The 144,179-nt window shown below is 43.8% G+C and overlaps 3 protein-coding genes and 9 pseudogenes across 6 annotated transcripts; 7 read left to right on the top strand and 5 right to left on the bottom strand.

Moving 5' to 3' along the window:
* Positions 1–28,979: 28,979 nt before the first annotated feature.
* Positions 28,980–103,844, top strand: LOC147635137 (uncharacterized). Of its 3 annotated transcripts, XR_015266749.1 has the most exons (4): positions 28,980–29,765; positions 97,969–97,991; positions 98,318–98,453; positions 98,551–98,647. XR_015266749.1 is itself a non-coding variant. In XM_086803487.1 (2 exons), exons 1-2 carry the CDS (start codon positions 29,721–29,723, stop codon positions 103,431–103,433), a joined length of 405 nt encoding a protein of 134 aa, XP_086659613.1. In that variant the 5' UTR covers positions 28,980–29,720; the 3' UTR covers positions 103,434–103,844. The 3 variants fall into 3 exon arrangements, 1 of the variants encoding a protein (XP_086659613.1); XR_015266748.1 differs by lacking the exon at positions 97,969–97,991; XM_086803487.1 differs by lacking the exons at positions 97,969–97,991; positions 98,318–98,453; positions 98,551–98,647 and adding an exon at positions 103,074–103,844.
* On the bottom strand, positions 35,673–43,073 carry LOC147635148 (uncharacterized; annotated as a pseudogene).
* On the bottom strand, positions 43,124–44,022 carry LOC147635147 (uncharacterized; annotated as a pseudogene).
* On the bottom strand, positions 46,210–48,156 carry LOC147635146 (uncharacterized; annotated as a pseudogene).
* On the bottom strand, positions 49,351–52,781 carry LOC147635145 (uncharacterized; annotated as a pseudogene).
* On the bottom strand, positions 53,958–55,138 carry LOC147635144 (uncharacterized; annotated as a pseudogene).
* On the top strand, positions 79,731–80,998 carry LOC147635143 (uncharacterized; annotated as a pseudogene).
* LOC147635141 (uncharacterized) lies at positions 82,086–88,733 on the top strand (annotated as a pseudogene).
* LOC147635142 (uncharacterized) lies at positions 82,730–84,466 on the top strand (annotated as a pseudogene).
* Positions 89,446–90,345, top strand: LOC147635140 (uncharacterized). The gene has a single exon (XM_086804440.1). The coding sequence runs from the start codon at positions 89,446–89,448 to the stop codon at positions 90,343–90,345; it is 900 nt and encodes a 299-aa protein (XP_086660566.1).
* Positions 93,668–98,371, top strand: LOC147635139 (uncharacterized; annotated as a pseudogene).
* Positions 100,417–101,517, top strand: LOC147635138 (uncharacterized). 2 transcript variants are annotated; one of them, XM_086803486.1, is made up of 2 exons: positions 100,417–100,757; positions 100,858–101,517. In XM_086803486.1, exons 1-2 carry the CDS (start codon positions 100,688–100,690, stop codon positions 101,493–101,495), a joined length of 708 nt encoding a protein of 235 aa, XP_086659612.1. In that variant the 5' UTR covers positions 100,417–100,687; the 3' UTR covers positions 101,496–101,517. The 2 variants fall into 2 exon arrangements, with proteins under 2 accessions (XP_086659612.1, XP_086659611.1); XM_086803485.1 differs by having other exon boundaries at positions 100,855–101,517.
* Positions 103,845–144,179: the final 40,335 nt, after the last annotated feature.

The following is a 144,179-nucleotide window of genomic DNA, read 5'->3' as shown; positions in this document are numbered from 1 at the left end:
AATCTGCAGAGGAATATGCCTTGATTATTTTCCTAATTTTGGCTGAGCTTCATGCATACTAGCATTCTCTTCCTAATGTTGGTTTGTTGGATGCAGGTGAGGTGTTGGATTGAGAAGAAAAGGCCTCTAAGATTTGGTCCTACAACTCAGAGATGGTACCGTAAGGAAAAACTAATGCATCACACCTTTGTGGCCTTTATTGAGAACCCGGTTGGCACTAGACCTACTATCAAGGTGTGGTCAAAGCATGGGGGAATGTTAGAAAAATAGTCTCCCCGGGGCTACACTACTGAGGCCATGATGGAGGCTTGCTAATTACTGGGGTATCAGATCTCGTGGGATCAGTCTAGTTTCTTGTATGAGGACGAAAGATGGGAATTTCTTTGTAAAATCTTGAATGAGGTTAAAAAGGAGTAGATAGTTGAGTTTTGGGAGTGATGTATGACTGATTTTGATTAACTAATATAAATATATATTATTGGTTCCAAAAAAAAGACTTAACTGAGACACATCAGATTTACATCAAAGACTTAGTTCCATTTTCTATTTAGCAGATTACATACTAGGTCCCACATTTCATCCTCCCATGCAAAGGAAGAGTTTTCCCATGAGAAGTGGAATCCCAACATCATCACCAAATTTGGGGACTTCTTGAATATGCAAAATTGTCTATCATGCTGTATATCATTAGAAAGGTCTCAAAGAGTAGATTCCAAATGTCCAAACTCCGCTCACTTACGCCCATTTTTGTAAAGAGAGAACATGTAGAAATCCTTAAAGGGACCATTTTGAGTCCAAATTTCCCCTAAAGCAATCTCCTCAGTACCCTTGCAGCTTGAGACCCATTTACCAATCCTACCCCAAGCCCTTCTAATGGTAGGGCACTCCCAAAAGGCATGTTTCCCATCCTCCAATGCTGATTTGCGTCTAGGGCTGAGCCCAAAAGTGAAGTTCCTCTGTAGCAGTTTATACCCAATAGGCAAAGCCCACATATAGAATATCCACAAGAAAACCTAAGCCTTCACTGGAATATCTGCTTCCGATAAAAGCTTCCATCACTTCATCCAAGTGCTAGAGTTCCATCTGACCTTCCAGATTTTATTGCAATACCACACATTCACTTCACTCCTGCACATCTCTTCATACAAGACCTTGTAGCCACCTTATCTAGTTTAACTCCATTAAACCATGCCCAATCTTTCAGCCAATAGGTGTCATCAAATGCAGTAGATACCCATCCCTTCTCCACTTCCACCAGAGCTTGGGTTACTATCTACATCTCCCTATGTTGAAGCCTAAACTCGTCCTTCAACTGACCCAACTCTTTCCACCTAACGTGAGACCAGTCCGAGGAGTCAACCAACCTTCTCAATACTCTATAATTCAATTTCTTGGCCACCCTAATATCCAGATTAGCCAAAGGAGGGATAAATTATGGGTTCACCATAATCCAAGACTTTAGAAGAGAGTTCCCAATGGCTCTGGTACAGCCATCCCATTTCACCAACCCTTAACACTTCCTTCCAGTTAGCACATAAGAACTTACAAAAAGGGGCACTTGTAATTTCCAAGGGAGCATAAGATAGAAGCTTATCTTTCCAATCCAGTCCCATCCACCTGCCTTTGAAAAACACATTAGAATCTTCAACAACCTCTTTAACCAACTTGGTCCACATCTCCTCTTGTTGAAGACACTTAGGTAGACTCAAGACAATCCTTGCTTTAGCATGGGTGGACAGATGCAAATACCAATGCCTCCTACCTTCCTAGACAAGCTCATTTTCTCCCAAGCTAACCAGGTTGAAACTTTTTTGTCATTTCCTCCATTTTTCCATAAGACGTTCATGACATGGGCTACAATCCTCTTTTTTTGGTGTGCATATTCACCTTTTTTGGGTGTGCATATCTTGCGAATGTCACAAATATTCCTTCACAGCAAAGGTTCAAGTATGATCAATGACAATATATTTTTTAAAATATGATTTTAATTATGGTAGACTCGGCACCGAGTTTTTTTATGCACTTGGATATTCTTATACGAAAATAAGGGGAAAACCATGTTGAATAGATAATAAGGCATATGGACATGTCGATTTATAAGGAAAACCAATTTCCCTCATGAAGGAGGTGCCTATTTCACATGTGTGGGAGAGTTTTAAACTCCCAAATAATGAAATATTTTTACAAATAAGCATTCGAGATGGCCACGTGATGGAAGAGTCGAGATGGCCACGTGATGGAAGAGTCGAGATTCGAGAATAGCAAGCAGAGAAGAGCATAGTCAGGCATGTGTGCGAGAAGGTACCAAGACCACGAAAGACCAAGAAAGAACTAAATAAATGATCGAGCCCATACCCCTGCTCCATGCACACCAATACGATGGTGGTTGTAGAAGGTGCATGTGTTCGAGAAGCTACCAAGACCACGAAAGAGTAAAATAAATGATTAAGAGCCCATACCCTAGAAAGTTACAGTGTATCATGAAGAGCCAAAGACACCGACCACCATGGAGTAGAAGCATGAAGCATTGTAGATGGCCAAAAGTGCCACAAAAAATGGGAACAAGCATTCAAGATGGCCAAGTGATGGAAGAGTAGAGAACAACAAGCAAACAAGAGCACAACTAGCATGCAACATGCACGTTGACCTTCTAAAAAAAGAAATTAAATAAGAAACTCCACTAAACTTCAACCCAACTTCACTAATGTGTAACCCTTACTTAGTGAAAGTCATGAGAGCATGTCATGGGTTAATTAATGAATCATGTGCATCAAAATCATGTGCATGTAAACTTGACCTGATTTGTGTGTAGAATATGATGCTTGGACATGTCATAGCTAAATCTTATTGTTTTTTAAAGAATTCCAATGTTGCTACATGAGATTCATCATTTTTTCCCTACGGTGAGCACTTGCTCTAGGGCTCTGAGTTGCGATCTTCGCATGGCAAGAGGGAAATTGCCTTAGCCCAAGCCCTAAGCCCACAACCAAAAAGAGGGACTTACTTGCCTTAGGAGAGCAAGACCAAAAGATTTAAGAAGCTAGAAAGACCAATGTAGGCGACTTGCGAGAATAGAACGCAAGCAACGTGCGGTTTTCCCATGGCAAGAGGGAAAGCACCTATGCAACCAAAAAGAGGAGATGGTGGGCCATGGCTTGCCTTAGGCAAGCAAGGAATCAATCATGAGAAGAAGCAAGAAAGAGAAACACAATCACGCAGGCAACTGCCTCTGTAGTGGGCAGTTGAGGGAAAGAGGGAATCCAAAGCTACAAGAGGAATATAATATTATGGTATCTAAGTATTATTATATAGTGGTAATGTGCACCTAACCCTACACTTGTCCTTCTCGTATTAGGCCCCCACTGCAACTCTCAAAGAGGTGGAGTTAACCCTAGAAAACCTTGTATTGAATTATTTATACCATGTATAACTTTAATACCTAGATAACTTAACCTTTGAAAACCTCCTTGTCAAATATTTGCACCATGTATAACCTTTATACCTAGATAACTTAACCTTTGAAAACCTTCTTGTCAAATATTTGCACCATGTAAAACCTTCTTGTCAAATATTTGCACCATGTAAAACCTTCATGCCTACATTTAGTTATCTCAAAAAAACCTCTTATTGTGTAGGTAAATTAACTTTATTTCCCAAATTATGTAATCTTTCAAAAATTGTAAATTTTGCTTTTGCAAGTGAGCTCCAAATATTCGTCGCGAGTTTGTTGTCATTGTTTGCAGGTTTTCTGTTTACACTGGATGTGAGTAAACCCAATGGGCATGGTTTTACCTGGTATGAATACATCGAGCACTTCAGTACCACTTGAGAATGGCCGTTTTAAAGAAAAATGCTGATGTAAAACAACAAAACACTCAAGAAATTAGTGGGTAGAGGCTGAAATACTGGACTTTCCATGTAGAGGCCAACACCTTAGAACTAATCTCTAGCATTGGCTCCAAGTCACAAGGGTTAAAGCCTAGATTGTAGCGTTAACTCAATGAGCCGAGGGTAACTCAATTAGGTTGTAGCCTATCCAAGGGATTTGATTTCTCCCTTTGTAGTAATGAAAATATTTTGAGCTAGTTGTCTCAAGTTTTAATTTGTTTTTACTATGTTTTGAAAGAGAATGTTTTCTTAAAAGAATAAGTGAAAGAGAATGTTTTCTTAAAAGAATAAGTGAACCTTGCTTGTCAAGAATACAAGAAACTTTGTTGTACTTAAACTCATAAAAATAATAAATGGAAAACCTCATGATGATGATAAGATATAATAGTCTTAGAAAGCAAGTGATGACATAGACCCAATTAATTGGTGCTTTTTTGCATAGGGATAAGATACCCCAACAATATCAAAAAAAACTTTGTGCAAAATGTTTTTTTAATTCTCCTGCAAGGCTGCAACATGAGAAAAAGAACCATTCAAGAAAAGACATCTATTTTGATACGCAAGAGGACTTTGCAATTCTAGTACAAGGTGCCCGTGCACATGCATATAGAGACACACATTTTGTTATTAAAGTAAACCAAAGGAATAATATGAGCCTAAGGCTTTTTTCCCACTTTGAAAATACTGCAGAACTCTAATAACTTGTATTCTAATGGGTAATTTTGTTGCAATAATTCCTTAAAGCCATGGCAAGCATGTAATCAAAAAGCCATAGCTAGAGCTTCCAATGCTACCACATGAGCTCCATTTCTTAAAATATCATAAAGTTCATGACTTTGAAATGCTTGGCAGATGGCAAAACACATCTATATAAATGCTTTTTAATAGTAGGTTATCAAATCCTTAATCAAGAAGGAAAAGTAAATGACGGATCATATTGTGGTACTTAAAATCAGTTTCAAACTATGGTGTATCTAGCAAAGTATCCTTCACAATCCTCCTTTTTAAAACATCATAGAGCACAAGATTGTAAAAGAGATCATGTGTCAAGCTTGGAAATTTCTTAAAACTCTGCAAAATGAATGAATTCATACTCACTATGGAGTGAAATGGTGTTACAAAATGCTATCAAAAAATAGTAAACTTCAACTCTGGCGAGCTTAAGCAAATTATTCACAAGACTTAGTTTATGAAAATGACACACAGTATATAATCTTAATAGAGATTATCAAATAAAGCTCAATAGGCCTACATTTTTTTCTACAATACAATCATACCAAAGACAAGATTTATAAAAACAAAGTTTAAACATGAATCAATTTCATATAAGCCAAATCGGCTCTCTTATTCTTTTCCTTTATACCGTCGATGATCTAGAATTCGGCCTTCCAGCCTCTACATGCTGGGCAAAACCCTACGGGACCATACACCTCATCGTCGGCCGCCGCTGGCGAGGACTCAAGCCGGCCTGTCGCCCTCTCAGGCTCCATCGCTCGATTCTCCCGCCCCTCAGAGGGATGTCTGCGCACTAGGGTGGGCTAATTCACCGCACTAGCCTGGGCCCTCAGAACTAGGCAGCATCACAATCACTCGCCTCAATCGGCGAACCTCATTCTCCCAATGGTATGAGGGATACCATGGGCCAACTCCGGGCCTTACTAACGTCTCCGCGTCCGGCTATACAAGCACAAGAACGGGGCAGCGTCAAGGTAGGAAGAAGTTATACCTGTACCTTAATTTAACTAAGATAACAATCCATTTACTCAACTAAACCATAGGACTAGAATCCATGTTACCTTCTTAAGAAAACAATCCTTTTCACAAAGATTTTAGCATTTCAACTTGAGATTGCCAGATAAGACATTCTTTATTAAGGCATATATTAAAGAATTACAAACTTTAAATAGTAAATCAATCAAATAGATCAATATTAACAATTAATAGAGAAGCTGGGGCCATACCTCAACCCCTAAAAATGATATATAATTGAAAAACAAAATATGTATATACCTTATAGAAATTTGTCGTTTATCGTTGCCTTTGCTTGTTAACAAGAGCTTTAGAACTTGACATATGAGAATGGACTCTTCTAATATCTTGTCTTATGATTGAAATCATCCAATTATCCCCAAGCTTTATCTCCTCTTACTCGTACTGTGACTCTTCTCTCTTTCTAAGATCTATGGCAAAATAGCCTTCTCTTACAGGACTACAGCATACTATTCTTTCTCTAAAAGAAAAGCTATGGAGTTTTGGTCTCTTCCTCCGAAAGACTATAGCAATCTAAGCTTCTTTTTTGAGATATTAGATAAGAATGAAGGGATATATGCATCTCAAGCTCTAGGATTACCTTGAGACTACTTGCTGCCTTCTCACAGTTTTCTCTGTGTAGAGACCCTGACAGAAACAGCAAATTGTTTTGGCCATAACTCTCTGATAAAAACTCAGAATGTAGTTGTATAACCAGTCAAAAGAAGGGGAAGGCATCTGGTCTACAAGCCAACGCGGGCAAAATAGGCAAGAACGTCTGTATATAGCCACAAACGCACCATCTTTAGAAACACATTATTTTTCCACATTTTTAGTATGCATGGACTCTAAATGTGTAAAAGTACTCTAAATATGACCTCTTATCACCTAAACTCGAAATTCTATTTTTGAAAATACTTATCTCTTAATAGAACTATTCTTATGTTCTTATTTCTTTTAAGATTTTTGGAGCTAATATTTTTATTCTAACACTTTTCTAATGTTTCTAGTCTTATTGTCTCACTCTTTCTAATTACACTCTCTTTTCTTATTGAAATCTATATTAAAAGAGACACATACATACATGGCTTGGGAGAGACCTTACAATCTCCCCCACTTAAAAGATTCGAGATGTCCTCATCTCGCGAGCTGGGGTAGTATCTAAGTAAATCCTCCTGTCTCTTTCAAATTGGTGTCCCCACCACTAGGTAAAAATCTTCTTTTATCTAAACATTGTTCTTAAAGAGTCTTTTATTTCATGTGCTTGGCTCGTTTTATTGTGCCTCCAAAAGGTCTTTATTATTCTAAAGTTAATTGGCCTTATTATCCTAAGTTCATGCATCCATATACCTCTCATATGCTATGAACCTTCGAATTCCTTATTTTATACCCCCCATGTAATATGGTACTTAACAAATTGTCATGGAAAAACGTAAGGGAATCAATCCTTTATGCAATCTAACCTATGATAGCAATTTCATAATCTTAGTATCGTCTTGTAGAATAGCTCTATTCGTCATCATGCACATTACTTCACATGAATCTTGCACCAATCCTCTTTTATTTATTCATAGAAATACTTGTTGAATTCGATTATCTTTAACCCTGCTATCCCTATTTTTTGACCTAATTTTTGCTCTAGCTCATGATTCCTTGTAGCCAAGGGTGGGCTTGACGTTCCTCTTGAATTAGGAGACCTCTTCTTGATTATGGAAGGACTCATGTCTTTCTCGACACTTTCTATACAAAAAAACTTTATCACAGTCTCTGGCTATAATTATGGCTTCTGAAATAGAGGATGGTTTCACATTCTTGATGAGGTTATTCAAAGATAGATTAAGCTTCCAAATGAATCGATGGAGAAGAGTTACCTCATCCATCTCTAGAGCAAATCGGAGAAGTTTAACAAAAGTTTGGTGATATTCTTTTCGGGTCTTCCCTTCTTGGGTTAGCTCCAAAAATTTATTCATTTTATCCTCTCGAAATCCTGGAGGACAAAACCTTTCACGAAGGTGTAATTTCATGACGTCTAATTCTAGCTCCAGTGGTTAGATTGACAACAGTGCTTCCAACTAATTTGGCATTTCTTATAATTTTTAGATGAGCAAGGGTGAACTTGCTTCTTTCATTGTATCCATGAAAAGCTCAAAACTATCAAATACTTATCATAGTGCCACATCTAAAGGCACTTTGGATTAATATATCTGAGATCTTCATTTTTTGAGAATTACACATCTGGTGCCTCGGGATTGGCATATCCAAAGATTATTAGGATTAACACGTATGAGATGATTAGTTTTCTGAAAATTACACATCTAGTATCTTGGGATTAACACATCTAGTAGCATGATCCTCTGGGAATTACACATCCAAAGTTAGACCCATGTTTGTCTGAGATGGGTTCAAGATCTTGGATGATCGTCCTAGTGTAAAGCATCCAATGGATGGCATTCACACGCCAACTATTCATACCTTAATGGAGTTATAATCTTAATAATTTAGAATATGCAAGTTAATGAGATATATCCTGAAAATTTCTCTAAACAAGTTTCGGTCTATCCTTCTAGTCATTCAGTCTATCCTTCTAGTCATTCAGTCTCTCACTAGTTTCTTAATTTGATCACCCTATGTTTTTCCTTACAAAAGGTTTTCTCCCCAATCTAATTTCTCAAATTTATTGTACAAATATCTTGCGTGTGCACCCCCAAGATACAAGCACAATTTCATAAGATGATTGTCTCAACATGTGAGGATATTCAAATCACTTCTATGGCCAGTAGAGATGATTGATTCGTCCTCATATGATAAACAATCACTTGTTTTAATCCCTTGACAGTTAACCTTTAAAAAACAAATCCTAGGAACTAAGATCGGCTCTGATACCACTTGTAAGGTTCCCCTCTTCCACAAATAGGGAAAACACTTAAGATAGTCCACTAAGTCTTATCTTAGAGAAAATTTCCTACTCATCGACACCTTGACCATACAGAGATTCAATAGGTAAGACCTAGTTCTATCCCGCAGGGGGAGCGTGGTCTTCTAAAATCAAATCACCCATAGGGTAATTGATCACATAAATTGGGCAACTACAAGACTTGATTTCTAGAGGCAACGCTTTTTTCCTCATCCATGCAAGGCACAGCCACTGGCCTAGTCTTCTAGAATAGAGTTGCCCGAGAACCTATTTATCTAACGTAGGGCTTTCACTTAATCTGTTGGAAAGCTACCCGACTAATCGGGTCCACCCGTCCGTAGGATGGTGCCGTCGGGGCATTCCATCCTCCCACTTTCCACCCTACTCACGCGTCAATTTGTTTTCTAATTAATCCTACCACACTGTTTGACATAAATAAACATGTTCCTTAATTAAGGCCCTTTTCACAAGGTTTGTTAAAACAGCCTTTTTCTACAATACAATCATACCAAAGACAAGATTTATAAAAACAAAGTTTAAACATGAATCAATTTCATACAAGCCAAACCGACTCTCTTATTCTTTTCCTTTATACCGTCGATGATCTAGAATTCGGCCTTCCAGCCTCTACATGCTGGGCAAAACCCTACGGGACCATACACCTCATTGTCGGCCGCTGGCGAGGACTCAAGCCGGCCTGTCACCCTCTCAGGCTCCATCGCTCGATTCTCCCGCCCCTCAGAGGGATGTCTGCGCACTAGGGTGGGCTAATTCACCGCACTAGCCTGGGCCCTCAGAACTAGGCAGCATCACAATCACTCGCCTCAATCGGCGAACCTCATTCTCCCAATGGTATGAGGGATACCATGGGCCAACTCTGGGCCTTACTAACGTCTCCGCCGTCCGGCTATACAAGCACAAGAACGGGGCAGCGTCAAGGCAGGGAGAAGTTATACCTGTACCTTAATTTAACCAAGATAACAATCCATTTACTCAACTAAACCATAGGACTAGAATCCATGTTACCTTCTTAAGAAAACAATCCTTTTCACAAAGATTTTAGCATTTCAACTTGAGATTGCCAGATAAGACATTCTTTATTAAGGCATATATTAAAGAATTACAAACTTTAAATAGTAAATCAATCAAATAGATCAATATTAACAATTAATAGAGAAGCTGGGGCCATACCTCAACCCCTAAGAATGATATATAATTGAAAAACAAAATATGTATATACCTTATAGAAATTTGTCGTTTATCGTTGCCTTTGCTTGTTAACAAGAGCTTTAGAACTTGACATATGAGAATGGACTCTTCTAATACCTTGTCTTACGATTGAAATCACCCAATTATCCCCAAGCTTTATCTCCTCTTACTCGTACTGTGACTCTTCTCTCTTTCTAAGATCTATGGCAAAATAGCCTTCTCTTACAGGACTACAACATACTATTCTTTCTCTAAAAGAAAAGCTATGGAGTTTTGGTCTCTTCCTCCGAAAGACTATAGCAATCTAAGCTTCTTTTCTAAGATATTAGATAAGAATGAAGGGATATATGCATCTCAAGCTCTAGGATTACCTTGAGACTACTTGCTGCCTTCTCACAGTTTTCTCTGTGTAGAGACCCTGACAGAAACAGCAAATTGTTTTGGCCATAACTCTCTGATAAAAACTCAGAATATAGTCATATAACCAGTCAAAAGAACGGGAAGTCATTTGGTCTACAAGCTAGCGCGGGCAGAATAGACAAAAACGTCTGTATATAGCCACAAACGTACCATCTTTAGAAACGCATTATTTTTCCACATTTTTAGTATGCATGGACTCTAAATGTGTAAAAGTACTCTAAATATGACCTCTTATCACCTAAACTCGAAATTCTATTTTTGGAAATACTTATCTCTTAATAGAACTATTCTTATGTTCTTATTTCTTTTAAGATTTTTGGAGCTAATATTTTTATTCTAACACTTTTCTAATGTTTCTAGCCTTATTGTCTCACTCTTTCTAATTACACTCTCTTTTCTTATTGAAATCTATATTAAAAGAGACACATACATACATGGCTTGGGAGGGACCTCACAATAGTGAATCTACCCTTGCCTCTTCCCGTTTTAGCATGAGCAAGTCATGAGGCCTTGGAGCACATGTTGCCCATGGCCTATGAGTAGCCCAACAGGGGAGAGAGAGAGAGAGAGAGAGAGAGAGAGGGCCTCATAAAATGACTTTTACTTTCTCTCGTAACATAATAGGAAATGCAAATAGGATGTCTATTTAAATGTCTTCTTTTCTCTTGTATCATAAATAGAAATGTAAAAGGAACTTTTAATTTTCTCTTGGAAACATGTAGGATAGAACAGCATACAAGCAGTTTACTCTTCTATGCTCAGTTGGTTTTACTCGTGTCATTGAGCCACACCTAAGGAAAGGTCGAAAAGAGGCAAGGAAGAAGGAACCTTGACTTGTTGGTAGTAGTGCCATCAATATTTGCTTCGAGGATGCCTCTAGGAATACTCATGAGGAAGAAGTGCAAAGAATTAAAAATGCATCTACCTTGTGGAATGATGCATGGATTGTGACCTTTGAATGGGCTCACTTTAATGCTAATAGTGAGCGTATCTTTTGTATAATATGTTAAAATTGAAAAAATGTAGAAGTGATTTTGGTACTTGTGGGTCCGTTAATATTCAGCTCAGTGCAATTAGAGTATATGCAACTTTAAATTAGCACAGGTTGGCAGCATATTTTGTGAACTAGGGAACAAAAGCATTGAATACTGGTATTCAACGACAACAGGGGGATGTAGATCAAGGGATTTTAAATCTTTTCCAAGGATCTTATTATATAGCAAAATAAGACCTTACCTTCATTAAATTTCCAGCTTTGCTAGATTTGTTTTCTTTGTGTGGTGTGGAGTTTCTTTCGAAAGATCTATATCAAAATGATAAGGTTGTTGCTTTGTTTGCCTCCTACATAAGTGAATCTCTTTGCAACAATGTGTTTCTGAATGTGAAATAGACTCCCTTCTTTGGTATATTGGTAGATGAATCTATTGACATTTTAGTTGTGGAACATGATAGTCAATGCAAATTATATGCTTGATTATGAGCCATGTACCTCTTTCTTGGGGTTACTTGAAGTTGTGGATCGCTCAGCAAAGGATTGCAATGTTCTCGATGCATTCTTGGACGAATATGGGCTTGATCATTCTAATTTAGTTAGCTTTGGGGATCATATGATACATCAGTAAATGACAGGTTCGATTAATGGTTTGGCTACTTTGATAAGAAATAGGAGTCCATTTATGACTACCATTCATTGTGTTGCCCATAGAACACACTTATGGGTGTCTAGTCTAATGCTTTTAAAGAGAATCTAGATGCTAGATACATGGATTAAACTTTGAACGAGATTGCTATTTTTTTAAAGAAAAAGCTCAAAGTTCTGTGAGACTTGCACAGTTTCAAGAGGAGCTTAATTGTACACACCTTAAAATGGAAAAGATCCATAAGTTAAGGTGGTTAAGTAGACACAAAGTTGTGGTGAAGGTGTGTGAAGTTTTGGAACCTCTTCTCTTATGCATAAAAGAGGAGAATGGAAGGTTACAAAAGATGATTGCAAACTTAAAATTCATTTATTTGTTGCATTTCTTACCTGATATGCTTGAACTATGTCACTTGTTTTTTAGAAAACCTATGTGGATGTGACAAGCATTCCTAGTTTGATAGATTCCACAATTGCAGTGTTAGATGTTGAGTTTTGTGCAGCACCTTTAGATATTAACATGAATATGCAAGGACATGATCGTTATGGCTTTTTTTCTATTCTTGAATATGGAGGGCAACATGGTTGGTTATGGACGTTGCGCAAGGTAATGAAGGGGGACATGTATTATGATGTTAGAATACCGCGATGTACTATTGGCAGTAATTTGGTTGAAGCTCTTGACTTCCAAATAGAGCTTTGTTTGAAAATAAAAGACCATTTGAAAACCAGGTTTGGTGGCTCTTTCACTAAGTGAAATTTTAGCATTCTTTCTCCTCTTGGGTTTCCTCCTATGAAAGAGTTGAAAAGCTTTGGGAGTATTGAATTAGATGCCTTGGTGAAGCACTATGGAAATACAGTCACATTAGAAGACGGTACACAAGTTGATGCAATGATTGATGAGAGATTATTAAGGAGAGAGTTCCATGTCTTCAAGGTTCAAGGTGCTTAAAATTGGAAAGGAAATTCTCTCAAGGACACATGGACGTTGATTGGAAGAAGTGAAGTGTGGCATTGCAAATATCCTATCTTATCATCTGTGGCTTAAATTGCAATGTTCCAATGTTGTAGTATAGCTATTTGTGAGAGGGGCTTTAGCATTCAAAACATTATAAAAAATAAGCTTAGAAATCATTTGGAGAAAAAAATGGATGTTCTCATGCGGATTTCCATTGAAGGACCACCTCTCGTGTCTTTTGATTTTACAGATGCAATCAGTTTGTGGAGAGATGGAGCAAAGCCTTCAAGACATGTGTACACTCATACAGCTTATGAAGGCTTATATTTTATGCTGCTCTTGTGGATAGAGAATATGTATTTGCTATTACTACAAGTAAGTCTATGGCTACTATTGTTTTTTGATAGTTACTGCTATGGATAGGTTCCATGCAGTTTTTTGGATGGGTGTTGCCTAGTGCAGAGGTGCAATTGTGAACAGATTTCATGCTCTTATTTTGGATACTTGTTGCTCTTATGTAGTTTTTTTTTTGTGTGGTGGATAGATAGCTTTTATGGAGTTGTGGATAGCTATGCAATTTTGTTGCTATTAAGGATAGCTCCTATATGCAACATTGTTGTTGTTAGTTGAAAGCTTTTATGCCCTTGCTACTATTTTTATGTGCAGCTACTATGGAAAGCAAAGACTTCTTTTGGAAATATTAAAAAACTTATTGCTATTATGGAAAGCAAAGAGTCATTATCAAGATATGTTTGCAATTACCCTAGCACGACATAGTGCCTACATTCTTGTTGCTTTTCTCCATATATTTTGGTGCTTTATGATGTAGTCTTATTGAACATGTTTTGTCTATCCACCATCAATCCAAAATAAATTGCATGGATGTGTCTTACAACTGTATTAACCCCCAAGAGAATCAAATAAGGAGAACTATTATTAGATGGTTGTCCTACTACCTATGCTTGCCTCATAAATTTCTTAATACAAGTTTTTAAGTTTAATACTTTTGGAAGGTCCAGTTATTCATAGCTTATAATTTTTTGTTGAGAAGTTAAAATTATTTGATACTTTTAGTGTTTGAAATTTATCTTATATGATGATTTAAATGTTGCAATTTATTTCTTTAAATTGATGATTTTGGAAGTTTTTTCTTTGTAAAATTTTGGGATTTTTTCTCTAATCTAAAAATTATAATTTATTTAGCCTAAGTTATTTAGGATTTTTCAAGAACACTGCTCACATCCTCTCTTGGTTTGTCTTTTGTTGACCTTTTGTGCTAATTACTCATGTGAAAAGCTATTCATTACTACATTGTTATACTATTATATCGTTAAACTGTTACACTGTAATACTATTATATCGTTAAACTGTTACACTGTTATACTGTTATACTATTATCCTGCAATACTATTATACTATAATACTGTTATACTGCTATACTATTATATTGTAATACTTTTATACTACTATACTGTTATATTATTATATAGGTATGCTATTATATTATTCTACTATTATATTGTTATACTGTTATATTATTTTATTGTTATACTATTATACTATTTTACTGTTATACTGTTCTACTGTTCTATTGTTCTACTATTATATGCTGTTATACTGTTATATTGTTATACTATTATACTGCTATACTATTATATTGTAATACTTTTATACTACTATACTGTTATACTGCTATACTATTATACTGCTATTATTATACTGTTATACTGTTATACTGTTATACTACTATACTATTATATTGCTATACTATTATATTGTAATACTTTTATACTGTTATACTGTTATACTGCTATACTATTATACTGCTATGCTATTATTATACTGTTATACTGTTATACTGTTATATTATTATATTGTTATACTGTTATACTGCTCTACTGTTATACTGTTCTACTGTTCTATTGTTCTACTATTATATTCTGTTATACTGCTATACTGCTATACTCTTATACTGCTATACTATTATATTGTAATACTTTTATACTACTATACTGTTATATTGCTATACTATTATACTGCTATGCTATTATTATACTGTTATACTATTATACTATTATATTGTTATACTGTTATACTGTTCTACTGTTATATCATTATACGTTATATTGTTATATTGCTATACTGTTATATTATTACATTCTTATACTATTATACTATTATATCGTTAAACTGTTATACTATAATACTATTATATCGTTAAACTGTTATACTGTTATACTATTATACTATAATACTTTTATATTGTTATACTATTATACTCTTAGACTGCAATACTGTGATATACTATTTTACTGTTATATTGTAATACTGTTATACTGTTATACTGTTATACTGTTATACTGTAATACTGTTATACTATTATACTGTAATACTGTAATACTGTAATACTGTTACACTGTAATACTGTTATACTGTTATACTGTTATACTGTTATACTATTTTACTGTTATACAGTAATACTGTTATACTGTTAAACTGTTATACTGTTATACTGTTATTCTACTGTCATATTGTTATACTATTATACTATTTTATTGTTATATTATTATACTATTTTATTGTTATGCTATTATACTATTCTACTATTATATTGTTATACTACTATATTGTTATATTGTTAAATTGTTATACTGTAATACCATTATATCGTTAAACTGTTATACTGTTATACTATTATACCATAATACTTTTATACTGCTATATTGTTATACTCTTAGACTGTAATACTGCTATACTATTATACTATTATACTGTAAGACTGTTATACTGTAATACTTTTATACTACTATATTGTTATACTGTTATACTATTATAGTGCTATACTATTATAGTGTTATACTGTTATATTGCTATTATATTATTCTACTATTATATTGTTATACTGTTATATTGCTATTACACTATTCTACTATTATATTGTTATACTACTATATTGTTATATTGTTAAATTGTTATACTGTTATACTATTCTACTATTATATCGTTATACTGTTATATTGTTATATTACTATACTGTTATATTATTACATTCTTATACTATTATATCGTTAAACTGTTATACTGTAATACTATTATATCGTTAAACTGTTACACTGTTATACTATTATACTGCTATATTGTTATATTGTTATATTTTTATATTGTTATAGTGTTATACTATTATACTGTAATACTTTTATACTATAATACTTTTATACTGCTATACTGTTATACTATTATATTGTTATACTGTTATACTATTTTATTGTTATACTATTATACTATTCTACTGTTATATTGTCATACTATTATATTGTTATATTGTTAAATTGTTATACTATTAGACTGTAATACTATCATATTGTTATACTATTATATTATTATACTGTAATACTGTTATACTATAATACTTTTATATTGCTATACTGTTATACTATTAGACTGTAATACTGTTATACTATTATACTATTATACTGTAATACTGTTATACTATAATATTGTTATACTATAATACTTTTATACTGTTATACTGTTATATTATTATACTATTATATTATTTTATTGGTATGTTATTATATTATTCTACTATTATATTGTTATACTATTATACTATTTTATTGTTATGCGATTATACTATTCTACTATTATATTGTTATACTACTATATTGTTATATTGTTAAATTGTTATACTATTATACTGTTATATTGTTATACTATCATATTGCTATATTGTTATATTGTTACGTTTTTATACTGTTATAGTGTTATACTATTATACTATTATACTATTATATTGTTATATTATTATAGTATTAAATTGTTATATTGTTATACTATTATACTGCTATATTGTTATACTATTATATTGCTATACTGTTAAACCATTATATCATTATATTGTTATACTATTATACTATTACATTTTTATATTGTTAGTGTTATACCATTATATTGTTATACTGTTATACTATTATACCATTATACTATTATACTGTTATATCATTATACTATTATACTATTATATTAGTATACTGTTATACCATTATACCATTATACTATTATACCATTATATCATTATACTATTAGACTGTTATACTGGTATATTATTATACTATTATACTATTATATTGCTATATTGTTAAATCATTATATCATTATATTGTTATACTGTTATGCTATTACATTTTTATATTATTAGTGTTATACCATTATATTGTTATACTATTATACCATTATACTATTATACCATTATACTATTAGACTGTAATACTGTTATACTGTTATACTATTATACTATAATAATGTTATACTATAATACTTTAATACTACTATATTGTTATACTATTATACTATTATATTGCTATACTGTTATACTATTATACTGTAATACTGTAATACTTTTATACTGCTATATTGCTATACTATTATACTGTTATACTGTTATATTGTTATATTGTTATACTATTTTATTATAATGCTATTATACTATTCTACTGTTATATTATTATACTATTTTATTGTTATGCTATTATACTATTATATCGTTAAACTGTTATACTACTATATTGTTATATTGTTAAATTGTTATACTATTAGACTGTTACACCATTATATTATTATACTGTTATACTATTATACTATAATACTGTTATACTATTAAATTGCTATATTGTTATATTGTTACATTTTTATACTGTTATAGTGTTATACTATTATACTGTTGATATATGGTCACAAAGGTATATGGTCACAAAGATACATATATCTCTCATCTCAAAGTTACAAGTATGTCACAAAGGTACATGGTCATAAAGATACATATATCTCAAAGTTACAAGTAGTCTCAAAGATACAAGTGGTCACAAAGGTACAAGTGGTCACAAAGGTACATATTATGTGTCAAAGCTACAAAGCATCAAAGTTAGAAGTAGTCTCAAAGATACAAGTGGTCACAAAGGTACATATTATGTGTCAAAGCTACAAAGCATCTCAAAGTTAGAAGTAGTCTCAAAGGTACATATATTGTGTCAGAAAGGTACATGGTTAGAAACGTAGATGTATTGTGTCAAAGCATCTCACAGTTACAAAGATACATATATTATTTGTTGACAAAGATATATATATCTCAAAGGTACATGTGATCGAACAACGCCAACATAGGGACCACCCACCCACCGTATTCAATCACCTGTCCTTCAAAGGAAAAATCACTCAAGAAGTCGAAGCACACTTTCCAACCATGTCATCCTCGTCTCACGAACGAAGCACACTTTCCAACCATGTCATCCTCGTCTCACGAACGAAGCGTAGTTACCAGCCCTCCCATTGGAATCTAAATCATCATTAGTAATATCATTAGACCACATGTACCTTTGAGATGTATATATCTTTGTGTGAACAAATAATATGTACCTTTGAGATATATATAGCTTTGAGATATATATATCTCTATGACCATGACCTTTGTGACCACTTGTATCTTTAAGATGATGTGTAGTTTTGACACACCTTTGAGACTTTTTGTACCTTTGTGACCATGTATCTTTTTGACCACTTGTAAATTGGAGATTATGTACATAGGCCTTTAACCGGGGTCTCGCTGAGCACCGCGTTCACGCATGGCCCAGCGTGCAAAGGAAGCAAACAGCTTTAGGAATCTTGTATATAGACCTCACCCTTAAGACATTGGCCGCTTCATTGCTCGCGCCCTCTAAGACACTGCCCGTTCTCTGCAGCAAAATTATGTATAGAAAATGCCATCTACTTCAAATATGAAATATCCTCGATAATTTGTACCAAAACCAAAATTAACTCCAACCTTGCCTTTAAAACCTTGCTGCCACATGACATTTAGAGCAGTAAAACTGACTTCTTGTTCCCAACCTCCTCTATAGAGTAGAATAGAAAACACAATGCTTTATTAACTCATAAAGTAGCTTACAATAGTACTGAGATGACTGAACAACATCCCAGACAACGTTCTTTTCTTTGGGGAGGGGGGGCACTAACTAACAAAAGTAATGGTACTTGTAGGTTCTATCTACAATGCTTTATTAACTCATAAAGTAGCTTACAATAGTACTGAGATGACTGAACAACATCCCAGACAACGTTCTTTTCTTTGGGGAGGGGGGGCACTAACTAACAAAAGTAATGGTACTTGTAGGTTCTATCTACCTTACTTGGGAAAATGAGATAAAACAAGCAGAACTTTTCCTTGAAAAAGCTCCCCATGGGCTTCAAGAATCTCTAGGGATGGCATTGGCAAATTGGAGTTATACCAGCTTCTCAGTTTCATTAAACGCTCCTTATCCGAAATGTAGTTGAGTCGGCCTTGTAATGATTCCCTCTCCTTCTTTGAATAGATCATAGTCAAAACATTTCTCTCTCCCGCTTGCCTTCATGGTAAAAGGCATCTCGGTTGATACAAGGCAACTGCTTTTGCCTCTATGTATATGCCAAGAGGGCCTAGCCCACCTATGTATCTATCTATCTATGTATCTATATATCTATCTATCTACCAATCTACCTATCTATGTACCTACCAATCTACCTATCTATGTACCTATCTGCCATAAGTTCAAAACCCTTTTAATTGATCTATTCAAAACCGCGTTAAGAACTACGAGCAAGATTTGGCTGGCAAAAGCACTCACCAACACAACGTCTCCTGCAGGTTGCCCGGCTCTCTAGTTCTGAGAGCAAGTTAATAAACGTGCTGTAGACAAGACAAGTTAATGAATGCCGCACACAAGCCAGGCGTGGCTGGTCATGTCAACTTGTCAAGCGAGGCCCGAAATTTTAAGAAGGGCAAGTTGCAACCCACAGGACTAAGTAAAACATAGTATTAAGTAAGGGAGGGGATCCACGGCCCGAAAGTCTCTACACAAAAATCGGGCCAATCGCAGCCACACGTGTCCCGGACCCCAGGCAACGCATGCTAGTTCACAGTATAACAGCCTCAGCAGAGCATCACATCAAAGTCGGCAGAGCAAAGGAACAATACGCACATACAATCCTTCATACTACCAGCACCCACCAGAGCAACAAAGTGAAAGACAGTACATTACAAGATCAGGGTGGAACCATCATATATATGTTAACATCAACAAATAGCCCACAATAACAAACATTTAACTAGCAATTAACCAGGAGCACTAAAAAATGTCCGACAAGTAAAGATCCAGAAGCACAATCACAAGACACAATTAGACACCATGAAATCATTTTGCAGCTGCTGAATGATCTTTGCAAGCAAAGAAAGTGGTGTGACTGAAATAAAGCAAGAATGAGCTCGCCTTTATGGTGTGGGTGGAGGCCACTTCGACGAACAGACTAGTTTGGGCCTCAGAGTAGACCTACCCTTGCTAAATTGATTAAGGGGTATGCACAAGAAGGTCATGGAAATCATGCACTAAGTTTATTTAAAGAGATACAGCGTGAGGGTATCCTTCCAAATGTACTGGCGTACTAGCATCCTCGACAAGGGATGCTGATAAGATGGAGGTGTTGAAGCGTCTTACAGAGTGGTATCCCGCAGATGCAGACATGGAGAGGAGAGTTCGTATTATGACATTTGCTAGCGGTTCTATCTATATGGAAGGTGATGGATGTTGAGTGACGGATGTCAACGAGCGGCTACTTGTTGCAAGCTTCTACACACACAATGTAGCTGCACTCGTCTACAGAAGAGATTGTAATTCCCCCCCCCACCACACGCACACACATGGAGAGAGAGAGAGAGAGAGAGAGGCATCATATCTTATAGGGGTTATCCTACACAACACATGGAATCTACCCTTACACGGGCACCATAAATTTTACCTTGTGAGTGTCCCATCGATGTGTTTGAAACTAAAATTTTAGCATTCTCAATGTGTTTTGGCTGACCTATGCCAATCTTCTTGTCAAGAATAAACCCTTCATCCAAAAATGAGTCTTTGAGAGAACCCCCTGCCTTCTTTATAATTTGTATGGCTTCAAGGTTGCCAGTGCCCTAGGTCAGCATCCAGATCAAGATTACCGAAATCTTCTCTTTCACCCGTAAGGCCCAGTACACTTTGCTGACTTTCTTCGTAGCTCTGCACATGCACACACATACACACACACGACAAGTGTTGTTTGGCACAATGGCACCATCACTTCACATGAATGTTTCAGAGGCTTGCATTACCTATTGTGTGTATATTCCCATGAAATCTTTTCAAATCCCCATGAAATCTTTTCAAATCCCCATGACCAAGATGGCCCTTTGTGAAGCTGCCTTGGCAAGTGTTAGTAGAGTCCAAACCAGCAAGGGGAAGCAGCGGATAGAGATGGTTACCGGTGAAGCAGCGGATAGAGACGATTACCACACTAGGGCCAAGCAATGTACAACAAGAAGCCGAGTTTTGGCGCAAGCTTTGTGAGTGACCAAGGCATGGATAGAAAAGAAGACTTGGTCAGTGTATGTGAGCTTCTTGATGAACATGCATATTATTATATATTTGGTGTCTATGTGATGAGCTTTTAGGATAGTTGCCCCATAATTGGTAACTGCTACACTTTGACCTCACCCTGTAGACTGCAAAATCTTGTCCATTCCTTTTGGCCCAATGGTGCTTTTCACGAAGGGCACCAAGATGCCATTCGTGTACACTCTTCTTTCTTCTTCGTGGCTTCATCTTTAAGCAGCTTCTGTAAGTGATGGTGTGTGTCAATGCATGTAACATTTGTTTCCTTATTATGGGGTGAAGAGAATGCGAGTCTGTTTGTATTCGAGTTGTGAAACTACGAGCTACCACACCTTACAATATTGCACCAAGCTAGACATTTAAAGAGAATGTGTGTCTAATAAGGGCTCCTACTCTTTACACTAGCTTCTCAACCTAATAAGAGCTCCTACTCTCAAGAGAGGCTTAATAAGGCGCAATCTAAGTTGTAATGTTGTAAAGCTTTAACATGGAAAGTGTGTAAGGGTATCAAAGTACCCTTACTTTGCTTTCTATACCCTCACACAGATTTAAACATAAGAAGAAAGGAGAGTGTGGACGGATGCCATCTATAGGGCCATTGCAGATTCGGTGAAAACCACCCTTGAGCTAAAAGGAATGCACAAGATTTTGCAGTCTACATGCTATGTTTACATGGGTCTCTACTATACTAGTATGGCTATTTTGCATCTATACATGGGTCTCCTTTAGTACATGGGTCTCCAAAATTGTTAGATGGGTCTCTACTATTGTTATATGGGTCTGTACTACTTTTATGTGGGGATTGTGCAGTTCTAACATGGGTTTGTGCAGTTCTAATAGGTTTATGGTGCACATCCTCGTAGTAATCATACGAGAGAGCCATGTAATCATGGAAGACACCCATTTCAGCAAAGCAAACACTAGTGTTAGAGTCGTAGAGAGCCATGTGATGATGACGGGGACCCCAGGGCCTTCATTACTACCTAATGGGCTACCAAGTTGGAACCAATGGAAAAATCACTGAGTTGATGCAAACTCATCCTACATGGGTGAGCATCTTTGATATGATTATTAGTCATGGGATGACAATACTCTAATATCTTTAATTACTTTAATTACTATGATATCTTTGATAAGAGAGGACAAATACATGTTCAATCCATCCTAGTGTTAGTGTTCAAAATTGCACCCAATATTGAAAGTGAGTGCACATCCACACACTATGATATCTTTGATAAGAGAGGACAAATACATGTTCAATCCATCCTAGTGTTAGTGTTCAAAATTGCACCCAATATTGAAAGTGAGTGCACAGCCACACACATTCTGTACATAATGTACTTTTCAATGGTGCAACACTTTGTGCATGGTTTTCTTGAAAGTGAGTGCACAGCCATTGGGATGAGGACTCATAGGAGGGATATGGCATCATTGGGATGCCCTAAAGGTCTTAAAGGAGTACAACGAATAAGTGCTACCAGATCATCACTAGGCATATATTGTATTCCACCACCTTGCACATAAAGCATCAGCACAGTCGATCTGATGCAGTACAAAAACTCCCTGCAGGGGTAGCTTTAAGGTCATCCACCGCAACTACACAACCCCAATCCAGAATGTAGCATGAGGCTTCTGAAGGAACAACCATTAGATTATCTGAGCGAAGGTCCCTGTTTATAAGGCCCAAGGCATGAGCCTTTTGTAAAGTATCAACCAAAGAACTCCAGTGATGCTGCACATTATGCTTTCTAATATTCTCCCTTGTAAAAGATATGCCGACTGGCACCAAAGCCAACATCCCATCATGCCTTTCAAACACACTAGGTATTCCCTTGACACCCTTAAGCATGTCTAAAGCTGCATAATCACATGCTAAATGAAAACCTGTTTTAGGAATCTTAACAGCACACACGTGTTTGGAATTCTTTACCGTTACCACCATAAACTGATGAACCACACTTGTTTGGCCCTCCCCAAGTTGTGATGACCAGACCCAATGATCAGGAAAACATCCCTTCCTGTAAAGACCAGGCTCCATACCCAATTGAGTCGGTTCAGCCATCATGAAGCTACATAAACTTTCTCTTACATTGCTTGTCTCTTCATTTCGAGCATGCTTCCCATGCCTCTTAAATTTGTACCATGTGATTGCTTCCAAATCAGTGATGCCCAAGTAGATGAACCGCCTGCTATGACTTGTATTCTTAAAAAACGCCTCCCCATATTGAATCAAATCACCTACATTCCTGCGAGACGAATACTTTGCAGCACCACCAGAGTGCAACAAAATCAGGGCCCCTACGGTTGCAGGTATTGTTACTCCTGCATCCGGCTGATTTAAGAACTATATCTGGAAACCGGAATTGCCCACACACAGAAGCTTTGTGGGATGTCATTTCCAAAACAAGTTTGCATCTTGAGGTATTAAGCCTTGGGATCATCCATGCCATACGTTTTTCAAGAGGTAGGTTTTCTTTCCACACAGAGGAAGGGAAAATTTTTTCTATTGTCTGTGGGGGGGGGTCTGGAAATTGTGAAGGACATATCGGGTACAAATTTGCAGACATTCCTTTTTCTAAAACATTCCATGAACCCATATCCTTCACCTCGTTCTGACCATCAGAATCACCATTCGGTCTTCACACGAGAGATTGGGGAACTGTCGACTCAAGAACTTTTCCAGTAGATTCTGATACTCAGCACATGACATTAAGCATGGCTTCTCCATCGCTTGGCAGATATTCACTGCATTTTGGGATTTCCACAATTCTGCAATTTTGGGTGAATGTTTCTGCAAATCGTCCAGGATAGGATCATAGGCATTCTCGCAAAACGAAGTCTGATGAAGATTTTCATCAGACTTAAAGAACAACTTCTTCCTCTTACCCATCTCCGCCGATGGTGAGTAGCCACCACCAGCATCGCCCAGGCAGATTGAACGTCTCCGAAAAAGAGGTTTCCCGTCTGGGAAAGAACGTAATATTCGGGGAGTGTTCATTTTTAGATGAGAGGAATGATTAACCTAAAGTATTTTTGTACTTTTACTATGATGGGGAGAGAGAGAGAGATTAAATCTGCACATTTGATAAAAGCTTCTAACACTCCTTTGTCATGGATTTCAACAAACAACCCTAGTTTGTATGACCGACCTTGTATGAGGGAGGTCAAGATGTGAGTCATGATTGGGGCTCCACCCAAATCTACATCCAAAAAAGGGATTGAACCATTAAAGTCAATCTCGATACTTGGAAAGTACACCCCATGAGTGGCAGGCCTTTTGCTAAGGATTCTAGGACCATGTCCAGATCTACATGGCTATGTTAGACAATATTGGAGGATAAGGATGTTACCCCCACACCCACTTGCAACCATGGATATCCTTCCACCTTGAATAGGCACAAAGTTTGCCACCAACAAAAGGTATTAAAAATGTTGTCTCTCTCTACATGATTATTGGTGGATAAATAACTAGTACATTAGTTAAGCAATCATTGGTGGATAAATAACTAGTACATTAGTTAAGCAATCATACTAAGAGCAATGTTTAACACATAAAGCATTAAGCACTTGTAATGAGAGCTTGATACACCTCATAAGCAATGGAATAGCTTAGAGTGTAAAACACATAACACCTTGGCCAAGATGAAGACAAGAGCAATTCCACAAAGGACCACATAGTAACATTAGCACAAAGCAAAAGGGCTCATACACAATGAGCTACACCAAGTACGAGAAGCATTGCTCTAACTAGAGATATAGAGGGGGTGGAAGGAGGCTCCCTTCTCCACCTACCCTCCTTGATCATCTCCACCTCTCCCCTAGGATGGTGGTGATGGTAAAGACATTGTAAGAGTAACTTCTACTAACCTTAGAACCTTTGAACTAAGGTTCCCACTAAAGATGACTATCACCTAGACTATGTGCAAGCACACCTAGAATATAAATGCTTGGTCATCCGTTAGTTCTAACATATTTTGCCTGTTGCAGAAGCAAATATTTAAGTTTTGAAAGAAAATGACACAAAACATAGATGGGCATTGTTCCATATTGCAATATGAAAAACAATGCCTCACCAATATACTATACACTTAGCCAATCTCAACTAAGTCTTGTAGTGTGATATTGGCCTCACTATCTTTTGGTATACTGTAGCTTCAAAAACAAGGGTAAACATTGCATACGACTTCGAATAAAGCCTAGAGGTTCAATCTTGAGACAAAAGCTCATGTAGTTTACTTTAGCCCTGCCCATGCTAACATTGAATCCTACTTTTAAAATATGATGGAGGCTCGATCTTGAGATTGATCCTCTATCATATATTCATATTAAGACTCAAAGTTGGCATATGGGTGCAGCTACATCTACGCCTCAACAATCTTAAGACTATGCCTCACTTCCTTTGCTTTGACTCCACATATACACCAATTCCTATTGCTATAATAAGGAAGAGGATATAATTTAAGATTCAACCTCATAAATTCATAAACAAGGAATAGGCTAAATCTTAAGTTTGAGCCTCATGCCATGTGCTTTGGTCCCACACATACATCAAACCATCATCTTACAGCAGCAAGAAAAAATATCCACATTACATCAAATTGTGTTGCTACACTACAAAATAGGCCCAAAATGTACAAGAGTAGAGAGCACAAAAATTTATTTAATTCAATAAGTTATACAAAAGTTTCCAGCTACACATCCCTTGAAGAATAGTTTCTTCAAAATATACAATGTTTTTGCATCAAAGTTTTCCTCTTTTGTTGTCTACATGAGTAATGCATATCAATAGTTTGAGACTCCAAGAACTGATTCCTCAATAAATTCGAAGCTTTGACTTGATCCACAAATCAATGTGCACGCTTGGATCTTATTGGAAGTTTTCTTCGACCTGCAATACAAGCATTTTTTTAATTAAAATGTAGCATGTGTTTTACTTTATGGTTAATATAATTAAAAACCGATCTACCTAAGAGTCCAAGTAAGCATTTTGTAGCTTTGAAATGTATTCTTTTGCTGCAACTCCACTTATGAAACGGCCTCGATTATACCCAAGGCGACTAGCATAAGCAATAGCATGCTCTCCACTCAAGTTTTTTGCTTTTACAGCCACTCTAAGAAGGTTTAATTGACTTGATGATAATTGTGGTATACCAAACGTCTTAGCAATCATTTTGTAGCTTTGAAATGTATTCTTTTGCTGCAACTCCACTTATGAAACGGCCTCGATTATACCCAAGGCGACTAGCATAAGCAATAGCATGCTCTCCACTCAAGTTTTTTGCTTTTACAGCCACTCTAAGAAGGTTTAATTGACTTGATGATAATTGTGGTATACCAAACGTCTTAGCAATCATGGAGGGATCTTTTAGTTTTTGGTATACTTCATTTTTTTCAACCTTCTTAGAGATGTACTCCAGCTTCTCTTTTTGCATATAGCAACCCCTATCTCCTTATCTGAGTTATAGATGCCATCTGCTGATTGTAGACTAAGTACAGCAACAGTGTCAACACTGACAATTGTACTACCCTTTGTGACCAATGAGAAGTCACACTTTCTAAATCCTGTGTTCGGGTTCACCATCATCACCTGTGAAATGAATTTCCATGCTGCAAGCATCTTTCCTAATTTGTGACATCCAACATTTGAAATCAGACTGAGAGCCATCCTCTTCTGAGTTTGCTTCCTCCACTTCTTCAACACAGCATCAGCTTCCTTAGCTGACAATGGCTTCGGTAAAGTTAATTCATTATACGAACCAGTTATTTCGCTACGAACCATTCGTCCAAAGCTGGAGTTGGTAAGTTCTCCTAGACTGCTTTGGTTAGAGGTTATGTTGCTTTGTGAGGCATCAAGAGACCGCACAAGAGAATTCTTGAAAACCTGTGACTGCCCCAGTGACTGCCCCAGTGAATGCCCAAAAGACTGCTCGAAAAACTGCCCCAGTGAATGCCCCAGCAGTGGATGCCCAAAAGACTGCCCCAGTGAATGCCCCAGTGAATGCCCCAAAGACTGCTCAAAAGACGGCCCCGATGGCCTCAGTACCTGCCCAAGAGTCTGCCCAGAGCCTTGTCCTCCAAAAGTCTGCCCCAGTAAACTGCCCACCATGAGTCTGCACAGAGCACTCCGCCCCCCTCACCCCGAACCCACCCGCATTGTCCTCCTCCACGATAGCCTTGCCTTTCCTTCTCGAGCCCTTGTCCTCCTCCATAGCCCTGTCTTTCTGAAGCCCTTTTTCTTCCTCGAGCCGCCCTTGTCTTTCTAGCGCCTTTTCTTTCTCGCGCCCATTCCTTCTTTCGACTGCTTCAAAAGACGCGCCATCGCTCTGTCCATCAAATCATAAGATCGACATTTATGGTGATAAGATGCAAAATTATCACTGCTTGGCGGGGGTGCAATGAGATGCAAAATTCTCACCGCGTCCCGAGTCCCTTGTGAGAAATGGGTGATTTACATATATCAAGCTATTTGTATGCATACTATGACGTGTATTAGGTTATTTGTATCCCTCCTATGAGACCTCTAGGCACCATATTCCTCCTAGAGGCCTCTAGGAGGATGATTTGATAGTAGTCCCATTAGATGGTGGAGACCAATTTCTTCACTATACGCGATAGTGGCACAGTAGTAATGGAGATTGCAAATCAAGAGGGTAGCTATTACATTGTATAAGTGTGAAACCCCACATGATGTTCCTAGACAAATTGAAATTCTTGATAGTTCAAAGTCTAATTACAATGGAGACCCATGAATGTATTATTTTGAGTTCTTATGTTGATGGGGGGGATGAGGGGTTTCATACGTAATGAATATGGCTGCTTGTCTACTGCTGTACACCGACACTTTCCCTCCCCGTACCCCCCACCCACTACACACACACTCTCTCTCTCTCTTCTCACACACTCTTAGACATAGAAACTCTCTCTCTCTCTCACACACACACACACACACACACACACACAGAGGGACTAGAGGACTCCAAGGAGGGACTATAGTGCCCTAGAGGACTCCAAGGAGGGACTATAGGACTCTAAGGAGGGACTATAGTGCCCTAGAGGACTCCAAGGAGGGACTGCTAGGAGGGACTATAGTGCCCTAGAGGACTCCAAGGAGGGACTGCTAGGAGGGACTATGGTGCCCTAGAGGACTCTAGGAGGAGGGACTATGGTGCCCTAGAGGACTCTATGGTGCCCTAGAGGACTCTAGGAGGGACTATAGTGCATGCTGAATTGAGTGCTTTACAAGTTCAGATGCAGGATATGCAGAATCATAGCATGTGTGTTTGGGGGTGTGAAGCCAGAATCTACAGATTCAGATCAGACTTGGGTGAGGGGATCCATGTGTAAATGGGGCTGAAAGAAGTCTTTTGAGTGCAGTTTTTTGCACCGTGTGGAAATGTGCAGCAGCGAGATTAAAATCAGCCTGTTGGACTGATCTAAACATGGTAAAATGGGGTCCAGCCTTGTGAGCATCTCAAAATGCATGCAGCAACCATCCAAAGAACCACCATAGAGGTGTTGCTGAAGCTATCCAAGAAATGGCATAGGTCCACTATCACATTTCCTAGATAGCTTCTCCAACACCTCTAATAGGTAAGACTTTAAATAGGGTTACATGTATGATTTGCATCATAATCTAGAATCTTAGAATTCATTAATGATTTGCAGTATGCTATTTCCCACCAGACACATCACGATATGCTATGACAGGGGATCCAGAGTCAGCGGAAGGGATGGGGAGGGAGGGGGTGCAAAAGAATAGTTAAGTCTTGTAGTTGATGCTTTGACTCACTTGCCCTCATTTTGTGTTCCTTTAGCAACTTCACAATTTTGCTTCTGCCTCTACCCATCTTGGCAAGTAATTAAGAGTAGTGAGATTATGGGTCATAGAGCATGGTCCTAGTACATCAAGTCCCCATTTTAAAAGTGTATTATGGGACGATAGGCAAGTCAAAGCTGAAGACTCGATAGCTTTTTATCCATTTTTGGGTATGGAAGCATGAATGGCAAGGATAGGAGGTGTCCAAAACAGAGCTAGCCATGCGACTAGACCTTAGCCGATGAGAAAGTGTTGCTATCTGGATTGCTGGAGCCAAAGCTTAAGGAGGGAGAAGTCCACATCAACATAAAGGTAATGAATTCTTTGCCTAACGCAACTGCAAAATTTTAAAACAAAAAGGTCTCTCCAACACTGGAGTAAAAGCATAATGTCCCCCTCCAACACTGGAGGAGAAAACAAGTATACGAGGGAAGGGCACGTTCCCTACGGTTTATGGAAATTGGGTGAGGATGGTGCCACCTCCCTACCATACGTACGTATGGTTTTTTCTTTTTCTTTTGGGGCACAAGCATCCCCCATGCACCTAATGCATCTATGTTTTGCTACAATCTATGTAATTTGTAAATAATTTTGCTAACTCCAACTTTCATTCATGTGGCGAGGTCGTCGGGGTTCAAGAGGATGGTTCAAGAGGATGAGAACAACACCAAGGAACGATGAGCTACATAGCCTCAGACACGAGAGACAACGTGACGCAGAAGGTACATTAACTCACTCTCTGCTCTTCAAATTAACTTCTATTGTCCCAAAACATTTCGATCTATTTTTGAGCCATATGCACATTGAACTAATCAAGGCACACTAGCTACCTTGATCAGCTAATGGGAGTCACAAAAAAGCACACAAGCTGAGTTATGCCACTTTTCGAGAGTTTATTGGATGAGGACTTTTGCCACTTATTGAAATAAAGCATAAGAAAATCCTTTTTAAGTGAATCAATGAAGTGCAGTAGTGGGGTGAAGTGCAGGTGGTTTGTTTGCACGAGATGCTACAAATAGGACTGGGAATAGGAGGGGAATAACAAGAAGCACAAATTATAAGGGGTGGCATTGAGTGGTTGGCACACTGAAGTAGATATAGAAGAGTCGACTTTCGAATTTAGAGGGATGGAGGGAGAGGGCGGTTGGCAAGCATGCTAGTGGGGTTGGCAAGTGGTCGTGTGCCAAGGCAACAGAGGCCTCGGGGCGGGGGTTTAGCGGCCCATGCGCATCTTGTAGCAACACTGTGAGCACGGATTTGTGCCTACATGAAGCCTTGCCACTGTCAGCACAAAAGTCAGCACTGCGACCGTCTCCAATGGACGGTTTGTATAGTCAACAAGCATGACCTTCTTGTATTGCATCAAAATATTATTGTGCTTGTTGGCCAAGATTTGTGCGAGGCCTCTAAACGCGATCACATACACCAACAGGATCGATAACCTATCAAAGGCCTATGAAGTTGATAAGGTCCGTATTGTAATGAGCCTAAGTTGCCCACTCGACAAAAGCCTATTGGAGATGGTAACAAAAGCAAAGAAGGAGAAAACAAATTATGCGATACAAAATATGATATTTTGTAGCTGATGATGATACAAACCTCAGATAGAGTAGACACTCGACCCTTGCAGCAAGTTGATGACAAAACAAACCACGAATAGAGTAAGAATAGACAACACAGTGCTCAGAGGTTCCCTCTCGACACATAGAGCACAACATAGCAACACTGTGAGAGCATTATGAGACCAAAAAAGGACCACAAAAATGATTATAGTGATAACCATATAGTGGCTCTATCTGAAACTTAGCCAATAGTAGATCCAACAATGAAGAAGCAACACCATCAACATCAGCAAAGCTCAACAAGAGTAGTGCCGACACTTCTAAATTTAAATCAATGTCATCAATACGAGGGATTGCTAGACACATTTGTGTGAACATGCACATAATGAATTCCTTGCTATTCATTGTAGATCCAAAATCAAAGATTCCAAGACTCGAGGAGAAAACCAAGTATACGAGGGAAGGGCACATTCCTTTTAGTTTATGGAAAGAGGATGGTGCCACCTCCCTACCATAGATTTGTATGGTTTTTTCTTTTTGGGGGGGGGGCAGGGGCACAAGCCTCATGTGCACATAATGCCTCTCTATGAGTCTATGTTATGGAAAAAAATCTCAAAAGTCCTTTCTATAGTGATTTAAAATTTTCATTTGTGTTTTGAGGTCATGGAACCAACTTCTATGCCAGATGTTATAACCTATGATAAGAAGTGATAACACATTATAACACATACATAAATACTCTACTTCTCAGATTCGTTTCTAATTGCAAATTGCAAAATTGCAAACCACAAAACAAACCAATCAAGGCACACTAGTTTCCTACTATTTTCAGGAATCCCATTGAAGCTCGAGCTTTGAAAGTCGCTGATATGCACTTGGCATTCAATGGAAAACCGGAGGCACTTCGTCTAATGAGTGCTCTCAACCTACTGCAAATTATCAGGATTAGTGCCCGGAAAGATTGCATGTGTGCGTCAGAAGAGCATGCAAACTGTCAATCAATGCAGACAAGTTAGAAAGGGTACGTCAGTAACAAGTCGACTCTACAGCAGAGAACGTCTGGAGGGGACGTGTTGATTTGGCGTGGAGAACATTGTAATTTATTGGTCCCTGCAGCTGCGATCGATTGGATGCAGGCATGAGTCATGACTCGTATTACAGTCGTGTGCTGATCGATAACATCGAGCCCTGCAAGGCTGCATATATCTCTTTTCCTCTACCTCGGAATCTCTCAGGTGCTTACTCAACAATCCCTTTTCTCCATGACGCCTGCCTGGTTCTCTTTTATTGTAGCTTTGACCATGGGCTCCATGATGTTTTGTTTCGCATCTCTTCATGTAGAGACAGAGGCCCTTCTCTTGATCAAGCAAGCAGCTATGGCTGGACACGTAGCTCCCAGCAGGGTGGGGTTCTTATCCGACTGGACGAGGGGTCTAACCCTTGCCACTGGAGTGCAATCACCTGCAGCTTTGATGCCTGCAGCGTTGTCGCACTCAACCTCTCTGGTATGAACCTCACAGCTGGTACTCTCTCCCCTGCTGTTGGCTGCCTCACAAATGTGGTCTCTCTCTCCCTTGCTCGCACACAGCTCTCTGGTAGTCTCCCCTTGCAGATCACGCATCTCACCTCCCTTCGCTACCTTAACATCTCCAACAACGCATTCAATGGAGCCTTTCCCCACCACTTCTCCAGCTTACGCTTACTTGAGGTACTTGATGCATATGGCAACAACTTTACAGGAGAGTTGCCGATTGACATCGGTACGATGAGCAGGATGAAGCACTTGCATTTGGGTGCCAACTTCTTAACGCAGGGGGGATAACCAAGTGGACAAAGCTGGTTCGACCTCTGCCTAAGATACGATCCTCCTTCCAACCTAGTGGCAAGGGAAATCCCCTAACAGAAATCTCCAGATTTAGAATACAAAGTTTAGTTTGTAAGTATGCAGAAAAAGCCCGTCTAACATCTGAATCCTCTTGACTCCTTGTGATAACAAAGCCGCTAGAGATGGATAATTAGTTCCTTCAACTTGGGCTACTTTAAAAAATCTCACCTTGTTTAAATTCATAACCCCAACAACTACAGACCTTCTTTGAGTTCCAGCAAGCTTTAAAAACACCTGACCATACGTAATCACCTTTCCAACTTTTTCATCAGAGTCATAGCATCCCTCAGTGGTACTGTCCAGATTAATCAAGGCACCAATTGACCTCAAATCTTTGATGGAGCGACCCTTCAGTATCATTACTGCATCTGGCCTTAGGTTGTCGATAAGCGGCATTTCTCCTGTAAACTTGAACTCATAAAGGAAATCTTTTGATTGAGCTGCTGTAAACAACATTCTTAATGCAGCCTCGCGGTCCCCTGCTATGCTAGAAGTTATCACATCCCAGTCTGCCTTGTTCCATGCTTCTACATCAGAGCGCCATGGTAACTCTGGATCAAGAGGAGAGGATTTTGCCTGTCGACCTTTTTCCTGGTAAGAATGTGAACCAAAGTACTGCGCATTCTCAACCCACTTACTCCATGGGGAGTGACCCGGAAGCTTGCAAGCTTCTGCAAGGAAAGGGAACAAAACCTGTAACATTCTCCCTCTGTATCATGAAGCAAAATGATGCGGCAAGAAGAGAAAGTCTAGGGACGAGGTTCACCTGCTCTTTTGTCTAGTTTGCGTTTGATAATCACAGTAATAGCCACCAGCTTGTCATCGCTAACTGTCATCGCGACGACTCATCCAACAGCTGCTTGTTGACCAAGTCCAAGATCAGTGTAGAGTGCATTGGCCTGGTGAGCAGATCAAACACGTGTCGGTTATCTTGAATCAATTGCAGTGCCATCGTATCTAATTGGTCTAGATTTGTGGCTTCATCATTTGTGCCATCGTATCTAATTGGTCTAGATTTGTGGCTTCATCATTTGTATCTAATTGTTTTGCCCTCTTGTCTCCCCGCCGCTGCTCTCCTGTGGTGCTCCTCAACATGTCCTGGGAAACTCTGTGAAGTCTCCCGTCAGATCCACGCTGCCATGAATCCATTAGAGAGAAAAAGAGAGAGAGAGAGAGGTGTGTAGTGTGACAAACAGAAAAGGGGGAAGGGGAAACATTTTCATACCTCTGTGTAGCAGTCTCGGACTCCTGCAGACAGAGAACATCAGATCAGGGAACTCCATATCATAATTACACTTCTATAATAAAAGTTATCATAATTACACTTCTATAATAAAAGTTATCAGGGAACTCCATATCATAATTACACTTCTATAATAAAAGTTCTAGCCTCCAGGCCAGAACTCCATATCATAATTACATCTATAATACCATATCCCTCCCATGAGTCCTCCCATCCCATGAGTCCTCTAGGGCATCCATATCCCTCCCATGAGTCCTCTAGGCCATCCATATCGTCCTCTATGAGTCCTCTATGAGTCCTCTAGGCCATCCATATCGTCCTCTATGAGTCCTCTAGGCCATCCATATCGTCCTCCATGAGTCCTCTAGGCCATCCATATCCCTCCCATGAGTCATCTAGGGCATCCATATTTCTCCCATGAGTCCTCTAGGCCATCCATATCGTCCTCTATGAGTCCTCTAGGCCATCCATATCGTCCTCCCATGAGTCCTCTAGGCCATCCATATCGTCCTCCATGAGTCCTCTAGGGCATCCATATCCCTCCCATGAGTCCTCTAGGGCATCCATATCGTCCTCTAGGCCATCCATATCCCTCCTATGAGTCCTCTAGGCCATCCATATCGTCCTCCCATGAGTCCTCTAGGCCATCCATATCGTCCTCCATGAGTCCTCTAGGCCATCCATATCCCTCTAGGGCATCCATATCGTCCTCCATGAGTCCTCTAGGGCATCCATATCGTCCTCTAGGCCATCCATATCCCTCCTATGAGTCCTCTAGGCCATCCATATCGTCCTCTGTGAGTCCTCTAGGGTATCCATATCTCTCCCATGAGTCCTCCAGGGCATCCATATCTCTCCCATGAGTCCTCCAGGGTATCCATATGAGTCCTCCTATGAGTCCTCCAGGGTATCCATATCCCTCCTATGAGTCCTCCAGGGTATCCATATGAGTCCTCCAGGGTATCCATATGAGTCCTCCTATGAGTCCTCCAGGGTATCCTATCAGTCCTCCAGGGTATCCTATGAGTCCAAGGTATCCTATGAGTCCTCCAGGGTATCCTATGAGTCCTCCTATGAGTCCTCCAGGGTATCCATATGAGTCCTCTTGTGAGTCCTCCAGGGTATCCATATCCCTCTTGTGAGTCCTGTGAGTCCTCTAGGGTATCCATATCCCTCTTGTGAGTCCTCTAGGGCATCCATATCCCTCTTGTGAGTCCTCTAGGGTATCCATATCCCTCCCATGAGTCCTCCAGGGTATCCATATTCCTCCCATGAGTCCTCTAGGGTATCCATATCCTTCTTGTGAGTCCTCTAGGGTATCCATATACCTCCCATGAGTCCTCCAGGGTATCCATATCCCTCCCATGAGTCCTCCACCAGGGTATCCATATCCCTCCTATGAGTCCTCTAGGGTATCCATATTCCTCCTATGAGTCCTCCAGGGTATCCATATCCCTCCTATTAGTTCATAATTCATAGTTCATAGTTCATAGATGATAGTTCATAGTTCATAGTCCTCTAGGGTATCCATATCCCTCTTGTGAGTCCTCTAGGGTATCCATATCCCTCTTGTATGCCCTAGAGGACTCATGGGAGGGATATGGATGCCCTAGAGGACTCACAAGAAGGATATGGTAACTCTGGATATGGAGGAGAGGATTTTGCCTGTCGACCTTTTTCCTGGTAAGAATGTGAACCAAAGTACTGCGCATTCTCAACCCACTTACTCCATGGGGAGTGACCCGGAAGCTTGCAAGCTTCTGCAAGGAAAGGGAACAAAACCTGTAACATTCTCCCTCTGTATCATGAAGCAAAATGATGCGGCAAGAAGAGAGAAAGTCTAGGGACGAGGTTCACCTGCTCTTTTGTCTAGTTTGCGTTGAATAATCACAGTAATAGCCACCAGCTTGTCATCGCTAATAACTGTCATCGCGACGACTCATCCAACAGCTGCTTGTTGACCAAGTCCAACATCAGTGTAGAGTGCATTGGCCTGGTGAGCAGATCAAACACGTGTCAGTTATCTTGAATCAATTGCAGTGCCATCGTATCTAATTGGTCTAGATTTGTGGCTTCATCATTTGTGCCATCGTATCTAATTGGTCTAGATTTGTGGCTTCATCATTTGTATCTAATTGTTTTGCCCTCTTGTCTCTCCGCCGCTGCTCTCCTGTGGTGCTCCTCGACATGTCCTGGGAAACTCTATGAAGTCTCCCGTCAGATCCACGCTGCCATGAATCCATTAGAGAGAAAAAGAGAGAGAGAGAGAGGTGTGTAGTGTGACAAACAGAAAAGGGGGAAGGGGAAACATTTTCATACCTCTGTGTAGCAGTCTCGGACTCCTGCAGACAGAGAACATCAGATCAGGGAACTCCATATCATAATTACACTTCTATAATAAAAGTTATCATAATTACACTTCTATAATAAAAGTTATCAGGGAACTCCATATCATAATTACACTTCTATAATAAAAGTTCTAGCCTCCAGGCCAGAACTCCATATCATAATTACACTTCTATAATACCATATCCCTCCCATGAGTCCTCCCATCCCATGAGTCCTCCAGGGCATCCATATCCCTCCATGAGTCCTCCAGGGTATCCATATCCCTCCTATGAGTCCTCCAGGGTATCCATATGAGTCCTCCAGGGTATCCATATGAGTCCTCCTATGAGTCTTCCAGGGTATCCTATGAGTCCTCCAGGGTATCCTATGAGTCCTCCTATGAGTCCTCCAGGGTATCCATATGAGTCCTCCTATGAGTCCTCCAGGGTATCCATATCCCTCTTGTGAGTCCTCTAGGGTATCCATATCCCTCCCATGAGTCCTCCAGGGTATCCATATTCCTCCCATGAGTCCTCTAGGGTATCCATATCCTTCTTGTAAGTCCTCTAGGGTATCCATATCCCTCCCATGAGTCCTCCACCCAGGGTATCCATATCCCTCCCATGAGTCCTCCAGGGTATCCATATTCCTCCCATGAGTCCTCCAGGGTATCCATATCCCTCTTATGAGTCCTACAGGGTATCCATATCCCTCCTATTAGTTCATAGTTCATAGTTCATAGTCCTCTAGGGTATCCATATCCCTCTTGTGAGTCCTCTAGGGTATCCATATCCCTCTTGTATGCCCTAGAGGACTCATGGGAGGGATATGGATGCCCTAGAGGACTCATGGGAGGACTCATGGGAGGGATATGGATGCCCTAGAGGACTCATGGGAGGGATATATCGTCCTATGAGTCCTCTAGGGCATCCATATCCCTCCCATGAGTCCTCTAGGGCATCCATATCGTCCTATGAGTCCTCTAGGGCATACATATCCCTCCCATGAGTCCTCTAGGGCTTCCATATCCCTCCCATGAGTCCTCTAGGGCATCCATGAGTCCTCTAGGGCATCCATATCCCTCCCATGAGTCCTAGGGCATCCATATCAGTCCTATAGGGCATACATATCAGTCCTATAGGGCATACATATCCCTCCCATGAGTCCTATCTCTCCCATGAGTCCTCTAGGGCATACATATCAGTCCTATAGGGCATACATATCCCTCCCATGAGTCCTATCCCTCCCATGAGTCCTCTAGGGCATACATATCCCTCCCATGCGTCCTCTAGGGCATACATATGCCATGAGTCCTCTAGGGCATACATATCCCTCCCATGAGTCCTCTAGGGCATACATATCCCATGAGTCCTCTACGGCATACATATCCCATGAGTCCCATGAGTCCTCTAGGGCATACATATCCCATGAGTCCTCTAGGGCATACATATCCCTCCCATAAGTCCTCTAGGGCATATCCCTCCCATGAGTCCTCTAGGGCATACATATCCCTCCCATGAGTCCTCTAGGGCATATCCAATGAGTCCTCTAGGGCATATCCCTCCCATGAGTCCCCTAGGGCATCCATATCCCTCCCATGAGTCCTCTAGGGCATCCATGAGTCCTCTAGGGCATACATATCCCTCCCATGAGTCCTCTAGGGCATACATATCCCTCCCATGAGTCCTCTAGGGCATATCCCATGAGTCCTCTAGGGCATATCCCTCCCAACCTCTCCTAAACCCTGCCTGCCCTGATGCCCGTATGCCCTCTCTCTCTGCCCATCTATTTAACTCCTGCTCAAGAGTAGAGGCATACAGCCTAGCCAAAGTGTGACCAACCATGATGGTGCGATAATTCCCTGGAAGCATGGGATCTCCTGACTTGAAGATAGGCACAATCGTGGACATACTCCAAGTCTCAGGGAAACCCTCATACATGGCTCGATTAAACATCATAGCAAGAAGCTCTGCAAGCATATCTCTGGCATGAATGAAGTGCTCTGCTACTAAACCATCATGATCATGTGCTCTCCCTGTCTTCATCTTGTCAATGGCTTTCCTCACCCTCTCGGCAGTAAAGAAAGTACATGTCTCTGGGCATGTCTCTGGTAGGTCAGGCAAAGGTGGCTGCCCTGATGCAGTGTAGAGAGATGTGGCATATTCCCCCCATGTCTCTGTGGAGGTGATGGCTAGTGGCGGTGAATGCTCATGGAAAAGCCTCCATGCCCCTCACCTGAATCCTGACTCATAAACAGCTGATACAGATCCCGCTCTAACTGAGATAGGTAAGCCCTCTTCTTTCGTCGCACTAGGCGGCGAAAGATAATCCGTGACTGTCTATGTGTGGTAGTACCCATGAGCACCTCACTCTGTAGTCTGATCCTCGTGTCTCTACACTCCTCATCATACCAGCTGTTCTGGGGCATGCTCCCAGATCGTCTCCGTGTAGGCTGACTGTGAGGATATGCCTCTGATGCTGCATCATAGAGCGTCTCTGTCAGTATGTGAGTGAGCTCATCTAGTGGCCGTCCTGGCTCCTGAGTACATAGCTGCCTGTATATCTCGTCTGTGTACACAGAGTCCGTCTCCCTCATGAAGGTATACCGAGCGTGTGTGGAGACCTCTCCTAATGGAGCTGTACTGAACTGGAACGTGAGAGTGAAAGACAAGATAGCATGATCAACTGCTACTCCAACCGGCCTAGTGCCCACCATGAAATCCTGAAAAGAAGGAATGAGACCTGGCTGAGCCATGACGTAGTCCACTGTACTAGCACCATGCCGATGTGGAAAACATGTAAAAGCACCGGCTCTGCTGCTGCAGGGAATCTCTGTAGGCCATTCAAAATGGCCAATCCATGTGCAGTCCCCATATCTATCAAGTATCGTCCATACTCAGTGCGCTCCTCATCCTGTGACCGTCTGGATAGGCCCATCTCTGTAACATCAAGCTCCCGCAGCATCTCCTCCGAAGTATCATAGAAAACTGTCTGGTGATGGGCAGTCCTAGCGTTGAAATCTCCTAGGATGATAATGTCACCATCCCTAGAAAACTCCCATATGTCATCATCCAAAATAGAGAAAGGGGACTGTCCTCTAGGTGAGGCATACACTGACGTACTAGGAGGGAAATAACAAATAGCAATGTAGAGGTATCTGCCTGTATCTGGCCTCAATCATACCCACATGTACCTAGCATGCTCATCCCTGCGGGCTATGTGTATCAATGGCTGCAGCTCCTCCCTAAATAAAACTGCCACTCCTTCCTGAGCCTCGTCCTCTATGCTCTGATCGAGTCTCCTGTCTGCAAGCTGTCTCCCATCTGTATCCGCACACATGTGGCATGGGCTGCTCAGGGGCCTGATGTGTCTCGGAGTAGAAGATGATGTCCCTCCCAGTGTAACTATCCTCAAAGGCACCTACATCAAGGCGTAGAGATCCATTACAATTCCAGGTAGCAACTTTGAGTGTGGTCCCATAGGTCTCGCGCCGTCATGCGGAGCGCCTCTCCATAATAACAACTCATCCATCCCTGTAGAAGGCCACTTTCCCTTTCTCTCGAACTTTCCTTATTTCGGGCATAACTTCTTGCATATGTGCAAGCTGTGAAAGTGTAAGGTCATCCCCAAGAAAGATCCCCGTTTTCTTTAGTGTAGGACGTCTCTTCAAGAAGTCCTTCTTGGTTTCCATGGATGGGAAACGCATGATTAATGCTCTCTCCTTTGAAGTTCCCCCACTTCCTTCTCTCCTCTTCCCCACTCTCCATTGGAAGGAGCAAGGGGGGTAGCAAGGAGAGAGAAAGAGGCTCTGCAGCTCTTCACACAGTCGAGAGGAGGGTCTGCCACCAAGAGAGAGAGGGAGGCGAGGGGGGGCTGCGGGGAGAGAGAGAGATGGGGGGGCTGCGGGGATAGAGAGAGAGAGAAAGAGAGAGATTCGGGGGGGCTCTGCGGGGAGAGAGAGAGATGCGGGAGGGGGCTGCGGGGAGAGAGAGAGAGAGATGGCGGGGTGGGCTGCGGGGAGAGAGAGAGATGGCGGGGAGGGCTGCGGAGAGAGGGATGGCTGGGAGGGCTGCGGGGAGAGAGATGGCGGGGAGGGCTGCGGAGAGAGAGAAATGAAATGAAATGAAATGTTATATTAACGTCTTCAAAAGGCCAAAAGACCTATGAGACCAAAAGGTTACAACTGGTGAATCTGATACAATGGCTGAGTACGAAAAGTACAAAGAACTGAAAACGAAAAATGAAAAATGAGAATAGGAGGTGGGGATGGGGTGAGAGCTGATACAATGGGTGGGCTAATACATGGGGGGGGGCTCTCTCACAGTAGAGGCATCATATACATATACATCAGTACCCAAAGACAATAGAGGCATCATATACATGTACATCAGTATCCAAAGATATCTCTCATCGGACGATGACGTATAATATCAATGTCCTCCATAGTGAGCACTCTCACGGGCCGGCTCCTATGTCGCGCTAGTATGGTGTGGATCTTCTGTCGCAATCTGCGCCGATGTCGAGAGGGCCCCCTCATCCGGGGGGGCGACGGGACCGCCCCAACTCTATCACTCGTCGATCAAGTAATGTGCCTGTGGTGCCGCTATGCTGAGGGGGCTGCTGGTCAGACTCCTTAGTCTGTGATGACTGAAAGAAATCTGTAATCCGACGCTATATCTGTATCTCCCTCTCTGGGCCCCTCCTCAGGAGAGGTCCTCTCTATGCCTGCGTATCTCCAATAAGTATAGGCCGAGGCATCTCTGATCCTGGTATCTCATGACCCTAGAAAGTGGTCCAAAGCCCTCTCTGAATAGACAGTGAAAGCGGCCTTGTATCTCATAGTACACTGGGCAGTGACATATGTAGTGTAACTCTGTCTCAGGCTCCATTTGACACAACTGACATATATTTCATCTCTCTGTTGTACTAATATTGTGAGCTACTACAAGTTCTTGAATAAGTGGAAGCTAAGTTCTTACACCACTGGTGGATTGTTGCAGGCACACCATCGTGAATGGGTTGTGGAGGCGGTTGAGGCATCTGCCATTCTTGACAGAAAGATCATTCAATAGCTTGGTTCAATCTAGTTGTCAATGAGGGATTGAAAATATTTCAATGTTGTGGCTAGACCCAATCTATATGCCAACGCGTGTCATGAGAGCATACAAACTATACAACAAAAACCATGTGAACCTGGAGGCAGTGTCTAAGTGAGTCTGGACCCCAACACAAACATGTGGCCAGATGAGGAAAAGCCCAGGCGCCTTCAACTAATCCATCATGAGCAACCATCCACATAAGTGTGAAACTCTACACGATGGTTAATGGAAGTGTATTTGTGATAATAAACATCTTCATGGTCCTGAACCTGTTATGCTATTTATAATCTTGCTGCTCTAGGGACTATGAACTATGAACTATGAACTATGATCTATGATCTATGATCTATGATCTATGATCTATGAACTATGAACTATGAACTATGAGCTATGAACTATGAGCTATGAACTTTTATTTTTATGCTATCAACAATGAATTTACCAAGGCCCAAACCAATCTCTTTTACATTTCTAGTTGTTGATTCTTGAGGTCCCAGGCACACCAGGAGAGTGTCAACTAGCAAGACCACCAACGGTCGTCCTCCCCACCAAGATTACCTAGACTCGGCACCACATGTCAATTACAACTCTCACTAGCTCTCTCTCTCTCTCTCTCTCTCTCTCTCTCTCTCTCTCTCTCTCACTCACTCTCTCTCTCTCTCTCTTTGTAGATTACCTTAGACTCAGCACCACATGTCAATACAAGATAGTATTAGAAAGTAACATAGTAGTACACTAGTAGTAATAGATGATGCGAACACCCTTGCACAGAGATTCATTAATAGAGATTCAGTACAAGAAGATATAGCTTCGTGGGCATTACAAGTTACAAGGGTGCTTCAACCCGAAAAACCCGTGCATCTAGCCTTAAGTACAAGGTGATAGGTTACAAGGGTGCTTGCAGAACAATATTGTGCTTGGGAAGGAGCTGATGGCGGCTGTGTGTAGGACGGATGAGATCTGGGATACAAGTGTGGGTAGAGGTGCAGAAGGGAGTAGTCGGCAGAGACCAGACTCTATTGTAGCTGAGTATATAGTGGATAGCTCATGGGTGAAATGTATGGTGGTATGAGGTGTGGCTGTGGGAGGTGTGTGTGAGGGTGCATCACCCCTGAAAGAAAGAGAGATATGTGTGATCGGCTCCAATGGGTATCGGTGGGATGACAAAAGAGCTGAGCAGGTGAGATGCCTCTCGGGGTCCCATGATATAGTCCACTGTGCTCCCTCCTCCATCCTGGACTCCGTGTGGTATACATGTAAGACTGCTTGAGGCTGGCAACTGTGCCATCCCGTTATAAATAACGAGACGGTGTTGAGAACCTAGGCGTAGTAAATGTCGCCCATAAGCTGTGGGGGTGGCCGTGTCCGCTGATGTCCGTGTAGTGTCAGAGGCCTCTGTGATATGGAGAATCTCTGGGTCCTCAAAATCATATGTCTCACACTGGTGCGCCTGTTGGTCCTGGCATTGAAGTCCCCCATAAGGAAGACTTCCCCTAGTGTAGAGTACTCCATAATCCCCTGTATGGTGACTCTCCCACCCCTCTCTCCTCCTGCTCTGCTGTAGCGAATCTGGAGCCTGTGGGGGCAAAGTAGCACAAGGCTATGTAGATGGTCTAGACCTGTGAGAGCTCTAGCCGAAGCCAAATGAAGCGTGCGTCTGGATCCCGCACCACCACCTGTATCCTGCTCCGTATCTCCCTCCTGAACAAAATGGCTACTCCAGATCCACGGGAAGTGTTCTGACGTGTACACTTCCGATGTATGGTGGACTCCCACTGGTGGAAGCCCTGTATCCGCGGCAAGCCTCTCTCTGGGCTCTCATGTGTCTCTGTAAGTAGGATGATGTCCTGACCCCACCCATCACCTCCTCTAGTCGCTCTGGATGTGTCCAAAGATCTCCATTGCAGTTCCATACTGCAACATGCACCTCCTCATGTCGTGTCCCACAGGAGGCCGCGAGTCCCTATGCGATGGTCTTGCCATCAATGATGACCCGACCATCGCGGTAAGTAGCCTTCTTTCCTTCCTTGCGTGCCTGGTGCACTTTGGGCATGCATGCCCGTCGGTGCTCCACTTGCATCCTCGTGAGGTCGTCATCCAGGTAAATAGGGGGACCGGCAATCCCTCGTAGAATCACCCTCTTCCTGAGGAAAAGGGTCCGTGCCTCATCTGAGGGGAAATTGAGGATGAGAGGTCGTTTCTTGGTGAGATCTTTGCCGACCCGCCAAACTTTTACAAAGGGTAGAGGCCCGTCTTCCTTGTACCCTAGCTTGGTACACAACGCTCTACCATCCATGTCGGGTGTCGAGTTTTGCTTCTCATCCATTCCCGTGACTCGAATGTTGAGGCGGCGGGCATTCCTCATCTTCTCCTCTTCAAGTGTAGTGTGCACAATAAGAGTCTCTTCTTTTTGTGCATTTTCCTTTGCCTCCTTCTTGAGATTTCTTTTACCACTTCCACCCATCCATCTCGAGAGGCTTCCATGTGTGCGGTGATAGTTTTTGTTTTTACCTCAAGTTCTTCCTTCATGATGACCTTCGCCAATTCCTCCTTCATCACCTCCTTGTCCGTCTCCGAAATCTCCCCTTCTTCTCGTATGGACCGGTTTCGGAAGGATGCTATGTCCTCTTCCAAAGCGCTGATTTTGGTTTGCATTTCGGTCGTTGCCTTCTTCATCTCTTCCTTCTCCTCGCTCCATTTTTCCCGTTCCTTCTCCCATGCCTCTTCTATTTGCTTCAGCTTTTCCTGCCATTCCTCTTCCATCTTGGCCATCTTCGCAAGTAGGTCACGTTGTATCGTGTTGATCGCATTATCATAGTGCTTCTTGTTGAGATTAATCATGTTTACAAGCTTGGTTTCCATGGCTGAATCAGCGGGCTTTATGGCATGACAGAGAGAGAGAGAGAGAGAGAGAGAGAGAAAAGCCCAAGGGAGGAGCAAGGGGGTAGCAAGGAGAAGAGCAAATGGAAGGAGCAAGGGGGGTAGCAAGGAGAGAGAAAGAGGCTCTGCAGCTCTTCACACAGTCGAGAGGAGGGTCTGCCAAGAGAGAGAGGGAGGCGAGGGGGGGCTGCGGGGAGAGAGAGAGATGGGGGGGCTGCGGGGATAGAGAGAGAGAGAAAGAGAGAGATTCGGGGGGGCTGCAGGGAGAGAGAGAGATGCGGGAGGGGGCTGCGGGGAGAGAGAGAGAGAGATGGCGGGGTGGGCTGCGGGGAGAGAGAAAGATGGCGGGGAGGGCTGCGGAGAGAGGGATGGCTGGGAGGGCTGCGGGGAGAGAGATGGCGGGGAGGGCTGCGGAGAGAGAGAAATGAAATGAAATGAAATGTTATATTAACGTCTTCAAAAGGCCAAAATGACCTATGAGACCAAAAGGTTACAACTGGTGAATCTGATACAATGGCTGAGTACGAAAAGTACAAAGAACTGAAAACGAAAAATGAAAAATGAGAATAGGAGGTGGGGATGGGGTGAGAGCTGATACAATGGGTGGGCTAATACATGGGGGGGGCTCTCTCACAGTAGAGGCATCATATACATATACATCAGTACCCAAAGACAATAGAGGCATCATATACATGTACATCAGTATCCAAAGATATCTCTCATCGGACGATGACGTATAATATCAATGTCCTCCATAGTGAGCACTCTCACGGGCCGGCTCCTATGTCGCGCTAGTATGGTGTGGATCTTCTGTCGCAATCTGCGCCGATGTCAAGAGGGCCCCCTCAGCCGGGGGCGACGGGACCGCCCCAACTCTATCACTCGATCAAGTAATGTGCCTGTGGTGCCGCTATGCTGAGAGGGCTGCTGGTCAGACTCCTTAGTCTGTGATGACTGAAAGAAATCTGTAATCCGATGCTATATCTGTATCTCCCTCTCTGGGCCCCTCCTCAGGAGGTCCTCTCTATGCCTGCGTATCTCCAATAAGTATAGGCCGAGGCATCTCTGATCCTGGTATCTCATGACCCTAGAAAGTGGTCCAAAGCCCTCTCTGAATAGACAGTGAAAGCGGCCTCGTATCTCATAGTACACTGGGCAGTGACATATGTAGTGTAACTCTGTCTCAGGCTCCATCTGACACAACTGACAGGTCCTGAACTCAGCTGATACTCCTCTAAATCTGCCTGTCTCGATCTCTAGGCTGGTGTGAGGATGTGCGTATCTGACCAATAGCACATCGAATCCCATGAGATAAATGAGTATCCATATATCTTGGTCTGATCACAAATCCATCCTCCGTAAGCTGGAGAAGATGCTCTCTATAGAAAGCCATCTTCGTACCCAGCTCATGTGTAGGCTGTATCCATGTCCTCCTGATATCCAACTGAATTAGATCCTGCCTGCTGATGAGCCTAGTAATCTCTGCCCTAGTGAGAGAGATGGAGGGAGCATCTAGAGAGTACTGAAATGGGGGCAATCTATCCATACTAAAGCCATGTAGCTGAAACCAAGATGTCATCTGTGCATACCAACATGATCTATCTCCCTGTGATGTCAACTGTCGTGAAGACTCTAGGGCTAATCGAGTATATGTGTCTCTAGGGAGAGTCCAGATGCTATGCATAAAAGAAACGGATCGAGTGAGCGCCTCTACTACCAACGAAGGGGCAGCGAGCTCCGCCCTAACAATGTCATGTGGTACAGAGGCCTTGGCCCTAATCATGCGAGAAATCATAGAAACCAAAGGCCTCTTCATACATCTCCATCCATCAGTACTGCCAGCTCTGGTGTGATGATCTACTGAGGGGCCCCATATCTCTACTCCGTATAGCATGGCCGAAGTGACCAAAGTGTCAAAAGAGCCATAGCTTTGTTCGAGGTTCCTGGAACTGAACCTGCGAACACATCCTCTCAAGCCTCCCCAATGTTGCATAAGCTCTGGTCAATCTCGTCTCTGCTGCTCTCCTCAAGGAGAATACTGGGCCACTGAAAACCACCCCAAGATAAGTATATGCATCTGTATACTCCACAGTCTCTCGACCATATGTGAAAGTGGGGGCGGACCTCCTAACCCACTGTGTTGTGGTGTTAAACACCATTACCTTGGTCTTACCAAGGTTCACAGACAATCCACTGTCTTGTGCAAATAACTGCAATGCATCCAAATGACGTTGCATCCCCTCTGGAGAATCTGAGATCAGCACAATATCATCAGCATATAGCAACAGCGGAATCCATGTGCCTGCTAGCTGAGCACCTCTGTCACCATCTCGCTCTACATAGTCTGAAAACTCATCTACATACATCCCAAAAAGAGTCGGAGATAGGGGGCATCCCTGCTTCACCCCAATAGTGGAGTGAACCATATCAGACATGCCCTGAGTAGTGCGTACTCGCCCCACAACTGTCCTGTATAAAGCCAAGATCCCCCAGATCAGCTCTGTGGGCACACCCATGTCCTGTAGTCTGCGTATGAGTCTTGCTCTCGGCACTGTGTCAAATGCTTTGCGGAAGTCCACAAAGCTACAATAAATCCTCCTGCCATGGTATCTACCCTCCTCAATAATAGCTCTGAGTGTCAAAATCTGGTCAAGAGTGGAGAAACCTCTCCTAAACCCTGCCTGCCCTGATGCCCGTATGCCCTCTCTCTCTGCCCATCTACTCAACTCCTGCTCAAGAGTAGAGGCATACAGCCTAGCCAAAGTGTGACCAACCATGATGGTGCGATAATTCCCTGGAAGCATGGGATCTCCTGACTTGAAGATAGGCACAATGGTGGACATACTCCAAGTCTCAGGGAAACCCTCATACATGGCTCGATTAAACATCATAGCAAGAAGCGCTGCAAGCATATCTCTGGCATGAATGAAGTGCTCTGCTACTAAACCATCATGATCATGTGCTCTCCCTATCTTCATCCTGTCAATGGCTTTCCTCACCCTCTCGGCAGTAAAGAAAGTACATGTCTCTGGGCATGTCTCTGGTAGGTCAGGCAAAGGTGGCTGCCCTGATGCAGTGTAGAGAGATGTGGCATATTCCCCCCATGTCTCTGTGGAGGTGATGGCTAGTGGCGGTGAATGCTCATGGAAAAGCCTCCATGCCTCACCTGAATCCTGACTCATAAACAGCTGATACAGATCCCGCTCTAACTGAGATAGGTAAGCCCTCTTCTTTCGTCGCACTAGGCGGCGAAAGATAATCCGTGACTGTCTATGTGTGGTAGTACCCATGAGCACCTCACTCTGTAGTCTGATCCTCGTGTCTCTACACTCCTCATCATACCAGCTGTTCTGGGGCATGCTCCCAGATTGCCTCCGTGTAGGCTGACTGTGAGGATATGCCTCTGATGCTGCATCATGGAGCGTCTCTGTCAGTATGTGAGTGAGCTCATCTAATGGCCGTCCTGGCTCCTGAGTACATAGCTGCCTGTATATCTCGTCTGTGTACACAGAGTCCGTCTCCCTCATGAAGGTATACCGAGCGTGTGTGGAGACCTCTCCTAATGGAGCTGTACTGAACTGGAACGTGAGAGTGAAAGACAAGATAGCATGATCAACTGCTACTCCAACCGGCCTAGTGCCCACCATGAAATCCTGAAAAGAAGGAATGAGACCTGGCTGAGCCATGACATAGTCCACTGTACTAGCACCATGCCGATGTGGAAAACATGTAAAAGCACCGGCTGCTGCAGGGAATCTCTGTAGGCCATTCAAAATGGCCAATCCATGTGTAGTCCCCATATCTATCAAGTATCGTCCATACTCAGTGCGCTCCTCATCCTGTGACCGTCTGGATAGGCCCATCTCTGTAACATCAAGCTCCCGCAGCATCTCCTCCGAAGTATCATAGAAAACTGTCTGGTGATGGGCAGTCCTAGCGTTGAAATCTCCTAGGATGATAATGTCACCATCCCCTAGAAAACTCCCATATGTCATCATCCAAAATAGAGAAAGGGGACTGTCCTCTAGGTGAGGCATACACTGACGTACTAGGAGGGAAATAACAAATAGCAATGTAGAGGTATCTGCCTGTATCTGGCCTCAATCTTACCCACATGTACCTAGCATGCTCATCCCTGCGGGCTATGTGTATCAATGGCTGCAGCTCCTCCCTAAATAAAACTGCCACTCCTCCTGAGCCTCGTCCTCTATGCTCTGATCGAGTCTCCTGTCTGCAAGCTGTCTCCCATCTGTATCCGCACACATGTGGCATGGGCTGCTCAGGGGCCTGATGTGTCTCGGAGTAGAAGATGATGTCCCTCCCAGTGTAACTATCCTCAAAGGCACCTACATCAAGGCGTAGAGATCCATTACAATTCCAGGTAGCAACTTTGAGTGTGGTCCCATAGGTCTCGCGCCGTCATGCGGAGCGCCTCTCCATAATAACCGCTCATCCATCCCTGTAGAAGGCCACTTTCCCTTTCTCTCGAGCTTTCCTTATTTCGGGCATAACTTCTTGCATATGTGCAAGCTGTGAAAGTGTAAGGTCATCCCCAAGAAAGATCCCCGTTTTCTTTAGTGTAGGACGTCTCTTCAAGAAGTCCTTCTTGGTTTCCATGGATGGGAAACGCATGATTAATGCTCTCTCTTTGAAGTTCCCCCACTTCCTTCTCTCCTCTTCCCCACTCTCCATTGGAAGGAGCAAGGGGGGTAGCAAGGAGAGAGAAAGAGGCTCTGCAGCTCTTCACACAGTCGAGAGGAGGGTCTGCCACCAAGAGAGAGAGGGAGGCGAGGGGGGGCTGCGGGGAGAGAGAGAGATGGGGGGGCCGCGGGGATAGAGAGAGAGAAAGAGAGAGATTTGTTGGGGGGGCTGCGGGGAGAGAGACAGATGCGAGAGGGGGCTGCGGGGAGAGAGAGAGAGAGATGGCGGGGTGGGCTGCGGGGAGAGAGAAAGATGGCGGGGAGGGCTGCGGAGAGAGGGATGGCTGGAAGGGCTGCGGGGAGAGAGATGGCGGGGAGGGCTGCGGGGGGAGAGAAATGAAATGAAATGAAATGTTATATTAACGTCTTCAAAAGGCCAAAAGACCTATGAGACCAAAAGGTTACAATTGGTGAATCTGATACAATGGCTGAGTACGAAAAGTACAAAGAACTGAAAACGAAAAATGAAAAATGAGAATAGGAGGTGGGGATGGGGTGAGAGCTGATACAATGGGTGGGCTAATACATGGGGGGGGCTCTCTCACAGTAGAGGCATCATATACATATACATCAGTACCCAAAGACAATAGAGGCATCATATACATGTACATCAGTATCCAAAGATATCTCTCATCGGACGATGACGTATAATATCAATGTCCTCCATAGTGAGCACTCTCACGGGCCGGCTCCTATGTCGCGCTAGTATGGTGTGGATCTTCTGTCGCAATCTGCGCCGATGTCGAGAGGGCCCCCTCATCCGGGGGCGACGGGACCGCCCCAACTCTATCACTCGATCAAGTAATGTGCCTGTGGTGCCGCTATGCTGAGGGGGCTACTGGTCAGACTCCTTAGTCTGTGATGACCGAAAGAAATCTGTAATCCGACGCTATATCTGTATCTCCCTCTCTGGGCCCCTCCTCAGGAGGTCCTCTCTATGCCTGCGTATCTCCAATAAGTATAGGCCGAGGCATCTCTGATCCTGGTATCTCATGACCCTAGAAAGTGGTCCAAAGCCCTCTCTGAATAGATAGTGAAAGCGGCCTCGTATCTCATAGTACACTGGGCAGTGACATATGTAGTGTAACTCTGTCTCAGGCTCCATCTGACACAACTGACAGGTCCTGAACTCAGCTGATACTCCTCTAAATCTGCCTGTCTCGATCTCTAGGCTGGTGTGAGGATGTGCGTATCTGACCAATAGCACATCGAATCCCATGAGATAAATGAGTATCCATATATCCTGGTCTGATCACAAATCCATCCTCCGTAAGCTGGAGAAGATGCTCTCTATAGAAAGCCATCTTCGTACCCAGCTCATGTGTAGGCTGTATCCATGTCCTCCTGATATCCAACTGAATTAGATCCTGCCTGATGAGCCTAGTAATCTCTGCCCTAGTGAGAGAGATGGAGGGAGCATCTAGAGAGTACTGAAATGGGGGCAATCTATCCATACTAAAGCCATGTAGCTGAAACCAAGATGTCATCTGTGCATACCAACATGATCTATCTCCCTGTGATGTCAACTGTCGTGAAGACTCTAGGGCTAATCGAGTATATGTGTCTCTAGGGAGAGTCCAGATGCTATGCATAAAAGAAACGGATCGAGTGAGCGCCTCTACTACCAACGAAGGGGCAGCGAGCTCCGCCCTAACAATGTCATGTGGTACAGAGGCCTTGGCCCTAATCATGCGAGAAATCATAGAAACCAAAGGCCTCTCCATACATCTCCATCCATCAGTACTGCCAGCTCTGGTGTGATGATCTACTGAGGGGCCCCATATCTCTACTCCGTATAGCATGGCCGAAGTGACCAAAGTGTCAAAAGAGCCATAGCTTTGTTCGAGGTTCCTGGAACTGAACCTGCGAACACATCCTCTCAAGCCTCCCCAATGTTGCATAAGCTCTGGTCAATCTCGTCTCTGCTGCTCTCCTCAAGGAGAATACTGGGCCACTGAAAACCACCCCAAGATAAGTATATGCATCTGTATACTCCACAGTCTCTCGACCATATGTGAAAGTGGGGGCGGACCTCCTAACCCACTGTGTTGTGGTGTTAAACACCATTACCTTGGTCTTACCAAGGTTCACAGACAATCCACTGTCTTGTGCAAATAACTGCAATGCATCCAAATGACGTTGCATCCCCTCTGGAGAATCTGAGATCAGCACAATATCATCAGCATATAGCAACAGCGGAATCCATGTGCCTGCTAGCTGAGCACCTCTGTCACCATCTCGCTCTACATAGTCTGAAAACTCATCTACATACATCCCAAAAAGAGTCGGAGATAGGGGGCATCCCTGCTTCACCCCAATAGTGGAGTGAACCATATCAGACATGCCCTGAGTAGTGCGTACTCGCCCCACAACTGTCCTGTATAAAGCCAAGATCCCCCAGATCAGCTCTGTGGCCACACCCATGTCCTGTAGTCTGCGTAGGAGTCTTGCTCTCGGCACTGTGTCAAATGCTTTGCGGAAGTCCACAAAGCTACAATAAATCCTCCTGCCATGGTATCTACCCTCCTCAATAATAGCTCTGAGTGTCAAAATCTGGTCAAGAGTGGAGAAACCTCTCCTAAACCCTGCCTGCCCTGATGCCCGTATGCCCTCTCTCTCTGCCCATCTACTCAACTCCTGCTCAAGAGTAGAGGCATACAGCCTAGCCAAAGTGTGACCAACCATGATGGTGCGATAATTCCCTGGAAGCCTGGGATCTCCTGACTTGAAGATAGGCACAATCGTGGACATACTCCAAGTCTCAGGGAAACCCTCATACATGGCTCGATTAAACATCATAGCAAGAAGCTCTGCAAGCATATCTCTGGCATGAATGAAGTGCTCTGCTACTAAACCATCATGATCATGTGCTCTCCCTGTCTTCATCCTGTCAATGGCTTTCCTCACCCTCTCGGCAGTAAAGAAAGTACATGTCTCTGGGCATGTCTCTGGTAGGTCAGGCAAAGGTGGCTGCCCTGATGCAGTGTAGAGAGATGTGGCATATTCCCCCCATGTCTCTGTGGAGGTGATGGCTAGTGGCGGTGAATGCTCATGGAAAAGCCTCCATGCCTCACCTGAATCCTGACTCATAAACAGCTGATACAGATCCCGCTCTAACTGAGATAGGTAAGCCCTCTTCTTTCGTCGCACTAGGCGGCGAAAGATAATCCGTGACTGTCTATGTGTGGTAGTACCCATGAGCACCTCACTCTGTAGTCTGATCCTCGTGTCTCTACACTCCTCATCATACCAGCTGTTCTGGGGCATGCTCCCAGATTGTCTCCGTGTAGGCTGACTGTGAGGATATGCCTCTGATGCTGCATCATGGAGCGTCTCTGTCAGTATGTGAGTGAGCTCATCTAGTGGCCGTCCTGGCTCCTGAGTACATAGCTGCCTATATATCTCGTCTGTGTACACAGAGTCCGTCTCCCTCATGAAGGTATACCGAGCGTGTGTGGAGACCTCTCCTAATGGAGCTGTACTGAACTGGAACGTGAGAGTGAAAGACAAGATAGCATGATCAACTGCTACTCCAACCGGCCTAGTGCCCACCATGAAATCCCGAAAAGAAGGAATGAGACCTGGCTGAGCCATGACATAATCCACTGTACTAGCACCATGCCGATGTGGAAAACATGTAAAAGCACCGGCTGCTGCTGCAGGGAATCTCTGTAGGCCATTCAAAATGGCCAATCCATGTGCAGTCCCCATATCTATCAAGTATCGTCCATACTCAGTACGCTCCTCATCCTGTGACCGTCTGGATAGGCCCATCTCTGTAACATCAAGCTCCCGCAGCATCTCCTCCGAAGTATCATAGAAAACTGTCTGGTGATGGGCAGTCCTAGCGTTGAAATCTCCTAGGATGATAATGTCACCATCCCTAGAAAACTCCCATATGTCATCATCCAAAATAGAGAAAGGGGACTGTCCTCTAGGTGAGGCATACACTGACGTACTAGGAGGGAAATAACAAATAGCAATGTAGAGGTATCTGCCTGTATCTGGCCTCAATCTTACCCACATGTACCTACCATGCTCATCCCTGCGGGCTATGTGTATCAATGGCTGCAGCTCCTCCCTAAATAAAACTGCCACTCCTTCCTGAGCCTCGTCCTCTATGCTCTGATCGAGTCTCCTGTCTGCAAGCTGTCTCCCATCTGTATCCGCACACATGTGGCATGGGCTGCTCAGGGGCCTGATGTGTCTCGGAGTAGAAGATGATGTCCCTCCCAGTGTAACTATCCTCAAAGGCACCTACATCAAGGCGTAGAGATCCATTACAATTCCAGGTAGCAACTTTGAGTGTGGTCCCATAGGTCTCGCGCCGTCATGCGGAGCGCCTCTCCATAATAACCACTCATCCATCCCTGTAGAAGGCCACTTTCCCTTTCTCTCGAACTTTCCTTATTTCGGGCATAACTTCTTGCATATGTGCAAGCTGTGAAAGTGTAAGGTCATCCCCAAGAAAGATCCCCGTTTTCTTTAGTGTAGGACGTCTCTTCAAGAAGTCCTTCTTGGTTTCCATGGATGGGAAACGCATGATTAATGCTCTCTCCTTTGAAGTTCCCCCACTTCCTTCTCTCCTCTTCCCCACTCTCCATTGGAAGGAGCAAGGGGGGTAGCAAGGAGAGAGAAAGAGGCTCTGCAGCTCTTCACACAGTCGAGAGGAGGGTCTGCCACCAAGAGAGAGAGGGAGGCGAGGGGGGGCTGCGGAGAGAGATGGGGGGGCTGCGGGGATAGAGAGAGAGAGAAAGAGAGAGATTCGGGGGGGCTCTGCGGGGAGAGAGAGAGATGCGGGAGGGGGCTGCGGGGAGAGAGAGAGAGAGATGGCGGGGTGGGCTGCGGGGAGAGAGAGAGATGGCGGGGAGGGCTGCGGAGAGAGGGATGGCTGGGAGGGCTGCGGGGAGAGAGATGGCGGGGAGGGCTGCGGAGAGAGAGAAATGAAATGAAATGAAATGTTATATTAACGTCTTCAAAAGGCCAAAAGACCTATGAGACCAAAAGGTTACAACTGGTGAATCTGATACAATGGCTGAGTACGAAAAGTACAAAGAACTGAAAACGAAAAATGAAAAATGAGAATAGGAGGTGGGGATGGGGTGAGAGCTGATACAATGGGTGGGCTAATACATGGGGGGGGCTCTCTCACAGTAGAGGCATCATATACATATACATCAGTACCCAAAGACAATAGAGGCATCATATACATGTACATCAGTATCCAAAGATATCTCTCATCGGACGATGACGTATAATATCAATGTCCTCCATAGTGAGCACTCTCACGGGCCGGCTCCTATGTCGCGCTAGTATGGTGTGGATCTTCTGTCGCAATCTGCGCCGATGTCAAGAGGGCCCCCTCAGCCGGGGGCGACGGGACCGCCCCAACTCTATCACTCGATCAAGTAATGTGCCTGTGGTGCCGCTATGCTGAGAGGGCTGCTGGTCAGACTCCTTAGTCTGTGATGACTGAAAGAAATCTGTAATCCGATGCTATATCTGTATCTCCCTCTCTGGGCCCCTCCTCAGGAGGTCCTCTCTATGCCTGCGTATCTCCAATAAGTATAGGCCGAGGCATCTCTGATCCTGGTATCTCATGACCCTAGAAAGTGGTCCAAAGCCAGTGAAAGCGGCCTCGTATCTCATAGTACACTGGGCAGTGACATATGTAGTGTAACTCTGTCTCAGGCTCCATCTGACACAACTGACAGGTCCTGAACTCAGCTGATACTCCTCTAAATCTGCCTGTCTCGATCTCTAGGCTGGTGTGAGGATGTGCGTATCTGACCAATAGCACATCGAATCCCATGAGATAAATAAATATCCATATATCCTGGTCTGATCGCAAATCCATCCTCCGTAAGCTGGAGAAGATGCTCTCTATAGAAAGCCATCTTCGTACCCAGCTCATGTGTAGGCTGTATCCATGTCCTCCTGATATCCAACTGAATTAGATCCTGCCTGCTGATGAGCCTAGTAATCTCTGCCCTAGTGAGAGAGATGGAGGGAGCATCTAGAGAGTACTGAAATGGGGGCAATCTATCCATACTAAAGCCATGTAGCTGAAACCAAGATGTCATCTGTGCATACCAACATGATCTATCTCCCTGTGATGTCAACTGTCGTGAAGACTCTAGGGCTAATCGAGTATATGTGTCTCTAGGGAGAGTCCAGATGCTATGCATAAAAGAAACGGATCGAGTGAGCGCCTCTACTACCAACGAAGGGGCAGCGAGCTCCGCCCTAACAATGTCATGTGGTACAGAGGCCTTGGCCCTAATCATGCGAGAAATCATAGAAACCAAAGGCCTCTCCATACATCTCCATCCATCAGTACTGCCAGCTCTGGTGTGATGATCTACTGAGGGGCCCCATATCTCTACTCCGTATAGCATGGCCGAAGTGACCAAAGTGTCAAAAGAGCCATAGCTTTGTTCGAGGTTCCTGGAACTGAACCTGCGAACACATCCTCTCAAGCCTCCCCAATGTTGCATAAGCTCTGGTCAATCTCTTCTTCATGAAGGAGAAACGGGGAGAGTGTGGAGCATCCCGCTCTTGGTCTTCCCTTTGTCTTTCATGAACCTGGGAGGTTCCAACTTGAGAGTGTCTCTGAGGTTGTGGAGCAACCTGAGACTCATGTGCTTTGGAGTGCTGCGGGATTTCTCCCGACTCCAACGGCACCTTCTCCTTCCCTTTTTCAAGGGAGCGGATTGTCTTCTGAACTTCAGGATGGGAGAGTACTAGCCGCATCTCTTCCACCTGCTTCATGAGGAGAGCATACTCTGCCTTGCGTCCTTCCATTTTTGCGGTCTACCAAGAGTCGTCTTCTCTTAAGAAAGAGAGAGATGACCTTGCTCTGATACCATTGCCACAAAAATATACGGAAGCGCACTAATTCATATAACTGAAAAAGACTTTGCTCACAACATTTTAGAGAAAAGAAAATGACACAATATTGGGGACCAGAAGATGGGCTGGTCCCCTCCCATAAAGAGAATATCTTTATTACTAAAAGGGAGTATCTTTACAAGCACATAAACAGGGCTAACGCCCGTCCCTCATCTTCTATTTCTACCCCTAATTTAGGAGAGTCTAACTGAGAGAGTAGAACCCTCTTTCTGCTAGAAGAATCACCTTCTAGAACTGCATGTTCTAAGGGAGAATGACTCTCCCACTGCTAAGAGAGTTCTCTCTTAGAACTAACTACTCTTTCCTCCTTTCTACGCAAGGGTGCTAGAGCATCTACCCAAACATGGTGCTAACGCATGCGGAGCCCAACTCCTCCATGCGTCCATGCGGGGCTCCCCTTTGCTAAGGAAAGAGACTATGAAATTTTAGGACTAAATGGATTCTCCCTTCTCTAAACAAAGGTGCTAGAGCGTCCTCTCATACATGGTACTAATACACGCGGAGTCCAACTCCGTCATGTATCCATGCGAGGGCTCCCTTTGCTAAGAGATGGGGCTATGCAAAACTTAGCTTTGGCTATTCTCTTCTCCCTAGTTCAAGCAAAGTGCTAGAGCATTCTCTCGTTCATGGTACTAATATACGCGGAGTCCAACTCCAACGCATATCCATGCGAGAGCTCACTTTGCGTAGGGGAGAAGGCAATAGCGCACTTGGGAATCGCTCATAAGAGAGTCTACATTCTCGAGAGCTTACGCACACTTGCGCACTTGCACAAACCGTGCGTCTTAGTGCTCTTAACTTACTCTAAACAAGCCAATGCGCACACATATGCAAGCATGGAACCGTCCCCTATCATGGGTGCGTTCCTCAAGGAAAGAGAAGAGAGAAAAGTACATGAAATGCAACATTCATTCACATGCAAACTTGCTGTAATTTTCTGCACATAACCAGAAATTCTTACCTAGACTTGCTAGGGAGTCGAAATGGAGGCCTTCTTCGCGACGGAAGTGCTCCAAACTTTGTATGCGCATAGGTACACTAGCGGGGGATGAAATGCTACCGCCGCTCCTTCAATTTCAGCCCTCTTAGAGACGAGGGGCTGAAAACAGAGAATTTACAGCAGCCTCTTCTTAGTGCGTGTGCGAGCTTTTGCGACCACTTTGTGCGATGAAACTCCTCTACACAATAGTTATGGCTGCGGGAGACCTTGTTCTAGACTAAGGGAGTATTTCTACTCCACGTGAGTCACAAGGGGCTGCTCCCAAGCTTTAATGGAGAGCTTCAACGCGTAGAGGACATTCAACTTGGGGGGAGGGGGTCACCAACTAGCTTGTGTGTGTGGGGGTTGCTCATTTATATAGAGGGGAGAAGAAGGGGCGAGTTTTTCTAGTGGGAGTGAGGTGTGAGACTTTGCATGAGTAAGTGTGCCAAGTGTGTGCCACTTGGCACACTTACTTAAACTCACTTAAACCATTCAACTTTAATGTTTTAAAATTCCTAAGACCCTTTACTTTAAACATTAAAAACAAAGGTAAAAACTTTTAAACTCACACTAACTTTAATTCTTTTGCGAACTACTAACTCGGTGAAGTCCACCCGACCCAGTGCCACACCAGCACCGCGTCGGCATCACCTGTTCGCACTTGTCCGGCCTCTTACGAGACCCTAAGGCCTTCGGCTTTAGGATTAATTCTCTTAGGGACCCCATCTCATTCATGTGCTTGTTCTAACGCGCGTATTTTTCTGAGCCTAAAATCTGAGGCTACAACATACCTTTACACGAAGCGCCGATTTCCCAATCTGGCAGCTTCTGTGGGCAGTTGGTCTGCTAGGGTTTCCACTAAAATGTTCTAGTCACCTTTGTGACACATTTGAAACCCTAGAACTACTTTTCTATTCTAATGTGCACATCTATTTAAATGACTTGAAACTAGTAAATAAATAAATTATTTACGAAAGCCATTTTACTGGTTAATAAATAATTAATTTATTTACAAAAAATTCTAAAATTGTTACACTTTCTTTGATGACATTATTGTCTTTTCAAAGAATGAGGCAGAGCATAAGAAGCATTTGGCTATGGTTTTTGCAGAACTCAGCAAACATAGGTTTCTCATTAATGGCAAAAAGAGTGAATTCTTCTTGGAAGAGATTCATTTGTTGGGGCACATCATTTCTAAAGACGGTGTGTGCATGGATCCCGCTAAAGTGGAAGCAATTCGCAGTTGGCCTGATTTGAGAACCCTACATGATGTACGTAGCTTTTTGGGGCTATGCTCGTATTATAGACGGTTCATATGCTACTTTGCTGAGATTGCTTCACCCCTTCATGCTTTGCAAAAGAAGGGAGTTGTTTTTCGATGGGCTGAAAAAGAAATTGCAGCATTTAATAAGTTGAAAGAAAAGCTTACGTCGCCAGATCTCCGAAAAGCTTTTGTTGTCCAATGTGATGCATGTGGGAACAACATTGGTGCAGTCCTCATGCAAGATGGACGAGTAGTGGCATATGAGAGTAGAGTGTTGCAGGGTGCTGAGAAAAACTTGCAAGTTTATGAGAAAGAGTTGTTGGTTGTCATACATGCTCTTTCTACATGGAAACATTACTTGCTTGGGGCTGATTTTGTTGTGCAGACAAATCATCACACGTTGCGATATTTCCTCACTCAAACAGTTGTCTGAGAAGCATATGCAATGGGTCAACTTCTTATCTATGTTTCACTTTCAAATAGTGCATGTTGAGGGTAAGAAGAATATTGTGGTGGCTGATGCTTTATCAAGGAAACCACATATTTCAGCCGTGTCTATACCATATCATCATGAGTTGGATGATATGAAGACACAATATGCCGAGGATGAGGATTTTGCTAGAGTTTATGATCAGCTGTCTGATGGTCAGCGGCATGAGCACTATACTCTTAGAGATGGCTTTCTTATGATGCATGGACGTCTTTGTGTCACAAAGCAGTTGAGGTCCAAGGTTATGATAGAGAGTCATGTACCACCATATGCAGGGCATCGAGGTATAGATGCTACAGTGAAAGCAGTGGAGACTTTCTTCTATTGGCCAGCTTTGAGACATGATGTAGATACTTTTGTATGCACATGCATTGTATGTCAGAAAGTCAAGTTTGATCGTCAGAAGGCACCAGGGTTGTTACACCCTTTGCCTATTCCTGATAGACCGTGGGAGAGCATTGCCATGGATTTTATCTTTGATCTTCCTAGGACACCAACAGGGAATGATGGGATTTGGACCATTATATGCAGGTTTAGTAAGCAAGCCCATTTCATTCCGATGAGGAAGAAGATAAAAGCGGATCATATGGCAAGGTTGTTTATGCAACATATCTTTAAGTATCATGGCATGCCTCAGTCTATTCCTGATAGACCGTGGGAGAGCATTGCCATGGATTTTATCTTTGATCTTCCTAGGACACCAACAAGGAATGATGGGATTTGGACCATTATATGCAGGTTTAGTAAGCAAGCCCATTTCATTCCGGTGAGGAAGAAGATAAAAGCGGATTATATGGCAAGGTTGTTTATGCAACATATCTTTAAGTATCATGGCATGCCTCAGTCTATCATTAGTGACAGAGATCCGCGTATGACGAGTCTATTTTGGAGAGGTCTTTTTGAGAATATGGGCACTACTTTGAAGTTCTCATCTTCTTTTCATCCACAGACAGATGGACAGTCGGAAGAGGCTAATTCCACTGTTCTAGATCTTTTGAAATGCTATGTATCAGAGCATAAGGCAAAGTGGGAACAATATTTGCCATTAGTGGAGTTTGCTTATAACAACACTGTGCATAGTTCCACTGGCAAGGCTCCATTTGAAATAGTGGAAGGGGGCAAGAAAGTTCCTCCCATTTTGCATACAAAGGATAAGATCTTTGAAGCCGACAAGTATGTCGAGAGTATGGATGAAGCCTATGCTAAAGTAAAGTTAGCTCTCCAAAAGACGCAGGCAAAGCAAAAGAAAGCTGCAGACCATCACTGTAAGACGCTCGATTCCACGATCAACGGCCTCATCAATAGGCTCTCAAAGCTCGAGAAAGAAGCTGATACCCTCAACAAGGAAAAAGAAGCATGGAAGAAGGAGAAGGAGGAATGGGAGATGGCAAGAGCAAAAGAACGGGAAGAGCGGAAGAAGGAGGAGGAATGGGAGATGGAAAGAGCAAAGGAACGGGACGAGTGGAAGATGGAGAAGGACAACTTGATGGAACAAATGGCCATAATCAAAGCATCGATATCGCATCCCTCACCCCGGAGAAGAAGGTGAAATAAATCATGATACCAAGGCGATCACCAAGGCCTTGACCGCACGCATGGAGGATAAACTCGAGGCCGCCACGAAAGAAGGATGGGTGGAAGTGGTCAAGAAGAACATTAAGAAGGAAGCACGAGAGGAAGCACAAAAGGAAGAGGTCCTCATTGTACACACCACCCTCAAAGAAGGAAGCACAAGAGGAAGCACAAAAGGAAGAGGTCCTCATTAAGAAGGAAGCACGAGAGGAAGCACAAAAGGAAGAGGTCCTCATTGTACACACCACCCTCAAAGAAGAGAAGATGAGGCAAGCCCGACGCCTCAATGTGCGAGTCATCGGCATAGGGGAGAAGGAGGGATCCACACCCGAGAGAGATGGGAGGGAGCTTTGCAAACAACAAGCTCGGGTACAAAGAAGAAGAATCACTTCCCTTCACCAAAGCATGGAGAGCCGGCCGCAACAAAGACCCCAACAAAGAGAGGGCTCTCATCCTCCAATTTCCAAATGACGAGTCATGATGACAGTCTCTCATCATCAATCTCCTAGCCCTCCTAGCACTATTCCCCTATCTACTACTAGCCCTCCTAGCAGTGAGCACTATCCGCCTATCTCATGAGTCATGGTGGGGCTAGCCCACCTAGTCCCATTCCTCCCTTCCTCCTATCTCATGGCTATCCCCCTATCTCATGTAGCTAGGGGGGCCTCTACGGGGGCGACAAGCCATCCTAGCAGCATGGTAGGAGAGCCCTCAATCAAATTAGGATGGACATAGGGCCATCCTAGCCTCGTGGTGGTGGCGAAGCACACAGTAATCCTAGCGTGGCCTTGGACCCATCCTGCAAGCCACTAGACATCATCTAAGCTACTGGTACTTTTGGGTCAGCTATAATAGTAGTTAGTGGGTGAGTCTGGGGGGGTGGGTGTCTGGGGAGAGTACGGCCAAAAAAAAAGATGTGTATTTTCATGCCATGAGTCGAGGCAATTTCAAATTTTGCAGCTTGCAGCATGTTCCGTCACCACACGAACCAAGGTCTAGCGGGAGTCCTGTGTGGCTGACAGCCTCTGCAGCCACACGAACCAAGGTCCTAGCGGGAGTCCTGGGGCTGACAGTCATTATTCATGAGGGTTAGGTTGTCTTCCAAGATCTCATTCATGAGCGTTAGGTCGTCTACTTCAGTAATCACCTCTCAGTATACAGAAAGGTTACAGGTAATAACTTCAGTAATCATCTCTCAAGGTTTTTTTGTGCTGCAATCTAAATGGCACAAAAAGAATCTCCTTCTGTATGCCGCTCTCAGCGAGGCTTGTTGCTCGCAGGAGAGGGAGTCCTCTGTAGTTTCTTGATTCATCACTAGGATATACTATTTCCTTTCCATCATGCCTAGGTGGAGTACAAGTTCCATCAGTGTCTAGAGTAGCTCAATATTCATTCTGGAAAAGATTATGTGATGGTCTACCTTCCCCAATGTGTACATCTTGTACAGGTTGTTCTACCTTCCCCAATGTGTACATCTTGTACAGGTTGTTCTATGTTACCATGTAGAAATGAGTGTGACTACATTCCTTTCTTGGTCAATGTGATACTTGCACATGTATAGTCCATTGAGAGTAAGTAGCTCTTTGAGAAGTAATAACCATGCTTGGCATGGGATGAGAATAGACATCTAGCATTGACATCATAGTATGTGCTGATTTTTTTGTTAGTTCATAGCTTATAGTTTATAGTTTATAAAGCATAGTGCAAAAAAAAACACTATCGTCATTTTTGTAATGAGTAGGCCATCACCTTTTCAAAAAAATAGATTGTACTACAATTAGCTCCAAATGCTTCTTCATAGGCATTGATAAAAAAAAAGTTCAAATTTTCCTTCAAAATCTAGCTTTAGGGCACTAGTATCAATTGCAACAGATTCCTTTTCAGTATCTTTAGTTTTTGGTTCTCTTTTTAACCATGCCTCTACTGTTGAGTGCCATAGATTCATAAAAAATGACAATCTCTCATAGTTTCTTGATTCGTTCACTAGGGGGGAAACTATTTTCTTTCCATCATGCCTAGGTGGAGTACAAGTTTCGATTCTGAAGGAATAACTCTCAATGCTTTTCAAGTTCAACTTTCCATCAAAATAATCTAGCTTTAGGGAACCAATATCAATCGCAACACATCCCTTTTTAGCATCTTCAAGTTTTGGTTCTTTTTTTTGCCCATGCCTCTACTGATGAGAGCCATAGATTCATCACTAAAGAAGGTAAGTCACAGTTTCTTGATTCATCACTAGGATATAGTGATATTGTCATGAGTACTTTGTGGATTCATCGGACGTTCCTGATCCAAGATGACACTGTGTGATGCTACTAGTAGAGAGACACATCACAATCATCTTCTTGTGGTAGGTTATATTCATGGCCATTTTTTATGCTCACTTAGCTATGCACTATGATTTATGAATTATGCACCATAAACTATGAACTTTGAACTCTAAACTAACAAAAAGGTCTGCATATACTATGAAATCAAGTGGTTGAGCATTAGTGCATTGAGCATGACTACAACATGAATGAAACACCTTCCAACCAAGTGATATCATAGTCTCTTTCCCACCAATTCATGCCATGGAACAGAGTACTTATTACCACCATTTTGAAATAACAACCATAAGCTATAGACTATGAACTATGATCTATGAACTATGAAATATGAAATATGCACTACGAACTATGGTGAATGGACTATTAGCACTCCAATATGAACAATGAATTTTTTTAACTATGCACTATATGCACTACAAACTATACACTATGCCAAGGAACTATGGAGTATGAACTATATGAACATGAAGGCTAACTATGAACTATGAACTATGAACTATGTTAGCTCTCAAAACTATACCCTAAACTATCAACATAGTTCATAATCATAGTTAGCCTTCATGTTGGTATCCCTAAACTATTAATGTAGATGAATTTTTAAGATTGTAATAGGTCATAGTGATAGTGCATTACACACAACTCTTCAACGGGTTTGAGGATGGTAGAACAATTCATTAAGTATGGTTATGGCGCAAATATATGGAAACAAGGCATGTATGTCTAAATATCATGTTACACAAGGCATGTGAAAGGGAGCGACCAGTTGAGGCAATTTCAAATTTAATTTTGTAGCCCGTATCATGTTACACAGTGGTTTGTCCCGTCACCACACAAGCCATGATCATGTTACACAGTGGTTTGTCTCGTCACCACAGAAGCCAAGATCCTATTGACAGTCAAGCGATCTCCTGTCGGCCAAGATCTCGCATTCATGAGGGTTAAGGTCGTCTGCTTCGGTTATACAGAAAGGTAATAGCTTCAGTAATCACCTCTCAACAATTTTTTGTGCTGCAATCTAAATGGCACAGGAAGAATCTCCCAGAGTTTTGCAATGCATTGGGAAGTCAATGTTCTTCATAGAGCCTGTGGGTGAAGAATTTGGAAAAGATCAAGTTGGACCTGATGTATCATTGGCTGGTTTAGTTGAGGTGCTTCAAAATACGCATGCTTTAAATATTGTAAATAGGAATGTACGCGTGGAGAATTTGATGGTTGCAGAAAGTTTGCAAACAGGTAAGCGTAGACTCTTCATACTCGATTGGGGTTTTGCTGAAAAGACTGATTGCCAGTGTGCCAGCTTTTGTGGAAGCATTCAAACTGCATCAGATAATGTGCTTCGACAGCATATTGATGGTAGAAGATATTTGGTTTATTCAGCTGTGGATGACCTCATATCACTGGTGCGGTGCATCTATCTTGTTCTCAACCCTCATTCTTCAAGTGCCCTTGATGACCAAGGAAATGATGCATTGGCAGTTTTGAACTTCTGGGCAAAGAAATTTGAGGGCAAGCACCTTTGGAAAGCAGCACATGAAGCTGCTGCCCAGGTGAACTACAATGGCTTAAAGAAAGCACTTCAAGATATTGAACTTATAAGCCAATCAATTGGTAAGTAGAACTAGGCTGCTTGTTTGGGTAGAAGCATCCCTAGTAGGGGGGTTCTCGGGCATGCTCCCTTCTTGTAGTGGTGGGGGGTAGTCTGTAGGTGCTGATCTCTGTGTCTTTGCTTCCTTATTAGCAAAGCTTTGAATTCTTTGTAAGGTTTATGAGATGAGCCATTGGTGGCTGAACCTCTCTTTAAATGAATACTCTTAGAAACATCTTCTTGATGAGCTTCCTGTCTGAATATGGTCTCTTAGAATGCATTTAACGCAAAAGGTACATCCCAGCAGGGGGGCAAGGCCAGCAAGCTTTAAGAAGTTTGTTTTTCCCTGTGTGCAAAAGCTCGAGGAGGAAGCAGACTCAGCTTAAGGTTGAGATAAATCTAATGTGTCTAGCCTTCATTTTCTTTGCTGGTAAAAACAGTTCAGATGTGTAAGGTACTAGCATGCTAAGATGACCATGCTAAGTATACGTACATGGTCAGAGGCAATCCTTACACATCTGAACTGTTTTTACCAGCAAAGAAAATGAAGGCTAGACACATTAGATTTATCTCAACCTTAAGCTGAGTCTGCTTCCTCCTCGAGCTTTTGCACACAGGGAAAAACAAACTTCTTAAAGCTTGCTGGCCTTGCCCCCCTGCTGGGATGTACCTTTTGCGTTAAATGCATTCTAAGAGACCATATTCAGACAGGAAGCTCATCAAGAAGATGTTTCTAAGAGTATTCATTTAAAGAGAGGTTCAGCCACCAATGGCTCATCTCATAAACCTTACAAAGAATTCAAAGCTTTGCTAATAAGGAAGCAAAGACACAGAGATCAGCACCTACAGACTACCCCCCACCACTACAAGAAGGGAGCATGCCCGAGAACCCCCCTACTAGGGATGCTTCTACCCAAACAAGCAGCCTAGTTCTACTTACCAATTGATTGGCTTATAAGTTCAATATCTTGAAGTGCTTTCTTTAAGCCATTGTAGTTCACCTGGGCAGCAGCTTCATGTGCTGCTTTCCAAAGGTGCTTGCCCTCAAATTTCTTTGCCCAGAAGTTCAAAACTGCCAATGCATCATTTCCTTGGTCATCAAGGGCACTTGAAGAATGAGGGTTGAGAACAAGATAGATGCACCGCACCAGTGATATGAGGTCATCCACAGCTGAATAAACCAAATATCTTCTACCATCAATATGCTGTCGAAGCACATTATCTGATGCAGTTTGAATGCTTCCACAAAAGCTGGCACACTTGCAATCAGTCTTTTCAGCAAAACCCCAATCGAGTATGAAGAGTCTACGCTTACCTGTTTGCAAACTTTCTGCAACCATCAAATTCTCCACGCGTACATTCCTATTTACAATATTTAAAGCATGCGTATTTTGAAGTACCTCAACTAAACCAGCCAATGATACATCAGGTCCAACTTGATCTTTTCCAAATTCTTCACCCACAGGCTCTATGAAGAACATTGACTTCCCAATGCATTGCAAAACTCTGGGAGATTCTTCCTGTGCCATTTAGATTGCAGCACAAAAAATTGTTGAGAGGTGATTACTGAAGCTATTACCTTTCTGTATAACCGAAGCAGACGACCTTAACCCTCATGAATGCGAGATCTTGGCCGACAGGAGATCGCTTGACTGTCAATAGGATCTTGGCTTCTGTGGTGACGAGACAAACCACTGTGTAACATGATCATGGCTTGTGTGGTGACGGGACAAACCACTGTGTAACATGATACGGGCTACAAAATTAAATTTGAAATTGCCTCAACTGGTCGCTCCCTTTCACATGCCTTGTGTAACATGATATTTAGACATACATGCCTTGTTTCCATATATTTGCGCCATAACCATACTTAATGAATTGTTCTACCATCCTCAAACCCGTTGAAGAGTTGTGTGTAATGCACTATCACTATGACCTATTACAATCTTAAAAATTCATCTACATTAATAGTTTAGGGATACCAACATGAAGGCTAACTATGATTATGAACTATGTTGATAGTTTAGGGTATAGTTTTGAGAGCTAACATAGTTCATAGTTCATAGTTCATAGTTAGCCTTCATGTTCATATAGTTCATACTCCATAGTTCCTTGGCATAGTGTATAGTTTGTAGTGCATATAGTGCATAGTTAAAAAAATTCATTGTTCATATTGGAGTGCTAATAGTCCATTCACCATAGTTCGTAGTGCATATTTCATATTTCATAGTTCATAGATCATAGTTCATAGTCTATAGCTTATGGTTGTTATTTCAAAATGGTGGTAATAAGTACTCTGTTCCATGGCATGAATTGGTGGGAAAGAGACTATGATATCACTTGGTTGGAAGGTGTTTCATTCATGTTGTAGTCATGCTCAATGCACTAATGCTCAACCACTTGATTTCATAGTATATGCAGACCTTTTTGTTAGTTTAGAGTTCAAAGTTCATAGTTTATGGTGCATAATTCATAAATCATAGTGCATAGCTAAGTGAGCATAAAAAATGGCCATGAATATAACCTACCACAAGAAGATGATTGTGATGTGTCTCTCTACTAGTAGCATCACACAGTGTCATCTTGGATCAGGAACGTCCGATGAATCCACAAAGTACTCATGACAATATCACTATATCCTAGTGATGAATCAAGAAACTGTGTCTTACCTTCTTTAGTGATGAATCTATGGCTCTCATCAGTAGAGGCATGGGCAAAAAAAAGAACCAAAACTTGAAGATGCTAAAAAGGGATGTGTTGCGATTGATATTGGTTCCCTAAAGCTAGATTATTTTGATGGAAAGTTGAACTTGAAAAGCATTGAGAGTTATTCCTTCAGAATCGAAACTTGTACTCCACCTAGGCATGATGGAAAGAAAATAGTTTCCCCCCTAGTGAACGAATCAAGAAACTATGAGAGATTGTCATTTTTTATGAATCTATGGCACTCAACAGTAGAGGCATGGTTAAAAAGAGAACCAAAAACTAAAGATACTGAAAAGGAATCTGTTGCAATTGATACTAGTGCCCTAAAGCTAGATTTTGAAGGAAAATTTGAACTTTTTTTTTATCAATGCCTATGAAGAAGCATTTGGAGCTAATTGTAGTACAATCTATTTTTTTGAAAAGGTGATGGCCTACTCATTACAAAAATGACGATAGTGTTTTTTTTTGCACTATGCTTTATAAACTATAAACTATAAGCTATGAACTAACAAAAAAATCAGCACATACTATGATGTCAATGCTAGATGTCTATTCTCATCCCATGCCAAGCATGGTTATTACTTCTCAAAGAGCTACTTACTCTCAATGGACTATACATGTGCAAGTATCACATTGACCAAGAAAGGAATGTAGTCACACTCATTTCTACATGGTAACATAGAACAACCTGTACAAGATGTACACATTGGGGAAGGTAGAACAACCTGTACAAGATGTACACATTGGGGAAGGTAGACCATCACATAATCTTTTCCAGAATGAATATTGAGCTACTCTAGACACTGATGGAACTTGTACTCCACCTAGGCATGATGGAAAGGAAATAGTATATCCTAGTGATGAATCAAGAAACTACAGAGGACTCCCTCTCCTGCGAGCAACAAGCCTCGCTGAGAGCGGCATACAGAAGGAGATTCTTTTTGTGCCATTTAGATTGCAGCACAAAAAAACCTTGAGAGATGATTACTGAAGTTATTACCTGTAACCTTTCTGTATACTGAGAGGTGATTACTGAAGTAGACGACCTAACGCTCATGAATGAGATCTTGGAAGACAACCTAACCCTCATGAATAATGACTGTCAGCCCCAGGACTCCCGCTAGGACCTTGGTTCGTGTGGCTGCAGAGGCTGTCAGCCACACAGGACTCCCGCTAGACCTTGGTTCGTGTGGTGACGGAACATGCTGCAAGCTGCAAAATTTGAAATTGCCTCGACTCATGGCATGAAAATACACATCTTTTTTTTTGGCCGTACTCTCCCCAGACACCCACCCCCCCAGACTCACCCACTAACTACTATTATAGCTGACCCAAAAGTACCAGTAGCTTAGATGATGTCTAGTGGCTTGCAGGATGGGTCCAAGGCCACGCTAGGATTACTGTGTGCTTCGCCACCACCACGAGGCTAGGATGGCCCTATGTCCATCCTAATTTGATTGAGGGCTCTCCTACCATGCTGCTAGGATGGCTTGTCGCCCCCGTAGAGGCCCCCCTAGCTACATGAGATAGGGGGATAGCCATGAGATAGGAGGAAGGGAGGAATGGGACTAGGTGGGCTAGCCCCACCATGACTCATGAGATAGGCGGATAGTGCTCACTGCTAGGAGGGCTAGTAGTAGATAGGGGAATAGTGCTAGGAGAGCTAGGAGATTGATGATGAGAGACTGTCATCATGACTCGTCATTTGGAAATTGGAGGATGAGAGCCCTCTCTTTGTTGGGGTCTTTGTTGCGGCCGGCTCTCCATGCTTTGGTGAAGGGAAGTGATTCTTCTTCTTTGTACCCGAGCTTGTTGTTTGCAAAGCTCCCTCCCATCTCTCTCGGGTGTGGATCCCTCCTTCTCCCCTATGCCGATGACTCGCACATTGAGGCGTCGGGCTTGCCTCATCTTCTCTTCTTTGAGGGTGGTGTGTACAATGAGGACCTCTTCCTTTTGTGCTTCCTCTCGTGCTTCCTTCTTAATGAGGACCTCTTCCTTTTGTGCTTCCTTCTTTGAGGGTGGTGTGTACAATGAGGACCTCTTCCTTTTGTGCTTCCTCTCGTGCTTCCTTCTTAATGTTCTTCTTGACCACTTCCACCCATCCTTCTTTCGTGGCGGCCTCGAGTTTATCCTCCATGCGTGCGGTCAAGGCCTTGGTGATCGCCTTGGTATCATGATTTATTTCACCTTCTTCTCGGGGGTGAGGGATGCGATATCGATGCTTTGATTATGGCCATTTGTTCCATCAAGTTGTCCTTCTCCATCTTCCACTCGTCCCGTTCCTTTGCTCTTTCCATCTCCCATTCCTCCTCCTTCTTCCGCTCTTCCCGTTCTTTTGCTCTTGCCATCTCCCATTCCTCCTTCTCCTTCTTCCATGCTTCTTTTTCCTTGTTGAGGGTATCAGCTTCTTTCTCGAGCTTTGAGAGCCTATTGATGAGGCCGTTGATCGTGGAATCGAGCGTCTTACAGTGATGGTCTGCAGCTTTCTTTTGCTTTGCCTGCGTCTTTTGGAGAGCTAACTTTACTTTAGCATAGGCTTCATCCATACTCTCGACATACTTGTCGGCTTCAAAGATCTTATCCTTTGTATGCAAAATGGGAGGAACTTTCTTGCCCCCTTCCACTATTTCAAATGGAGCCTTGCCAATGGAACTATGCACAGTGTTGTTATAAGCAAACTCCACTAATGGCAAATATTGTTCCCACTTTGCCTTATGCTCTGATACATAGCATTTCAAAAGATCTAGAACAGTGGAATTAGCCTCTTCTGACTGTCCATCTGTCTGTGGATGAAAAGAAGATGAGAACTTCAAAGTAGTGCCCATATTCTCAAAAAGACCTCTCCAAAATAGACTCGTCATACGCGGATCTCTGTCACTAATGATAGACTGAGGCATGCCATGATACTTAAAGATATGTTGCATAAACAACCTTGCCATATAATCCGCTTTTATCTTCTTCCTCACCGGAATGAAATGGGCTTGCTTACTAAACCTGCATATAATGGTCCAAATCCCATCATTCCTTGTTGGTGTCCTAGGAAGATCAAAGATAAAATCCATGGCAATGCTCTCCCACGGTCTATCAGGAATAGACTGAGGCATGCCATGATACTTAAAGATATGTTGCATAAACAACCTTGCCATATGATCCGCTTTTATCTTCTTCCTCATCGGAATGAAATGGGCTTGCTTACTAAACCTGCATATAATGGTCCAAATCCCATCATTCCCTGTTGGTGTCCTAGGAAGATCAAAGATAAAATCCATGGCAATGCTCTCCCACGGTCTATCAGGAATAGGCAAAGGGTGTAACAACCCTGGTGCCTTCTGACGATCAAACTTGACTTTCTGACATACAATGCATGTGCATACAAAAGTATCTACATCATGTCTCAAAGCTGGCCAATAGAAGAAAGTCTCCACTGCTTTCACTGTAGCATCTATACCTCGATGCCCTGCATATGGTAGTACATGACTCTCTATCATAACCTTGGACCTCAACTGCTTTGTGACACAAAGACGTCCATGCATCATAAGAAAGCCATCTCTAAGAGTATAGTGCACATGCCGCTGACCATCAGACAGCTGATCATAAACTCTAGCAAAATCCTCATCCTCGGCATATTGTGTCTTCATATCATCCAACTCATGATGATATGGTATAGACACGGCTGAAATATGTGGTTTCCTTGATAAAGCATCAGCCACCACAATATTCTTCTTACATGCACTATTTGAAAGTGAAACATAGATAAGAAGTTGACCCATTGCATATGCTTCTCAGACAACTGTCTGAGTGAGGAAATATCGCAACGTGTGATGATTTGTCTGCACAACAAAATCAGCCCCAAGCAAGTAATGTTTCCATGTAGAAAGAGCATGTATGACAACCAACAACTCTTTCTCATAAACTTGCAAGTTTTTCTCAGCACCCTGCAACACTCTACTCTCATATGCCACTACTCGTCCATCTTGCATGAGGACTGCACCAATGTTGTTCCCACATGCATCACATTGGACAACAAAAGCTTTTCGGAGATCTGGCGACGTAAGCTTTTCTTTCAACTTATTAAATGCTGCAATTTCTTTTTCAGCCCATCGAAAAACAACTCCCTTCTTTTGCAAAGCATGAAGGGGTGAAACAATCTCAGCAAAGTAGCATATGAACCGTCTATAATACGAGCATAGCCCCAAAAAGCTACGTACATCATGTAGGGTTCTCAAATCAGGCCAACTGCGAATTGCTTCCACTTTAGCGGGATCCATGCACACACCGTCTTTAGAAATGATGTGCCCCAACAAATGAATCTCTTCCAAGAAGAATTCACTCTTTTTGCCATTAATGAGAAACCTATGTTTGCTGAGTTCTGCAAAAACCATAGCCAAATGCTTCTTATGCTCTGACAATAATGTCATCAAAGAAAGTGTAACAATTTTAGAATTTTTTGTAAATAAATTAATTATTTATTAACCAGTAAAATGGCTTTCGTAAATAATTTATTTATTTACTAGTTTCAAGTCATTTAAATAGATGTGCACATTAGAATAGAAAAGTAGTTCTAGGGTTTCAAATGTGTCACAAAGGTGACTAGAACATTTTAGTGGAAACCCTAGCAGACCAACTGCCCACAGAAGCTGCCAGATTGGGAAATCGGCGCTTCGTGTAAAGGTATGTTGTAGCCTCAGATTTTAGGCTCAGAAAAATACGCGCGTTAGAACAAGCACATGAATGAGATGGGGTCCCTAAGAGAATTAATCCTAAAGCCGAAGGCCTTAGGGTCTCGTAAGAGGCCGGACAAGTGCGAACAGGTGATGCCGACGCGGTGCCGGTGTGGCACTGGGTCGGGTGGACTTCACCGAGTTAGTAGTTCGCAAAAGAATTAAAGTTAGTGTGAGTTTAAAAGTTTTTACCTTTGTTTTTAATGTTTAAAGTAAAGGGTCTTAGGAATTTTAAAACATTAAAGTTGAATGGTTTAAGTGAGTTTAAGTAAGTGTGCCAAGTGGCACACACTTGGCACACTTACTCATGCAAAGTCTCACACCTCACTCCCACTAGAAAAACTCGCCCCTTCTTCCTGTGCTATTTAGATTGCAGCACAAAAAATTGTTGAGAGGTGATTACTGAAGCTATTACCTTTCTGTATAACCGAAGCAGACGACCTTAACCCTCATGAATGCGAGATCTTGGCCGACAGGAGATCGCTTGACTGTCAATAGGATCTTGGCTTCTGTGGTGACGAGACAAACCACTGTGTAACATGATCATGGCTTGTGTGGTGACGGGACAAACCACTGTGTAACATGATACGGGCTACAAAATTAAATTTGAAATTGCCTCAACTGGTCGCTCCCTTTCACATGCCTTGTGTAACATGATATTTAGACATACATGCCTTGTTTCCATATATTTGCGCCATAACCATACTTAATGAATTGTTCTACCATCCTCAAACCCGTTGAAGAGTTGTGTGTAATGCACTATCACTATGACCTATTACAATCTTAAAAATTGATCTACATTAATAGTTTAGGGATCCCAACATGAAGGCTAACTATGATTATGAACTATGTTGATAGTTTAGGGTATAGTTTTGAGAGCTAACATAGTTCATAGTTCATAGTTCATAGTTAGCCTTCATGTTCATATAGTTCATACTCCATAGTTCCTTGGCATAGTGTATAGTTTGTAGTGCATATAGTGCATAGTAAAAAAAATTCATTGTTCATATTGGAGTGCTAATAGTCCATTCACCATAGTTCGTAGTGCATATTTCATATTTCATAGTTCATAGATCATAGTTCATAGCCTATAGCTTATGGTTGTTATTTCAAAATGGTGGTAATAAGTACTCTGTTCCATGGCATGAATTGGTGGGAAAGAGACTATGATATCACTTGGTTGGAAGGTGTTTCATTCATGTTGTAGTCATGCTCAATGCACTAATGCTCAACCACTTGATTTCATAGTATATGCTGACCTTTTTGTTAGTTTAGAGTTCAAAGTTCATAGTTTATGGTGCATAGTTCATAAATCATAGTACATAGCTAAGTGAGCATAAAAAATGGCCATGAATATAACCTACCACAAGAAGATGATTGTGATGTGTCTCTCTACTAGTAGCATCACACAGTGTCATCTTGGATCAGGAACGTCCGATGAATCCACAAAGTACTCATGACAATATCACTATATCCTAGTGATGAATCAAGAAACTGTGTCTTACCTTCTTTAGTGATGAATCTATGGCTCTCATCAGTAGAGGCATGGGCAAAAAAAAGAACCAAAACTTGAAGATGCTAAAAAGGGATGTGTTGCGATTGATATTGGTTCCCTAAAGCTAGATTATTTTGATGGAAAGTTGAACTTGAAAAGCATTGAGAGTTATTCCTTCAGAATCGAAACTTGTACTCCACCTAGGCATGATGGAAAGAAAATAGTTTCCCCCCTAGTGAACGAATCAAGAAACTATGAGAGATTGTCATTTTTTATGAATCTATGGCACTCAACAGTAGAGGCATGGTTAAAAAGAGAACCAAAAACTAAAGATACTGAAAAGGAATCTGTTGCAATTGATACTAGTGCCCTAAAGCTAGATTTTGAAGGAAAATTTGAACTTTTTTTTTATCAATGCCTATGAAGAAGCATTTGGAGCTAATTGTAGTACAATCTATTTTTTTGAAAAGGTGATGGCCTACTCATTACAAAAATGACGATAGTGTTTTTTTTTGCACTATGCTTTATAAACTATAAACTATAAGCTATGAACTAACAAAAAAATCAGCACATACTATGATGTCAATGCTAGATGTCTATTCTCATCCCATGCCAAGCATGGTTATTACTTCTCAAAGAGCTACTTACTCTCAATGGACTATACATGTGCAAGTATCACATTGACCAAGAAAGGAATGTAGTCACACTCATTTCTACATGGTAACATAGAACAACCTGTACAAGATGTACACATTGGGGAAGGTAGAACAACCTGTACAAGATGTACACATTGGGGAAGGTAGACCATCACATAATCTTTTCCAGAATGAATATTGAGCTACTCTAGACACTGATGGAACTTGTACTCCACCTAGGCATGATGGAAAGGAAATAGTATATCCTAGTGATGAATCAAGAAACTACAGAGGACTCCCTCTCCTGCGAGCAACAAGCCTCGCTGAGAGCGGCATACAGAAGGAGATTCTTTTTGTGCCATTTAGATTGCAGCACAAAAAAACCTTGAGAGATGATTACTGAAGTTATTACCTGTAACCTTTCTGTATACTGAGAGGTGATTACTGAAGTAGACGACCTAACGCTCATGAATGAGATCTTGGAAGACAACCTAACCCTCATGAATAATGACTGTCAGCCCCAGGACTCCCGCTAGGACCTTGGTTCGTGTGGCTGCAAAGGCTGTCAGCCACACAGGACTCCCGCTAGACCTTGGTTCGTGTGGTGACGGAACATGCTGCAAGCTGCAAAATTTGAAATTGCCTCGACTCATGGCATGAAAATACACATCTTTTTTTTTGGCCGTACTCTCCCCAGACACCCACCCCCCCAGACTCACCCACTAACTACTATTATAGCTGACCCAAAAGTACCAGTAGCTTAGATGATGTCTAGTGGCTTGCAGGATGGGTCCAAGGCCACGCTAGGATTACTGTGTGCTTCGCCACCACCACGAGGCTAGGATGGCCCTATGTCCATCCTAATTTGATTGAGGGCTCTCCTACCATGCTGCTAGGATGGCTTGTCGCCCCCGTAGAGGCCCCCCTCTACATGAGATAGGGGGATAGCCATGAGATAGGAGGAAGGGAGGAATGGGACTAGGTGGGCTAGCCCCACCATGACTCATGAGATAGGCGGATAGTGCTCACTGCTAGGAGGGCTAGTAGTAGATAGGGGAATAGTGCTAGGAGGGCTAGGAGATTGATGATGAGAGACTGTCATCATGACTCGTCATTTGGAAATTGGAGGATGAGAGCCCTCTCTTTGTTGGGGTCTTTGTTGCGGCCGGCTCTCCATGCTTTGGTGAAGGGAAGTGATTCTTCTTCTTTGTACCCGAGCTTGTTGTTTGCAAAGCTCCCTCCCATCTCTCTCGGGTGTGGATCCCTCCTTCTCCCCTATGCCGATGACTCGCACATTGAGGCGTCGGGCTTGCCTCATCTTCTCTTCTTTGAGGGTGGTGTGTACAATGAGGACCTCTTCCTTTTGTGCTTCCTCTCGTGCTTCCTTCTTAATGAGGACCTCTTCCTTTTGTGCTTCCTTCTTTGAGGGTGGTGTGTACAATGAGGACCTCTTCCTTTTGTGCTTCCTCTCGTGCTTCCTTCTTAATGTTCTTCTTGACCACTTCCACCCATCCTTCTTTCGTGGCGGCCTCGAGTTTATCCTCCATGCGTGCGGTCAAGGCCTTGGTGATCGCCTTGGTATCATGATTTATTTCACCTTCTTCTCGGGGGTGAGGGATGCGATATCGATGCTTTGATTATGGCCATTTGTTCCATCAAGTTGTCCTTCTCCATCTTCCACTCGTCCCGTTCCTTTGCTCTTTCCATCTCCCATTCCTCCTCCTTCTTCCGCTCTTCCCGTTCTTTTGCTCTTGCCATCTCCCATTCCTCCTTCTCCTTCTTCCATGCTTCTTTTTCCTTGTTGAGGGTATCAGCTTCTTTCTCGAGCTTTGAGAGCCTATTGATGAGGCCGTTGATCGTGGAATCGAGCGTCTTACAGTGATGGTCTGCAGCTTTCTTTTGCTTTGCCTGCGTCTTTTGGAGAGCTAACTTTACTTTAGCATAGGCTTCATCCATACTCTCGACATACTTGTCGGCTTCAAAGATCTTATCCTTTGTATGCAAAATGGGAGGAACTTTCTTGCCCCCTTCCACTATTTCAAGTGGAGCCTTGCCAGTGGAACTATGCACAGTGTTGTTATAAGCAAACTCCACTAATGGCAAATATTGTTCCCACTTTGCCTTATGCTCTGATACATAGCATTTCAAAAGATCTAGAACAGTGGAATTAGCCTCTTCCGACTGTCCATCTGTCTGTGGATGAAAAGAAGATGAGAACTTCAAAGTAGTGCCCATATTCTCAAAAAGACCTCTCCAAAATAGACTCGTCATACGCGGATCTCTGTCACTAATGATAGACTGAGGCATGCCATGATACTTAAAGATATGTTGCATAAACAACCTTGCCATATAATCCGCTTTTATCTTCTTCCTCACCGGAATGAAATGGGCTTGCTTACTAAACCTGCATATAATGGTCCAAATCCCATCATTCCTTGTTGGTGTCCTAGGAAGATCAAAGATAAAATCCATGGCAATGCTCTCCCACGGTCTATCAGGAATAGACTGAGGCATGCCATGATACTTAAAGATATGTTGCATAAACAACCTTGCCATATGATCCGCTTTTATCTTCTTCCTCATCGGAATGAAATGGGCTTGCTTACTAAACCTGCATATAATGGTCCAAATCCCATCATTCCCTGTTGGTGTCCTAGGAAGATCAAAGATAAAATCCATGGCAATGCTCTCCCACGGTCTATCAGGAATAGGCAAAGGGTGTAACAACCCTGGTGCCTTCTGACGATCAAACTTGACTTTCTGACATACAATGCATGTGCATACAAAAGTATCTACATCATGTCTCAAAGCTGGCCAATAGAAGAAAGTCTCCACTGCTTTCACTGTAGCATCTATACCTCGATGCCCTGCATATGGTGGTACATGACTCTCTATCATAACCTTGGACCTCAACTGCTTTGTGACACAAAGACGTCCATGCATCATAAGAAAGCCATCTCTAAGAGTATAGTGCTCATGCCGCTGACCATCAGACAGCTGATCATAAACTCTAGCAAAATCCTCATCCTCGGCATATTGTGTCTTCATATCATCCAACTCATGATGATATGGTATAGACACGGCTGAAATATGTGGTTTCCTTGATAAAGCATCAGCCACCACAATATTCTTCTTACATGCACTATTTGAAAGTGAAACATAGATAAGAAGTTGACCCATTGCATATGCTTCTCAGACAACTGTCTGAGTGAGGAAATATCGCAACGTGTGATGATTTGTCTGCACAACAAAATCAGCCCCAAGCAAGTAATGTTTCCATGTAGAAAGAGCATGTATGACAACCAACAACTCTTTCTCATAAACTTGCAAGTTTTTCTCAGCACCCTGCAACACTCTACTCTCATATGCCACTACTCGTCCATCTTGCATGAGGACTGCACCAATGTTGTTCCCACATGCATCACATTGGACAACAAAAGCTTTTCGGAGATCTGGCGACGTAAGCTTTTCTTTCAACTTATTAAATGCTGCAATTTCTTTTTCAGCCCATCGAAAAACAACTCCCTTCTTTTGCAAAGCATGAAGGGGTGAAGCAATCTCAGCAAAGTAGCATATGAACCGTCTATAATACGAGCATAGCCCCAAAAAGCTACGTACATCATGTAGGGTTCTCAAATCAGGCCAACTGCGAATTGCTTCCACTTTAGCGGGATCCATGCACACACCGTCTTTAGAAATGATGTGCCCCAACAAATGAATCTCTTCCAAGAAGAATTCACTCTTTTTGCCATTAATGAGAAACCTATGTTTGCTGAGTTCTGCAAAAACCATAGCCAAATGCTTCTTATGCTCTGACAATAATGTCATCAAAGAAAGTGTAACAATTTTAGAATTTTTTGTAAATAAATTAATTATTTATTAACCAGTAAAATGGCTTTCGTAAATAATTTATTTATTTACTAGTTTCAAGTCATTTAAATAGATGTGCACATTAGAATAGAAAAGTAGTTCTAGGGTTTCAAATGTGTCACAAAGGTGACTAGAACATTTTAGTGGAAACCCTAGCAGACCAACTGCCCACAGAAGCTGCCAGATTGGGAAATCGGCGCTTCGTGTAAAGGTATGTTGTAGCCTCAGATTTTAGGCTCAGAAAAATACGCGTGTTAGAACAAGCACATGAATGAGATGGGGTCCCTAAGAGAATTAATCCTAAAGCCGAAGGCCTTAGGGTCTCGTAAGAGGCCGGACAAGTGCGAACAGGTGATGCCGACGCGGTGCCGGTGTGGCACTGGGTCGGGTGGACTTCACCGAGTTAGTAGTTCGCAAAAGAATTAAAGTTAGTGTGAGTTTAAAAGTTTTTACCTTTGTTTTTAATGTTTAAAGTAAAGGGTCTTAGGAATTTTAAAACATTAAAGTTGAATGGTTTAAGTGAGTTTAAGTAAGTGTGCCAAGTGGCACACACTTGGCACACTTACTCATGCAAAGTCTCACACCTCACTCCCACTAGAAAAACTCGCCCCTTCTTCTCCCCTCTATATAAATGAGCAACCCCCACACACACAAGCTAGTTGGTGACCCCCTCCCCCCAAGTTGAATGTCCTCTACGCGTTGAAGCTCTCCATTAAAGCTTGGGAGCAGCCCCTTGTGACTCACGTGGAGTAGAAATACTCCCTTAGTCTAGAACAAGGTCTCCCGCAGCCATAACTATTGTGTAGAGGAGTTTCATCGCACAAAGTGGTCGCAAAAGCTCGCACACGCACTAAGAAGAGGCTGCTGTAAATTCTCTGTTTTCAGCCCCTTAGCGTCTCTAAGAGGGCTGAAATTGAAGGAGCGGCGGTAGCATTTCATCCCCCGCTAGTGTACCTATGCGCATACAAAGTTTGGAGCACTTCCGTCGCGAAGAAGGCCTCCATTTCGACTCCCTAGCAAGTCTAGGTAAGAATTTCTGGTTATGTGCAGAAAATTACAGCAAGTTTGCATGTGAATGAATGTTGCATTTCATGTACTTTTCTCTCTTCTCTTTCCTTGAGGAACGCACCCTTGATAGGGGACGGTTCCATGCTTGCATATGTGTGCGCATTGGCTTGTTTAGAGTAAGTTAAGAGCACTAAGACGCACGGTTTGTGCAAGTGCGCAAGTGTGCGTAAGCTCTCGAGAATGTAGACTCTCTTATGAGCGATTCCCAAGTGCGCTATTGCCTTCTCCCCTACGCAAAGTGAGCTCTCGCATGGATATGCGTTGGAGTTGGACTCCGCGTATATTAGTACCATGAACGAGAGAATGCTCTAGCACTTTGCTTGGACTAGGGAGAAGAGAATAGCCAAAGCTAAGTTTTGCATAGCCCCATCTCTTAGCAAAGGGAGCCCTCGCATGGATACATGACGGAGTTGGACTCCGCGTGTATTAGTACCATGTATGAGAGGACGCTCTAGCACCTTTGTTTAGAGAAGGGAGAATCCATTTAGTCCTAAAATTTCATAGTCTCTTTCCTTAGCAAAGGGGAGCCCCGCATGGACGCATGGAGGAGTTGGGCTCCGCATGCGTTAGCACCATGTTTGGGTAGATGCTCTAGCACCCTTGCGTAGAAAGGAGGAAAGAGTAGTTAGTTCTAAGAGAGAACTCTCTTAGCAGTGGGAGAGTCATTCTCCCTTAGAACATGCAGTTCTAGAAGGTGATTCTTCTAGCAGAAAGAGGGTTCTACTCTCTCAGTTAGACTCTCCTAAATTAGGGGTAGAAATAGAAGATGAGGGACGGGCGTTAGCCCTGTTTATGTGCTTGTAAAGATACTCCCTTTTAGTAATAAAGATATTCTCTTTATGGGAGGGGACCAGCCCATCTTCTGGTCCCCAATATTGTGTCATTTTCTTTTCTCTAAAATGTTGTGAGCAAAGTCTTTTTCAGTTATATGAATTAGTGCGCTTCCGTATATTTTTGTGGCAGTGGTATCAGAGCAAGGTCATCTCTCTCTTTCTTAAGAGAAGACGACTCTTGGTAGACCGCAAAAATGGAAGGACGCAAGGCAGAGTATGCTCTCCTCATGAAGCAGGTGGAAGAGATGCGGCTAGTACTCTCCCATCCTGAAGTTCAGAAGACAATCCGCTCCCTTGAAAAAGGGAAGGAGAAGGTGCCGTTGGAGTCGGGAGAAATCCCGCAGCACTCCAAAGCACATGAGTCTCAGGTTGCTCCACAACCTCAGAGAGACTCTCAAGTTGGAACCTCCCAGGTTCATGAAAGACATAGGGAAGACCAAGAGCGGGATGCTCCACACTCTCCCCGTTTCTCCTTCATGAAGACGAGATTGACCAGAGCTTATGCAACATTGGGGAGGCTTGAGAGGATGTGTTCGCAGGTTCAGTTCCAGGAACCTCGAACAAAGCTATGGCTCTTTTGACACTTTGGTCACTTCGGCCATGCTATACGGAGTAGAGATATGGGGCCCCTCAGTAGATCATCACACCAGAGCTGGCAGTACTGATGGATGGAGATGTATGGAGAGGCCTTTGGTTTCTATGATTTCTCGCATGATTAGGGCCAAGGCCTCTGTACCACATGACATTGTTAGGGCGGAGCTCGCTGCCCCTTCGTTGGTAGTAGAGGCGCTCACTCGATCCGTTTCTTTTATGCATAGCATCTGGACTCTCCCTAGAGACAGATATACTCGATTAGCCCTAGAGTCTTGACGACAGTTGACATCACAGGGAGATAGATCATGTTGGTATGCACAGATGACATCTTGGTTTCAGCTACATGGCTTTAGTATGGATAGATTGCCCCCATTTCAGTACTCTCTAGATGCTCCCTCCATCTCTCTCACTAGGGCAGAGATTACTAGGCTCATCAGGCAGGATCTAATTCAGTTGGATATCAGGAGGACATGGATACAACCTACACATGAGCTGGGTACGAAGATGGCTTTCTATAGAGAGCATCTTCTCCAGCTTACGGAGGATGGATTTGTGATCAGACCAGGATATATGGATACTCATTTATCTCATGGGATTCGATGTGCTATTGGTCAGATACGCACATCCTCACACCAGCCTAGAGATCGAGACAGGCAGATTTAGAGGAGTATCAGCTGAGTTCAGGACCTGTCAGTTGTGTCAGATGGAGCCTGAGACAGAGTTACACTACATATGTCACTGCCCAGTGTACTATGAGATACGAGGCCGCTTTCACTGTCTATTCAGAGAGGGCTTTGGACCACTTTCTAGGGTCATGAGATACCAGGATCAGCAGAGATGCCTCGGTCTATACTTATTGGAGATACGCAGGCATAGAGAGGACCTCCTGAGGAGGGGCCCAGAGAGGGAGATACAGATATAGCGTCGGATTACAGATTTCTTTCAGTCATCACAGACTAAGGAGTCTGACCAGCAGCCCCCTCAGCATAGCGGCACCACAGGCACATTACTTGATCGAGTGATAGAGTTGGGGCGGTCCCGTCGCCCCCGGATGAGGGGGCCCTCTCGACATCGGCGCAGATTGCGACAGAAGATCCACACCATACTAGCGCGACATAGGAGCCGGCCCGTGAGAGTGCTCACTATGGAGGACATTGATATTATACGTCATCGTCCGATGAGAGATATCTTTGGATACTGATGTACATGTATATGATGCCTCTATTGTCTTTGGGTACTGATGTATATGTATATTATGCCTCTACTGTGAGAGAGCCCCCCCCATGTATTAGGCCACCCATTGTATCAGCTCTCACCCCATCCCCACCTCCTATTCTCATTTTTCATTTTTCGTTTTCAGTTCTTTGTACTTTTCGTACTCAGCCATTGTATCAGATTCACCAGTTGTAACCTTTTGGTCTCATAGGTCTTTTGGCCTTTTGAAGACGTTAATATAACATTTCATTTCATTTCATTTCTCTCTCTCCGCAGCCCTCCCCGCCATCTCTCTCCCCGCAGCCCTCCCAGCCATCCCTCTCTCCGCAGCCCTCCCCGCCATCTTTCTCTCTCCCCGCAGCCCACCCCGCCATCTCTCTCTCTCTCTCCCCGCAGCCCCCTCCCGCATCTCTCTCTCTCCCCGCAGAGCCCCCCCGAATCTCTCTCTTTCTCTCTCTCTCTATCCCCGTAGCCCCCCCATCTCTCTCTCTCCCCGCAGCCCCCCCTCGCCTCCCTCTCTCTCTTGGTGGCAGACCCTCCTCTCGACTGTGTGAAGAGCTGCAAAGCCTCTTTCTCTCTCCTTGCTACCCCCCTTGCTCCTTCCAATGGAGAGTGGGGAAGAGGAGAGAAGGAAGTGGGGGAACTTCAAAGGAGAGAGCATTAATCATGCGTTTCGCATCCATGGAAACCAAGAAGGACTTCTTGAAGAGACGTCCTACACTAAAGAAAACGGGGATCTTTCTTGGGGATGACCTTACACTTTCACAGCTTGCACATATGCAAGAAGTTATGCCCGAAATAAGGAAAGTTCGAGAGAAAGGGAAAGTGGCCTTCTACAGGGATGGATGAGTGGTTATTATGGAGAGGCGCTCCGCATGACGGCGCGAGACCTATGGGACCACACTCAAAGTTGCTACCTGGAATTGTAATGGATCTCTACGCCTTGATGTAGGTGCCTTTGAGGATAGTTACACTGGGAGGGACATCATCTTCTACTCCGAGACACATCAGGCCCCTGAGCAGCCCATGCCACATGTGTGCGGATACAGATGGGAGACAGCTTGCAGACAGGAGACTCGATCAGAGCATAGAGGACGAGGCTCAGGAGGAGTGGCAGTTTTATTTAGGGAGGAGCTGCAGCCATTGATACACATAGCCCGCAGGGATGAGCATGCTAGGTACATGTGGGTAAGATTGAGGCCAGATACAGGCAGATACCTCTACATTGCTATTTGTTATTTCCCTCCTAGTACGTCAGTGTATGCCTCACCTAGAGGACAGTCCCCTTTCTCTATTTTGGATGATGACATATGGGAGTTTTCTAGGGATGGTGATATTATCATCCTAGGAGATTTCAACGCTAGGACTGCCCATCACCAGACAGTTTTCTATGATACTTCGGAGGAGATGCTGCGGGAGCTTGATGTTACAGAGATGGGCCTATCCAGATGGTCACAGGATGAGGAGCGCACTGAGTATGGACGATACTTGATAGATATGGGGACTGCACATGGATTGGCCATTTTGAATGGCCTACAGAGATTCCCTGCAGAGCAGCCGGTGCTTTTACATGTTTTTCACATCGGCATGGTGCTAGTACAGTGGACTATGTCATGGCTCAGCCAGGTCTCATTCCTTCTTTTCAGGATTTCATGGTGGGCACTAGGCCGGTTGGAGTAGCAGTTGATCATGCTATCTTGTCTTCCACTCTCAGGGCATGTCTGATATGGTTCACTCCACTATTGGGGTGAAGCAGGGATGCCCCCTATCTCCGACTCTTTTTGGGATGTATGTAGATGAGTTTTCAGACTATGTAGAGCGAGATGGTGACAGAGGTGCTCAGCTAGCAGGCACATGGATTCCGCTGTTGCTATATGCTGATGATATTGTGCTGATCTCAGATTCTCCAGAGGGGATGCAACGTCATTTGGATGCATTGCAGTTATTTGCACAAGACAGTGGATTGTCTGTGAACCTTGGTAAGACCAAGGTAATGGTGTTTAACACCACAACACAGTGGGTTAGGAGGTCCGCCCCCACTTTCACATATGGTCGAGAGACTGTGGAGTATACAGATGCATATACTTATCTTGGGGTGGTTTTCAGTGGCCCAGTATTCTCCTTGAGGAGAGCAGCAGATACGAGATTGACCAGAGCTTATGCAACATTGGGGAGGCTTGAGAGGATGTGTTCGCAGGTTCAGTTCCAGGAACCTCGAACAAAGCTATGGCTCTTTTGACACTTTGGTCACTTCGGCCATGCTATACGGAGTAGAGATATGGGGCCCCTCAGTAGATCATCACACCAGAGCTGGCAGTACTGATGGATGGAGATGTATGGAGAGGCCTTTGGTTTCTATGATTTCTCGCATGATTAGGGCCAAGGCCTCTGTACCACATGACATTGTTAGGGCGGAGCTCGCTGCCCCTTCGTTGGTAGTAGAGGCGCTCACTCGATCCGTTTCTTTTATGCATAGCATCTGGACTCTCCCTAGAGACAGATATACTCGATTAGCCCTAGAGTCTTCAGGACAGTTGACATCACAGGGAGATAGATCATGTTGGTATGCACAGATGACATCTTGGTTTCAGCTACATGGCTTTAGTATGGATAGATTGCCCCCATTTCAGTACTCTCTAGATGCTCCCTCCATCTCTCTCACTAGGACAGAGATTACTAGGCTCATCAGGCAGGATCTAATTCAGTTGGATATCAGGAGGACATGGATACAGCCTACACATGAGCTGGGTACGAAGATGGCTTTCTATAGAGAGCACCTTCTCCAGCTTACGGAGGATGGATTTGTGATCAAACCCCAGGATATATGGATACTCATTTATCTCATGGGATTAGATGTGCTATTGGTCAGATACGCACATCCTCACACCAGCTACTAGAGATCAAGACAGGCAGATTTAGAGGAGTATCAGCTGAGTTCAGGACCTGTCAGTTGTGTCAGATGGAGCCTGAGACAGAGTTACACTACATATGTCACTGCCCAGTGTACTATGAGATACGAGGCCGCTTTCACTGTCTATTCAGAGAGGGCTTTGGACCACTTTCTAGGGTCATGAGATACCAGGATCAGAGATGCCTCGGCCTATACTTATTGGAGATACGCAGGCATAGAGAGGACCTCCTGAGGAGGGGCCCAGAGAGGGAGATACAGATATAGCGTCGGATTACAGATTTCTTTCAGTCATCACAGACTAAGGAGTCTGACCAGCAGCCCCCTCAGCATAGCGGCACCACAGGCACATTACTTGATCGAGTGATAGAGTTGGGGCGGTCCCGTCGCCCCCGGATGAGGGGGCCCTCTCGACATCGGCGCAGATTGCGACAGAAGATCCACACCATACTAGCGCGACATAGGAGCCGGCCCGTGAGAGTGCTCACTATGGAGGACATTGATATTATACGTCATCGTCCGATGAGAGATATCTTTGGATACTGATGTACATGTATATGATGCCTCTATTGTCTTTGGGTACTGATGTATATGTATATGATGCCTCTACTGTGAGAGAGCCCCCCCCATGTATTAGCCCACCCATTGTATCAGCTCTCACCCCATCCCCACCTCCTATTCTCATTTTTCATTTTTCGTTTTCAGTTCTTTGTACTTTTCGTACTCAGCCATTGTATCAGATTCACCAATTGTAACCTTTTGGTCTCATAGGTCTTTTGGCCTTTTGAAGACGTTAATATAACATTTCATTTCATTTCATTTCTCTCTCTCCGCAGCCCTCCCCGCCATCTCTCTCCCCGCAGCCCTCCCAGCCATCCCTCTCTCCGCAGCCCTCCCCGCCATCTCTCTCTCTCCCCGCAGCCCACCCCGCCATCTCTCTCTCTCTCTCCCCGCAGCCCCCTCTCGCATCTCTCTGTCTCCCCGCAGCCCCCCCCAACAAATCTCTCTCCTTCTCTCTCTCTATCCCCGCAGCCCCCCCATCTCTCTCTCTCCCCGCAGCCCCCCCTCGCCTCCCTCTCTCTCTTGGTGGCAGACCCTCCTCTCGACTGTGTGAAGAGCTGCAGAGCCTCTTTCTCTCTCCTTGCTACCCCCCTTGCTCCTTCCAATGGAGAGTGGGGAAGAGGAGAGAAGGAAGTGGGGGAACTTCAAAGAGAGAGCATTAATCATGCGTTTCCCATCCATGGAAACCAAGAAGGACTTCTTGAAGAGACGTCCTACACTAAAGAAAACGGGGATCTTTCTTGGGGATGACCTTACACTTTCACAGCTTGCACATATGCAAGAAGTTATGCCCGAAATAAGGAAAGTTCGAGAGAAAGGGAAAGTGGCCTTCTACAGGGATGGATGAGTGGTTATTATGGAGAGGCGCTCCGCATGACGGCGCGAGACCTATGGGACCACACTCAAAGTTGCTACCTGGAATTGTAATGGATCTCTACGCCTTGATGTAGGTGCCTTTGAGGATAGTTACACTGGGAGGGACATCATCTTCTACTCCGAGACACATCAGGCCCCTGAGCAGCCCATGCCACATGTGTGCGGATACAGATGGGAGACAGCTTGCAGACAGGAGACTCGATCAGAGCATAGAGGACGAGGCTCAGGAGGAGTGGCAGTTTTATTTAGGGAGGAGCTGCAGCCATTGATACACATAGCCCGCAGGGATGAGCATGCTAGGTACATGTGGGTAAGATTGAGGCCAGATACAGGCAGATACCTCTACATTGCTATTTGTTATTTCCCTCCTAGTACGTCAGGGACTATGTCATGGCTCAGCCAGGTCTCATTCCTTCTTTTCAGGATTTCATGGTGGGCACTAGGCCGGTTGGAGTAGCAGTTGATCATGCTATCTTGTCTTTCACTCTCACGTTCCAGTTCAGTACAGCTCCATTAGGAGAGGTCTCCACACACGCTCGGTATACCTTCATGAGGGAGACGGACTCTGTGTACACAGACGAGATATACAGGCAGCTATGTACTCAGGAGCCAGGACGGCCACTAGATGAGCTCACTCACATACTGACAGAGACGCTCCATGATGCAGCATCAGAGGCATATCCTCACAGTCAGCCTACACGGAGGCAATCTGGGAGCATGCCCCAGAACAGCTGGTATGATGAGGAGTGTAGAGACACGAGGATCAGACTACAGAGTGAGGTGCTCATGGGTACTACCACACATAGACAGTCACAGATTATCTTTCGCCGCCTAGTGCGACGAAAGAAGAGGGCTTACCTATCTCAGTTAGAGCGGGATCTGTATCAGCTGTTTATGAGTCAGGATTCAGGTGAGGCATGGAGGCTTTTCCATGAGCATTCACCGCCACTAGCCATCACCTCCACAGAGACATGGGGGGAATATGCCACATCTCTCTACACTGCATCAGGGCAGCCACCTTTGCCTGACCTACCAGAGACATGCCCAGAGACATGTACTTTCTTTACTGCCGAGAGGGTGAGGAAAGCCATTGACAGGATGAAGATAGGGAGAGCACATGATCATGATGGTTTAGTAGCAGAGCACTTCATTCATGCCAGAGATATGCTTGCAGAGCTTCTTGCTATGATGTTTAATCGAGCCATGTATGAGGGTTTCCCTGAGACTTGGAGTATGTCCACCATTGTGCCTATCTTCAAGTCAGGAGATCCCATGCTTCCAGGGAATTATCGCACCATCATGGTTGGTCACACTTTGGCTAGGCTGTATGCCTCTACTCTTGAGCAGGAGTTGAGTAGATGGGCAGAGAGAGAGGGCATACGGGCATCAGGGCAGGCAGGGTTTAGGAGAGGTTTCTCCACTCTTGACCAGATTTTGACACTCAGAGCTATTATTGAGGAGGGTAGATACCATGGCAGGAGGATTTATTGTAGCTTTGTGGACTTCCGCAAAGCATTTGACACAGTGCCGAGAGCAAGACTCATACGCAGACTACAGGACATGGGTGTGCCCACAGAGCTGATCTGGGGGATCTTGGCTTTATACAGGACAGTTGTGGGGCGAGTACGCACTACTCAGGGCATGTCTGATATGGTTCACTCCACTATTGGGGTGAAGCAGGGATGCCCCCTATCTCCGACTCTTTTTGGGATGTATGTAGATGAGTTTTCAGACTATGTAGAGCGAGATGGTGACAGAGGTGCTCAGCTAGCAGGCACATGGATTCCGCTGTTGCTATATGCTGATGATATTGTGCTGATCTCAGATTCTCCAGAGGGGATGCAACGTCATTTGGATGCATTGCAGTTATTTGCACAAGACAGTGGATTGTCTGTGAACCTTGGTAAGACCAAGGTAATGGTGTTTAACACCACAACACAGTGGGTTAGGAGGTCCGCCCCCACTTTCACATATGGTCGAGAGACTGTGGAGTATACAGATGCATATACTTATCTTGGGGTGGTTTTCAGTGGCCCAGTATTCTCCTTGAGGAGAGCAGCAGAGACGAGATTGACCAGAGCTTATGCAACATTGGGGAGGCTTGAGAGGATGTGTTCGAGGTTCAGTTCCAGGAACCTCGAACAAAGCTATGGCTCTTTTGACACTTTGGTCACTTCGGCCATGCTATACGGAGTAGAGATATGGGGCCCCGCAGTAGATCATCACACCAGAGCTGGCAGTACTGATGGATGGAGATGTATGGAGAGGCCTTTGGTTTCTATGATTTCTCGCATGATTAGGGCCAAGGTCTCTGTACCACATGACATTGTTAGGGCGGAGCTCGCTGCCCCTTCGTTGGTAGTAGAGGCGCTCACTCGATCCGTTTCTTTTATGCATAGCATCTGGACTCTCCCTAGAGACAGATATACTCGGTTAGCCCTAGAGTCTTCACGACAGTTGACATCACAGGGAGATAGATCATGTTGGTATGCACAGATGACATCTTGGTTTCAGCTACATGGCTTTAGTATGGATAGATTGCCCCCATTTCAGTACTCTCTAGATGCTCCCTCCATCTCTCTCACTAGGGCAGAGATTACTAGGCTCATCAGCAGGCAGGATCTAATTCAGTTGGATATCAGGAGGACATGGATACAGCCTACACATGAGCTGGGTACGAAGATGGCTTTCTATAGAGAGCATCTTCTCCAGCTTACGGAGGATGGATTTGTGATCAGACCAGGATATATGGATACTCATTTATCTCATGGGATTCGATGTGCTATTGGTCAGATACGCACATCCTCACACCAGCCTAGAGATCGAGACAGGCAGATTTAGAGGAGTATCAGCTGAGTTCAGGACCTGTCAGTTGTGTCAGATGGAGCCTGAGACAGAGTTACACTACATATGTCACTGCCCAGTGTACTATGAGATACGAGGCCGCTTTCACTGTCTATTCAGAGAGGGCTTTGGACCACTTTCTAGGGTCATGAGATACCAGGATCAGAGATGCCTCGGCCTATACTTATTGGAGATACGCAGGCATAGAGAGGACCTCCTGAGGAGGGGCCCAGAGAGGGAGATACAGATATAGTGTCGGATTACAGATTTCTTTCAGTCATCACAGACTAAGGAGTCTGACCAGCAGCCCTCTCAGCATAGCGGCACCACAGGCACATTACTTGATCGAGTGATAGAGTTGGGGCGGTCCCGTCGCCCCCGGCTGAGGGGGCCCTCTTGACATCGGCGCAGATTGCGACAGAAGATCCACACCATACTAGCGCGACATAGGAGCCGGCCCGTGAGAGTGCTCACTATGGAGGACATTGATATTATACGTCATCGTCCGATGAGAGATATCTTTGGATACTGATGTACATGTATATGATGCCTCTATTGTCTTTGGGTACTGATGTATATGTATATGATGCCTCTACTGTGAGAGAGCCCCCCCATGTATTAGCCCACCCATTGTATCAGCTCTCACCCCATCCCCACCTCCTATTCTCATTTTTCATTTTTCGTTTTCAGTTCTTTGTACTTTTCGTACTCAGCCATTGTATCAGATTCACCAGTTGTAACCTTTTGGTCTCATAGGTCATTTTGGCCTTTTGAAGACGTTAATATAACATTTCATTTCATTTCATTTCTCTCTCTCCGCAGCCCTCCCCGCCATCTCTCTCCCCGCAGCCCTCCCAGCCATCCCTCTCTCCGCAGCCCTCCCCGCCATCTTTCTCTCTCCCCGCAGCCCACCCCGCCATCTCTCTCTCTCTCTCCCCGCAGCCCCCTCCCGCATCTCTCTCTCTCCCCGCAGAGCCCCCCCGAATCTCTCTCTTTCTCTGTCTCTCTATCCCCGCAGCCCCCCCATCTCTCTCTCTCCCCGCAGCCCCCCCTCGCCTCCCTCTCTCTCTTGGCAGACCCTCCTCTCGACTGTGTGAAGAGCTGCAGAGCCTCTTTCTCTCTCCTTGCTACCCGCCTTGCTTTTTCCATTTGCTCTTCTCCTTGCTACCCCCTTGCTCCTCCCTTGGGCTTTTCTCTCTCTCTCTCTCTCTCTCTGTCATGCCATAAAGCCCGCTGATTCAGCCATGGAAACCAAGCTTGTAAACATGATTAACCTCAACAAGAAGCACTATGATAATGCGATCAACACGATACAACGTGACCTACTTGCGAAGATGGCCAAGATGGAAGAGGAATGGCAGGAAAAGCTGAAGCAAATAGAAGAGGCATGGGAGAAGGAACGGGAAAAATGGAGCGATGAGAAGGAAGAGATGAAGAAGGCAACGACCGAAATGCAAACCAAAATCAGCGCTTTGGAAGAGGACATAGCATCCTTCCGAAACCGGTCCATACGAGAAGAAGGGGAGATTTCGGAGACGGACAAGGAGGTGATGAAGGAGGAATTGGCGAAGGTCATCATGAAGGAAGAACTTGAGGTAAAAACAAAAACTATCACCGCACACATGGAAGCCTCTCGAGATGGATGGGTGGAAGTGGTAAAAAGAAATCTCAAGAAGGAGGCAAAGGAAAATGCACAAAAAGAAGAGACTCTTATTGTGCACACTACACTTGAAGAGGAGAAGATGAGGAATGCCCGCCGCCTCAACATTCGAGTCACGGGAATGGATGAGAAGCAAAACTCGACACCCGACATGGATGGTAGAGCGTTGTGTACCAAGCTAGGGTACAAGGAAGACGGGCCTCTACCCTTTGTAAAAGTTTGGCGGGTCGGCAAAGATCTCACCAAGAAACGACCTCTCATCCTCAATTTCCCCTCAGATGAGGCACGGACCCTTTTCCTCAGGAAGAGGGTGATTCTACGAGGGATTGCCGGTCCCCCTATTTACCTGGATGACGACCTCACGAGGATGCAGGTGGAGCACCGACGGGCATGCATGCCCAAAGTGCACCAGGCACGCAAGGAAGGAAAGAAGGCTACTTACCGCGATGGTCGGGTCATCATTGATGGCAAGACCATCGCATAGGGACTCGCGGCCTCCTGTGGGACACGACATGAGGAGGTGCATGTTGCAGTATGGAACTGCAATGGAGATCTTTGGACACATCCAGAGCGACTAGAGGAGGTGATGGGTGGGGTCAGGACATCATCCTACTTACAGAGACACATGAGAGCCCAGAGAGAGGCTTGCCGCGGATACAGGGCTTCCACCAGTGGGAGTCCACCATACATCGGAAGTGTACACGTTAGAACACTTCCCGTGGATCTGGAGTAGCCATTTTGTTCAGGAGGGAGATACGGAGCAGGATACAGGTGGTGGTGCGGGATCCAGACGCACGCTTCATTTGGCTTCGGCTAGAGCTCTCACAGGTCTAGACCATCTACATAGCCTTGTGCTACTTTGCCCCCACAGGCTCCAGATTCGCTACAGCAGAGCAGGAGGAGAGAGGGGTGGGAGAGTCACCATACAGGGGATTATGGAGTACTCTACACTAGGGGAAGTCTTCCTTATGGGGGACTTCAATGCCAGGACCAACAGGCGCACCAGTGTGAGACATATGATTTTGAGGACCCAGAGATTCTCCATATCACAGAGGCCTCTGACACTACACGGACATCAGCGGACACGGCCACCCCCACAGCTTATGGGCGACATTTACTACGCCTAGGTTCTCAGCACCGTCTCGTTATTTATAACGGGATGGCACAGTTGCCAGCCTCAAGCAGTCTTACATGTATACCACACGGAGTCCAGGATGGAGGAGGGAGCACAGTGGACTATATCATGGGACCCCGAGAGGCATCTCACCTGCTCAGCTCTTTTGTCATCCCACCGATACCCATTGGAGCCGATCACACATATCTCTCTCTTTCTTTCAGGGGTGATGCACCCTCACACACACCTCCCACAGCCACACCTCATACCACCATACATTTCACCCATGAGCTATCCACTATATACTCAGCTACAATAGAGTCTGGTCTCTGCCGACTACTCCCTTCTGCACCTCTACCCACACTTGTATCCCAGATCTCATCCGTCCTACACACAGCCGCCATCAGCTCCTTCCCAAGCACAATATTGTTCTGCAAGCACCCTTGTAACCTATCACCTTGTACTTAAGGCTAGATGCACGGGTTTTTCGGGTTGAAGCACCCTTGTAACTTGTAATGCCCACGAAGCTATATCTTCTTGTACTGAATCTCTATTAATGAATCTCTGTGCAAGGGTGTTCGCATCATCTATTACTACTAGTGTACTACTATGTTACTTTCTAATACTATCTTGTATTGACATGTGGTGCTGAGTCTAAGGTAATCTACAAAGAGAGAGAGAGAGAGAGTGAGTGAGAGAGAGAGAGAGAGAGAGAGCTAGTGAGAGTTGTAATTGACATGTGGTGCCGAGTCTAGGTAATCTTGGTGGGGAGGACGACCGTTGGTGGTCTTGCTAGTTGACACTCTCCTGGTGTGCCTGGCACCTCAAGAATCAACAACTAGAAATGTAAAAGAGATTGGTTTGGGCCTTGGTAAATTCATTGTTGATAGCATAAAAATAAAAGTTCATAGCTCATAGTTCATAGCTCATAGTTCATAGTTCATAGTTCATAGATCATAGATCATAGATCATAGATCATAGATCATAGATCATAGTTCATAGTTCATAGTTCATAGTCCCTAGAGCAGCAAGATTATAAATAGCATAACAGGTTCAGGACCATGAAGATGTTTATTATCACAAATACACTTCCATTAACCATCGTGTAGAGTTTCACACTTATGTGGATGGTTGCTCATGATGGATTAGTTGAAGGCGCCTGGGCTTTTCCTCATCTGGCCACATGTTTGTGTTGGGGTCCAGACTCACTTAGACACTGCCTCCAGGTTCACATGGTTTTTGTTGTATAGTTTGTATGCTCTCATGACACGCGTTGGCATATAGATTGGGTCTAGCCACAACATTGAAATATTTTCAATCCCTCATTGACAACTAGATTGAACCAAGCTATTGAATGATCTTTCTGTCAAGAATGGCAGATGCCTCAACCGCCTCCACAACCCATTCACGATGGTGTGCCTGCAACAATCCACCAGTGGTGTAAGAACTTAGCTTCCACTTATTCAAGAACTTGTAGTAGCTCACAATATTAGTACAACAGAGAGATGAAATATATGTCAGTTGTGTCAGATGGAGCCTGAGACAGAGTTACACTACATATGTCACTGCCCAGTGTACTATGAGATACGAGGCCGCTTTCACTGTCTATTCAGAGAGGGCTTTGGACCACTTTCTAGGGTCATGAGATACCAGGATCAGAGATGCCTCGGCCTATACTTATTGGAGATACGCAGGCATAGAGAGGACCTCTCCTGAGGAGGGGCCCAGAGAGGGAGATACAGATATAGCGTCGGATTACAGATTTCTTTCAGTCATCACAGACTAAGGAGTCTGACCAGCAGCCCCCTCAGCATAGCGGCACCACAGGCACATTACTTGATCGACGAGTGATAGAGTTGGGGCGGTCCCGTCGCCCCCCCGGATGAGGGGGCCCTCTCGACATCGGCGCAGATTGCGACAGAAGATCCACACCATACTAGCGCGACATAGGAGCCGGCCCGTGAGAGTGCTCACTATGGAGGACATTGATATTATACGTCATTGTCCGATGAGAGATATCTTTGGATCCTGATGTATATGTATATGATGCCTCTACTGTGAGAGAGCCCCCCCCCATGTATTAGCCCAACCTTTGTATCAGCTCTCACCCCATCCCCACCTCCTTTTCTCATTTTTCATTTTTCGTTTTCAGTTCTTTGTACTTTTCGTACTCAGCCATTGTATCAGATTCACCAGTTGTAACCTTTTGGTCTCATAGGTCTTTTGGCCTTTTGAAGACGTTAATATAACATTTTATTTCATTTCATTTCTCTCTCTCCGCAGCCCTCCCCGCCATCTCTCTCCCCGCAGCCCTCCCAGCCATCCCTCTCTCTGCAGCCCTCCCCGCCATCTTTCTCTCTCCCCGCAGCCCACCCCGCCATCTCTCTCTCTCTCTCCCCGCAGCCCCCTCCCGCATCTCTCTCTCTCTCCCCGCAGAGCCCCCCCGAATCTCTCTCTTTCTCTCTCTCTCTATCCCCGCAGCCCCCCCATCTCTCTCTCTCTCCCCGCAGCCCCCCCTCGCCTCCCTCTCTCTCTTGGTGGCAGACCCTCCTCTCGACTGTGTGAAGAGCTGCAAAGCCTCTTTCTCTCTCCTTGCTACCCCCCTTGCTCCTTCCAATGGAGAGTGGGGAAGAGGAGAGAAGGAAGTGGGGGAACTTCAAAGGAGAGAGCATTAATCATGCGTTTCGCATCCATGGAAACCAAGAAGGACTTCTTGAAGAGACGTCCTACACTAAAGAAAACGGGGATCTTTCTTGGGGATGACCTTACACTTTCACAGCTTGCATATATGCAAGAAGTTATGCCCGAAATAAGGAAAGTTCGAGAGAAAGGGAAAGTGGCCTTCTACAGGGATGGATGAGTGGTTATTATGGAGAGGCGCTCCGCATGACGGCGCGAGACCTATGGGACCACACTCAAAGTTGCTACCTGGAATTGTAATGGATCTCTACGCCTTGATGTAGGTGCCTTTGAGGATAGTTACACTGGGAGGGACATCATCTTCTACTCCGAGACACATCAGGCCCCTGAGCAGCCCATGCCACATGTGTGCGGATACAGATGGGAGACAGCTTGCAGACAGGAGACTCGATCAGAGCATAGAGGACGAGGCTCAGGAGGAGTGGCAGTTTTATTTAGGGAGGAGCTGCAGCCATTGATACACATAGCCCGCAGGGATGAGCATGCTAGGTACATGTGGGTAAGATTGAGGCCAGATACAGGCAGATACCTCTACATTGCTATTTGTTATTTCCCTCCTAGTACGTCAGTGTATGCCTCACCTAGAGGACAGTCCCCTTTCTCTATTTTGGATGATGACATATGGGAGTTTTCTAGGGATGGTGACATTATCATCCTAGGAGATTTCAACGCTAGGACTGCCCATCACCAGACAGTTTTCTATGATACTTCGGAGGAGATGCTGCGGGAGCTTGATGTTACAGAGATGGGCCTATCCAGACGGTCACAGGATGAGGAGCGCACTGAGTATGGACGATACTTGATAGATATGGGGACTGCACATGGATTGGCCATTTTGAATGGCCTACAGAGATTCCCTGCAGCAGAGCCGGTGCTTTTACATGTTTTCCACATCGGCATGGTGCTAGTACAGTGGACTATGTCATGGCTCAGCCAGGTCTCATTCCTTCTTTTCAGGATTTCATGGTGGGCACTAGGCCAGTTGGAGTAGCAGTTGATCATGCTATCTTGTCTTTCACTCTCACGTTCCAGTTCAGTACAGCTCCATTAGGAGAGGTCTCCACACACGCTCGGTATACCTTCATGAGGGAGACGGACTCTGTGTACACAGACGAGATATACAGGCAGCTATGTACTCAGGAGCCAGGACGGCCACTAGATGAGCTCACTCACATACTGACAGAGACGCTCTATGATGCAGCATCAGAGGCATATCCTCACAGTCAGCCTACACGGAGACGATCTGGGAGCATGCCCCAGAACAGCTGGTATGATGAGGAGTGTAGAGACACGAGGATCAGACTACAGAGTGAGGTGCTCATGGGTACTACCACACATAGACAGTCACGGATTATCTTTCGCCGCCTAGTGCGACGAAAGAAGAGGGCTTACCTATCTCAGTTAGAGCGGGATCTGTATCAGCTGTTTATGAGTCAGGATTCAGGTGAGGGGCATGGAGGCTTTTCCATGAGCATTCACCGCCACTAGCCATCACCTCCACAGAGACATGGGGGGAATATGCCACATCTCTCTACACTGCATCAGGGCAGCCACCTTTGCCTGACCTACCAGAGACATGCCCAGAGACATGTACTTTCTTTACTGCCGAGAGGGTGAGGAAAGCCATTGACAAGATGAAGACAGGGAGAGCACATGATCATGATGGTTTAGTAGCAGAGCACTTCATTCATGCCAGAGATATGCTTGCAGAGCTTCTTGCTATGATGTTTAATCGAGCCATGTATGAGGGTTTCCTTGAGACTTGGAGTATGTCCACGATTGTGCCTATCTTCAAGTCAGGAGATCCCATGCTTCCAGGGAATTATCGCACCATCATGGTTGGTCACACTTTGGCTAGGCTGTATGCCTCTACTCTTGGGCAGGAGTTGAGTAGATGGGCAGAGAGAGAGGGCATACGGGCATCAGGGCAGGCAGGGTTTAGGAGAGGTTGGGAGGGATATGCCCTAGAGGACTCATGGGAGGGATATGCCCTAGAGGACTCATGGGAGGGATATGTATGCCCTAGAGGACTCATGGGATATGTATGCCCTAGAGGACTCATGGGACTCATGGGATATGTATGCCGTAGAGGACTCATGGGATATGTATGCCCTAGAGGACTCATGGGAGGGATATGTATGCCCTAGAGGACTCATGGGATATGTATGCCCTAGAGGACGCATGGGAGGGATATGTATGCCCTAGAGGACTCATGGGAGGGATAGGACTCATGGGAGGGATATGTATGCCCTAGAGGACTCATGGGAGGGATATGTATGCCCTAGAGGACACATGGGAGGGATAGGACTCATGGGAGGGATATGTATGCCCTAGAGGACTCATGGGAGGGATAGGACTCATGGGAGGGATATGTATGCCCTAGAGGACTGATATGTATGCCCTATAGGACTGATATGGATGCCCTAGAGGACTCATGGGAGGGATATGGATGCCCTAGGGGACTCATGGGAGGGATATGCCCTAGAGGACTCACGGGAGGGATATTCCCTAGAGGACTCATGGGATATGCCCTAGAGGACTCATGGGAGGGATATTCCCTAGAGGACTCATGGGATATGTATGCCCTAGAGGACTCATGGGAGGGATATTCCCTAGAGGACTCATGGGAGGGATATGTATGCCGTAGAGGACTCATGGGATATGTATGCCCTAGAGGACTCATGGTATATGTATGCCCTAGAGGACTCATGGGAGGGATATGTATGCCCTAGAGGACTCATGGGAGGGATAGGACTCATGGGAGGGATATGTATGCCCTATAGGACTGATATGTATGCCCTAGAGGACTCATGGGAGGGATATGTATGCCCTATAGGACTGATATGTATGCCCTATAGGACTGATATGGATGCCCTAGGACTCATGGGAGGGATATGGATGCCCTAGAGGACTCATGGATGCCCTAGAGGACTCATGGGAGCGATATGGAAGCCCTAGAGGACTCATGGGAGGGATATGGATGCCCTAGAGGACTCATGGGAGGGATATGGATGCCCTAGAGGACTCATAGGACGATATATCCCTCCCATGAGTCCTCTAGGGCATCCATATCCCTCCCATGAGTCCTCCCATGAGTCCTCTAGGACATCCCTATCCCTCCCATGAGTCCTCTAGGGCATCCATATCCCTCCCATGAGTCCTCTAGGGCATACAAGAGGGATATGGATACCCTAGACGACTTACAAGAGGGATATGGATACCCTAGAGGACTATGAACTATGAACTATCATCTATGAACTATGAACTATGAACTATGAACTAATAGGAGGGATATGGATACCCTGTAGGACTCATAAGAGGGATATGGATACCCTGGAGGACTCATAGGAGGAATATGGATACCCTGGAGGACTCATGGGAGGGATATGGATACCCTGGAGGACTCATGGGAGGAATATGGATACCCTGGGTGGAGGACTCATGGGAGGGATATGGATACCCTAGAGGACTTACAAGAAGGATATGGATACCCTAGAGGACTCATGGGAGGAATATGGATACCCTGGAGGACTCATGGGAGGGATATGGATACCCTAGAGGACTCACAAGAAGGATATGGATACCCTAGAGGACTCATGGGAGGAATATGGATACCCTGGAGGACTCATGGGAGGGATATGGATACCCTAGAGGACTCACAAGAAGGATATGGATACCCTAGAGGACTCACAAGAGGGATATGGATGCCCTAGAGGACTCACAAGAGGGATATGGATACCCTGGAGGACTCATAGGAGGACTCATATGGATACCCTGGAGGACTCATAGGATACCCTGGACTCATAGGATACCCTGGAGGACTGATAGGATACCCTGGAGGACTCATAGGATACCCTGGAAGACTCATAGGAGGACTCATATGGATACCCTGGAGGACTCATATGGATACCCTGGAGGACTCATAGGAGGGATATGGATACCCTGGAGGACTCATGGGAGAGATATGGATGCCCTGGAGGACTCATGGGAGGGATATAGATGCCCTGGAGGACTCATAGGAGGGATATGGATGCCCTGGAGGACTCATAGGAGGGATATGGATGCCCTAGAGGACTCATGGGATGGGAGGACTCATGGGAGGGATATGGTATTATAGAAGTGTAATTATGATATGGAGTTCTGGCCTGGAGGCTAGAACTTTTATTATAGAAGTGTAATTATGATATGGAGTTCCCTGATAACTTTTATTATAGAAGTGTAATTATGATAACTTTTATTATAGAAGTGTAATTATGATATGGAGTTCCCTGATCTGATGTTCTCTGTCTGCAGGAGTCCGAGACTGCTACACAGAGGTATGAAAATGTTTCCCCTTCCCCCTTTTCTGTTTGTCACACTACACACCTCTCTCTCTCTCTCTTTTTCTCTCTAATGGATTCATGGCAGCGTGGATCTGACGGGAGACTTCATAGAGTTTCCCAGGACATGTCGAGGAGCACCACAGGAGAGCAGCGGCGGGGAGACAAGAGGGCAAAACAATTAGATACAAATGATGAAGCCACAAATCTAGACCAATTAGATACGATGGCACAAATGATGAAGCCACAAATCTAGACCAATTAGATACGATGGCACTGCAATTGATTCAAGATAACCGACACGTGTTTGATCTGCTCACCAGGCCAATGCACTCTACACTGATGTTGGACTTGGTCAACAAGCAGCTGTTGGATGAGTCGTCGCGATGACAGTTATTAGCGATGACAAGCTGGTGGCTATTACTGTGATTATTCAACGCAAACTAGACAAAAGAGCAGGTGAACCTCGTCCCTAGACTTTGTCTCTTCTTGCCGCATCATTTTGCTTCATGATACAGAGGGAGAATGTTACAGGTTTTGTTCCCTTTCCTTGCAGAAGCTTGCAAGCTTCCGGGTCACTCCCCATGGAGTAAGTGGGTTGAGAATGCGCAGTACTTTGGTTCACATTCTTACCAGGAAAAAGGTCGACAGGCAAAATCCTCTCCTCCATATCCAGAGTTACCATATCCTTCTTGTGAGTCCTCTAGGGCATCCATATCCCTCCCATGAGTCCTCTAGGGCATACAAGAGGGATATGGATACCCTAGAGGACTCACAAGAGGGATATGGATACCCTAGAGGACTATGAACTATGAACTATCATCTATGAACTATGAACTATGAACTATGAACTAATAGGAGGGATATGGATACCCTGGAGGACTCATAGGAGGGATATGGATACCCTGGTGGAGGACTCATGGGAGGGATATGGATACCCTGGAGGACTCGTGGGAGGAATATGGATACCCTGGAGGACTCATGGGAGGGATATGGATACCCTGGAGGACTCACAAGAGGGATATGGATGCCCTGGAGGACTCACAAGAGGGATATGGATACCCTGGAGGACTCACAAGAGGACTCATATGGATACCCTGGAGGACTCATAGGAGGACTCATAGGATACCCTGGAGGACTCATAGGATACCTTGGACTCATAGGATACCCTGGAGGACTCATAGGATACCCTGGAAGACTCATAGGAGGACTCATATGGATACCCTGGAGGACTCATAGGAGGGATATGGATACCCTGGAGGACTCATAGGAGGACTCATATGGATACCCTGGAGGACTCATATGGATACCATGGGAGAGATATGGATGCCCTGGAGGACTCATAGGAGGGATATAGATGCCCTAGAGGACTCACAGAGGACGATATGGATGGCCTAGAGGACTCATAGGAGGGATATGGATGGCCTAGAGGACGATATGGATGCCCTAGATGACTCATGGAGGACGATATGGATGCCCTAGAGGGATATGGATGGCCTAGAGGACTCATGGAGGACGATATGGATGGCCTAGAGGACTCATGGGAGGACGATATGGATGGCCTAGAGGACGATATGGATGCCCTAGAGGACTCATGGGAGGGATATGGATGCCCTAGAGGACTCATGGAGGACGATATGGATGGCCTAGAGGACTCATGGGAGAAATATGGATGCCCTAGAGGACTCATGGAAGGGATATGGATGGCCTAGAGGACTCATAGAGGACGATATGGATGGCCTAGAGGACTCATGGGAGGACGATATGGATGGCCTAGAGGACTCATGGGAGAAATATGGATGCCCTAGATGACTCATGGGAGGGATATGGATGGCCTAGAGGACTCATAGAGGACGATATGGATGGCCTAGAGGACTCATGGAGGACGATATGGATGGCCTAGAGGACTCATGGGAGGACGATATGGATGGCCTAGAGGACTCATAGAGGACTCATAGAGGACGATATGGATGGCCTAGAGGACTCATGGGAGGGATATGGAAGGCCTAGAGGGATATGGATGGCCTAGAGGACTCATGGGAGGGATATGGATGCCCTAGAGGACTCATGGGATGGGAGGACTCATGGGAGGGATATGGTATTATAGATGTAATTATGATATGGAGTTCTGGCCTGGAGGCTAGAACTTTTATTATAGAAGTGTAATTATGATATGGAGTTCCCTGATAACTTTTATTATAGAAGTGTAATTATGATAACTTTTATTATAGAAGTGTAATTATGATATGGAGTTCCTTGATCTGATGTTCTCTGTCTGCAGGAGTCCGAGACTGCTACACAGAGGTATGAAAATGTTTCCCCTTCCCCCTTTTCTGTTTGTCACACTACACACCTCTCTCTCTCTCTCTTTTTCTCTCTAATGGATTCATGGCAGCGTGGATCTGACGGGAGACTTCACAGAGTTTCCCAGGACATGTTGAGGAGCACCACAGGAGAGCAGCGGCGGGGAGACAAGAGGGCAAAACAATTAGATACAAATGATGAAGCCACAAATCTAGACCAATTAGATACGATGGCACAAATGATGAAGCCACAAATCTAGACCAATTAGATACGATGGCACTGCAATTGATTCAAGATAACCGACACGTGTTTGATCTGCTCACCAGGCCAATGCACTCTACACTGATGTTGGACTTGGTCAACAAGCAGCTGTTGGATGAGTCGTCGCGATGACAGTTAGCGATGACAAGCTGGTGGCTATTACTGTGATTATTCAACGCAAACTAGACAAAAGAGCAGGTGAACCTCGTCCCTAGACTTTGTCTCTTCTTGCCGCATCATTTTGCTTCATGATACAGAGGGAGAATGTTACAGGTTTTGTTCCCTTTCCTTGCAGAAGCTTGCAAGCTTCCGGGTCACTCCCCATGGAGTAAGTGGGTTGAGAATGCGCAGTACTTTGGTTCACATTCTTACCAGGAAAAAGGTCGACAGGCAAAATCCTCTCCTCTTGATCCAGAGTTACCATGGCGCTCTGATGTAGAAGCATGGAACAAGGCAGACTGGGATGTGATAACTTCTAGCATAGCAGGGGACCGCGAGGCTGCATTAAGAATGTTGTTTACAGCAGCTCAATCAAAAGATTTCCTTTATGAGTTCAAGTTTACAGGAGAAATGCCGCTTATCGACAACCTAAGGCCAGATGCAGTAATGATACTGAAGGGTCGCTCCATCAAAGATTTGAGGTCAATTGGTGCCTTGATTAATCTGGACAGTACCACTGAGGGATGCTATGACTCTGATGAAAAAGTTGGAAAGGTGATTACGTATGGTCAGGTGTTTTTAAAGCTTGCTGGAACTCAAAGAAGGTCTGTAGTTGTTGGGGTTATGAATTTAAACAAGGTGAGATTTTTTAAAGTAGCCCAAGTTGAAGGAACTAATTATCCATCTCTAGCGGCTTTGTTATCACAAGGAGTCAAGAGGATTCAGATGTTAGACGGGCTTTTTCTGCATACTTACAAACTAAACTTTGTATTCTAAATCTGGAGATTTCTGTTAGGGGATTTCCCTTGCCACTAGGTTGGAAGGAGGATCGTATCTTAGGCAGAGGTCGAACCAGCTTTGTCCACTTGGTTATCCCCCCTGCTTCTGATGACAGTCAAAAGGAATATGCTGCCAAAGTTGCTCGAGAAGGTTTCAAGCTTGATGAGGATTTTCAATACCTTAATGCGCTTGTGGGCATAGATGGGGTTACGCATTACATTGAAGGATGTGTGCTTGTAATGGAACCTGTCGGCATCCCTTTCACATTTGACTCATTCTATACTTATAGGAATGAACCCATGGTGGGAGGACTTGTGGATGTGTTGGAAGCAGCACACAGTAGGAAAATTGTTCACAGAGATATACGCCCAGACAATGCCATGATTTCAAACAGTTTTGACACTGGAGAGAAACGCTTGTTTCTTTTGGATTGGGGTTTTGCTACAAAAGTTGATGTTGTTGGCTGCTTTTCTGGTAGCTTGATAACTGCCTCTGATCATGTGCTTGTACAACACATGGAGGGCAAAGAGGACAGACTGATTTACCATTGTTCTGATGACTTGGTGAGCCTTGTCAGATGTTTGTTCTTGTTTTCTGTCAAGGGTAGAATTTCTATTTTTGATCATTGTGACAGTCCTTCAGCAATTTTGAAATTTTGGCAAAGCAGCATGAATGGTAAATCTCTTTGGGAGACCGCCCAGAGACTGCCCAAAGTTGTGCCCTCAAAGCCGATTATGCAGCTTTAAAGGAGGTTTAAAGGAGGTACTACAATCAATTCAACTGAATTGTGTTTTATGATATGGGCATACTTTACTGGTGGCTGTTTTATTGATAAATGTGCTAGTGCTGCTTTCCCATTCTCTTGTATTCATTTAAAATTGAATGCTAAATGGGATAATGGGATAGTGTGTGTGGTGACAATCCTTCATAAATTCTGCAATTTGGTGATGCGACATGAATGCTAAATGTCTTTGGGGGGCTTTCCAAAATTTTTGCCCTTAAAGTCGATTAGTCTATGTAGGTCTCCTAGCTGCTGCAGTTTTGTTTTTGTATTGTGTCAAAAAACTGCTTTGCGATTGAGTTTCTGGCATGACATTATTTGGTTAATGACCCTTGATGGTGGTCCTTTCCCTTTTTGCGTGATAAGAGCACTTTATGTCCTTGTTTACTTTTGGTGATAATTGATCAGCATGATGCAACTTATGAGATTTGTTAATCTATAGATAGTTGTAATGGTTAACTCCTGGCAGTGAGATAATTGATTAGCATGATGTAACTTATGAGATTTGTTAATCTATAGATAGTTGTAATGGTTAACTCTTGGCAGTGGTGGGTGGTTGGCTTTTTTTCACTTTTTGAATAACCTATTATTTGTTTGCTACCCATCTTGAATGGAGAACTTTCTAACTTTGATTTCCTCAACTACTTTGGATCTTGTCATTGAGTATGGCATGAATCATAAGCTATATTGATTTTGTAGCTTCTCTAATTTTATGATGACGATGACCATGATGATGACCACAAGGAGATGATGTTAGGGTAAGGTTTTCTGACTTCGATGGCTTTCATGCACAGAGAACCAAGCGCTGGAGAATACTTTACTCCACCGTATGGTCCTTTCAATGCCACCGAGTTCACATGTCTCGAGGACGAACGTCGTCCGAGGAAAAGACGCCTTCTCAGAGGGGTCCCTGTCCCCCTCTGAGGACTCCTCTCAGGAGGTCTCCAAGAAAGCCTGGCAGCAGCAGGGCTGCCAACTGCAGGGGCACCTCTCCTCCTTGTGAAGAGTTGCAAAAACTTGATGTCACAATGCCGAAACGGCCATCGTCGACCCGCGGCAAAAGGTCTGCAGAGATGGAACCTCCCCCTTCTACCGAGACGACAAGAGGTTTAAAGGGGCCCATAAAGAAAGTTTGCTTGCAGAACTTAGGGTGAGGACAATCTTGTTCTTCCATTGGAGGAGGAAAGGGCCGAGGCAATGTGGCCCAAGGTCCTATGGGATCAAATTGTGTCAATGGCGGAAAACAGGGCAGTGAGACCCGAGAAACAGAAAGTCAATCTTGACAAGCTAATGGAGGAGCTACTTGGAGTAAGCTCTTTTGATCAGTGCAGCTTTGAACTGGTGGTTACAGGCTCTAAAACAACTGAAGCTGTTCGACCACTCAAGCCAGATGTAGCTCTTGTTTTGGTCCTTCAAGTACAAAGAGGCTCACATTGTCTTTAAATGTCTAGCTTGCTGCAATGTAAGGTGTGGTACCTCCTAGTTTATAAGGTCATTTAGAAAATATAAGATCATACACCTTTAGCTTTACTAGAAAATCTCATACAACTTTACCTTTATCTTTACACTTTGATAAAGCCACAACGATTTCTTTTATGAGTATTCCTTCTCTACTTTAGTTTTGTGATGTTAGGGTCCTTACTTCTCCTAAATACACAGTGTATGCTTGCTAGGTGTGCAAGTGCATACTTTAACAAATAGGTGGCTTAGAGGAGAAAGGCTGGTGTCAAGGTGTATTCTTGTTGGGTGTGTATGGGTATGCTGCTTTAAGGCATAGAAGATGTAATGTTGTAAGGGTGTGCTATGTTTATATGTATTTGAGCATATAGTATAGTTTTTGTATATTGATGTCAACGGCCCTCAACCGCCTCGGATCCCCCGGGCACTTCCCTGCCCCCATCGATCCCTTCTCTCCCACTTCCAGACGACGCGTGTAATATAGTACTGAGGGAAGCACGAGTTACTGTTTGTTTTTAACGAAGTGTTGTCGCCATCGTGTGATGTCGCCATGTCCCAAGAAAGCGGAAGCGAGAGGTCCCACTCAAAACCCTAGTTCAATTAATGGCTTTCATGGTTTTGAGAGCATTAATTGGTGTAGCGGGGTTAAGGGGTTATTGAGTCTTAGGGCTTGTTGAAGGGTTGTACATACCTAGGCTAGCTGAACTTACATGATATGGGTGGCTGGTGGGCTAGGAGGGGTGGACACAAACTAGGTTTGGGTATAAAACTCAATGAGAAGTCCTAGGATACATTTTGTGGCTGGCTTCCACCTTGTCTCTTCTCTTTAGTCTTCCTAGAGCCTTGGGGGCATGGTTCCCTACTTGGGCATGGCGCAGAGCTCGCATCACATTGACAACAAAAGCTTTTCGGAGATCTGGCAAGATCTCCGAAAGGGTCGGCCGACATAAGCTTTTCTTTCAACTTATTAAATGCTGCAATTTCTTTTTCAGCCCATCGGAAAACAACTCCCTTCTTTTGCAAAGCATGAAGGGGTGAAGCAATCTCAGCAAAGTAGCATATGAACCATCTATAATACGAGCATAGCCCCAAAAAGCTACGTACATCATGTAGGGTTCTCAAATCAGGCCAACTGCGAATTGCTTCCACTTTAGCGGGATCCATGCGCACACCGTCTTTAGAAATGATGTGCCCCAACAAATGAATCTCTTCCAAGAAGAATTCACTCTTTTTGCCATTAATGAGAAACCTATGTTTGTTGAGTTCTGCAAAAACCATAGCCAAATGCTTCTTATGCTCTGCCTCATTCTTTGAAAAGACAATAATGTCATCAAAGAAAGTGTAACAATTTTAGAATTTTTTGTAAATAAATTAATTATTTATTAACCAATAAAATGGCTTTCGTAAATAATTTATTTATTTACTAGTTTCAAGTCATTTAAATAGATGTGCACATTAGAATAGAAAAGTAGTTCTAGGGTTTCAAATGTGTCACAAAGGTGACTAGAACATTTTAGTGGAAACCCTAGCAGACCAACAGCCCACAAAAGCTGCCAGATTGGGAAATCGGCGCTTTGTGTAAAGGTATGTTGTAGCCTCAGATTTTCAGGCTATGTTACATAAAGCATTGTCACATGTAACATAGCACACTGCAATAAGGTAACATAGTATGATGTATATTTTATCAAGGTTGCAACTAGCAAGAGGTGTTATGCCACAACAACACATGGCTACACACGCAAGAAGAGTGGATCACCCCCGAGATTTTGAGAGAAAAAGGAAGGTCTCACTAGCCACACTACTCTATCCGCTTGCATGTTTAATCTATGCCTTGCATGCCCTCCCCTTCAACCTTGGCTCACTCAACTATCACGCTTTAGAGCCGAAGGGTTTGTATCCTTGTACGGGTTACATAGAGAACCAAACTCCAAAAAGTTCTGGGTGTACACTAACAGGGATTGGCTTCCCCATGTTAGTTGCTCTGATGGCACATGCTTTCAAGATGCATGCGTTACAAACAGTTTAATGCCTACTCACTTTGCCCATGTTGTGAATATCTTGCAATCAATGCGCTTCAAGAGACATCTCGAGAAGGAAGTTCATGAACCACACATGCGTGCGTTTGTCACAACACCGCACTTGGCATACATATAGGCATAGGTCCCGACATTAAGGGAGGGATGTCCTCATGATGCATGTGTTCATAAAAGTTGAAAGCATCTTGGCTTTTTGCTCTTAGATGTATCCTGCTACTATTAGTAGGATACACACATCTTTCTAGACTGTGCCCACATCAAAAAATGCATAGTGGCACACATACTATGACTTTTATTTGGTGTCCTCATGTGGTGTCCACTCACTTATGTCCAACCAGGCACTCTATCCTGCACATTCTTCAATGGCCAAGCATAGCGTCCTAATCCACTTCATGTCCAACCAGGCACTCTATCCTGCACATTCTTCAATGGCCAAGCATAGCGTCCTAATCCACTTTCATTCTTCTTGTTGGGGAAAACCCCTCAAATTTTGGAAAAAACCCCATGTTTTTTTATGATTCAAAATCTGCACCTGAAACGTTTCAACTTCAGGCCCCTAAATATAAGGCCTAGAAGTTCACAAAAAGAAAACTATGACCTATTGAAAAGTTAAGACACATGTGTAGGTATCAAAGGCACATTTGGGAAAACAAGACTCATGTGTACTACTAAGTAAAAGAAAATTAGATGCCCTTAGCAAAAATCGATGCATGTACATAGTGAACACCCATGCATATCATGTGGAGACCCATGTGTAACTACTAGAGACTTATGTACACTATCTGCAAACACTTGGGTGTCCAATGCACACATATATTCTATAACTAAACTTGGGTTTCCAGTCTAAGAACTTGGGTCTCCATATGGTGGTTAATGTTGGCTTTTAAGATATGTACAATTGGGTCTCCAATTGCTAGATGGAGCTCTCAATTAGCGACACATGGGGAAAAAAAAACTGGCTACAGTGTAGTTGGACCTTTAAATTTTGAAATATATCTTGAGATGAATACTTTGTCGAATGCTAATGAAGTCAACAAGGCCCTTTTCATGCTTACTCAAATGGTGGAAAAGAGGAGATGCATCTGCATCTCAAACAATCAATGTCCATTGAACATAATCTACCATTACTAGAAACATTAGCAACTTGTACACCCTGACATAACATAGATCATATTACTGTCTCATTGCATAGCACTACATATTATTCTATCACTGCATAAATGCATATCATGAGAACCTAGGTCACAAGATAATGTGCCATGAAGCTGGTTGTTTTGCTCATACAAATCCTGATCAAAGAAGCTGGTTGTTTTGCTCATACGAATCTCGATCAAAGAAGCACACATATACAATCAACATGAAGTAGATGTAAACCATCTAGGATTTGATAAAATAGCTTCATTTAAGGTGAAATTTGCCATTTGTAATTGGTGCATGAAATGATTACATAGACTTTTGCATACTCACATAAAATTGTTGACAATGAGAAATCTTTTCTATTTTAATAAGTTCTCTAATGGCCTTTAAAGACCCAATTAGAAAACAAAATATCTAGTAGCATGTCATAGGCTTTAATTATTTTTGAAATTACCAAGATAATTAAGTGGTTGTTATGAGCCTAGTGCGTAGACATACCACTTGAAGGTTGTTCACCATAGTTTTCACACATGATGTTGTAGACATAAGCAAAGTGAACCCATTGTATAATGGATGCACACACACAGTGGACCCATTGTATATAGTTCCTCTCTCCCAGTAGGAAAAGGACCCTTGGCCTGCATGGGAGGGACTCCATCTGGTGGGACTTTATCCAATCTGACCACATTGAGAAAGAGGAGATACACTTGGCACTAGGGGAACACGAAAACGACATCAAATGTTGGTGGGACATTTGGGATTTTAATGAAGATTGCTAGCTCATAGAAGACCAACTGCTAGTAGACAAATTCATGCTAAACAATAAAGAAATGACTTTGATATGCTAGAGAATATCCCTCTAGATCCCCACAGATATGTGGGTTATTTAATCTTCTAGAGGCGATGAAGGAATGGATGAGAACGATGGAGACGGCCTTCCTCCGACAAAAGGCACAATGGAAGGAGGAGAACAAGAAGCTTCACACGAGAGGATCTTGGGTCATCCCTTACACAAACGGTCCACTCCTTATACAATGGGTTCATTGCCTTAGACCCTGATGGGTCCATGGCTTATACATTGGATCCTTATACAATGGGCCCTTATAAAATGAGCCATCCCTTTGACAAAGGGTCCAACCTTTATACAATTGTCCAGTCCTTATACAATCCGTCCATTGCCTTATACAATGAGGCCATCCTAATGGGTCCATGGTTTATATATTGGACCCAATACCTTATACAATGAGGGCACCCAAGTGGATCCATGGCTTATATAATGGATCCACCGCCCTATACAATGAGGGCACCCAAGTGGATCCATGGCTTCTACAATGGGTAGCAGAAAGCTGAGCATACTATTTTTTGCAAAGCTGCGTCGTGAATCAATGTTGAACGTGGTGACTTCTCCTGAACTGCATTCAGACTATTTGGAGATGGTAGTCGACCTGGAAAGTAAGGTTCCCACTGCTGTAGAATGGAGTTTGCCACACCTGTGCACGTTGTTGAGCTGTTGCAAAAAGCATTCCCACATTGGGACATGACCAAACTCGTAAGCGTGGTGGGAGTCATGATGTCTATCTGCTGCAAGTCCTCAACAAGCACTCCTAGTTAGCAAATATTCATGTTACTGTGCATTATTTTTTCCATGTTCATGTTCACGGTTGTCCTCCTACACTGTGAGAGCAAAGGCGGGAAAGGTATTCTGTCCTTCTCTGCTCCTCTGCTTCTCTCCTCCTCTGCCGCCTCTCTCCTTCTAGGCGGGAAATGTATTGTCCTACGTTGTGAGAGCGAAGGCGGGAAAGGTATTCTCGGGGGGACGACATAGCAAAAGTCACTTTCTCGAAAGTGAAAAGTAACTTGCCATTTTAGGCAAGTTCAGATAAAGAGAGTTTAGCCAAGTTAGGGGGGAGAGAGAGAGAGAGAGAGCGCTAGTAAGTTTAGCCAAGTTAGGGGGAGAGAGAGAGAGAAAGAAAGAAAGAAAGAAAGATTTTATTAACGTCTTCCAAAAGACCGAACTCGGCCTATGAGACAAATTGGAGTACCTGTATGGGGTATCCTCTGTCATCCCAACAAAATGACAAAGTACTGAATAAAAAAGCTGAATCTGATGGAGCTCTATTACTAGGAGAATGCAAAGCTATATGCATGGAGTATACAATCATGATATGCAACCTAGCTAGCTCCATCCTGTACCATACTGGGGGTATAAAATGGTATACATCAGTGAAGGGGTGTCCACAGCTCCCTGAAGAACATGCCTGGGTGTGCTCTGAAGCGAGCTAGTCGCTCCGCACCCTCTCTGTGAAACTGAGCTATGATCTCTGTCATCTCTCTCTGGTATAGGCGTGGTGTCCGAAAGCCAGGTGTCCTCTGTCTCTCCTGCAGGCTCTAAGTGTCTTTGCTCTCTGGAGAGTAATTCCCTGCCATGTAGGGGCTGGGAGGGGTATGGATCTCTGAAAAAATGTAGTAATCTGTGTCTGTCGCCGCTGTCTGAGCCTGTAATAATGTCTCTCTCTGTGGCGCTGTATGTCTAGAATGTATCTCCCCAGTATGCGCTGGTCTGCTGTCTCAAAGATCTGGCGTAGGGAATGTGGCTCTCTGAATAAAATGGGATATCTCTCTCTGATGGCTGTATATGCTCTGCATCTGCATACATAATGCTCCTCACTCTCCACCTCCTCTCTGCACAATCTGCATACCCTCTCCTCCTCTCGGCGGGGGATCCGTGCTGCTCTGCCAGTCTCAATCTCCAATCGGTGTGATGAAACTCTGAGCTGACCAATAGCCACTCGGGAGCCGTGTGGTAAAAAGCCCTCTCATGAAATGATCTCTATAGTATAGCATCTTCGATGAAAGAGGCTGTGTAGGCGATATCCATGTCTCTCGTGTATAGAGCTGCCATAGATCCTGTCTCAATACTTTGTTCCTCTCACTATGAGAGAGACGGATATGTGGTGCATCCCTGTCATACTGGAATGGTGGTAGATGATCCATGTCTAGGCCATGCTGTGAGAACCAATGTGTGACCTGTGCATACCATGATCCTCTGTCTCCTGCCTCAGCCAACTGTCTAGATGCCTGAAAAGCTCGTCCTGTGTGGCATCTCTCTGAATCTGTCTAGCAGGCATATAGTCTGAAATATGGCCTCTACCATCATAGGAGGCGCAGTAAACTCTGCTCGGATAATGTCATGAGGTACTGACGGTTTGCTGCGTATCATGCGTGCCATCATGAGGGCCTGTGGTCTCTCTATCTGTGTCCACCAATGGGTAGCAAGGCCTGGCGCCCATACTGCTGCTCCATACATCAATGTCGGTGTGACTAATGTGTCGAATAGCCACCCCTTCGTCCGGAGAGAGAGCGCTAGTAAGTTTAGCCAAGTTAGGGGGAGAGAGAGAGAGAGAGAGAGAGCGCTAGTAATGTTTCGCATTTTGTCCAACCTTTCGGCAAAAGTGTCATTCTCATCCGTCGATGGCTGAGCATGGACCTTCAGTCCAGACAGGGCCCTCAGCACACCTGCTGATCCGTCTCTTCCTGGGCAGCAGGTTCCTCATCGACGTCACCACCCTTCCCCTCGTCGAGGAGAGTCTATTGCTCGAGGACGACAGACCCCGCAGCAGCAGTGGGTTCCCACATGGAACCGTTTCAGTGTCCTTCAGGAGGAGCCTCTAGTGGGGACTCTTCGAAGGCCACCTCTTCCAGCTTTCCTCAGGGAGAGCCTCAGGTGAGACCTGCCCGACAGGAGGTCATGCCTCGCCCTTCGCCCTTCCCTTCACCGCTCCTTTCTACCGACCCTCTTCCTTCGCGTGGCCCTTCTCCCGCCCCCCCTGCTGCTTCGCCTCCACCCTCTGCCATTCCTTCTTGCATCCCTTCCGTTGCTTCCCCTCCCCCTGCTACCGTCCCGCCTGGTAGTGCTCGCCATTCCCTCCAGAGTTTTCCTGGCGAGTCGAGTAGCTCAAGAGGGTACCGCTCCTCCCCGCCCACCACCAGTGGTGATTAGTACCCCGATGGGGCAGCGATCCCCCCTGGTGGTCTGGTCTCCTTTGATTATCATGCGCGGGGGCTTTCAAACACAATATTGAGTTTTGACTCGCTCTTTTTTTCTGTGTCACACAAAACTGTGCTCCACTCATCTTTAGGAAACAACTTTTCCGTTGTAGCGTCATCTGCTGATGGAGGGTAGTAATGGCGATCGTTCACGGCACAATGCAATGCTTCCACACACCGGACCTGACCAGTCTTTCTGAAACTGGCCTCTGATAGAAAACCAGAGTGCAGTAGAAGCAATCACCCGTCCACTTGTAGTCTAGATGAGAAACAAAACACAGATTGGAGCTAGAGTGCCCAAATCTGAAAACACAGCGACACCTGTTGGTCCCAAAGCTTGGCGCCCCTTGCGGTATTTCTTTATTCAATTATAATAAAATGAATGGCTGAGTATAACACAAAGACCAGCCAAGAGTTTACACCTGTAAGTCCAATCTGACGGCCCACAAATCCTTCTCAGCACAGAGGATCTATGCACACAGATCTGTGTCTTCAAACAACACACTGTGCCTCCCTCTGATCAGCCAAGATCACTAAGCAGGCCAGCCATGGGCATACATCTAGCATAACTTCCCTCCCATGAGTCCTCTAGGGCATCCCTATGAGTCCTCTAGGGCATCCATATCCCCACCACCATGAGTCCTCTAAGGGCATCCATATCCCCACCATGAGTCCTCTAGGGCATCCATATCCTTCCCTGTCCTCTAGGGCATCCATATCCCCACCATGAGTCCTCTAGGGCATCCATATCCTTCCCATGAATCCTCTAGGGCATCCCTATCCCTCCCATGAGTCCTCTAGGGCATCCCTATCCTTCCCATGAGTCATAGACCTCCTGTGAGTCCTGTAGGGCATCCATATCCTTCCCATGAGTCATAGACCTCCTATAAGTCCTATAGGGCATCCATATCCTTCCCATGAGTCATAGACCTCCTATGAGTCTTGTAGGGCATCCATATCCCTCCCATGAGTCCTCTAGGGCATCCATATCCCTCCCATGAGTCCTCTAGGGCATCCCTATCCTTCCCATGAGTCATAGACCTCCTATGAGTCCTCTAGGGCATCCATCCTCCTATGAGTCCTCTAGGGTATCCATATCCCTCCCATGAGTCCTCTAGGGTATCCCTATCCTTCCCATGAGTCATAGACCTCCTATGAGTCCTCTAGGGCATCCATATCCCTCCCATGAGTCCTCTAGGGCATCCATATCCCATGAGTCCTCTAGGGCATCCATATCCCTCCCATGAGTCCGCTAGGCCCCATGAGTCCTCTAGGGCATGAGTCCTCTAGGGCATTCATATCCCTCCCATGAGTCCTCTAGGCCATGAGTTCTCTAGGCCATGAGTCCTCTAGGGTATCCATATCCCTCCCATGAGTCCTCTAGGCCATTCATATCCCTCCCATGAGTCCTCTAGGCCATGAGTCCTCTAGGCCATTCATATCCCTCCCATGAGTCCTCTAGGCCATGAGTCCTCTAGGGCATGAGTCCTCTAGGGTATCCATATCCCTCCCATGAGTCCTCTAGGGCATTCATATCCCTCCCATGAGTCCTCTAGGCCGCCATGAGTCCTCTAGGGCATGAGTCCTCTAGGGTATCCATATCCCTCCCATGAGTCCTCTAGGGCATGAGTCCTCTAGGGTATCCATGCTATCTTGCATGCTCCTTCAAGGGTTCTTTCTTTGAGTTTCTCCCTATGAGAAACCAGAGGTGCATTCACATGTGAAAGTTTCCACTACTTCCACCACTCACTCATTTTCTATGAGCAAACATATGTGCATCCTCCTCTTGATGCACATACATGGACTCCATCTTGAGCCTCAAACCTTGCTTGCTTCAGCCAAGCAAAACATGCACCTTAAAACATGCTCTTTGCCCAAATGCAAGAGCCATGGGATCCACATATCCCAACAACTAGCAACCCTTCAACATTGAGCATTTTTCCATGCTCAAAACCGAAACTTGAGGCAAAACTTCACAAAACCAACCTTCTTGAGGCATAATCAGCAGCATATCTTCTCTTGGCAGCTTCTCCTTGACGGTGATGAAGACTCCATAGCCTTCATAATACTGAAATCTCCATTTTCAGCTTCCTTGATGATGAGCAAGCTCTTCATGTTGCAAAACTCCATTTGCAACTCTCTTGGACAGCTTCTATGCAACCTCCTTGTTGCAAATCTCCTCTCTAACTTGAGAATGGTAGCTCCAAATCTCTTTCTTTTGGTCAACTCTCACACACCATGCAATATTACATGTGGCATTCCTATCTCACCACAATATCTTGCACCTCTAGGGTGCTTTCCCACATACACACAATATCTTGCACCTCTAGGGTGCTTTCCCACATACACACAACACCACGATTATATCTCTCAACATACATATCCCATGAGTCCTCTAGGGCATACATATCCCTCCTTTGGGTCGTCTAGGGCATCCATATGACTCCCTTTGAGTCCTCTAGGGCATACATATCCCTCCTTTGGGTTCTCTAGGGCATACATATCCCTCCTTTGGGTTCTCTCTAGGGAATCCCAATGGCGCCGTATCCCTAAGTGTCCTCTAGGGCATACATATCCCTCCCCTATGAGTCCTCTAGGGCATACATATCCCTCCCCCCTATATAGGGCATACATATCCCTCCCCTATGACTCCTGTAGGGCATCCATATCCCTCCCATAAGTTCTCTAGGGCATCAATATCCCTCCTATGAGTTCTCTAGGAGGGCATCCATATCCCTCCCTATATAAGTCCTCTAGGAGAGCATACATATCTCTCCCATGAGTGCTCTAGGGTATACATATCCCTCCCATGAGTCCTCTAGGGCATTTATATCCCTCCCATGAGTAGGGCATTTATATCCCTCCCATGAGTCCTCTAGGGCATGCCAATGGTCACATATCCCCATGAGTCCTCTAGGGTATCCATTTCCCTCCTACTACGAGTCCTCTAGGGCATTTATATCCCTCCTACTACGAGTCCTCTAGGGCATTTATATCCCTCCTACGAGTCCTCTAGGGCATGCCAATGGTGACATATACCCATGAGTCCTCTAGGGTGTCCATTTCCCTCCTACTAACGAGTCCTCTAGGGCATCCATTTCCCTCCTACTACGAGTCCTCTAGGGCATTCATATGCCTCCTACTACGAGTCCTCTAGGGCATCCATTTTCCTCCTACTACGAGTCCTCTAGGGCATTCATATGCCTCCTATGAGTCCTCTAGGGCATCCATATCCCTCCTGACTTCTCTAGGGAATCCATATCTCTCCCATGAGTCCTCTAGGGCATCCATATCTCTCCCATGAGTCCTATCCCTCCCATGAGTCCTCTAGGGCATCCATATCCCTCCTATGACTTCTCTAGGGAATCCATATCTCTCCCATGAGTCCTCCAGGGCATCCATATCTCTCCCATGAGTCCTCCAGGGCATCCATATCTCTCCCATGAGTCAGGGCATCCATATCTCTTCTATGACTTCTCTAGGGCATCCATATCCCTCCTATGAGTTCTCTAGGGCATCCATAGTCCTCTAGGGCATCCATATCCCTCCCATGAGTCCTCTAGTGCATTTATATCCCTCTAATGAGTCCTCCCATGAGTCCTCTCTAGGGCATCCATATTCCTCTTATGAGTCCTCTGGGGCATCCATATCCCTCCTATGGGTCCTCTAGGGCATCCCAATGGTGCCATATCCCTCCTATAGGAGGGCATCCATATCCCTCCTATGAGTCCTCTAGTGCATCTGTATCCCTCCTATAAGGCATCCATATCCCTCCTATAGGGCATCCATATCCCTCCTATGAGTCCTCTAGGGCATCCATATCCCTATGAGTCCTCTAGGGCATCCATATCCCTCCTATGAGTCCTCTAGTCCTCCTATGAGTCCTCTAGGGCATTCATATATCTCCTATGAGTCCTCTAGTCCTCCTATGAGTCCTCTAGTCCTCTAGTCCTGTCCTCTAGTCCTCTAGTCCTCCTATGAGTCCTCTAGTCCTCTAGTCCTCTAGTCCTCTAGTCCTATATGAGTCCTCTAGCCCTCTAGTCCTCCTATGAGTCCTCTAGGGCATCCATATCCCTCCCATGAGTCCTCTAGGGCATCCATATCCCTCCCATCATGAGTCCTCCATATCCCTCTCCTATGAGTCCTCTAGGGCATCCATATCCCTCCTATGAGTCCTCCATATTCCTCCTATGAGTCCTCTAGGGCATCCATATCCCTCCTACTATGAGTCCTCTAGGGCATCCATATCCCTCCTATGTCCCTCCTATGAGTCCTCTAGGGCATCCATATCCCTCCTATGAGTCCTCCATATCCCTCCTATGAGTCCTCTAGGGCATCCATATCCCTCCTATGAGTCCTCCTATGAGTCCTCTAGGGCATCCATATCCCTCCCCTATGAGTCCTCCATATCCCTCCTATGAGTCCTCTAGGGCATCCATATCCCTCCTATGAGTCCTCCATATCCCTCCTACTATGAGTCCTCTAGGGCATCCGTATCCCTCCTATGAGTCCTCTAGGGCATTCATATCCCTCCTATGAGTCCTCCATATCCCTCCTATGAGTCCTCTAGGGCATCCATATCTTTGCTATGAGTCCTCTAGGCATCCATATCCCTCCTATGAGTCCTCCATATGAGTCCTCTAGGGCATCCATATCCCTCCTATGAGTCCTCTAGGGCATCCATATCCCTTCTATGAGTCCTCCATATGAGTCCTCTAGGGCATCCATATCCCTCCTATGAGTCCTCCATATCCCTCCTATGAGTCCTCTAGGGCATCCATATCCCTCTTATGAGTCCTCCCTATCCCTCCTATGAGTCCTCCATATCCCTCCTACTATGAGTCCTCTCTAGGGCATCCATATCCCTCTATGAGTCCTCCATATCCCTCCTATGAGTCCTCTAGGGCATCCATATCCCTCCCATGAGTCCTCCATATCCCTCCCATGAGTCCTCTAGGGCATCCATATCCCTCCCACCATGAGTCCTAGGGCATCCATATCATCCTCTCTAGGGCATCCATATCCCTCCCATGAGTCCTCTAGGGCATCCATATCGTCCTCTAGGGCGCATACATATCCCTCCCATGAGTCCTCTAGGGCATCCATATCATTCGATGAGTCCTCTAGGGCATCCATATCCCTCCTTTGAGACCTCTAGGGCATCCATATCCCTCCTATGAGTCCTCTAGGGCATCCATATCATCCTCTATAGGGTATACATATCCCTCCCATGAGTCCTATAGGGCGTCAATATCGTCCTATGAGTCCTATAGGGCATCCATATCCCTCCTTTGAGACCTTTGGGGCATCCATATCGTCCTATGAGTCCTCTAGGGCATCCATATCGTCCTATGAGTCCTCTAGGGCATCCATAGCCCTCCTATGAGTTCTCTAAAGCATGCATATCCCTCCTATGAGTCCTCTAGGGCATGCATATCCCTCCCCCCACCATCATGCGTCTTCTAGGGCATCCATATCCCTCCCATGAGTCCTCTAGGGCATCCATATCCCTCCCTCTAGGGCATCCACATCCATATCCCTCTCCTATGAGTCCTCTAGGGCATCCATATCCCTCCCATGAGTCCTCTAGGGCATCCACATCCATATCCCTCCTATGAGTCCTCTAGGGCATCCATATATCTCCCATGAGTCCTCTAGGGCATCCATATCCCTTCTATGAGTCCTCTAAAGCATGCATATCCCTCCTATGAGTCCTCTATGAGTCCTCTAAATCATGCATATCCCTCCTATGAGTCCTCTAGGGCATCCATATATCTCCCATGAGTCCTCTAGGGCATCCATATCCCTTCTATGAGTCCTCTAAAGCATGCATATCCCTCCTATGAGTCCTCTATGAGTCCTCTAAAGCATGCATATCCCTCCTATGAGTCCTCTATGAGTCCTCTAGGGGTCCTCTATGAGTCCTCTAGAGCATGCATATCCCTCTATGAGTCCTCTAGGGCATGCATATCCCTCCCATCATGCGTCTTCTAGGGCATCCATATCCCTCCCACCATGAGTCCTCTAGGGCATCCACATCCATATCCCTCCTATGAGTCCTCTAGGGCATCCATATATCTCCCATGAGTCCTCTAGGGCATCCATATCCCTGTTATGAGTCCTCTAGGGCATCCATATCTCTCCCATGAGTCCTCTAGGGCATCCATATATCTCCCATGAGTCCTCTAGGGCATCCATATCCCTACCCCATGAGTCCCCTAGGGCATCCATATATCGGCATACATATCCCTCCCATGAGTCCTCTAGGGCATACATATCCCTCCCATGAGTCCTCTAGGGCATCCATATATCTCCCATGAGTCCTCTACGGCATCCATATCGGCATACATATCCCTCCCATGAGTCCTCTAGGGCATACATATCCCTCCTTTGAGTCCTCTAGGGCATGCATAACGTCCTTTGAGTCCTCTAGGGCATCCATATCCCTCCTATGTGAGTCCTCTAGGCATCCATATCCCTCCCATGAGTCCCATGAGTCCTCTAGGGCATCTGTATCCCTCCCATGAGTCCTCTAGGACATATGGATATGGATGCGCTAGAGGACTCATGGGAGGGATATGGATGCCCTAGAGGACTCATGGGAGGGATATGGATGCCCTAGAGAGGACTCACAACAAGAGGGATATGGATGCCCTCCTAGAGGACTCATAGGAGGGATATGGATGCCCTACTAAGAGGACTCACAAGAGGGATATGGATGCCCTAGAGAGGACTCAGAGGAGGGATATGGATGCCCTAGAGGACTCACAAGAGGAATATGGATGCCCTAGAGAGGACTCATATATAGGAGGGATATGGATGCCCTAGAGGACTCTTGGGAGGAGGGATATGGATGCCCTAGAGGACTCATAGGAGAGGGATGATATGGATGCCCTAGAGGACTCCTGGGGGAGGGATGATATGGATGCCCTAGAGGACTCATAGGAGGGATGATATGGATGCCCTAGAGAGGATGATATGTATGCCCTGTTGGGGGGGAGGGATGATATGGATGTCCTAGGACTCATAGGAGGGATGATATGGATGCCCTAGAGGACTCCTGGTGGGAGGGATATGTATGCCCTAGAAGACACATGGGAGGGATGTGGATGCCCTAGAAGACTCATGGGAGGGATATGGATTAGGGCATCCATATCCCTCCCATGAGTCATCTACGAGTCCTTTCATATCCCTCCCATGAGTCCTCTACTGTGAATATTACTATGAATATTATTGTGAACATTACTATGGACATTATTGTGAGTCCTCTAGTGCATCCATATCCGTCCCATGAGTCCTCTAGGGCATCCATATCCTCCTATGAATCCTCTACTATGAACATTACTATGAACATTACTGTGGACATTATTGTGAGTCCTCTAGGGCATCCATATCCCTCCTATGAGTCCTCTACTATGAACATTACTATGAACATTACTGTGGACATTGAACATCCCATTGTGAGTCCTCTAGGGCATCCATATCCTCCTATGAGTCCTCTACTATGAACATTACTATGAACATTACTGTGGACATTATTGTGAGTCCTCTAGGGCATCCATATCCCTCTTGTGAAACCTCTAGGGCATCCATATGCCTCCCATGAGTCATCTACGAGTCCTCTAGGGCATCCATATCCCTCCCATGAGTCTTCTACTATGAACATTATAATGAACATTACTGTGAGTCCTCTAGGGCATCCATATCCCTCCCATGAGTCCTCTAGGGCATCCCATGAGTCCTCTAGGGCATCCATATCCCTCCCATGAGTCCTCTACTAAGAAAATTACTGTGAATGTTACTGTGAATGTTACTGTGAGTCCTCTAGGGCATCCATATGCCTCCGATGAGTCATCTACGAGTCCTCTAGGGCATCCATATCCCTCCCATGAGTCCTCTAGGACATCCATATCCTCCTATGAGTCCTCTACTGTGAAAATTACTATGGACATATCCGTCCCATGAGTCCTCTAGGGCATCTATATCTGTCTTGTGAAAATTACTCTGAAAATTACTATGGACCTATCCGTCTCATGAGTCCTCTAGGGCATCCATATCCGTCTTGTGAAACCTCTAGGGCATCCATATGCCTCCCATGAGTCTCTACGAGTCCTCTAGGGCATCCGTATGCCTCCCATGAGTCATCTACGAGTCCTAGGGCATCCATCTCATGAGTCTTCTGTTGTGAACATTACTGTGAACATTATTGTGAGTCCTCTAGGGCATCCATATCCCTCTTGTGAAACCTCTAGGGCATCCATATGCCTCCCATGAGTCATCTATGAGTCCTCTAGGGCATCCATATCCCTCCCATGAGAGTCCTCTAGGGCATCCATATCCTCCTATGAGTCCTCTATTGTGAACATTACTATGGACATTATTGTGAGTCCTCTAGGGCATCCATATCCGTCCCATGAGTCCCAGGGCATCCATATCCCTCTTGTGAAACCTCTAGGGCATCCATATGCCTCCCATGAGTCATCTACGAGTCCTCTAGGGCATCCATATCCCTCCCATGAGTCTTTTATTGTGAACATTATTGTGAACATTATTGTGAGTCCTCTAGGGCATCCATATCCATCCCATGAGTGCTCTAGGGCATCCATATCCATCCCATGAGTCCTTCCTTCACAACATTACTATGAATGTTACTATGAACGTTACTGTGAGTCCTCTAGGGCATCCATATCCCTCTTGTGAAACCTCTAGGGCATCCATATGCCTCCCACCACCACGAGTCATGTGTGAGTCCTCTAGGGCATCCATATCCCTCCCACGAGTCCTCTAGGGCATCCATATCCCTCCCATGAGTCCTCTAGGGCATCCATATCCTCCTATAAGTCCTCTATTGGGGTGAACATTACATGTACGAGTCCTCTATTGGGGTGAACATTACATGTATGAGTCCTCCAGGGCATCCATATCCTCCCTATGAGTCCTCTAGGGCATCCATATCGGCATACATATCCCTCCCATGAGTCCTCTAGGGCATACATATCCCTCCCATGAGTCCTCTAGGGCATCCATATTGTCCCATGAGTCCTATAGGGCATCCATATTGTCCCATGAGTCCTATAGAGGGCATCCATATCCCTCCTTTGAGTCCACTAGGGCATGCATAACGTCCTTTGAGTCCTCTAGGGCATCCATATCCCTCCTATGTGAGTCCTCTAGGCATCCATATCCCTCCCATGAGTCCTCTCTAGGGCATCCATATCCCTCTCATGAGTCCTCTAGGGCATCCATGAGTCCTCTAGGGCATCCATATCCCTCCCATGAGTCCTCTAGGGCATCCAAATCCCTCCCATGAGTCCCATGAGTCCTCTAGGGCATCCGTATCCCTCCCATGAGTCCTCTAGGGCATCCATATCCCTCCCATGAGTCCTCTAGGGCATATGGATATGGATGCCCTAGAGGACTCATGGGAGGGATATGGATGCCCTAGAAGACTCACAAGAGGGATATGGATGCCCTAGAGAGGACTCACAAGAGGGATATGGATGCCCTAGAGGACTCATAGGAGGGATATGGATGCCCTAGAGGACTCATAAGAGGGATGATATGGATGCCCTAGAGGACTCATAGGAGGGATGATATGGATGCCGTAGAGGACTCACAAGAGGGATATGGATGCCCTAGAGGACTCATAGGAGGGATATGGATGCCCTAGAGAGGACTCATAGGAGGGATATGGATGCCCTAGAGGACTCTTGGGAGGAGGGATATGGATGCCCCCTAGAGGACTCATAGGAGGGATGATATGGATGCCCTAGAGGACTCCTGGGAGAGGGATGATATGGATGCCTAGAGGATCATATGGATGCCTTGGGGGGGGGAGGGATGATATGGATGCCCTAGAGAGAGGACTCCTGGGAGGGATGATATGGATGCCCTAGAGGACTCCTGGGGAGGGATGATATGGATGCCCTAGAGGACTCCTGGGAGGGATATGTATGCCCTAGAAGACACATGGGAGGGATGTGGATGCCCTAGAAGACTCATGGGAGGGATATGGATTAGGGCATCCATATCCCTCCCATGAGTCATCTACGAGTCCTTTTAGGGCATCCATATCCCTCCCATGAGTCCTCTACTGTGAATATTACTATGAATATTATTGTGAATATTACTATGGACATTATTGTGAGTCCTCTAGTGCATCCATATCCGTCCCATGAGTCCTCTACTATGAACATTACTATGAACATTACTGTGAACATTATTGTGAGTCCTCTAGTGCATCCATATCCGTCCCATGAGTCCTCTAGGGCATCCATATCCTCCTATGAGTCCTCTACTATGAACATTACTGTGGACATTATTGTGAGTCCTCTAGGGCATCCATATCCCTCCTATGAGTCCTCTACTATGAACATTACTATGAACATTACTGTGGACATTGAACATCCCATTGTGAGTCCTCTAGGGCATCCATATCCTCCTATGAGTCCTCTACTATGAACATTACTATGAACATTACTGTGGACATTATTGTGAGTCCTCTAGGGCATCCATATCCCTCTTGTGAAACCTCTAGGGCATCCATATGCCTCCCATGAGTCATCTACGAGTCCTCTAGGGCATCCATATCCCTCCCATGAGTCTTCTACTATGAACATTACTGTGAGTCCTCTAGGGCATCCATATCCCTCCCATGAGTCCTCTAGGGCATCCCATGAGTCCTCTAGGGCATCCATATCCCTCCCATGAGTCCTCTACTAAGAAAATTACTGTGAATGTTACTGTGAATGTTACTGTGAGTCCTCTAGGGCATCCATATCCCTCTTGTGAAACCTCTAGGGCATCCATATCCCTCTTGTGAAACCTCTAGGGCATCCATATGCCTCTGATGAGTTATCTACGAGTCCTCTAGGGCATCCATATCCCTCCCATGAGTCCTCTAGGGCATCCATATCCCTCCCATGAGTCCTCTAGGGCATCCATATCCTCCTATGAGTCCTCTACTGTGAAAATTACTATGGACATATCCGTCCCATGAGTCCTCTAGGGCATCTATATCCGTCTTGTGAAAATTACTATGGACATATCCGTCCCATGAGTCCTAGGGCATCCATATCCGTCTTGTGAAACCTCTAGGGCATCCATATGCCTCCCACCATGAGTCATCTGCGAGTCCTCTAGGGCATCCGTATGCCTCCCATGAGTCATCTACGAGTCCTAGGGCATCCATCTCATGAGTCTTCTGTTGTGAACATTACTGTGAACATTATTGTGAGTCTTCTAGGGCATCCATATCCCTCTTGTGAAACCTCTAGGGCATCCATATGCCTCCCATGAGTCATCTATGAGTCCTCTAGGGCATCCATATCCCTCCCATGAGAGTCCTCTAGGGCATCCATATCCTCCTATGAGTCCTCTATTGTGAACATTACTATGGACATTATTGTGAGTCCTCTAGGGCATCCATATCTGTCCCATGAGTCCTCCAGGGCATCCATATCCCTCTTGTGAAACCTCTAGGGCATCCATATGCCTCCCATGAGTCATCTACGAGTCCTCTAGGGCATCCATATCCCTCCCATGAGTCTTTTATTGTGAACATTATTGTGAACATTATTGTGAGTCCTCTAGGGCATCCATATCCATCCCATGAGTGCTCTAGGGCATCCATATCCATCCCATGAGTCCTTCACAACATTACTATGAATGTTACTATGAACGTTACTGTGAGTCCTCCCCCTCCCAGGGCATCCATATCCTTCTCCCTATGAGTCCTCTATTGGGGTGAACATTACATGTACGAGTCCTCTATTGGGGTGAACATTACATGTACGAGTCCTCTAGGGCATCCATATCCTCCTATGAGTCCTCTATTATTGGGGTGAACATTACTGTGAACATTACTATGGACATTATTGGACATCCATATCCCATGAGTCCTTTAGGGCATCCATATCCCATGAGTCCTCTAGGGCATCCATATCCCTCTTGTGAAACCTCTAGGTCATCCATATGCCTCCCATGAGTCATCTACGAGTCCTCTAGGGCATCCAGATCCCTCCCATGAGTCCTCTAGGAGGGCATCCATATCCCTCCCACCAGGGCATCCATATCCCTCCCATGAGTCATCTACGAGTCCTCTAGGGCATCCATATCCCTCCCATGAGTCATCTACGAGTCCTCTAGGGCATCTACGAGTCCTCTAGGGCATCCATATCCCTCCCTACGAGTCATCTACGAGTCCTCTAGTGTTATATGTTCATTATGTGTGATATGTTATATACACATTATGTGTGCATATACTAGGAGGCTAACCCACATTAGGCTTGTGAGCATGGGAGCATGGAAACAAGCTCTAGTGGAGCATGGGTTAGGACTAACCTTAAGGTTTAAGGTTAGGGTCAGGCATCCAAGGGTCACACATGAGGAATGGAAAGTCAAGAGTCACTTGAGGGCCCTCCTATATAATAGGGGCATGGGGCACACTCAAGGGAGCTTGGGGCTTGGAGGTTTGGGCTCCATGAGGCCAAGGCTATGTTATGCTCTCTTTGTAGAGGTTCATATCTATTCACCTACCATTTCACACTATAGCTATATGCTATTGGATTATGTTATACCTCTTGATGGTATGGGACATCAAGGTAGAGGTATGACGTATTCATTTATTATTCATGTGTGCATCCCTTGGGCTCGGGGGTGGTTGGGTGGTTGAGTTTATGCCTGATTTATGCATGTTTTATGCATAACAATTATCTAGAGAGATCTTAGGGTTTTAACAGTGGTATCAGAGCAATCTCTATTTAATTGTTGATTTTTTTTTAGTAAATTTTAATATTTACTAATAAAATGTTATCTTTTGTTGATTTGTGTTGATGAATTGCACGCGGATCATCGATGTGGTGATTGGAACGTGTGTAACTACAATTTAATGGACGAATCGACGTTGCGGGGGAATACCGTGAGTTAATGCTATTTTTTCTTATTTTTTATGGTTAAAATCGAGCATTAATGGAATTTTTTACAAAAATACCATAAATTTTATGGTGGATATTTTTGTAGAATGGATTCCCTGAATTTCTAGAATTTTTAGAATTTTTTTTTTAATTTTTTAGGAATTTTTTGAGCATTTTTTGATTTAAAATGTATTTTTATACATTTTTTGCGGGTTTTTTCCGCGGGAATGCGATCAAATTTCTGTCAATTTGCTACTGAAATTCAGTAGGGGACAGCGTGTTGATGCATAAATTGCTCTCCTGTGTGCGTGGGGTCCTCTCCGCCTCTCAAATCTGATTTTTCTTTCTCTTTTCCGGGTGGAAAATCTCTTTAAATTGATTTTCAAGCTTAAATCATAATTAATTATAATTATGATTAAAAGAAAGTTTAATTAAAAATCTTAATCAAAGATTAAGCTAATCTCTCTCTGATTAAGAGAGAGAGAGAAGAGATTGAGGAGAGATGAAAATGGAGAGATGGAAATGGAGAGGGGAGAAGAGAGATCTCAGATCTCTCTTACTCTCATTCACGCAGGCGGCGAGACGGGAGGGGGGGGCTGCGCTGCAGCCGGGCGGAAAAAATCGCCCCCCCCCCCTAAAAAAATCAAAATGGTTATAAGCTTACTAAAGCTTATTTTTTTTCATTTTAAAAAAAAAAGAGTTTTTTATTTTAAAAAAGCTTTTGATAATATTTCAGAAAAAAAGCTTAGAAAAAGCCTGAAAATTTCAGAAAAATTAGAATTTGAGATAAAAAAAATCTCTGGAAAATTCCTGAAATTTTCTTATTGACAAATTTTGGCTTTTCATCTTCCGGAAAACCTTTGGCTTTCCGTTTTCCCGAAACCTTTTGGCTTTCCGAATTCCGGAAAAACTTTTGACCTTCCGTATTCTGGAAACCTTTGACCTTTCACATTCCGATTTTTTTTTTTGTCTTTTCATTTTCCCAAAACTTTTGGCTTTCCGTATTCCGGGAAAACCGTTGGAATTCCGAAATTTTTTGACCGTTCGTATTCTAAATGCGTTCGGGGTTGATTAAAAATTTCAAAAAATTCTTGAAAATTAGTGAAAAATTAGACAAAGGTTATTTTAAATTTCGAAAAAATGTGGGGTTGGTGTTTGGCATGTGGTGTGTCCATTCGGGCGCTCGTGACCATTCAAATTCCTTTAAAAATATATTTTTTGACCCAGAAAATTAGAAAAATCCATTAAAATTGAAAATTTTCATTGGATTTGAGAATTGTCGGGCGGAATTGGAAATTTCGTGAACGATGGGATTCTCAAGAAAAATTAAGAATATTCTAGATATTATATTTAAAAATCCTAAAAATTGATATTTTTAAAATATCAATGGTATTTTGGCAAATTAAATTGCTAAATTTTTTTTGGAAAAATATAGGTTTGGAATGCCATGAGATAGGTTTGGTGGAATTCAAAATTATTATATTTTGAGACCCTATAAATTAGGAAAAATTAGAAAAAAATCATGATAATTCTTTTTCTCGAGAATTTAATCTTTTCGAGGGTTATTTAATGTTGAAGTACGTTTCCTCGTGTTGACATTAGATAGATGCGGGTTATTCGCATATTTTTTTAATACGATTATATCTCGTATTAATGGATATTTATGTTTGGATTAATTCTAAACGATGTATTCATGATTTTTTACCATTGTTTAGCCATTCTTTTTGGACATGTTCCTTAATTTCTTTTGATGGCTATAATTTACGTTCAAAGTGTGTTTCACCTTTGACACTTTTCCATGATAATTTATTTTGCACTTATTTAAGTGTGTATTGTGCTTAATTTCTTAAGCCTCTATCATGGATCAGTTGATCGGTTTGTTTTGGGTGGTGGATTTTTATTGGATATTTTTCAAGTTTTATATGGATTCATCAGGTTTTGCCTAGATCACTTGTGTCTAGGGCTTTCTTATTGAGTGCTCCACACATGTGTTTCACTTTCTTACTTTGGAGTTTTATTTGAACAACACAATGTTCATATACTCCAGATTGATGAGTTGGCCACCAATTTTAATGCTTCTTTTGGCATGATTAAATGTCCATTAGATGGTATGCATTGTTTTTTATGATCAACTATGGTTTTTATGGATTCAAGGAGCTTCTATGCTTTTATCCATGGTTTTATAAGGATCTTTAGATCTTTTGAATAATTACATGTGCTTTGAAGGTAGCATTTGCCTTCGTTTTTTTTGCACGTAATTTTGGAGTATATTTTTTGTACTTTTGTACATATTCCAACTCGGATACCTAGTTGCTTATGTATCTAGGTGAGTTATTTTTCTACCCTAACTTTATTGTGTTTTGGGTAGTTATCATTAGAAAGGCGCCAATTATTCAATTTCTTTTCTAATGATATACTCAGAAGGATTTATTCCTTGATGTAGTCTCAAGTATATAGAGACAGGTTTAGTATGTGAAAGTCTGGATAAGGCCATCTTATTCCTTTTATACAGGATTTTATTCATATTTTCCTAGACGGCATACTAGGGAGTTTCAAATTGTTAAGGTATGTATGGGTGGTATCATGGTGGTATGGGACGCTAGGGATCCCTCACATATATTATCTTATGGGATAATTTAGGCTCAAGATTGTTGCTTTGCTTACATCACTTAGCATGTTATCTCAACATTCAAAGACAATCTTATTTTCTAAATTCACTAGAAGTTATAGTGTGGGCATTCTCTAGATAAACTTCTTTTATCTATAGCCTGCATGTTATGATGAGGGTAATCTCATCGGCATTTTCACTTATTGAAATCTCTTTCTTTAGAGTTCAAACAAGTTTATCTTGTTGTGTTCGGATAAGGAAATTTGGATTCTTCCTTTGTTGGCATTTCTTTCTCTAGTTCCGTACTTTAGGTGATTTACACAATCAACCTGATAGGTTTACGGATGGACATATGTGACTCATCGAGACATTGATGACTCTATGTTGATATGGGTAACTCGAGACGTCGATTATTCCATATACAGATGTGGGTATGTCGGGGCGCCGATGAATCCCTGGTTTCTGCTGTTATAATGCCATGCTTTCCTACTTTATTCCGAAAGGTTTACAACGAAGAAGTTACTTTGAATGTGAATTGTTCTGATCATCCGTAGTAGTCTGATGGGCAAACAGAGTGTATGAATCAGATTGTAGAGGATATGCTTCGTGCATGTCTCTAGAAAATCATCATATTGGAAAATATCTTCCAATGATGGAATTTGCCTATAACAGTTCTAAATTTACGGCTATTATTTTAGTCCGTGCATACTTATGTATGGGTATCAACTCAGGGCACCTATTGATGTCAGTCTTAAGGACATCGAGCTTGATGCATCAAGGGATTTCTTGCGAGATATGTAGGAAATTCTGACCGAAGCTCGAGATTCTATCAGGAGTGCTCATGATAGGGCACGGTTTTATGCTGATAGGGGACGCTCATCTCGGTCTTTTGAACCAGGAGCGTTGGTTTATTTTAATGTTCCTAAAGATTTTCAGACTTTGTCAATGGAAAAATGCTCGAATTTATCTCCTAGATATTGTGGTCCATTTCGAGTTATATATCGGATTGGCACGATTGCGTAAGAACTAAAACTACCTCCAATTGTTAGGGTTCATCCAGTCTTTCATATCGATAGATTGAAAGGGAAACTGGGAGGTGAGGATGACACAGTTACTTCTCAAGAACTCGTTGAAGTCGATGAATTATCCTATGTTCCACATGAACCTGATAAGGTACTTGAATTCAGGGAAAGGAAACTTTGTAGTTGACTAATCTCTGAGGTTAAAATTAGGTGGAAAGATAGGGAGATTGTCAATTCGACTTGGGAGTTGGTTGAGATTGTTCAGCGCAGTTCTCCTTCTTTTCATTGCAAGAGTGCAATGTTTTGAGAGAGGGGAAGTATGTTATATGTACATTATGTGTGATATGTTATATACACATTATGTGTGCATATACTAGGAGGCTAACCCACATTAGGCTTGTGAGCATGGGAGCATGGGAACAAGCTCTAGTGGAGCATGGGTTAGGACTAACCTTAAGGTTTAAGGTTAGGGTCAGGCATCCAAGGGTCACACATGAGGAATGGAAAGTCAAGAGTCACTTGAGGGCCCTCCTATATAATAGGGGCATGGGGCACACTCAAGGGAGCTTGGGGCTTGGAGGTTTGGGCTCCATGAGGCCAAGGCTATGTTATGCTCTCTTTGTAGAGGTTCATATCTATTCACCTACCATTTCACACTATAGCTATATGCTATTGGATTATGTTATACCTCTTGATGGTATGGGACATCAAGGTAGAGGTATGACGTATTCATTTATTATTCATGTGTGCATCCCTTGGGCTCGGGGGTGGTTGGGTGGTTGAGTTTATGCCTGATTTATGCATGTTTTATGCATAACAATTATCTAGAGAGATCTTAGGGTTTTAACATCTAGGGCATCCATATCCCTCCCTACTACGAGTCATCCTCTACGAGTCCTCTAGGGCATCTACGAGTCATCTACGAGTCCTCTAGGGCATCATATCCCTCCCATGAGTCCTCTAGGGCATCCATATCCCTCCCATGAGTCCTCTACTAATGAACATTACTATAAACATTACTATGTTTTTTGTTGAAATTGTTTGGATTAGAGTGTTAGTAAGCATTAGGAGTAGCTTAATCTTTCAAAAAATTTCTTAAAACCATTAAAAAACCCTTGAATTTGACTAATTTCTCTTAATGGACTGGTTTTTGTCATTAAGGGTGATTAATCTTATTTAAGAGGCCAAAAAATTAGAAAATGTGTTCGTTGTTGGGGTCTAAATGGATCATATGAGTAGTTGAAATTGGGATTTTTGAGCAGTTGAAATTGGGATTTTTGAGTGTTTTATGAGCAGTTGAAATTGGGATTTTTGAGTGTTTTGAGAGCTAGATGCATCAAAACACCTAATTACATCAATCTTTTGATCAATTGGAGAAATTTGACTCTCTTGCTTAATTTTTCCTTAAAGAGGAGACTATAATCAAGAGTCTAATTAATCCCCTAATTTAGATTAATTTACACAATTGTTGATGCACAAAGATTAGTTTTTCCTTGCTCTATCCAATGATGTGCTCGATTATTTGAATTAATTAGAGATTAATGGTTAATTAGAGTCCTTGATTAGTGTAAAAGAGGTAAAGATTAGTGAAAGGATTAATCTTAGATTAATATTTAATCACTTTTTTACATAACTCATTAAAGCTAATGAGTCAATGAGAAGATGCTCATGAGTTGTCAATTTGTCCATTTTGGGGGTCATTTATGAAGGGTGTAAGGGGTGTCATTAAAAGGTTGACTTTTTTGATTCCAGTTACCTTTTTTTGGGAAAATGTCCATATCCCTTTCATTCTAAATTCAAAAAATATTCTCCCCCAAAAGGGAAATTCGTATTTTCCACTAGACAAAAAAAACTGTGATTGCTCATTAAGGAGCATTTAGGCACTCTGACATGGCCACAAGACATGGCCACAATAGAAGGATTGCCAGGGATTACACAAGGACTAAACCCAATGGCTGACATCTTCAAGCCATTAAGATCCATGCCACAAATTCACCTCTCCCAATGCCATTGGCCATGCCTATAACAAGCGTGTCATTGGATTTTACACCCCCTATGACTTCGATCCCACCAGTTTTGGTCCCTTGCCTAACATTCCCGCAAGTCCTATAAGTACCAACCCTTTCTTGGATGCCCACACCTTGGACATATTGACACGTCTAGGAAGGGGGGTAGCCCAAGGACTCACTGAGTCTCTTCCAACAAGAGCACTCACATACAGTCTCAATGATTTATACAAAAATATGGCCGTACAAATTTTTAAAATTATGAGCAAATACGACGGAACAACAGACCCTGTTCAATTGATTCAAATGTTTGAACAAGGATATGAAGCTTTTGGATATCCCAAATACCCCACTAAGGTACATGTGTTGAACTTATGCTTAGAGGGAAAAGCTAGTCGATGGTTCATCGCATTGATGCTGGCGATCAAGACCAACTTCAAAACCTTGAAATCAACCTTTATACATGGCTTTTCCAGACAAGGTGATCGATGGAGTGCAGTAACAGAACTCTATATAATTGAGCGTCAACCCAATGAATCCATTAGAGACCTTATCCTTTGGATAAAACTCTTGGACTCATGTTGAGTCATAGGAAAAATTAAACGATGTTCAATTGAGGAGATGTTTCATGATGGGCTTGACGAATAACAACTTACACAACTTGATCATTGTATCCAATCTGGAAACATTCGATCAATGTTGTAAACAAGCAATACGTTTAGATGGCAACATGCTAGAAGATGATCATGCTACGAGATGTTCCTCATCTAAACCAAGTGAAGTAATGGCAAAAGAAAGATCGATCTTGGAATTGACATTCCCATAATTTTATGCACCCTTGTTTAAAACCTTACAGAGAGAGGGAGGGAGAGAGAGAGAGAGAGAGAGAGAGAGAGAGAGAGATTGACGCAAAGCCTACACCAACAACAACAGGGGAAAAGAGAGACAAACTAGGGTTGTCTCTGTTTTGCATTGAGGATCACAGGCTATTCGCGGTGTTTACTGGTTGCTAGCTCTCTCTAAGGCTCTCGCTGCTCACGCTGCTTTTATTTCAAAAAACATGCGCCTTAATAGGTGCAATAAGGGCCTTGTCGTACTTGGCTGGCGGGCCTAGATGACATGGCGATCCAAGCAATGACTATTCTTGACTGGTCAAAATCTGGAAATCCCTGCTACATTTCAAGCTTGCCTTGAAAAAAACCGACAAAGCTTTGGACGTTTGTGTAAAAACCAGTAAATCCTTCATTTTTTTTCGGGAGATTTTTAACCTTGTCCTTTTTTTCTCTGGACAGGAAAAAAGTTTTTCATGAACACTGCAAAAATCTTGTCTCAATCTTGAGCTGGTGTGAAGATTTTGTCTCGAAGGACAAAATCTTGTCTCAATCTCGAGCTGGTGTGAAGATGTACAAAATCTTGTCCAAAAGGAATGGACAAGATTTTGCACTCTACAAGGCAAGGTCAAAGTGTAACAATCACCAATGATGGAGCAACTATGTTGAAAGCTCCAACAACAAGGATGCTAGTTGCATATCAAAAGTTCAAGATTATGAAGTGGGAGATGGAACAACATCAGTGGTTGTTTTAGGTGAAGAGCTACTCCAAGTTGTAGAGAAGATCATTGCAAAGAACATACATCCCATGACAATCATAGATGGATACAGGATGGCAGATTGTGATGTAAGGGTGCTTTGAAACCCTTACACACACTTTACAAGTTAGAGTTGAACAACAATACAAGTTACACTGCGCCATATCAAGCCCCGCAGGAGAGTAGGAGCATTGTTAAAAGCTTTCCTAGATCATGGTCAATCGCATAGTCTATAAAGGATAGTCCTAAGTTTCTTGAGCTGTCCACTATGCACTATTGTTTGCCATCAACAACCTTACAATAACTATGTAACCTTGCTATGTGTCGTACTACCCTTACAAGAAATAGTAACGGTATCTTTAGTAATAATGCTTAATTGGAAATGGCCTTGGCACAAATAAAAGATGCACTCTATGTAGGCTGTCCTTTGTCCTTCGAGACTTCATCTTTCAGCACCTTCTAGAAGTGATGGTGTGTTTGAAAGCTTGTGTAAAGGTTAATACATGTAAGGGTTAGTGCAAGGTGAATAAATTGCGAGTTTTTTTGCATTTGAGTTGTGAAACTTTGCATGTACTAGTAGTAGGTGGGAGTGTAAGTTGCATTGTTTTTAAGGTTTTACTTGTAAAGCACATGTAAGTGGGTGGCGAGAAACTACTTAAAGATGAAGCCACATAGGAGAAAGGTGAGCGTGCACGGATGGCATCTTTTATTCGTGCCATGGCCATTTGCAGATTTAGTGAAAACCACCCTTGGGCCAAAAGGAATGGACAAGATTTTTCACTTTACAAGGCAAAGTTCCAAGTGTAACAGTCACCAATGATGGAGCAACTATCTTGAAAGCTCTTCACATAGACAATCCAACAAGGGTGCTACTTGACATATCAAAAGTTCAAGATGATGAAGTGGGAGATGGAACAACATTAGTGGTTGTTTTAGTTGAAGAGCTACTCCAAATTGTAGAGAAGCTCATTGCAAAGAACATACATCCCATGACAATCATAGATGGATACAGGATGGCAGATTGCAATGTAAGGGTGCTTTGAAACCCTTACATGCACTTTACAAGTTCAAGTTGAATAACAATACAGCTTACACTGCACCATATCAGGCCCCGTAGGAGAGTACAAGCCCTTTTAAGGTTAACGCACAAGATTTTGCGCTGTAGACTGCAAAATCTTACATTCTGTTCATTCACCATGCAACAATAACCCTTACATGCATGTACACGACGGGGTCAAAGTGTAACAGTCACACCAATGATGGGGCAACTATCTTGAAATCTCTTCAAAGACAATCTAGCAACAAGGTTAAGAATAATTGAAAGGTTATTTAGTACATGTCTTGGATAAGAGCTAACGTAGGGTATAGATGGAAATGTAAGGGTGTTCAAGTCTCTAAGACTAATTGAAAAAGACGTGATTGATGTGAGGCATTGAATCTTTTAGGAAGGGAGAAAAGGTTTTTGGCATTGGCAACTGGCTCCCCTCCGCACTCAAACCTACAACCTCACTTCCACGACTCCAATGCCCTACCATTACACTTGCGCATGACCATGTTAGGCATAGTGGCTTTATTAATGATGAGAATAACCTTTAAATTAGTCTTGGAGCGTTATACACCCTTACATTTCCATGTATATCCTTATATAGGTTAAAACATAACCTTTGTTCCAAGCACTACATTATCTCTCACCCAAGGCATGTACTAAATAACCTTTCAATTAGTCTTACCCTTGCTGCTCGATTATCTATTTGAAGAGCTTTCAAGATAGTTCTTGCAATGTGTCGTGCCATCCTTACAAGAACTATGTAGCCCTTGCAACGTACCATGCTCTACAACAAGACGGACATAACCAGTGGAGTATCTTGACTAAGAGCTGTAAGGTGACTTGCAACCAGCACCCTTACATAAGGGCAACAATTAAATATTAGAAGCAAGAGCAATTTGGTTGATAAGCCTTCCAATATAATCCTTGCAATTTACATGCTAGTAAGGGTGATTTGAGACCCTTACATACCCTTTACAACATTACAACTTACACTGCGTCTTTTTAGGCCTCTCAGGAGAGTAGAAGCCCTTATTAGGTTATTTAATACATGCCTTGGGTGAGAGCTAACGCAGTGCTTGGATGCAAGGTTATGTTTTAGTATGTGTGAGGGTATAGATGGCAATGTAAAGGTACAATAGACTAAGGGTATGTAAGGGTGATCTTAGACTAATTGAAAGGTTATTTACTACTAGGCTTGGGTGAGTGGCTCTAACGCATTACTTGGATACAATGTTATGTTTTAATCTATGTGAGGGTAGAGGTAGAAGTGTAAGAGTTTATAAGGGTACTCTAGGCCTAATAAGAAGATTATTTAGTACATGACTTAGTGAGAGCTAACATAGTGCTTGTATGCAAAGTTGTGTTTTAATCTATGTGACCAGCACCCTTACATAAGGGCAACAATTAAATATTAGAAGCAAGAGCAATTTGGTTGATAAGCCTTCCAATATAATCCTTGCAATTTACATGCTACCCTTACAATATGACAATTATACGAAGGTTACAATGTAAGTGTTGTGTACGTGTGGGAGTTTCAGGTCATTGCAATAAAACCCTTACAATGTATGTGTGGGGGACAAGGCTGATGTTCGTACCCATCAAAATTTTTTGACGAGCGCCTGGAAGTATCAGCCGTATTGATGGTTAAAAAGGTCCAAAACCGGCATAACGTTCGGCAACCCTGGTGGGGGGTTATCTAGAATATAAAACCCTTGCATTAACTATGTAACCCTTGCAATATATGCGTCTAATGTGTAACCCTTGTCATATTGTAAAGGTAGCATGTAAATTGCAGGGATTACATTAGCAAGATGATGAAGTGGGAGATGGAACAACATCAGTGGTTGTTTTAGCTGAAGAGCTACTCCAAGTTGTAGAGAAGCTCATTGCAAAGAACATACATCCCATGACAATCATAGATGGATACAGGATGGCAGATTGCAATGTAAGGGTGCTTTGAAACCCTTACATGCACTTTACAAGTTCAAGTTGAACAACAATACAACTTACATTGCACCATATCAGGCCCCGCAGGAGAGTACAAGCCCTTTTAAGGTTAATGCACAAGATTTTGTGCTGTAGACTGCAAAATCTTACATTTTGTTCATTCACCATGCAACAACAACCCTTACATGCATGTACACTACATGGTCAAAGTGTAACAGTCACACCAATGATGGGGCAACTAATTGATGGAAACGTAAGGTTGTGTAAATCTCTAAGACTAATTGAAAGGTTATTCAATAGATGCCTTACGTGAGAGCCGACGCAGTGCTTAGATGCAAGGTTATGTTTTGACTTATGTAGGTGTACTCATGCAAACATCATTACAAAAGATATACCTAATAAACCCTTACATCTTAGGCTGGTGTCACACATTCAGGGACCTCGCGTTTCCCCGGTATATCAGGCCCAGATTACAGAGATCAAAGAAAAAATTCTCAGTCATGGATCTGAAGATCCCCTTTACCCAAGACATGTACTAAATAACCTTTCAATTATTCTTAGCCTTGTTGCTAGATTGGTGTGACTGTTACACTTTGACCCTGTCGCGTGTACATGCATGTAAGGCTTCTAGAAGGTGCTAAAAGATGAAGTCTCGAAGGACAAATGATAGCCTACATAGATGAAGAAGAAGAAGCAGAAGAAGATGGGCTTAAGAGAGAGAGGGAGAGAGAGAGAGAGAGAGAGAGAGAGAGAGAGAGAGAGAGAGAGAGAGAGAGAGAGAGATTGACGCAAAGCCTACACCAACAACAACAGGGGAAAAGAGAGACAAACTAGGGTTGTCTCTGTTTTGCATTGAGGATCACAGGCTATTCGCGGTGTTTACTGGTTGCTAGCTCTCTCTAAGGCTCTCGCTGCTCACGCTGCTTTTATTTCAAAAAACATGCGCCTTAATAGGTGCAATAAGGGCCTTGTCGTACTTGGCTGGCGGGCCTAGATGACATGGCGATCCAAGCAATGACTATTCTTGACTGGCCGAAATTTGGAAATCCCTGCTACATTTCAAGCTTGCCTTGAAAAAAACCGACAAAGCTTTGGACGTTTGTGTAAAAACCAGTAAATCCTTCATTTTTTTTCGGGAGATTTTTAACCTTGTCCTTTTTTTCTCTGGACAGGAAAAATATTTTTCATGAACACTGCAAAAATCTTGTCTCAATCTTGAGCTGGTGTGAAGATTTTGTCTCGAAGGACAAAATCTTGTCTCAATCTCGAGCTGGTGTGAAGATGTACAAAATCTTGTCCAAAAGGAATGGACAAGATTTTGCACTCTACAAGGCAAGGTCAAAGTGTAACAGTCACCAATGATGGAGCAACTATGTTGAAAGCTCCAACAACAAGGATGCTAGTTGCATATCAAAAGTTCAAGATTATGAAGTGGGAGATGGAACAACATCAGTGGTTGTTTTAGGTGAAGAGCTACTCCAAGTTGTAGAGAAGATCATTGCAAAGAACATACTGAAAAGATGCAGGGGGGAAGAGAGCTTGAGCTCTTGCAAGCACACACACACACTCACAAAACCCTAATAGAGAACACACAAGGTGAGAGGCTGAAAATCTTCTTCTTCTCTACTCAACACTCAACACACCATATACAAGAATAAGAGTACACATAATATGAAAGGTACTCAACCAATACATACACGGGTTCTCTATAGTGTGAACCCGACTAAATGAGCTGGCGCTATAACTATGCCAGTCTCTAGAATGGCTGTCACACAGCCTGTCATCCCACTGGCCGCATATCACCCAAGATCTCACCAACCATGCCAGTGGTGTAAGTGCGGGGCCTATCCCCCAGGCGGGTCATCAGTGGCCACCGCCTCACTAGACGAGCTCGATATCTCAACACTCCCCCTCGAGCTCAACTCCATCTCATGTACACCAAGCGAAGCTCTGAATCTGCGGAGCTTCTCTGTACCCAATGCTTTGGTGAAAATGTCAGCTACCTGATCCTCTGTGCTGACATAAACAAGGTCAAGATCTCCTGCCAAGACCTTCTCTCTGACGAAGTGGTAGTGGACCTCTATGTGCTTCGTACGAGCATGAAAGACTGGGTTCCTGGCCAACTGTATACTGCTAATGTTGTCACAGAAAATGACAACTTGTCTATCCACTGATAGACCCAAATCTGCAAGTAGCTTTCTCAACCAAGCTACCTCACATGCTGCCATAGCAGCTCCTCTGTACTCGGCCTCTGTACTCGATAGAGCAACCGTAGGCTGCTTCTTGCTGCTCCAAGTCACAGCAGCACTCCCCAAAGAAAACATGAATCCACTGGTAGATCTTCTGTCTGAGATACTACCAGCCCAATCAGCATCTGTGTACCCATGTACACATATCTCTGTCCCAGTCTCATAGAATAGTCCACAATGCAAAGTAGACCTCACATACCTCAGTATGCGTCTCACTGCATCTAAATGCGGTTTTCGTGGAACCTGCATAAACTGACTCACCAACCCAACAGCATAGCTCAAATCTGGTCTGGTGATCGTCATGTAGATCAAACTTCCTACTATGCTCCTGTACATAGTAGGATCCTCCAAGATCTCTCCTGAATCTGCACTCAACTTGCCATTCTGATCCAATGGCACAGAAATAGGCTTACAGCCTGTCATACCATACTTGGACAACATGTCCAAGCCATACTGTCTCTGCAGTAATCCAGTACCATGTGGTGACCTAATCACCTCAATGCCCAAGAAATATCTGAGCTCCCCCAGATCCTTCATCTCGAACTTCTGTCTAAGCAAGATCTTTACATCAAAGATCTCTGCATCATGGTCCCCCGTAATGATCAAGTCATCTACATAGATGACAACAAGCACAACTCCTCTATCACCATGTCTCACATACAATGAGAAATCTGCATTGGCTACATGAAAGCCAATAGTGACAAGATATTCAGAAATCTTGTCAGACCATGCTCTTGGTGCTTGCTTTAAGCCATACAAGGCTTTCTTCAACCTGCAAACATGCTCGGGGTGACTCACATCCTCATAACCAGGTGGCTGCAACATATACACCTCTTCTTGCAAATCCCCATGCAAGAATGCATTCTTTACATCCATCTGATGTAAAGACCATTGCTTTGACGCAGCCACTGCTATCACAACTCTCACCGTTGCCATCTTGGCAACTGGGCTGAAAGTTTCCTCATAATCAATCCCATATGTCTGCGCATATCCTTTGGCTACCAATCTAGCCTTGTACCTGTTTATGCTTCCATCACTATTATGTTTTACTTTGTACACCCACTTGTATCCAATAGCTTTCTTGCCTTCAGGCAATTGCACTAAATCCCAAGTTCCATTTCCATATAGTGCATCCATCTCCTCATCCATAGCTTTCTCCCAACACACATTTCCAACAGCCTCATCAATGCATGTGGGCTCAACAACCTGCACAACCTTTGCCATATATGCATAGTGATGTGCCACATAACCATCATAGGTAAATCTCTGCACAGGGTTCTTCACTCTCCCTGATCTTCGTAGCTTTTCATTCATGGCTTCCATAGCCTTCTTTACACCAGGTGTTCTCATAGCTGGGATTCCAAGCTCCTCATCAAGGCTCATATCTGAGCCACTAGACTCTCCATCAACATGAGAATGCCCTGCAGAAATGTCAGGCATACCAAGGGGCTCAACCATTTTCTCTTTTCCTTTACGTGATGTACTAATCACATTTGCAGGGCTGGTATTATGACGCAGCCTGCCACTCCATGGTCTATCAACAGACCCACTAGACGAGGACTCTCCTGGTCCACTCAAAGACTGTGATTGCTGACCTGCATTCTGTGCAACCACACTTCCACTCACATCAGCCCCAACAGCTTCTTTTTCAGCAGCATACCAGCTGCTCATCTCATCAAAGACAACATCCCTGCTTACCCTCAACTCACGTTGTCGTGCCATGGCACGTCTATGATGTGAAACCGTGCATGTGAGGCCGTCAAATACACATCCAGATGCATGAGGTTATGTGCCGTGACGAGTCATTATATGATGCCATGTACATATGTTCATATTGTATATAAGGTTCAATAAGACAAGCTGAGGCTGAGTCAAATCTAGGAGTTTTTGTATATGAGTGTGGAGGGTGATGGTTCTGCTAAATGGTATCGATTGGGCCAAATCAGTGAATCTTATGGAATGCAAACATGAGGGTATGCCAATGCACAAAGGGATGTATTTATGAAGATATGGGAAAATACTTGAATGAATAATTGGGGAGTCTATAAATCACATGGCCAATATGATGATTTATACACTATGGAGGCATCAAAAAGTAATGGAGACTCAATGGACATTGCAGTGTCGAGAAACTTATTGAATGTGGGGAAAATGTGGAGATAGAAAACTGCACTTGGACTTCATGGATCATCATGTAAGAGGTACATGTATCTTATGTATATCTCCACATTGAGAATGCTTTGGGAATCTTGTGGTTATGCCTTGCAACCTTAATGCTAAGGTTAAAAAAATAAAGCACTAAGGCTAGCAGCAGCACGTGGCTAGCAACATACGTGGTGGGGTTTTCTAGATAGCATGGAAAAAAAAACGCGAGCGCAGCCTTTGACATTGGAAACTCCCGCATCAATAGCTGCAAAAGGTGGCAAGGGGGCCGAGTTCTCCGCGGGAAAAAGGGGAGAAAACCAGAGGCGACGGCGGCGAGTGCAGAGTGTGATAAGAAATCTGCAGAGTTGAGGAACAGTGTCAAAATCTACCAGAGTTTTAAATTTCTTGAATACATATACTGCGTGTGACTTGTAGGTGTTAGATTTAGAGGAAATTCTGAGTACTATAGGAAGAGATACTCTTTGTTTTTTCATGTTCTTCACCGAACAGCAGCCGGCGACGTGCAATTCGCAATTAATGAAATGATCAAGAGATTCGAAGCACGTTAACCATCAGTTAAGTGAATTTTCTTATTTCCTTTAAAATTACTCTCACTTAATATGATTTGAGAGAATTGTATATCTCTTTCTACAAAAAGAATTTGGAAGTGAATAGAGAGACCTTGCGGAAAAGGCTAAAGAATTTGGAGCTCGGAAATTTATGAAAAATACATTGAAGCTGAGGGTAATTGATCTTACTTTCTACTCAAATGGATTTTGGAAATTACGAGTATGTTAAAGCTATGCCAAATGCTATATTTTGCTTGTGAGATGTTAGAATATTAAGGCAGGTTTTCAGGTGATAAAGAACATCTCGAAATAATGGTTTTGAGGGCACTGGATGTAATGGATGTAACTGGCCACATGTATATTGGAAAAAATGGGAAGGCTTGTTATGCCCACATGTGAATGGTTCAAAGGATTTCATGCAATTTTGTGCAATCATCGGGATGAATTCAAGGATGTATTGAGATGAATCGACACACGTATTTGCCATTGGAAATAGTGATGTTCAATACTCCTTGGGAAATTTTGTGCGTGAGTTTCCTTGTTGGATTTGACATTCACTCTCACAGCTAGAAGTTTCGTACTTTCCTGGCTGTACCGCACACTTCACGACAGCTTTTTGGTGAACCCGACGTGAAACTGCTGGGGTGAGAGTGTGGTGAAATATACAGGGAAGCTATGGCTGAGAATTCTGAGGGTCAGGGGGTTCATTTTGACCCCGGAGTTATGCAGATGTTTCAAATGTTTACCATGTACATGCAACAGCAACAAGCTGCTGAGAGGGGACAAATTTCCACGACCAAGGCATTACAATCAATTGTGAAAAAGGTGGATCAATTTGATGGGAAGGATATTACAAAGTACCTGCGCAATTATATAAAGGAGATGGAGCTAAACAGGGTGACTGAGGAGGATATGGTTCGAAGTTTCGAGGTGGTATGCATTCCTGAAATAAGAGAGCGCATAAAAGGATTGCAGACAGCACAGGGTGGCAGAAATTGGGAAGAGTTCAAGCTTGCTTTAAAGGATGAATATTTCATGGAGGATTCTGAGCGAGTAACCAAACGAACTTTCTTGGAATGGGTCACAAAATCTAAAATGGGAATTTCTGCCACAGAATTGCTAAGAGAGTTTGAGAAGCGTTATGCCCAGTTGTCAAGGATAGAGCGTGCAACTTTGGATAGAGAAAAAACAGAGCTCTTCTTACAGGCAGCTGGGAAAGATCTCCAGGAGAAATTGGAAATCCTCCTTGAGGACAAGGATACAGAGCAGGGATTAAAGAGTGATTGGAATGATGTTGAGGATGCAGTCACTATGTTAGCAAAGCGGCAGCGGAGGAGGGATAAAATGGTGATGGGCTCTGCACCCCCCATAGCTGCTGTTACCCCTGAGAATCTACCCAAACCAGCTGCTACAATTCCCAAGGTAGATGGGCCAATGGATGAGCTTATCAAGGGTATGCGTGACTTAAAATTGAAGATGTCCAGGATTGAAGAAAAAGGTCTACCATTGGGGCAGGCTTCTATGCAAAGACCTCAAAGCAAAGAAGGGTTTACATATAGATGCATATGGTGTGATGACCCAGAGCATGCAAAGAAGGATTGTACCAGCTACTATAAAGAAGCTCTTAAAAATCAACTTGTGTTTTTCAAAGATGGGAAAATCCATCTTACAGAGACTGGTCTTCCATTGAGTACAAACTTTGGGAAAGGAGGGATGAAAAAGCTGGTAGAGGATATGGCTGCTAGTCATGCCATTTCTATGGTTGAGGCAGCAACCTATGGATTAAAGGTTGGTCAATTAAAGCAGGGATTTGAGAATGATGAGGATTATGAAAATGAGAATTTTTGGCCATCAACAATGGAATTAATTGCGTCAAAGAAAGTGTCAAAGCAAGCTTTGCATGAGGCAGGTGATTGTATACGTCTTGAGACTGGTTGGGAGGAGCCTGTGGATTCTTTATCCATTCATGCCTATATTGCCAAATGCCAAAATAATGAGGCACAGGTAGAAGAGAAGCGAAAAAGGGAAAATGAGGAAGGAGGGCCATCAAAAAGAGTTACACGTGGAAGTGAAAAGAAGGATCCTGGGCCATCACATATGCCTCCACAGCATAGCAGACCTCCACATGATGTTTCAATGGAAGAAGTGCCAGCAAAAATGAAGGAGAAGGGTAAAGGGAAAAGTCCACTCTACAAGCTTCAATCTGATATTGAAGTTGCAACAGATCTCAAAAAGATGCTTGAAGAGAGAATTCTAAACAGCAGGGTGGAATTCACACTAGGGGAAGTCTTGGGGATTGCAAAGAAAGAATTTCATGATGAGATAATTGATATTATACGAAGAAAAAGGCAGTCCATAATTGAATCTATTCCATCACAAGGGGAGGCAAGCACTTCCAAGACTCATGGTGTACAGGTACAGAAAAAGGAAGAGAGAGAAAATGTGGTGGAATGTAATCACTCTGCTGATGGGGCACGACAAGTGCGCTTTGTGGAAGAGGATGATGAAAAAGAAGTTCTTACAAAGAGTCATTACTCCAGGAGTCATTGGGCAAGAGCAACCACTGAAACCCTTGTCAAGATAGGTGATTTGGAAGAGCCGTATGTCGCTCTAATTGATCATGGGTCTGAAATAAATCTTATGGCCAAAAATCTCTACAACAAATGTAAGTGGCCAATGGATGTGGATCATGGGTGGATGATTAAAGCAGCTAATAACTCATCTGGAGAGCTTTATGCAGCATGTCCAAATGTAAGGGTAACTATAGGGGATGTGAAGGATGATCAGAATTTCTTTGTTCAGGAGATGTCATCGTATCCCCTTATCCTTGGGCAACCCTACATTACAGCTGTAAGGATGGAAACAAAGGTTTTGGATGATGGTTCAGCTTATGCAAGAATAAGGAGTAAAGATGGCAAAAAAGCTGTTCAGTTTTTGACAGTTTGCATTAATCATGAAAGGAATCGTGAATCTCTTCGGGCACAGTCACTCCCAAAGATAAACAGAGAGTTCATGAATTACAGGGAGATGAGGGATTTTGGCCAGGTGCCATTGTAAAGCGGGATTCCAATGGTACAAAGGGAAATGAGTTCTCGCAGGACTCAATCAATGTAAATAGTTTTTCAGCAAATTTTCAGGGATTCTCCAGCTATGGGTCACTGGTTTTTGTAAAAAGCAAGGATTTAAAGCGTGGCATGCAAAAACATATACAAAATGAACAAAAAAGTTTTGAGCAGTGTGGTCTTTTGGAGAAGAATGAGTTTATTTCAGGGGTGCTTGATGAGGTGTCATTTATAGATACTATGGATGTGCTTTTTGATATGGGAAGAGCATGCTTACAGGGTGGAAATGAAATGATAAAGGTGTCATCTGTGGAGATGTATGATATAATCTAGGAATTTGAGGGGGTGGAATGTAAAAACATGAATTGTGAGATGGATGCTCATGTTGATACAAAGTACAAAACGGTTGCAAAGAAGGTGAAACCAGTTGCCTTGCCCTTGCCACCGGGAAGCAAGGAGAAGATAGATGAAGCTTCTATGCAGCCAAATCTTAGAGATCCGAAGAAAATTGGGCATAAATTTACTCAAGAAACTCTAAAAGAGCTGAAGATTGGTGAGAAGGATTTTCTGTTGCCAGTTGAAAGGGAATGCTTTGAGGAGATGCTTGTAAAACATGGGAAAGCTTTTGCCTTTCAGCCGCATGAGATAGGTTGTGTTGATCCAAGTGTAACAGCACCAATGGTGATCTTTACTGTTCCACATGTGCCCTGGAACCTGCGGCCAATTCCAGTACCAAAGGCTCTCTTGCCAAAGTTGATGGAATTACTAAAGGAAAAGATCAGGATGGGAATCTTGGAGCCTTCATGTGCCCCATATTCCAACAGATGGTTTATTGTACCAAAGAAAAATGGGACATTGCGCTTTATTCAAGACATGCAACCTGTAAACAAAGTCACAATCAGGAATGTGGGAGCAGGTCCAATTGTGGATGAGTTTGCAGAAGCATTTGCAGGGAAAGCTATATACTCTATGGGTGATCTGTATTCGGGATATGATCAGTTCCAGCTGGATATGCAAAGCAGGGACTTGACCACAATGAGAACTCCTTTGGGATTAGTAAGGATGTGTACCTTACCACAGGGAGCCACTAACTCAGTGGCACATATGATGAATGGAATGAATAAAGTCTTACGAGACTTCATACCACAAAAAACTATGCCATTTTTGGATGATGTGCCAATAAAGGGCTGTGATGAGAAAGACAAAGATGGGAATTTAGATTCAAAGGGATGCCGCAAGTTTGTGGCAAGTCATATAAAGGATTGTGACATGATTCTATCCAGGCTTGAAGAGGTGAATCTTACTTTATCTGGGCAGAAATCAGTGTTTGGAGTTGGTGAAGTGCTAATAGTGGGACATCTTTGTAGTACTAGTGGACGCCGACCTTGTCCAGCCAAAATAGATGCAATACAAAGAATGAAAGAGACATGCATTAATGTTACAGAGCTGAGGAGATTTCTTGGAGCATGTGTCTTTTATGTTATTTGGATCCCACATTATGCACATGTAGCAGATCCTCTTTATCAACTTTTGAGGAAAAATCAAAAATTTTTGTGGAGTGCAGTACATATTAAAGCTATGCGGAAGCTGAAATATTTACTCCAATCATCACCCATTTTGAGAAAGGCAGATTATGAGTGTGGCAGGCCTGTGATTGTTACAGTTGATACTAGTCCTACTGGGATAGGATGGGCAGTAGGGCAAGATGATGAGGATGATCATAGGTATGTAATTAGATTTGGAGCAAAGGTGTTAAGCTTTCGGCAACGAAAGTATCCACAGATCAAGAGAGAGTTATGGGGGATAGTCACTGCTCTAAAATGTGAAAAAGAATATCTTATTGGGGCATCTGTACTTGTGGAAACTGATTGCTTGCCACTTCTTGGGATGATAGCAAGTTGTACCACTCCAGATATTGCTATGCTTAGGTGGATTGCTTATATCAAGTCACTAAATCCTGAGTTTGAGCATATTGCGGGAAAAGATAATCCAGTTGCAGATATGCTATCAAGAGCCAGGTATGAAGATGAGAAAGAGATGATTAGTGACATTGATGATGTGGGT

The sequence above is a fragment of the Cibotium barometz genome, chromosome 10, assembly GCF_041138505.1.
Source record: "Cibotium barometz isolate CiBa-2024 chromosome 10, ASM4113850v1, whole genome shotgun sequence".
In the NCBI taxonomy this organism is placed as follows: domain Eukaryota; kingdom Viridiplantae; phylum Streptophyta; class Polypodiopsida; order Cyatheales; family Cibotiaceae; genus Cibotium; species Cibotium barometz.
Note: the sequence above shows the minus strand (reverse complement) of the source record. Positions and strands in the feature narration are given on the sequence as shown.

Coding starts and splice junctions, on each gene's coding strand:
- LOC147635138 (XM_086803485.1), top strand. CDS start 100,688: ATGACAGTTAGCGATGACAAGCTGGTGGCTATTACTGTGATTATTCAA. Junction 100,758..100,854: donor CAAACTAGACAAAAGAGCAG/GTGAACCTCGTC, acceptor CTTTCCTTGCAG/AAGCTTGCAAGCTTCCGGGT.
- LOC147635140 (XM_086804440.1), top strand. CDS start 89,446: ATGGAAACCAAGCTTGTAAACATGATTAACCTCAACAAGAAGCACTAT.
- LOC147635137 (XM_086803487.1), top strand. CDS start 29,721: ATGAGCTACATAGCCTCAGACACGAGAGACAACGTGACGCAGAAG. Junction 29,766..103,073: donor GAGACAACGTGACGCAGAAG/GTACATTAACTC, acceptor TTTCATGCACAG/AGAACCAAGCGCTGGAGAAT.